This window comes from Watersipora subatra, chromosome 9, assembly GCF_963576615.1.
Source record: "Watersipora subatra chromosome 9, tzWatSuba1.1, whole genome shotgun sequence".
NCBI lineage: Eukaryota > Metazoa > Bryozoa > Gymnolaemata > Cheilostomatida > Watersiporidae > Watersipora > Watersipora subatra.
In genome coordinates this window covers 28,142,931-28,250,100 of record NC_088716.1, presented here as the reverse complement: position 1 = coordinate 28,250,100, position 107,170 = coordinate 28,142,931, and the positions used below count along the sequence as shown (strand labels likewise).

General features: G+C 35.3%; 6 protein-coding genes across 7 annotated transcripts in view; 2 read left to right on the top strand and 4 right to left on the bottom strand.

Annotated features, from left to right (window-relative positions):
• Positions 1-5,278: 5,278 nt before the first annotated feature.
• On the top strand, positions 5,279-15,699 carry LOC137404252 (cdc42 homolog). The gene is made up of 5 exons (XM_068090427.1): positions 5,279-5,431; positions 7,286-7,429; positions 7,820-8,002; positions 11,742-11,939; positions 15,170-15,699. Exons 2-5 carry the CDS (start codon positions 7,325-7,327, stop codon positions 15,260-15,262), a joined length of 579 nt encoding a protein of 192 aa, XP_067946528.1. The 5' UTR covers positions 5,279-5,431; positions 7,286-7,324; the 3' UTR covers positions 15,263-15,699.
• Positions 15,700-16,325: 626 nt separating this feature from the next.
• Positions 16,326-69,952, top strand: LOC137404249 (probable methyltransferase-like protein 25). Of its 2 annotated transcripts, none has more exons than XM_068090424.1 (13): positions 16,326-16,379; positions 20,047-20,188; positions 20,913-20,999; positions 22,960-23,175; positions 28,096-28,212; positions 30,729-30,856; positions 31,181-31,292; positions 35,629-35,745; positions 51,769-51,922; positions 57,344-57,468; positions 60,499-60,666; positions 69,294-69,440; positions 69,813-69,952. In XM_068090424.1, exons 2-13 carry the CDS (start codon positions 20,054-20,056, stop codon positions 69,924-69,926), a joined length of 1,620 nt encoding a protein of 539 aa, XP_067946525.1. In that variant the 5' UTR covers positions 16,326-16,379; positions 20,047-20,053; the 3' UTR covers positions 69,927-69,952. The 2 variants fall into 2 exon arrangements, with proteins under 2 accessions (XP_067946525.1, XP_067946526.1); XM_068090425.1 differs by having other exon boundaries at positions 30,722-30,846.
• On the bottom strand, positions 69,951-71,313 carry LOC137404250 (soma ferritin-like). Its single transcript, XM_068090426.1, has 4 exons — positions 71,106-71,313; positions 70,718-70,864; positions 70,444-70,608; positions 69,951-70,322 (listed from the first exon to the last, which is right to left on the bottom strand). Exons 1-4 carry the CDS (start codon positions 71,202-71,204, stop codon positions 70,224-70,226), a joined length of 510 nt encoding a protein of 169 aa, XP_067946527.1. The 5' UTR covers positions 71,205-71,313; the 3' UTR covers positions 69,951-70,223.
• Positions 71,314-73,404: 2,091 nt separating this feature from the next.
• LOC137403873 (ferritin, heavy subunit-like) lies at positions 73,405-78,320 on the bottom strand. Its single transcript, XM_068089969.1, has 4 exons — positions 78,136-78,320; positions 76,428-76,574; positions 74,331-74,495; positions 73,405-73,641 (listed from the first exon to the last, which is right to left on the bottom strand). Exons 1-4 carry the CDS (start codon positions 78,235-78,237, stop codon positions 73,543-73,545), a joined length of 513 nt encoding a protein of 170 aa, XP_067946070.1. The 5' UTR covers positions 78,238-78,320; the 3' UTR covers positions 73,405-73,542.
• A 5,052-nt stretch (positions 78,321-83,372) lies between these two features.
• LOC137404435 (ras-related and estrogen-regulated growth inhibitor-like protein) lies at positions 83,373-93,144 on the bottom strand. Its single transcript, XM_068090635.1, has 5 exons — positions 92,973-93,144; positions 87,987-88,120; positions 87,233-87,332; positions 85,106-85,257; positions 83,373-84,300 (listed from the first exon to the last, which is right to left on the bottom strand). The coding sequence occupies exons 1-5, from the start codon at positions 93,070-93,072 to the stop codon at positions 83,776-83,778; spliced, it is 1,011 nt and encodes a 336-aa protein (XP_067946736.1). The 5' UTR covers positions 93,073-93,144; the 3' UTR covers positions 83,373-83,775.
• An 8,874-nt stretch (positions 93,145-102,018) lies between these two features.
• LOC137403627 (E3 ubiquitin-protein ligase NRDP1-like) overlaps positions 102,019-107,170 on the bottom strand; it is a 26,260-nt gene continuing 21,108 nt past the window's right edge. The window contains exon 7 of the mRNA XM_068089604.1: positions 102,019-102,632. Coding sequence (XP_067945705.1) covers positions 102,537-102,632 — 96 coding nt within the window. The 3' untranslated portion in view covers positions 102,019-102,536. The remainder of the gene's footprint in view (positions 102,633-107,170) is intronic.

Here is a 107,170-nt window from a genome sequence, read left to right as displayed (position 1 = left end):
GAACCTGATTGCAACCTCAGAACCTCTATGTATGCATGCATACATGCATGTATGCATGCATACATAGATGTTCTGAGGTTGCAATCAGGTTCTGAGATACTCCAGTTATACCCGTCCCCATGGTTACAAACCATTAGCTCTGTGACCTTGACGATACAACATAGAAAGGCTTTCAGATGAGACCTGCGAGTGCTCTAACAAGGATAAACGTTCCCACTTACACACTCATTTTCGTTGGTCTAAAATTCTGTTTCATATACCATTCTGTACATCTAAGATATAACATTGTTAGATTAAGGAGAAATTATATTATGCTCAGTTAATTCACGTTTACACATACATCAGTGTTGACTATGCTTTGTCATCTTATTCTGTTTTGACTATACAGTGGTGATACAAATTATGGAACCACCTTTGTGTTTTATTGGATAATGCGCTATAACTGCTCTCATATTCGCTGGGTTTGGTCTGGATATAGAAAATTATATATCATTAGAAAGGAAATTTTATCAGCTGTCACATTATCTAATTTTCTTTTGCATCCAAATTTAATTCCATTTTTAAAGCAGTTGAAGGTGCAACTAGTCAGGGTGTCCTATAACTAGTCCTGTAACTAGTCACTCTATCTCATAAATAGTCGTCTAATGAATGTGTAGAAATCCTAAAAATTTTAATCAACTAAATTTAACAAAACATTTACGACCTGCATTGAGTGAGACATTGTGCATTACATAATGCAACCCATGTAATATTAACATATATTTAACATGTGCGTTTTTGCTTAGGTTATGTGGACTAATGTGATTATTACTGGTTCAGACACTAGTGAAGGTTTTAAGCTATTATCAATAATACCAATATTTACCGGAACAAGATACATATACTTCTTTATTTTTATAGACCATCAATTAAAGTACACAACTAGCAAAATTATAAAGCATATTACTAAGGACAAAAAGGTTAAAAAAGCCAACGAAGTTTATTCCCCTTACATAAACGGTTGTCAATGTTCTTCTGCTCAGTCGCGTACATCTTCGCCTTAAAAGTCAAAGGAGAGTCATAATAGTCGATAGATACAGAGACTCGGTTGAAATAAAAAAAGCCTTGGCAGTTGAAAGACACTCAGAAGGTAAAGGATAAAAAAGTCGAGTCAATGGAGATGTTCTCTTTTATAGATGTCCAAGTGAGTCTGTGAGAAGGTGTTTAGGTGCGCGGGTTCTGTTCTTTAAATGTTGACTTGCAACAAAATTCACATTAGTTACCGTAAAACCTCTAATTAAATGCCATGGCACTCTATTTTTCAACCCTTCTTCTATGGTTGCGGTCAATTGGAGGCAGCGTTCAAATAGAGGCTGGTGGTCAAATTTTCAAATGGCTCATCAGAATTTTCGGAAGATAAATTTAGCCCTGTTACGGGCGAAGTGGATGTCGCCTATATTTTGCCCTCTTTTTCCGGTGGACCGATATTGAACATTTTGAACGCAATAAATCTGCTAACTTACCTCCAACTTATCAAAGATCAATGTACATCGAAACACTGAGAAATATCTATACCAGTTGATATCTATAGCTTGCAATCGACCTGTGATGACATTATAGCCTGTGTTCTTCTTTGCAATTTGTTGGCATTTTCAAATTTTGTTTAATTCTAAATTTGAAGACATTTTTATTTTATATCTATATTTAACATTGTTGAATAATAGTTCATTGCACTCATTGATATGTTTGCTACAGTTTGCAGCCAAAACTAGCTTTTTATGTGCAATAGAAGTGGAGTTATTAGCATCGATCCATTGTAAGCTGTGTTAAGATAGCCGCAAGGATGCTATTAAATAACATGCTATAAATCTGCATATTTATAAGTTATACAACAATAATCTATCAAATGATACAAATATATATTCATGAACAAGTGACATAAATGAACCATACTTATATAAGATACAGAAACAAAAATTCACAATTTTAAAACAAAAATATTTCCATCACTTGCTCGCATAGCTTCGTTCTGATTGTTGCTTTCGATGGAACATCTTCTAGTTTTTCAATATCTTCCCCAATGTTTTCTGACCTCGACTCATCCTCTGCACTGCTGAACTAGTTGATATTAACATCTAAACACTTTTTTGGCAGAAAAAAACTTTTATGTGCTGCATTTAGCACTGATGCAGTGCTAAAAGTTTGCTTGCTAAACTTATAACCTTTGGTCCAAAACTCGCGAGCCGGTTTTTATATGCATGTCCTTTGAAGTATTACGACTGTGTTAAACAAGGAACTACTATTAGCCTGAGACAGTTAGTAGTTATTTCTATGGTGTTGCTTTCAAAGTTTATCTACCATCATAAATTCAAGAAGTTTTTTTATAAATGTAGGCTACTTCAAAGTAGAAAGACTGTGTTAAACAGAGAGCTACTACTAGCCTGAGACCATTATCGATTATTGCTATGTTGATGCTTTCAAAGTTTTAACAAAAAAACGAAAAACTTTGGAATTGGACAACGAGATAATTAACTGATAATTATATAAACGATTTATCATTAACATGATTTTGTGGACACTTTTCAGTTGATATTATGGGCTCGGAAAGATCAAATAATGTCAAAGTGGGGGTCAAATGGAAGTGGCTTTCAATTAGAGAGTAATGGTCTATTTTTCAACCTTTCTATTTTCACTCCTTCGAGCTAAGGTTAACGAATTAAACAAATTTTTACGGTAGTTTTGAGATATCAGTTCTCAAAGTGACAGCATTACAATGATGATGATTACAATAATGATGATGAAATAGACGAGTAAGGACAATAGACACAGTTTTATTGAACGCGTGAAGTCTATTTGTGAAATCATTTCGACAAATGGGGTCACATGAAAGTGTAAACAGAAGCAATCGTGTTCAACCATGTCCCATTTGAGCTGTTTTGGAAAGGAATTCCAACTTACGGCGTTTTCCTGATGGCGGCGATTAACTGTTCGTTTTTGAGCTTTTAAGAGTTTGTAATCACATTTCCACATATTTTGCAGCTGTAGCACAACAGAGTAAGACATGGTGAATCTTTTGATACCAAACAACCTTAATGTGAATTTTGTTGTAAGCCAACCTAAAAGTTGTAGAGGGTTGTTATTTGAGTGAGCTTGTCTTGATTCCGTCATGAAAATGTACTTATCGGGAATGAAGACTGACTAGTGTTACTTTGGTCGTGTCTGGCAGAAGTGGGAAGAGTTGTGTATATGACATCACCTCTAATTTCATTTGATGGTTCTCCTAGCAGGCTGGTTGACGCGTCTTCTCTGATGGATTCCTTCTACTACAAGTTTCTAATCGGATTTTTGAAGGTTTCTAAATTGTTGTTTCTCTTGATGCACCTTTGTTGCAGGCTACCAGGTGTTTTGTTCGTTGCAGTATTGCGTATATCTCTTATACTTTAGGAGTTGCTTTCTTTTGGTATCTGGTTTTGCTAAAGCTCCATACAACACACTACATACAACACACTACATACAACACACTACATACAAAACACTCCATACAACACACTACAAATGTACTGATTACTCTGTTTCAATGCATTCTGCAAAAGATCATAACAATTCCACAGCATTGGCTAACTAACCAATATAATACAGCTAATAACTGTTATACAAATCACTGCGTTCGTCAAACAGATAAACCAATCTAAAAAAGTATACGACCATTAACTGTTGCAAGGCCGCCTGGTAAACATTTGATATAAAAAAGCTCCACACAATAAAGCTTCCATTGTACCAATCACAGGCCTGCAAGTAGCCGAATAAAATATAAATTTTCGGTAGAGGTAGCTATGCAATCGGCTAAAACAGGGGTTCCCAACCTTTTTCATTCAGTTCCCCCTTATGCCTTTGCATAAATTCGATTCCCCACGCACGTTTAACTTACATGACTAAAAAAGACTGATACAAGTTATAATTCTATTTTATTGTACTTATCTTAACATATAGCAACAGATTATTAATTCTTACACAGCACCCATACAACACTCAACAATAACAATACATGACATCTGGCATGGCTGTGAATTGGTTTATGACTAGGTTAACTTACTATCCAATCAAAGTCTGGATGGATGTGTTCACATGTATCTGGGTTCTGACTTCTGACTAGTAGCTCATTATTAGCAACTAGTGTTATCATACCTGCCAACTCTCACGCATTGGGCGTGAGACTCACACAAATGCCCCATGCCTCACGCACCTCCCGCCCGTGTCACGCATTTGCCCCTTTTACCCAAGGAAACCTGTTTTTGCCTCAATCTTCAAGTAGTAATCATATACGTACTACTAATAAACAACTATGTATAAACATATTTGTGGCATTCTCATCTATCAATAACCTCCACCTCCACGACATGTGGTTTTCATATGGAGTGATATTATCTTTCGCTGTGGTGTTTTTATGCGCTATGAAAATTTACCCCACTTATCAAATCCTCGCGTTTTCATTGCCCCCAAAATGACTCTCACTCTTTTCCCCACTCCAGGGTTGGCAGGTCTGCTCACTCCTTTCCCGTCCCAGGGTTGGCAGGTCTGAGTGTTATAGATAAAACCAAAATGTGAAATGATGAAACCCCAACTTACACGGCACTGCAGGACATAAATTAAAAATTTAACAAACCAGTCACCTCTCTGTTCCTCTTTTCTGGTATATTCTAAATTCCCCCTTAGTGGGGAACAGACCTGCCAACCCAAGAGTGGGGCAATGCGTGAGATTTGGTTTTGGGGCAATTGATGTATCAATGATAGTATATATAAAATTGTGGAAATTGGGACAAAAATCTCACGCATTTTCATTTTTTCTTTGGGGTGATTGCGGGAGTCTCACGCCCAATGCGTGAGAGTTAGCAGGTATGGTGGGAAATTCCTCCCTGGTTGGGAATCTCTGAGCTAAAATGATCTGATCTTGCAGCTATGCTAATAACTTCAACATTAATCAACGAAGAAATTGTTATTCCAATCAGAAAAATATTAAAATTCAAAGACATCTGTTTTAAAAATCTGTTTTAGATAACAAAACCAAAAAATTTTTTACCAACGAACAGGGCCATGAAAAAAATGAGTGCAACGAGTACACTGCGTAATACATATACCGTGCGTACCGGCTGTACAAAGCGGGTGAGTATTTGTTACCTCCACCTAAAATGATCAGCGACATTAATTGTTTCCAAATTGCGCACTGAAATTCGCACGACCGGCTTGTCCGGTTTCACACTAACTAGCTCTATGTTAGTATAAAATACATAGAAGTTTCCGGTTACAGGCTGCTGCCATATTTGTTACCAGTTTCGGAGTGCAGAAAATTAGGCCAAGTCGCCGTCAGCCACCTTTTAGTATTTGAAAAATAATTAGGGTTTTTTCAACGGTTCCGTCTGAGCGATACATGACGATCAGTACTTGTATACTTATTGTAATTATTTACTAAGTAATTACCTGTGATGCAGTAAAACCTTAATTAGTCGTTGGATCGTAGGCTTATACGACCCGCAAGTAGTTGTGAAAATGTACGTTTTGTTACATTCACATTTTGTTTTACTAAGTAATGCTTTCAAACTTTTTACTTATGAAATATCAATAAATCTACTATACACCGTGTATTATGGGGCGTATCACACATTTTGGAATGTTCTGTATAGCAGAATTGTCAGTATTTTTTAGCCACTCGAAAAACGCGATTTGCCAATAATATCGAATGAGCGCTTTCAAAGTTATCACAACATGTCTACTTTTACCGAGACTTCAGATTTAACATTTCTCCTGCTTCCATTTTTGTTGCACTATTTTGCTGAAAATGTCTTTGAAATCGCTTCGAATTCGATTATTGGCTTTTCTCCTGTGCACTACAAACAGTTTTTATTCTGTGTTTTGACTGATCATTGCTGTGCCATTTCGGGGTGGATTAATCCGACACTAACACACAGTTTAGTTAGCATTTTGAATTATTGTTTATGAACTTATGAACGGAGGTTTATGAACTTTTTGTAGAATAGTTTGAAACCGCATAAGATGGTTGTATTACATTACCTGTTGAAATGTAAAACATGACAGTAGATTATTACAGCAATTCAGCATAGTTATCAACACTACAGATTGTTTGATCATTAGCATTCGTTAATCAACTATTCCGAGTATTTATTCATGATAACCATGCAAATTCTTTTTTGGCTGTGAAATGAAACAATTAAATGAACACTATCATAGTAGGTGGAAAACCCATTAAAATGTTCACGTGTTGTTTCATTCATTATGATAATCCAATTAATGGTTCATTTTGGTGAAATATCGACTCACAATTTTGCGAAGTCTAGATGACTTGATGATAATGCATCTCTGTAAATAACAGAGTTGTGGTATGAATAGTTTTTTGATTGTGGCTTACATGATTGGGTAGAAATAACAGTTTTCGGGTGACATACATGTATTATTGTTAGTCATATGACAAGTAAAATTCAAGATAACTTGATTCAAAATACAAGGAGCATGCAACATGTAGCTTTTTAGTTAGCGGATAAAATATCTATGAAATATATCAATTTAAAATTAAAAAACATCACAATGCCACTTGCCATCAGGCTGGCACATTGCCAATGGCTAATTTAAGTAAGCTCTTACTAATACATTGAATGATGTTGCGTCGTAACAGATATATCGCCTACTGAATCCATCAAGCTTGCGTGACTCAATTGGTAAGGGATTGGATTGGCGAATGGGAGGTTCCGAGATCAAATTTTCTGCGAAATAGATTTTTCATTCCAAGATTTTAATAGCTATAGTCAGACATACCGAAGGACAAACAAACTTTGAAATTTATATATATATAGATTTATTAAAACTGGTTATATCTATCATCCTATGCGCTACTGTGATTTAACCTCCCAATTGCTAGCTATTACCATTCAGCAAAATATTTCATTATTCACCGATGGCGCCACCCAAAAACACTCCTACCACACATTTTATTCGTATCATTTTGTAACATTAGCTATTGCATTGGAAGATAAGCTGCCACTATGTATATCTAGGTTTAGGCAGAACAACTTTAATCTCAATTAGCTCTTTACTTGCCATTCAAAGATAAGTAAGAACATAACCTTCACCCTCCACCACCATGCCTTCAAATAGTTCTTCTGTTGTATAGTAGTAAGATTAAGAACTATATTTTTCAAATCTCTTACTTTTTGGTTTCTGTAATACCAGCTAGCAAAATTGCTAGTCATGATAGCTAGTAATAATTCCTTGAAACCTGTTTCACTGTCTATTAAAGGAAACCTGATTCAATCTTTCTGGATTCTAAGCCACCGCGATGCAGACGATCAAATGTGTTGTTGTTGGCGATGGAGCAGTTGGTAAAACTTGTCTGCTAATTTCCTACACAACTAACAAATTTCCTTCTGAATACATACCAACAGTAAGCCTTTCCTCTATCTTATTATTTCTGTATAGGATTCTATATAAACGGTTTTATAAAATGTTTCAGAGTCATATTTGAATTCTTTTTATCTTGCAGTGACATCACCGTACCTACAAATTCTATAGCATCCGTTTTGCAGATTGTAGCGCATAGTTGAATCATGATTGCACTAATTTAGAACATTTTAATTTTACTATGTACAGAGATAGTGGGCATGATCTTTGCCTGTCTTAAACTATTTTCTCAATTTTGTGTTTCACTAGATTGTGATAATTTTATAACTTAGGAAGGTAAAGTTTTTAAATTAAGCTTCTGGTTGCAGTCTCTGATATGACTATAACTAACCCTAGTGTTTTATTTGATTTTGCCTACTGTTGCTATCTGTAGGTATTTGACAATTATGCTGTTACGGTGATGATAGGAGGGGAACCTTATACCCTAGGTCTGTTTGATACAGCCGGACAGGAAGACTATGATAGACTAAGACCACTGTCATATCCCCAAACAGATGTCTTCTTAGTGTGCTTCAGTGTTGTGGCGCTGTCTTCATTTGAGAACGTTAGGGAAAAGGTTAGTTGTCTAATGCGGTTTTTGGTAAAATATTTGTTATTAGTTTTCCTTTACAGAACAGACTGCTATCTTTAAAAAATAAACAAATCATTGTAAATGAAAGTCAAAAATGTGCGCTCCCAATCTACTTATTGTAAAATTATCGCAAACATATCAATAAATTCAGTGAAATTGATCAAAACAAGGAGAAAATCCGTCCACGCAAACCAATAATACTGCAGTTATAAATAGTATAGCCCACAAATTAAAAATTTAAGTCTAGTTTTTCCTTTTTGTATAGCCAAAGGGGTTAGTTTGGAAAGATCTTGGAACTGATTAGGCAATTTATATGTATTTTACTGTTCGTATAACATAAATTCCCTATAATGTAAACATTCCTGGATTGGATTATTTATGTTGTAGGAGCGCCTACCGTATTACAGAGGAAAATGTGTTATTATTCTAATTCACTACCTACGCTCATAAAGTAACAAATAGTTCATAACAAATCTAGTTACAAATATCTAGTAGTTATGTACATTAAAATGTTGCATTATTATGTACAGTAGACTGTATGGAGTTTTTACCTTCCAGACATGGTGCCCGCTAACATGTTAGTTATGCTACACTTTTGTCACACTATGTAACATGACAAACTTTAAACTTAAATTTAATTACTATAGACCTACCTAATTCTTAATTTTCTTAATTCTAATTATTTTTCATTTTAGTTATTAAATCTCTTCAACTTTTGGCTTTTTTTGCCTCGTTTTCGGACTCGTTTTCGTCTTCACTTTTAGCTGGCCTTTTTAAAACTTTTTCGAACAGATCTGAGAAGAATGATCGAGCAATGCTCTTGTAAGCAGCCTCCCCACATACTCGACCACCTAACGACCACATCACGAACCATCGCGTATGCTTGTATCTCAAATTTGTTTTGTATATCAAGGCACAATTTTGTTCAGAATTTTCCTCGTATCTCAAATCTCTCGTATGATGGGACACTTGTATTTCAAGCTATAACTGTAGTCTGTTGGACAACTAACTTGCATATTTGCCCACCCATATTATACATGTTTTTTCTAAAATATACATTTTTTATTCATGATCTGAAGATGCTTCAAAAGAAAAAAATTTCAATCTGTATAGAGCAATTCAGACTATTGCTTCTGATCTTTTTGCTTTCAAACATTTTACTTAAAAAAACTGCTCTTTGTGCTATAGCAATGTCTAGTTAAAAAAAACTATGGTATAAATGAGTTTCCTTTTTTATTTCGAAATACGTAGTACATGTATACTTGAGGAATAAATGTTAGCATATAGTTGCATAACACATAAATTGATATAATGATGCTTACCTATTGTATTGCGAGGATAAAACCATGTTTTCATGTTTACTTTGGCATTCTATAACAAGCCTTTGTCCATGAGTTTTTAAAGCTAGCGGACGATTAATAAGTTTGTTTTGCCGCAGAAAGTTATTTGAATAAATCATAAATTTAAGTTCTACATGTAGTTGGAGACCTATTGTCGCTTTTGTTGTTTTCCAACTCGATCAAAGGCATTTCTGAAATTGAATCTGTCGCAAGTACTGCTATTTATTGACTGGTATTGATTGATATTGAGAGCTATTTGAGTTAAATATGGACATCTCTAAGTACAGTCAAGTCTTGACTTACAGTCACCTATATATAAAAATTTATTTATATATGAAGTAAAATTTCGGCAAATAGTTGTCGCGAGATAAAAAGTAATTTCTAACACGGAACATCCAAGTACTCTCAAAACAGCAGTCTTATAAGCAGAAGTAAAAAAACCTGTTAGAAATTGAAAATAAAATGCTAAAATAATAAAACTTAATTATTAAAGGTTGACTTGCAACAAAATTCACATTACAGTTATTTGGTATCAAAAGATTCACCATGTCTTACTCTGCTGTGTTGTAGGTACAAAATATGTGGAAATGTGACTACAAGCTCATAAAAGCTCAAAAACGAACAGTTAATCGCAGCCATCACAAAACCGCCGTAGATTAGAATCTCTTTCCAAAACGGCTCAAATGGGACGTAGTTGTACAAGATGGCTTCTGTTTACACTTTCATGCAACCTCATTCGTCGAAATATTTTTACAAATAAACTTCACGCATTCAATAAAACCATGTCTATTGTTCTTACGCGTCTGTTTTATCGTCATTGTAATGCTGTCACATTCAGCACTGATAACTTACCATGAAAATTTGTTTAATTTTTTAATCTTAGCTTGAAGGAGTACATATCATTGTCTGATAAACATGACGAGCCTGTTGGTCACCTGTAATAATCGAAAAATGCTGCAGAAATTGTTCGCGAAGTATTGGTCACATGATTAGATTACGACTAGATGATTAGACCAAGCAGAAACATAACTGTAAAGTAGCGAGCATTTATATTTGATACGAGGTTTTCGGTAAAACCCGAAGTGTTTGTCATAAGCTAGTGCTACGAGAAGTTTTATATTTAGCCTTTTATTGGCTTTTCAATTTACGTGAGAACATCATGTGAGAAAACAACCAAATGTAATGACTACGTCAGAGAAATAAACTGATTCCAATCTATGGCGGCTTTTCGTTTTTGAGCTTTTAAGAGCTTGTAATCACATTTCCACATATTTTGAACCTACAACACAGCAGAGTAAGACATGGTGAATCTTATGATACCAAATAACTGTAATGTGAATTTTGTTGCAAGTCAACCTTTAATATTTTAGTGTTAGCTAGAGTGAGTTACATCACATATTTTTATCACTCACTCTACCACTGCTGAGCCTACACTTACATTCATGTGTTTCTAAGGTAAAATAATGATATTAATTATATGATGAAATAAAATTATTTCCGTAGTTTTTACATATAATTTAGGTCTATACATTTTAGCTTTTACACAATGCATTTGTTTCAAATATTATAATTAATTCAAACATTTGTCATTTTTCGGGCTCTGAAACAAATAAAATGCAATGTGTTCTTAGTAGATCATTTATTCCAACATATGATGGTTTCTTAATATGGCAATTCGACATATCAAAGACAGCAAGTGCAACGGGTTCACCTAATATGGTAAGGTGTGACTGCAGGATATACTAGCTCCTTTTTTTCTAAGGTATTTTTGAGCAGCAAAACCTCTTGGCAGAATTGAGAAAGAGAGTCAACTCTTATTGACTATTAACCATTCAGCAGCGTTGCTCCAACTTCTCATTTTTTGTGGAATTTCAAGGTTGGAATTATATGTGTAGATGGCCATTGGCTGACAACTAATAGCGACATGGTAATAATTCTTCGATAGCCTTTAGGAAATACTCTTACAGCTTTTTGTGACAAGAAGGATTATTTGTAGACCAACAGCTTTTCGTTATTGTAGAGGATTTCATTATTTGAGTCAAATCGGCGAAAGAGGCTTCACGCTGAAACATTTAAAATTATAAAGTTATGGGAAATGTGCAGTTTTTGAGCGAATGCAAACAGGCCAGTAGGCCATTTTAAAACCATCGTACATACAAAGAAGTTATGAAAATAAGAGGAGCGAGTTAGACTCGCAGTTGATGACTGGTCATTATCCTCGTACCCTAGCAAATTAACTGAATGATCTTTAGTTTTGTGAAAAGCTCAGCAGTTACAATGTTTGGAGAACTAATAGCTATTGATAGTTTCGTTTTGCTACAACGTAAAATCTGTAGTCGGATTCTGTTCATGTATGCTCTAATTTGTCGTTCATGCCATTTTAGTGGGTGCCAGAAATTACGCATCACTGTCAGAAAACTCCTTTCCTTCTAGTCGGCACGCAGGTCGACCTGCGAGATGATGGTTCAACCATAGAAAAGCTTCAAAAAAATCGTCAGAAGCCTTTAGGGGTGGATGCAGGAGAAAAATTGGCGAAAGAGTTGAGGGCTGTGAAATATGTAGAATGCTCAGCTCTGACACAGGTTAGTTTTGCCGAGTCATATCATTTGTTTTCCAACATCAATACTCACAAGCTTTGCTGCCATGACTTCACCAACTTTTCATTCCGCCCCATTGAGAAATAGCTAAGATTGTACATAATAATATTGAGGGTGTTACATGAAAATGAAAAGCCTTTTCAATGTACATGGTTTTGGTGTTCATCAAATAGGTTTGAATAATTTGGAGCTATCCACTGTTGTAATTAAGATAATATTACTGTAAAACCTTTATATGTTATACAATAATAATAATCTATCAAATGCTACAAATATATATTTAAGAACAAGTGACAAATAAATCATATTTATAATACATTCAGAAACAAAAATTAACATTTTAAAACAAAAATTAACATTTTTTGAACAAATGTTACCATCATTTGCTCGGCTAGTTGCATTCTGATTGTTGTTTTCATTTGAAACCATTCCATATTTTCTGACTCTTCAATACCTTCCACAGTGTCTTCTGACCTTAACTCCTCTTCTGCACAGCTGAGCTAGTCGATATCAGCTTAGCTAGTCGATATCAGCCTTCAAACTTACACGATGCACTTCTAGATATGCATCTTGCGCGAATAAAGAGAAACTGCTTGTAATAGTCTCAAAATTTTATCCTCAAAATACAGATTCCGTAAATGTACAAAAGAATTTCACATTTATGGAAGTCTCAAGACCGAGTTAAAAAGTGAACTACTATTAGCCTGATACATTTACTGATTATTTCTATGGTGTTGCATTCAAAGTTATAATGAAAGAAATTGTGAAGACCTGGAGTTGGAAAACGGACTTCGATACGGACAGAAACAACATGCGATGTAATTGTTATTGATGTAATCGAGTCATTAATAGTACTTACGGTTTCGTGGAAACTTTTCTACTGATCACTTGCTATTATGGGTTCCTAAATATCAAGACTGTCAAATAGTGGCAGTCAAATAAAAGTGGTGTTCAGTTGAAGAATGGTGCTTTATTTTTCAACCCTCCCTATAGTGATGCTCAAATGAAGATGCCGTTTAAATAAAGGTGCCGTTCAAATAGAGGTTTTACGGTATCTTGATTAATACACTTTAAAGCATTGTCTGAAACATCTGTGAAGGTGCAAGTCTATAATTATAAACAGCCAAACTGACTAAAGGGAGCAAACTGTTTGCAATATCTTTCCTAAGAAATCCAGAATCTAGCATTCATCTGACGGTATTTCAAGGGATCTCATCGTTACTAACAGTTGCTGTAGTGAACTGGAGTGGAGTATAAGAGGCTTCATGATCATTGAATTTTCGCTTCGAGTTCATATCTATTTGTCTGCTTATGATCTCCCGACCAAACACAAGCGAAGCGAGTGTTCAGGAGCTTTATGATAAATGCATATGTGCACACAACTTCTGAAAATTATCCATCAATGGCCATAAACAAACCCTCAACCGAAATCAAAATCAAAGAATTCACCATTTTTGTGTGGAGTCGTTTAAGTATAATAATGATACAAAACACATATACATCTATTTAAATATGTTACCAAGTCTTTGAAAAATGTCGACAATATCCTAAAACACCCATCTGATCGGAGTATACATAACTAGAAAGATTAATTTGACCTAAAATCGCCATTAAAACCTGACAAGCCTGTTTAATTGAAATTAAGACCGGCCAACAAAACGCCCATAAAGACGTGCGACAGATAGTAGAACCATAAAGCCGTACGAATTTCACAAGAACAACGTGCACATTTCACAAGTCTATGTCATTGTCCAATTGCCGAAGGTTTCTGTAATAAATGTAGACCGTTTGAGGCGTAGACCGTAGATCGATTTACAGGTACAAAAATGAGGTACACAGTTTATCAGCCTATGTTTTTTGTCCAATTACCAAAGGTTCCACTAAATTATCTAGAACATTAGCCAAATTTCGTTACATCTTATGTACAATCTAGGGCTGAACTACAATGCCCCTTTATGACAAGAACATTTCTTTATTTTGCCATGAACATTTATTTTTGTCTGGAAGTTTGCAAAAAACTTCCAGACACACGTGAATGCTAATGCTTGCTTTCTGTTACAGATCGCTGTCAAAACTATTCTACATTCAACACTACCAACTTTCAAACTGTGTATATTACACAGCAGCTTGCCATTTTACTGCTAATATTGCATTTCTCCTATTGCAGGGGAGAGATATAAACATAGTCAAAAATGGATAACTCTCCCTCGTATAGCTCCAACACATGGTTAACTCGAATGGTTCTGTTTGGTCCGTTCCCATGATAAATTGCTTCAGATAACTCAACCTCAACTTCGTTAACGCTCACTATTTTTGGCCCAACAGCTACCGAGACGGTTGATATCGTTTTAGAATACCACTTTATTCCAAGCTATAGAGATAAACCTCAACTTTTAGTAGTTCGTAGGCTTTGTTATTACCATCATCGGCAAAACATTTTGTCAACGAATTTTATAAAGGTTTGGTGAATTTTTATTTTTACCAAATATCTGCTTAGCGATGGTCCGTCGAAGGCAAGGAAAAGCGAGGTAACCTTCAAGAAAAATCGGCGAAATTGATCTTGGTTAAAACGCTCAAAAGAAAAAGATGTATTTTCTTCTGAGCATTTTAACAGCGATCAAGTTTTGCCAGTTTTAATCTGACAACGGCCTGACAGTCACATCACATAAAACAACAAACAAATCTCAAGTGATAGAAAAATCTCTATACTTTCTGATAAAAAATGTTTAAACTTTACATTAGAAGCATTTAGTTTGAAACAAGCGATTCATCTTTTTGATTTATATTATACATTGTATATGTACATGTATCTACTAATAAATACATGGATTTATGACAGTGCTCTAATAACTTGCACGCTCTGATAACTCGAACACTTTCACTCGGTCTCGTGAAGTTTGCGTTATCAATGTTTGACTGTATAATCTTTTCCTTTCATTATTGCTGTTTGTTGTACATAATAACACCCAGTACATTACAGCTACCATTGCAGCTACGTTTGCAGTTCTCCTATTGCACTGCTGTGCTATTTGACTGCTAATATTGCATTTCTCAACCAGCAGTACCCTTTCTTTTTTCCATTATCACTTTGGTAGTGGGCTGTATGACAAGGGAATTTCTATTGTAGATATCAATTGTAATGACCCTATTTGGTTCTAGAATATTGGGATTTAGTTGGTGCAGAAGACCATAATCTCCTATTTGATTGGTTGTAGAAAGGACTGAAGAATGTATTTGATGAAGCTATTCTTGCCGCACTCGAGCCTCCAGAGCCACCCAAGCCAAAGCGTAAATGTATTCTCCTCTGAACACTGTCGACTCATCAAATAAAATAGCATCATGACAAGTTACTGAAATAGATCTGCGCTCATATAAATTTGTTCTGGGAGGATGTGAAGATGGAGGGTAGCGATGGCACTGTGGCCGAATGATGGGAAATAACCAAAGCTTCTTTCTAGTCTCTTTTCTGTGACAGTGTTGCTGTACGAAGTGTTATTCCGAGGTCGAGCTATATTTGACCCATATAAAAAGGCGATGTAGTGCTAAATGATGATACAAGTTTAGATGCTTTGTTTATATATATTATATCGATATTCAGTTTCATATCATAAATTAGTCCACATTATTTATTCATATTTACTGTGCTTTCTAACACTTTCAGTCAACATAGGGAAGATGTGTGTTACAAGAGTAATGGAATTATTTTGTAGTTATTATTGAAAATATAACATTAAAGCAAGTTTAATTATCATTGCCCTTTCCTTAATCCGCATAACTTGCCCAATAATTGATATGTGTATTTTGACTTCAAAAATTGAGTAAAAACTTTCTGTACTGTATATAAGGTAAAATAGTTAGCATTGGCCAACTTGGTGAAAGTTTTTAAGTGATTTAAAACAAAAGATTATAAGCAGCAAAAGCTGTTGTTTAATTAGTTGTAGACTTGAACGAATTTTGGAGTAGGCATCAGTGAAATGCAGTGATTGAACTTGACGTATCATGAATTGTAGAGAAATCGAAAATGAGTTCAAGTGAAGAACAGCAGTTTTCAAAATAAATCGGCTAAAATTTGTTACTTACATATTTTCTAGTGTGCTATTAAAACATATGTCAAAAGTGGTAAAAGACAGCAGTCAAAAGTTAGGCTGATTTTACATGCTTTATTAGCAAAATAACATTGTTTGCAAAAAGGAGAGGACGAAACGGAGTTTCAGCTTGGATTATTATAGACTAGAATCTGTACAAGTGTAAAGCAAATTATCAGCCACGACGCGCAAATTATACCGTTAAACGACATTGTAAAAACCTGATCTTTTACACTGGAAGTAAAAAGATCATACTCTCATCGTTTACTCCCGTGGTCCGAACCTTCGCTCAGTCAACAAAATTTTAATACGGCTAGCCCAGCAAAGGGTAGCCGTCAAGGTACTATAAAGATGTTTACTTTCTGTTTTGATGTTTACAGTTATTGATGTAAATCAGAAATGTTTTATCTTGTTGAAAAACTCCATCGTGGTGCTCTAGTAAGTTAATTTTGAACTAGCGCCATTATTTTAGCAAATTTTGACCCATTGAGTTTTTCGCAATGATTTAATTTTATTGAAATCGACGTTTAATGGAATGATCTAGTGATTGACTAGAAGTGCAAACATTTTGCAGACAATGTACCTTCTTCATTATTGCAAACACTTATATGTATGGATTTATCTTCTGCTACATAAGCCTATTTGCTGACGAGACACCAATATAGAAACTGAACGCAACTAATGACAATACTGTTAACCAAAACGATATAGGTTCGCTACAAGCTTGGGCGGCGAGGTGATGCATATCATTCGAAGTAAACAAATGCTCGATATCGGTATTCAACTCTACTACATCGTTTTTGTCTCAATTTCTGATTGTCTCTCGACTACTGTCTAGAGACAATACAGAAATAGTATTCCTCTCGACGTTGTAGGAGGCCAAATATCATAGAGTAATACTGAACACAGATCTCAAATGTAATTCACATACACACTAGCCTACAAGATAAAATATTCAAAGCCAATCATCAACTTGCATTCTGTCATGTTTGAGAGGAAGCGCGATTTTAAGCTCACACATTTTGCAGACGCATGTTGAATACGCAGATTTGATATGAGATACACCTATCAACGAGTTAGTTCAACAACATTGAGATGATACAAAACAGAGCCATCAGATATATAACAAATGTAAAAGGAAGAGAAAGTGTCATTGCTGCATATGAAAACCTTAAATTTGACACACTTGCTAATAGGCGCACAAAAACAAAACATTTACTCTTACACTTCATGCTAGCTAATGAAAAAGTCATAGTGCATTGTCAAGCTCACCTGGTGAACTGATGCAAGCTCGTCCGGCAATAATAGTTTTTATCAGAGCAACAACTAGAGAAAAGCCACCAACTATATTTGCCAAAAATCTACCCACCATAATAGTTTCCTTCCATGCACAGTCAGTGAACTTATGTCGAAGAATGCTGACTACCTGCACTGCCATCATACTAATATGTACCTCTAATATCATGTTAGAGGTACATATTAGTATGATGATATCAGGAGTAATATCAGGATGTTACTAATCTTAGCTAATAGTAATACTAGTCTGTAATATGACACAATTGACAAAAGCTGGCTAATGACATGAATTTATTTAAAGGTTTATTAGCAACTAAAATTCATTTTACAGTGATTTGGTATCAGAAGGTTCACATTGTCTTACTCTGCTGTGTTGTAGGTGCAAAATATGTGAAAATGTGATTACAAGCTCTTAAAAGCTCAAAAACGAACAGCTAATCGCAGCCATCACTAAAACGCCATAGTTTGGAATCTCTTTATTTCGATGACGTTCTCAAACATTGTGGTTATGGTTTTGACACAAGATGTTATCACATGAATTGAAAGGCCAATAAAAGGCTCTATATAAAACGTCTCGTAGCACTAGTTTATGACAAACACTTCTACCGAAAAGCCTGGATCAAATATAGACGCTCACTACTTCACAGTTTTGTTTCTGCTTGGCCTAATCATCTAGTCGTAAACTGATCATGTGCCTCATACTTCCTGCTAAGCAGCGCGAACAATTTCTGCAGCATTTTTCAACTATCTTAAATGACCAACAGGCTCGTCATGTTTATCAAAGGACGATATGCACTCTTTCGAGCTAAGGTTAAAAAAGTAAACAAATTTTTACGGTAGGTTTTGAGATATCAGTGCCAGCATTACGATGACGAAATAGACGCGTAAGGGCAATAGACATAGTTTTATTGAATGCGTGAAGTATATTTGTTTAAATATTTCGGTGATAGAGGTTACATGAAAGCGTAAACAGAAGCCATCTTGTTCAGCTATGTCCCATTTGAGCCTTTTTGGAAAGGGATTCCAATCTACAGCGTTTTCGTAATGGCAGCAATTAACTGTTCATTTTTGATCTTTTAAGAGCCTGTTATCACATTTCCACATACAATCAAACATGGATAACTTGAACTTCACAGGACCGAGCAAAAGTGTTCGAGTTATCAGAGCGTTCAAGTTATCAGAGCACTGTCACAAGTCTATGTATTTATTTATTTATTAGTAGATACGTGTACATATACAAACTATAATACAAATCAAAAGCATAAATGGCTTGTTTCAAATTAAATGCTTCTAATGTAAAGTTTAAAACTTTTCTATCAAAAAGTATAAGAGATTTTTCTATCACTTGAGATTGGTTTGTTGTTTGAGGTGATGTTATTGCCAGGACGTTTTTTAGATTAAAATTGGCAAAACTTGATCGTTGTTGAAATGCTCATAAGAAAAGACATCTTTTTCTTTTGAGCGTTTTAACCAAGATCAATTTTGCCGATTTTTCTTGAAGTTCATGCGAAGGTCACCCCACTTTTCCATGCTTCCGAAAGGCGATCGCTAAGCGAATGTTTGGTAAAAATCAAATTTCACCAAACGTTTAGAAAAGTTGACAAAAATATTTTGCCGATGGTGGTAATAACGACGCCTATGAATTACGAAAAGTTGAGGTTTACCTCTATGACTTGTAATAAAGTGATTTTCTAAAGCGATAACAACCGTTTCGGTAGCCATTGGGCAAAAAACTGTTTGAGTTAACAGAGTTGAGGTCGAGTTATCTATAGCTATTTATCATTACGTGGGAACGGACCAAAGAAACCGTTCGAGTTAACCATGTTCTGTTAAGTTCGAGCTATCCAAGGGCGAGTTATCCATGTTTGACTGTATTTTGTACCTACGTACAACACAGCAAATTAAGACATGATGAATTTTTTGATACCAAATAACTATAATGTGAATTTTGTTGCAAGTCAACCTTTAACAGGAACACCCTTTGCACGATCCTTAAGTGTGTTTGAAAGAAGAGAAGAGAGAAAAAAGAGTGTTTTTAATAGATATGCATATTTAAAAAAAAGTAAAAGGTAAAAGCATTCACCTCAATAAATACTAAGCAGCTAGTTGTTAATCGATACATCCTCTTGTATAAACAACAAAAAGGCAAGTTCCTAATTAATACATACACATATATACAAGTGTATGTATATTTGCATCTACATACGCATAAATGCAAACAATATCACTTTCTTGTAAATAGGTGCATTTTTAATAACCTGAAGATGTCAATTTCAAAAGAAGCCAATACACTTGTATAATGCCCACATTATTTTTGTGATATTGCGGTGGCAGCCAGTCGGACTGTGTCCGGGTTAGCTCGACTGAGCGACTCTGCTAAGAGACCAAATATTTTCGGACAGGACAAACAAAGGGACCGATGCGGCACTCAGCAAAAAAGGCAGACTCTGCTCCACCAACAACATACCGTATAAAAGGGAGAACCACGCAAGAGAGCTATTGGAACATCCTTGCGTCTTCTCTCTATTTATTGCTGTGAATATCATATATACAAATATATATTTACTAACTTCCATTGCAGGCTATTCTGAAATTTGTGTGGTGCTGTAAAGGAGTCGGCTGACTTCTTTTACAATATTATCTGCAAGTAAACTCATTGTTCATAGCGTATTCCACTAGTCTCTTGATCTACTAATATCTTTAATTTTCAGGATTTGCATGGAAACTAGGAAACAAGAACTTTTGGCCTTGTGTCGTGCTGACCTTCAACTTGCAGCAGACTTCCTTAGCAAATATCTAGCCTTAGCCAATCTACATAACACTAATTTCATTATTAATAACTACTGGAATCAGGTAAGTAAACATCATGTGCATGACATGATTGTTGTGTAGCCATACGCTACAAGTCTTATGTGGGGTGTGGAGGTGCATATGGTGTCCGTGCCATACGCATTACAAATCGGATGATCATAAGGATTAACTATCAAATCAGTTGATGGATCAGAGTATTCAAATAATAACTTTTTTTTTCAACATACATCATCATCACTTGCTGGTAGTAAACTTTCGTTTGTACCCCTGTTTTATTTTTTATTTGTTATATTATACCACGTTATGCTTAGTGTACATAGATCTTTGACGAAACTGCACATGGTCAATTTACCATTTTAGTAGGCAACATCTACCACTGTGCTAGGCTAACATAACTTAACTGCCTGAAGTGCCACTGTATTATCTTGACAAGGCTACATATTATTACTAGCTCCACTGCAAAAATTTAGCAGGGTATGATTCCACCATGTACATTTGTAGAATCATACTCTCCTAAGTTTTTGCAAAATTTGAATTGATCGCCTTCAAGTAAAGTGAATTATTCGCTCCCTATTTTCATCAGTAATGTTTCTCCTTAGAGTAAATTTGCTGGAACAATAACTTTGACTATCTTTTTTCCTTTCAAGTAAATGTGTCTGATTCTGCTGATTAGCCATCATCATGTTTGTATAAACTATGATTTAGGAGTTGTCTTTGCCATATTTAGAAGATATTGTATTTCTTTAGTCCATGAATTACCTTGTAGGTTCCTCAATCAATAAAAGATAGTCTGGAATCTTTGCCTGGCACTTGTATGTCAGGTCTCTTGATGAAAGATGAATGGCAAAAGGAGGTAAAAGTTATCATAAAATATCAGTGATGTTAGGGACTGTGAAGGGTCTCATTGTACTCATTGATACCTTATTTGTAGTAAGACTGAATTGATTGTGTCATGGTTTACTATTACTTTTGTTAGCATCAGTTCTAACAATAAACCCTCAAAATCACTGCTTTCGCTGCAGACCATTGTAGTTAGTTAAATGTTGCTAACATCTATAGGTCTATAAGGTGAATAGAGTTTGTTTTAGAGTTTATGAGATGTTGATGACTGGAAGGTAAGCTTTCTAAAATGTAGAAGTTGGTAATAGTTATGGACTAACAAGACCAGCAAGCCAACAGGCTTGTTGGCTTCAATCTTTGCTATAAGAAGAACCATGTTCGTTCAGCTGTTTGAAGCCACGCTAAGATCGTTAGGAAAAAATATGCTGCACGAGAATAAAACCTAGATATTCAGACTTCCAGGGAAGTGTGCTCCTACCTGTGCCACTCGACCGCTATATCACAACTAAGAATAATTGTGCACATGGTTATTACACACGACGATCTCTCACAGCGCGCAGAACTGCCATTGTACTAATCCTTATGTCTGCCCGAGGCCACCCTTAGTTGTTAGAAAAATAGATTGCTTTTGGCGGGATACAAACGCGGACTCTTTGCTTTCTGGACTGACACTCTTCCAATTTTTGCTGCAGTTTGGAATAATTGTGCAGTTACTTATTACATCTGGCAATTTCTTACCGAGTACCGGACTGCCAGTGTACTAGTAAATATTAGATTTTTTTAGAGGTCGGTAACAGATATAAAAATGAAAGTTAAGCACAGTTTAGTTTGATACAGTAAAATACAAACTTTACACCTTTACTTGCCTAGACAGTACTAGGCAAGATACTACCTGGACTAGACATTACCTTTTACTGACCTAGACAATGATATTACCTTTTACTGACCTAGACAATGATATTACCTTCTACTGACCTAGACAATGATATTACCTTTTACTGACCTAGACAATGATATTACCTTTTACTGACCTAGACAATGATATTACCTTCTACGGACCTAGACAATGATATTACCTTTTACTGACCTAGACAATGATATTATCTTCTACTGACCTAGACAATGGTCTTACCTTCTACTCACCTAGACAATGATATTACCTTTTACTGACCTAGACAATGATATTATCTTCTACTAACCTAGACAATGGTATTACCTTCTACTCACCTAGACAATGATATTACCTTCTACTGACCTAGACAATGATATTACCTTCTACTGACCTAAACAAAGATATTGCCTTCCACAGACCTAAACAATGATATCACAGAATTGTTATGAACCCATTGTTTTCTCATGCCACTTGTGTTGAGCTTGTTGAGTCATTGAGCCAACATTACCATATGTTTTAAGATACATTTTTACTTTAATAAGAACCGTGTCCCTCTGTCTGTCTGTCTGTCCCTCTGTCTGTCCCTCTGTCTGTCCCTCTGTCTGTCTGTCTGTCCCTCTGTCTGAAGCCACATTAAAAAGCGTTAGGAAAAAAGATTACTTCGCACGCCAAACTTGGATTTTCCGTTTTGCAGCCAAGTGCGTTACTAACTGCACTGCTCAACTACCTTGCCGAATTGATGAATAATTGCACACATAGTTATTACACCTGATGATCTCTCACTGCGCACGAGACTGCCAGCGTATCAGTTAACATAATTTATTCACTTTCATCAAGTATCTGGCCAATTGATTTTGATGTGATACTTTTCCAAAGCCACAGTTTTTTATTTCAAGGTTTTAAGCGGTAAGCATATATCTTCTAGATATTAGGCTTTAGAGTGAGAGATACTGTAACTTAGTCTCTTCTACACGGAGCTCAGAAGTTTACAGAAACGGACGCTGTCTGTGAATGCTCATGTTAATATTTTACCCAACTGCAAGTTCTCTCTATTTACCATGCATGTCTTTATACTTCAAAGAATAAAGAAGCCCATTCACAGACATGGAAATCGACAGCCAGTTCTTTACCACCTCAGAAGGTTGGGTCAAACCTTTTAACAGAGGACCCAGATTTTCCTTTGGTATGGCAGCATACAGATTTGCAGCATTACATGTCCGAGGCGGCATCTTTTCATATGAACAAACTGAGTTATCCGAGGCAGTGTGAAGAAATCTATAGCCTCTACTTTAACAAAGTTAGTACTTCGTGCATCTCCTTAGATGCTTTTTATATAATGCCAACAGATATAATAAGATTTACTCATTAGGTCATGGATATTGGTTAGTAGAATACATGTCACCAATTTTCAATTTATGGTAAGATGCAGGAAAATATTCATCCTGCATCTCACCATAAAGATGTTACCATAAAATAAAAATATAAAATGTAAAATACAGTCAAACATGGATAACTCGCCCACGGATAGCTCGAACACATGGTTAATTCGAACGGTTTCTTTGGTCCGTTCCCACGTAATGTTAAATTGCTATAGATAACTCGAACTCAACACTGTTAACTCGAACTGTTTTTTTCCCAACGGCTACCGAAACGGTTGTTATCGCTTTAAAAAATCACTTTATTCCAAGCCATAGAGGTAAACCTCAACTTTTCGTAATTCATAAGCGTCGTTATTACCACCATTGGCAAAATATTTTTGTCTACGACTTTTCTAAGTTTGGTGAAATTTGATTTATACCAAACATCCGCTTAGCGATCGCCCTTCGGAAGCAAGGTAAAGTGAGGTAATCTTTGCATAAACTTCAAGAAAAATCGGCAAAATTGATCGTGGGTAAAACGCTCAAAAGAAAAAGATGTCTTTTCTTTTGAGCATTTAAACAACAATCAAGTTTTGCCAATGTCAATCTAAAAAATGTCCTGGCAATAACATCACCTCAAACAACAAACCAATCTCAAGTGATAGAAAAATCTCTATACTTTTTGATAAAAACGTTTTAAACTTTACATTGGAGGCATTTAATTTGAAACAAGCCATTTGTGCTTTTGATTTATATTATAGTTTGTATATGTACATGTATCTACTAATAAATAAGTAAATACATGGACTTGTGACAGTGCTCTGATAACGTGAACCCTCTGATAACTCGAACACTTTCGCTCGGTCCCATGATGTTCGAGTTATCCATGTTTGACTGTACATGTAAATTGCCTAATCCGTTCTAAGATCTTCCCAAACTCGCCCTTTTGGCCCTTCAATAAGAAAAAACTAGTCATAGCTTCTTAATTTAATGGCTGTACAGGAACAGTAATATTATCGATTTGTATCGACAACTTCTCTTTTTATCACTCACTTGGTTTATGGTTGATGATTACGCTAATTTTACGCTAAGGGGAGAGCACACCTTCAATGTCAACTTCAATTGATTTTTTACTTTTGCCTCACAGCAAGATCTCTGCTCGAAAGAAAAAAAATTGTATATTTCTAAAATAAATAAAACAAAAATATATCTGTACTATAATAGGGGTGGTGGCTGTCTGTCCGTTTGTCTGTTAGAAACTCGAGTTAGAGGTTAGGATAAAACATCCCTTTCAGATGCGACTCCGACTCATCACATTCAGCTTGCTCGACCGACGCTCTAACTCCTGCACCATTCGACCAATGCTTTATCGGCATGCCTGACGATTTCTAACGGCACGTTAGACTTCGAGAGCACTATCGTATAGAGTAGAGATACCCCTTGCATCGTTTTATTTCCGGTTTTCCGTTAAATCCGGCAGGAGAAAATGCAATAATTTTAAGGCTAACTATGAGATCCTCGTTATTCCAATTGAATTTGAGAATTTGTACCGACTTAACCCTTTATGTTATACTAGATGAATGCCCGGCGTTGCGTAATAAAAAAGTCAATGAACAGAAAATTTATTTTTATTTAACATACACAACATTTACCATTCTAACTTTCAAACTACATATCATGAAAAGTGTTTTGTGTAATTGAAATAAATTAAGATAGAAAATAAAAACAACTGTAAAGGTTTTCAAACTTTGTCAAACAACTTTTAAACTTCATATCGTAAGGAAAATGTTTCGTGCAGGTCAAATAAATTAAAAACAATAAAATGACTGTGAAAGGTTTAGATGTAAATGTGAAATAATTAGCAAGTAATAGCTAAATTAAATCAGTTTTGCTACGATTAAAATAAAAGAAACTGTAAGAGTTTGTTTTAGAGTTTATGAGATGTTGATGACTGGAAGGTAAGCTTTCTAAAATGTAGAAGTTGGTAATAGTTATGGACTAACAAGACCAGCAAGCCAACAGGCTTGTTGGCTTCAATCTTTGCTATAAGAAGAACCATGTTCGTTCAGCTGTTTGAAGCCACGCTAAGATCGTTAGGAAAAAATATGCTGCACGAGAATAAAACCTAGATATTCAGACTTCCAGGGAAGTGTGCTCCTACCTGTGCCACTCGACCGCTATATCACAACTAAGAATAATTGTGCACATGGTTATTACACACGACGATCTCTCACAGCGCGCAGAACTGCCATTGTACTAATCCTTACGTCTGCCCGAGGCCACCCTTAGTTGTTAGAAAAATAGATTTGGAAAACAAACTATTTGGAAAACAAGTATTTGGCTATTGTAATAATTATTCTAAAATGGCCTGGCTTCTAAATATGACATCACACAAAGCATATATTTATATATTAATGGCTGCCAAGGAACAATTATGACATCACACAAAGCATATATTTATATAATAATGGCTGCCAAGGAACAATTATGACATCACACAAAGCATGTATTTATATATTAATGGCTGCCATGGAACAATTATGACATCACACAAAATATGTTTATGGTTGCCAAGGAACAAATATGACATCACACAAAGCATATTTATGGTTGCTGAAGAACAACTCCGTATGACATCACACAAAGCATATATTTATATATTAATGGCTGCCAAGGAACAATTATGACATCACACAAAGCATATATTTATATAATAATGGCTGCCAAGGAACAATTATGACATCACACAAAGCATATATTTATATAATAATGGCTGCCAAGGAACAATTATGACATCACACAAAGCATATGTTTATATAATAATGGCTGCCATGGAACAAATATGACATCACACAAAGCATATATTTATATAATAATGGCTGTCAAGGAACAATTATGACATCACACAAAGCATATTTTTGGTTGCCGAGGAACAAATCTGTATGACATCACGCAAAGCATATTTGTAATTGCTTCAACTAAACTGTCAGTATTTAAAACTGACTGATTTTATTAGATATTTGTGGTGTTTCTGTTTATAATCACTCTAACTTGAGATGTTTATTGCCTGCCTGGAAATTTGTATTTCCTACAAAAATACGAATTTCAACATGCTTTTGATATCAGTCGTATATCATAGGTCTGATCTTATGAAAAAAACTTCATATCGTTTATTGATTCAACAAAACGGTCATTGCTTATATATTTTACTTTTAAAACTAAGACCAAAACCTGTTGATTTTGTATGTTAATACTTCAAACCCTAGGCTCAAGATAATTCGGGGAGTTGTTTTCTCATCAGATCCTATGTCCGAGAAACTTGCCTGCGTAGTTTCGCTTTGTTTTCTCCCACATCCGGTAACGCTAGAATTATACCAATTTAGCTGCTTTGTAAGTGATGCAGTATAATTCAGTGAGTTTTCAGTGTAATTCCAAAGTTGTACATGTAAGTAGATCGGGCAACTAGTTCTTGAAATATTGTCGAAATACCGACGGAGTTTCCAACTAGCTATGAAATGGCTGCAAACAGAACATTAGTTACTAATGACAAACTGATTGAAATTCTTAGTAATGAAGAATCAAAAATAAACAAAGCTAAAAAGCTTTCCTCAGCAACAAGAGCTTTATGCTGAAGTTATTTGCTTTTTTACTCATAAAATATACACACTCTATCAGGCTCAGTGTACTGCAATCATTATGTTTCTTCAGTTATCTCTAAAACATCACTTCTTTGAAAGAATGTAAAATTATAACTATTATTTCACAAAACATGAAATAAATTATTTGATTTTCTGTGCATTTATCATTTTTATAATATATTCAGTGACAGCATTATTTTTTCTATTTAATTTCTGTTTTTTTTCTCACTAATTCTACAAAGTTAAGCATCAGAATGATACACAATTCGAAAGGATTTATGCTATTCTAAGTACTCTCACAGTTGATTGAAAGTCTGTAATGTAGTCTAGGAACAGGGGACCTGCTTGTATATACGTACAGTCATACCTCGACTTACGAGCTTAATGCATTCTGGTACTAATCTCGTATGTTAATTTACGCGTATCTCAAGGCACCATTTCCTATATAAAACAACTAAATACAAATTAATCCGTTACCATATTATGAAAAAACCCCTTAAAGAGGATATTATGGTGGAAAAGTGTTTTTAATTGTTACAATTCACTACCTACACTAACAAAGTGACAAATACCCATTTAGTTGTTATGATCTGCAATAAAATATAACATCACTATGCACACTATTGAATGGAGTTTTTAACTTCGAGACAGACGTCGTTGATAACGGTCTGAGAGAGACTTGAGAGCACTATAGAAAATGTAAATTTAACTTCAATAAATATTTCTTATTAAACGCATTTAAAGCTAAATTTTAAACTTTTACTAAACTTACTCTAATTTTGTTGTCATAATTTTTAGCATCTGTTTCTGATTACGCGTTTTTGCCTCGTGTTCGATATAACTTTTAACCAACCTGTTAAAAACTTTTTTCAAATTGATTCGAGGCGAGAGACCGAGCAGTGCATGTGCTTGAAAGCGACTTCTTGCATACTTGGCCATACAGTATAGTGGCCGTCGAGACCCGGCTCATACGCTCGTATCTTGAATATTACTCGTATCTCAAGGAAGAGGCTTGCTAAAAAGTCAGCTCGTATTTCGAGTTTCTGCATGTTCGGGCACTCGTATGTAGACTTATGACTATACAAGATTAGACGTCAAAATATTATTTCTCGTTAGAATTCTGCATATTGTTTCATATGCTTGTTAAGAGGTATTTATAACTACGCGAAGTATGGCTGACTGACTACGTAGATTATCTGGTTGTACTGTATGTTTATACAGGCTGCACATAGATCTGACCCATTTGTGAGTCACTCTATGGGAGAGAAGAAGTGTCACGAAGTAGAACTAATGGCAGAGGTTGCTTCTCAAGTGGCGAGGCACTCTCAAGTCAATAAGGTAATTACTTGAATGGGCAACTTCTGAAAACTCTCTGGTAACATATTTTGCTCTTTTAATTTTGCACTGCTAAGCGCATTACGTAACACGCCATAAAAATAGCTAAAACACTGAACTTTGAAAAGTTTTCAGCCCAAGAGATAGTAAGTTAGTTTGAGTGAACTTTATTGTCCATCTATACTCTATAAATCTTTCTAATTTTCTACCATCTTACCCTAGCGACATCTTACCCTAGCGACATCTTACCCTAGCGACATCTTACCCTAGCGACATCTTACCCTAGCGACATCTTACCCTAGCGACATCTTACCCTAGCGACATCTTACCCTAGCGACATCTTACCTTAGCGACATCTTACCCTAGCGACATCTTACTCTAGCGACATTTTACCCTAGCGACATCTTACCCTAGCGACATCTTACCCTAGCGACATCTTACCCTAGCCACATCTTACCCTAGCGACATCTTACCCTAGCGACATCTTACCGTAGCGACATCTTACCCTAGCGACATCTTACCCTAGCGACATCTTACCCTAGCGACATCTTACCCTAGCGACATCTTACCCTAGCGACATCTTACCCTAGCGACATCTTACCCTAGCGACATCTCACCCTAGCAACATCTTACCCTAGCAACATCTTATCCTAGTAACATCTTACCCTAGCAACATCTTACCCTAGCAACATCTTACCCTAGCAACATCGAATGTTTTACACATTTTCTCCATTAAGACATGCACGATGTACATACAACAAGAAATCCACAACTGCTGCATATTTGTTATTTAAAAATGGCAAGCTAGATTTGTCTATAACAACTCCATTTCGATTTTGCTGTTTTCTTATTTTTATACCTTTATCTTTTTGTATTTAAAAGTTATTCATTTGTAACCAAGATTATTTGCGTGTGGGTGCGTCTATTAATAATAATTTGACATTTAGAGTTATTTCATGCCAACTATACATGCACATTTGCTCCCATTATAAAATTGTTTGAATTAATGATGCAGTATTTTCTTGGCTTTCAGATAATATAAAATGTACTGCTTTCAAAATAGTAGTTCTGGAGCTATGAAGTGCAGCTTGCGTAAATGATGGGACATTTTGTGATGTCCCATCATCTGCTACGCTATAATTATGTAATTATATATGCTATTTTATAGTTATATAGCTATATAGTTATATATATATATATAGATTACAATTATATATATATAGATTACAATTATATATATATATTACAATTTAGAAAATTGGTTCATTGAAGCATTTGCGACTCTACAATACAAAGAGTTGTCTATTCTTTTCCTACTTTTTTAAATTTGAAAGAGAAGGCAATTTTCAATTTAATTTTTCATGAGTTTTGGTAAAGTCACAACTTGTTCACCGAACTGCTGAAACATTGTTTAGTGAGTAGGTTGTGAATTTTCCTAATCTATGTTATGATTGGCTGTTGTTTGTCTGTCTGTTCGCTTTTTTGTCACAAGTCACTAAAATGAATATCAGCACAATTATTTTGGTGTATTGGAAGTTGGCTTATTAGCTCAGTAGGTTGGAGATTTAGTCTAATAAGCTGAAGGTTGGAGTTTCATATTGGCCAACATTATAGCCATCTCATTAATCGCGTGGGCAGAATTTTGTGATTGCATGCAAGTTGGTATATTTAGACAACTTATTGCAACCCAAAAAGTAAAAGGTTTCACCAACCATACTTCAATTTATCATTTCCGACAGATTACCGTTGATTCAAAAGCCACCTTTTTCAACGTCGAATTTATGAGTCCAATATGAACGAACATAAAATGAAGCTAATTTTAGATAGAACTATTACAATGGAAATCTGTCCAATGAGGACCACGCGTTCCATCAAATCAAATAGGTATACATAAATTCTTTCTCATTTGTCAATTATGAAGGCATCATATTATATATTGCAACACTGTGGTCTGATATTACAGAGATGCATTAGATCGATAATCAATAATTGTTAAATCCTGGATTACACACTTATCTGTTTACATATTCCATGAACTATGAATTTTTATTTGTAGTTGGGCATATAAGGGTAGTTGGGCATTGATTCTTGTCCAAATGAGGGAGTAATGTGAACTGCACTTTTTGTACAGATGTTGGGGGCCCTGACAAGGTCATTGGGTTAAGGAATTAAAGACAAGTTTACCCGGAGTTCTGGGGTTAGAGCACAATTTAGTTTGTAACTCTTTGCAGTCAAATGATAAAAGTTTTATTTAATGGGAGGAGAAGAGTTCACGTTCAGCTTTAAATCCGTGTATAAATTTATACACGCAAAGTTTGGATGAAATGATATTTCATTAACGACAACAAGCACGGCTTTGGGGTGGGGATGTCGGGGGTAGTGGGGATGTTGGGGGTGAGGGTGAGGTTTCGGTGAGTTGCCATAATTTTGCACACCGCTATTATACCTTGCTAAAGACTGTCTGTCGAAAAAGTAGCCTCAGAGCTTTGTTTTCGTCAGTATATGGTGTAAGATTGTAGATTTGGGCAGTGGTAAAGGATATTTGGCAACGACACTCGTCATGCAATACGGATACAATGTTATCGGCATTGACTCACAAGAAGGGAACACCCATGGTGCTATGCAGAGGAAACAACGGTAGAGTTTGGTGATCTTTTTGTTGTTTTCTTTTCTTGTTGTCGGATGAGCTGTTGTCGATGTGTTTTGTACATATTACTAGTTACTACATATTACTATGTGCTATTTGTTGCTACTACAGTTACTTGCTGTGCCAGTCACTCAAATCACTTTGACACATTTTTGAAGCTTTTGAATTGTAGAATATCCTTGATAATGCATTGTTTATTTTTGCTAGCTATCAATGTGCTACACAAGTTTTAGTTAGTAGAAACAGTAAACTATTGTGCCATTTCTGCTAGGTAAGCATTGAAATTGCCTGTGGAGTTTGCTCCCCATGCTCAACTGTTTACAGTTTGGAAAAGCAGTACACCGGACTAGTTGAGCGTGAAGTGCGCCATTCTGCAACGAAGCAAAAAGCCTGGGAAGCAACTGAGAAAAATTTACAGGCAGTCATGCCAGACGAGGTATGTTCAATTACTATTGTCTTCACTGTTTGCAAGGCTATGCTCATAGCTAGGGTACCAAGGCTATGTTCCATATTTGGCGTGTTAAAAGTAGCCTTGCATTCCATAAACTTTGGCGTTGAACTACTTTTTGTATTTATGAACAGGGGAGACAATCTCCAGACTATCAAAATATATGTATAACCATTTATTGGTGTAGGGAATCATCAACAAAATGATCTTTTTCATTACATGCCGAAAGAAAAAAGATGGAAAGACAGAAATCTGGAGTTATTGAGTGAGTTGGACAAAAGTGTTTTAAAAGTTGGTAATCTAACAGTATTACGGAGGAGTAAACATTAAAATTAATATATATTTTGAATATCCATGAAATTAATATAGTTCAGTCAGAGTTTTAGAGAAAACTCTATCATCTTTTACTAATTTAAATCTACATGAGTGAGAATTATAACTTAAAACTACTAGTGTAAATAAATATACTATATACAAATCAACAAGTAATAATGTAAGTAAAATTCAAGGGATCTGAATGTAACTTGATGTTCATGTTTTTATGTCCAGCTTTTCAAGTTTATAGTACATGTATATATACACTAAATGTATTATATATGAGATATACTCAGCTTTGGTTTATTTGTTATTCGGTTGTCAATAAAAGTCCATTAAGACCTGATCTGTTCTATTTAAGCAGTTTCACTGGTCACTCGTTGCTTTCACAATACATTTAATATGCGTGCTTATGAACAGTCTATTCATTGTAATCATATTTCGCTGTTCAACGCCTCTAAAACTGTAAAACTCTAAGAGCGAGTAGCACTCTGGGAACCTGACAAGCATTCTAAGCTTTCTAACAAAATTATATGATAGAAAAGGGGCAACCAGATTATAAGAAACAAGCAAGAGAAGCATAAGAAAGCATAAGAACAATGCACTCTTACAATTGTGATAAAAGCTTGTCCCTCGACCATTCAAATACTTCGGTTTGGTTATCTGCTTATGAGAGATTGTTCTTGGAATTGTCTTCCCACCTAATATTTTGCTCGAGTTAACTCGTAGAAGTTTCACTTTGTTTTCTGTATTTGCGGTTGATGTAGGATTATGGAATTTTGGTGGTATAATATGTTTCCGATAGAATTTTAAAGTACGAAGTCGATTGAGCTATTAGTTTTGGAAATATCACTGAAATACCAAGGGCTCCGACCGAGATATGTAAAAAGATAGTTACTAATGACAGACTGATTGGTATTCTTAGTAATGAAGGATCAAAAATAAACAAAGATTAGACAACTCTTTTCCTCAGCAACAACGCTAAAACTTTTTTTTCTATTCCATAACAAATATACACACTCTATGAGACTCGGTGTACATAACAAATATACACACTCTATGAGACTCGGTGTACATAACAAATATACACACTCTATGAGACTCGGTGTACATAACAAATATACACACTCTATGAGACTCAGTGTACATAACAAATATACACACTCTATGAGACTCGGTGTACATAACAAATATACACACTCTATGAGACTCGGTGTACATAACAAATATACACACTCTATGAGACTCGGTGTACATAACAAATATACACACTCTATGAGACTCAGTGTACATAACAAATATACACACTCTATGAGACTCAACTACTATGTTTACTGCAACTATTATGTTTCTTTAGTTACCTCTAAAACATCACTTCTTTAAAAGTGTGTACAAAGAAATTATTTACTCAATTTTATTAATTTTTTTTCATTGAGTTCTACAAGTTGTAGATTCAATATGATATTCAGTATAAAAGTCATTGTACTATTGTAAGTACATTCACAGTTGATTGAATGTTGTTAATATGGTCTAGGATCAGGTTACTTGTATATTGTTGTATACAAGGTTTGTATATAACACCACAAGATTAGGTTTGCAAGCGTCAAATTAAAAAGCAATTTGAAGAAATAATAAATTCATCATAAGTAATCACCTGAGTATCTTTGAAAGTGTTCCGATACTCTTCTTTATAGCAGTCCTGTAATCCCCAGTTTACTGCTATTGTCCAAGATGCATGTTTTATATAAGAATTACACGTTATGATTGTAGCTACTAATATGTCTCTTTAAGAGTTGTCATATCACGATTTACATGACATCGGATGTATATTCACTGTGTTCCTGTAAAGAAATACTTACATGTTAGCCCAAAGTTTGTATAAACTATCAAGGATCATATGCTAAATTTCTTATTAGATATCCAATGGTTTTATTGTAACTCATTTGTTTCTATCAAATCGGATTAGGGTTGTGTTCTTATGGGAAGATGATTAAAGAGCATCTCTAAAATACCCTTTTTACAAATTTTTGAGATTTTAAGTATTCAAACCTCTGATTTCTCTTAAAGGTTGACTTGCAACAAAATTCACATTACAGGTATTTGGTATCAAAAGATTCACCATGTCTTACTCTGCTGTGTTGTAGGTGCAAAATATGTGGAAATGTGATTACATGCTGTTAAAACCTCAAAAACGAACAGTTAATCGCAGCCATCACAAAAACGGCCGTAGGTTGGAATCCCTCTCAAAATGACTCAAATGTGACGTAGTTGAACACGATATGCTTCTGTTTACACTTTTATGCAACCTATTTCGTCAAAATATTTTTACAAATATATTTCACCCATTCAATGAAACCATGTCTATTGTCCTCATGCATCTATTTCATTATCATTGTAATGCTGTCACTTTGAGCACTGATATCTCAAAACTTAGCCTCTAAAAATCTGTTTAATTTTTTTAACTTTAGCTCGAGGGGTGCATATCTTCCTCAGATAAACATGAAGAGCTTGTTGGTCACCGGTGATGGTTGAAAAATGGTACAGAAATTGTTCGTGTCATATAGCCGGAAATATGGGTCACATGATCAGATTATGACTAGATGATTAGACTAAGCTGAAGCGAAACTGTCAAGTAGCATCATCAATCGCTATGTTTCCATGGTGCGCAGTACTTCGGAGTTGCGCTCTCTCCGAAGCATGGAAACCGCGTCTTCGCACTGAAATCACTGCGCACTGATCAGTGCGAAGCCAGTGCAAATGCGCAGCAAGGAAACAGCAATTGCGCAGTGGCGGCGCATAGCTCTCATGCTGTGGAGACAGATTCTTCGAGCGCCATAAACTAGTACAAAAGTTATCCTGCTTATCTTGTTTTTGCTATTCTTCCGATATTTTTTCACTTAAATTTAATTATGGTCCGCTCCAACGAGGATGATGAAGTGATTACTTTCCTGGACTTTGTTATCGATACCAACACTTTTCGAAAAATAGGTGGCAAGTCCTAAAGTAACATTTAAATAATATATTACTTACATAAATATTTATTAAAAATATATATATTTGTAAAAATTGTATTAAGGTGTGTAAAACTTTGTGAATATGTATTGTAAGTAAAAGTATAATGACGACAAAAGCATAAAAAGACCGTCTTTGGCGTTCGGTATCCATGATCGATTCCATGTATCCATCCAGCGATTCGATTTATACAATTTCTTTTCTCTGGCTAATTTGCTGACAACCACTGCGCAGCACGTAAATGTACAATCCTCTCGACTTCGGAGGGGGCTGTATTGGAGTACTGCGCATCATGGAAACATAGTGTATATTTGATAAGGGCTTTCCAGTAGAACCCGAAGTGTTTGTCATAAACTAGTGCTACGAGGCGTTTTATATTGAGTCTTTTATTGGCCTTTCATTTCATGTGATAACATCACGTGTCAAAACTCACCACATCGAAATAAGGGATTCTAACCTATGGCCGTTTTTATTGAAATTGTTTGTTTTTGAGCTTTTAAGAGCTTATTATCATATTTCCACATATTTTGAACTTACAACACAGCAGAGCTAGACATGTGAACCTTTTGATACCAAATAACTGTAATGTAAATTTTGTTGCAAGTCAATTTTTAAAGCGGAAAATAAAACTGAAACGCTGTACTTGTGTATAAATAAAAAATTATATTTAGATATAATTCGATTTCTTCTCAGAAACAAATGACCTAAATATTTACTCTATCAAGTCCTGTAACAATGCATCTTAAAGTTATTTAAGTCATAATTGCTGGAATTGTCTTCCCTCAGTCTTTGTAGCACAAAGAGAAGACAATTATATCCTTGTATGCTTGTTATACCAGACAGATACTAATAAATTATGTAAGCAGTACACAGTGAACCTTTTTATGTAACATTTTTCTCATGCTGACAACTAATGGAATCATTTACAATCACTGAATCTAATTACTTCTTTTCAAATATTGATCACAGCCGGCCTCAGCCTATTTCTTTTATTTAGACAGAGACAAGGAAACATAGCGCCAGTTCACCCTCATATAAAGCCATAACCGCTTACGTCAGTCCAGAGGATGATCTGGAGAAATACATTGGAGACGTGACTTGTGCAGGCAGTGAGGCATGTCTCTTTCAGCTCTAAGCCTAGTTGGTCTTCTGTGGTTACTGAATGTATTACCAAGCCTGTCTCAGTTCAGATTGTATGGTAACATGGTTGGAGCAAGTCTGATGTTAACTTGCTGGTTTATGTGTAGAAACTAAATTACAGACCGGCTATTGTTGGAGGAAATAGCTCACTATGAGTAGTGATCACGCTCAGCCATATACAGTGGTGATCATAATTTTGGGACCACCTTCACACGTTATTTGTTATAAATTCATACATGTAGTTTGTTGAGTATCTATTTGACGAATTATGACTATATACATATCAACGGACAGCTAAGAATTTGCTATACATTAATGTTGTTATATATCAACTGATATCTGCCTTTTTAGCCTTTTAGGTTGTGGTGTAACTTGGCGATATTTGCACATTATAACAAAAATCCACTAAAACTACATTTATATTCGTTGATAAAAGTTGCCAAATTCTGTATGGTTTTTGCACATACTGTATATATACATTATATATATATATGTGTATTATATATATAATACACATATATGTAATATTTATATATATGTGCATATATTTATATATATTATATATATGTGCATATATTTATTATATATTATATATATATTTATATATAATATATATAAATATAGCCAATCACAGGATGGGATAAAATGGGTGCCCAATAAATAGTGTATATTTCTTAAGAATACCTTTAGTGGCAGACGGAGTGTCTACAAAACTTACTTATCAAATGCCATACTTTTTGGACTATAAACCACACCCCTATATAAGCCGCATCTGCTTTATTTTCCAAAAACCAATAATAAAACAATACATAGGCCGCACCTTTGTATAGGCCGCAGAACTCAGGACGGTGCTTTTTAACACGGCAGCAACTTTGCTGTTTAAAACGGAACAGTGTCTAACGGCACCGTTTCATATTAACCGACGTTTTTTAACCTAATGTCTAACGGAACAGTATCGTTAGGCATTGTTTCGTATTTTCTTTCACCGCTAGAGGCGCACCAACCGGAGATTCTGGTTAATGCGCCCTAGCGGTCAAAGAAAAAGCCACAGAATAGCCGCACCCTTATATAAGCTGCATGGCTCAAATCATCAGAAAAAGTAGCGGTTAATAGTCCGAAAAGTACGGCGTATAAATTATGTATAGTCTGAGATAGTAAAGTGAGTTTATGCCATGAAAGACAAAAAAACAAAAGACATTATTAGATGGTCCCACAATTATGATCACCAGTATATGTCAGTACATGTATTATATATAATCAGTGTGTGCTTCAACCATCTTGCCATCAACACAACAACTCCCTTGTTTATAGTAGTGCTTAATATCTACATTTTTGAGAAGCTATAGTTAAATCTCCTTTTACCATCAAACTGAGGTTACTTCAGCTCTATTGTGTTCAATGAGGCCTTTATGAGAGATTTTTAGATTCACCTGTCTATGACATAGTGTCATGCGTGAATGTAATAATGCTTTACTTCTCGCGGTTAATCAGGACCAGCACCCGCCGGCTCTGCGAAAAGGAAAAATTCGCGCACCGTAAACTAATAAACTCATTTCTAATAAATTTACTTTGTTATATAATATTGTAAGCATTTTCTCTTTTTATTACTATTTTACTTGTTTATTTTTATTACTTTTGTTATTATTTTCTCATTATTATGGAATAATATTATTATTATTATTATGGAATGATGTTGAAGATTGAGGATGTTTAAGAAATATGATGAATTGTGTTACTTGAAACTTATAAACTTTTCTAAACTTAACAGGCAAACAGCCAACCGCGCCGACTGCTATCACAATGATACCCGTGAGGAGTCTTACTACGCCAGATTTATATATTTTTGTTTTTTATTTTTTAGTCAATTTCTTGAATTTTTAATGATTATTTTTCACCCTGCGAAGTACTGAAGCCCCTAAAGCTGAACCCCAAAGTAGCGAAGGTAATTACATAACTATGTTACAATAGTATATTATTGTAATACAGTAATATATCTGGAGATGCAGCATTTGCACTAGCAATATTTGTAGATTGAACCGTATACACCAGGTTGATCAAAGTACTGTAGTTTGCTGGAACAAGCTGTGATTTGTTTCTTTCTCATCTTGTATTCTTCATTTGTCATATCACGCACACACGGCCATTTCTGTTTACGCATATTTTAATATTGCGTATTTCTGGTATTTAATTGTTAAAGCGAATGCATACCGAGTACCACTTTGCTATAACCATTGTTCATTCCATAATTGTTTTTTTTTGCGAATGTCACTAATGGACAGATAGCTATTATAATTCACTGGCGTACATAAGCGCATTCCGATTGTATTGTGACTATTGAGCTATTGTGTAGAGAGATTTGACTGCAAGTTTCATAGCTAAGTTGTCCAATGTGACAGCCACAATGGCTAACAAAAATGGTTGCCGGCTAGATGAATAATTTAATAAAGAGAAATGTTTTCATGAATCAGTTTTTAATCATTTATCACTCAGATACTTGATCAATAAGGTTAATCAATAATACTTGGTCAATAAGGTTGGTCACTGACAAACATGGCGTCCAGTCGTGATAGATATAGTCGACTATCTACTTGTCAAAGTAAAAACCTTTAATCGTCTTGGAAATGTTTTATGAATGCACGTTTTCTGTCACCCGAGGCTTTTGAAGCGCATTGTTTAAGATGGCCTAATATTGGTCATTCATACAAATCTTATTACTAACATAATTGCAGTGTGATTGCTAAAAACATTTAATTTTGTACATGCCTATGACTATGTTATATTATATTATTATATTAGAGATATTATAATATGTTTCCATGACACGGTTAATCCGCAAATTTGTATCATCCACAAGATGAAGACATCAAAAATCTGCAAGTTCAGAGCATTTTGCTACTCGCAAATTTTTATCGAATGTTTTATGCTTGCGAATAATGAAAATAGCCTATGCAAATGTTGAGCAAGAAAATGCTGCGCAAGCGATTTAATTTTTAACATTTCTGTCATTCCTAATTTGATTGAGCAAGACATGTGTGCACCGCTATTACCAGTGGTGTAGAATTCCTTATCTTTTTTCAACAAATTCCCGAGTCAATCCACAACATGCAAATGTCTATTGAAACAGTCGTCTATTATCAGACGCTAATTCAACGAGTGCACAACTCCAACTCCGCGTCATATGCACAATAAAAACATAGTGTATGTCTATCAATATGAGCAATATAATATCACTATTACCTTAGCTCAAAAGTTAGCAAAGTGTAATATTAGTATAGTATTTGTTTTATTCGAATCAAATGTTGCATATTCTAAAAGCAGCGCATGCAAGATCTCACATTTTAGCCGCACTGAAAATATAAAAAACTGTCCAATTTTTTTAATTTCTGCTATGTACGCTTATATAAAGTGTCGCTTATAGCAATTAAAATATACGGCTAGCAATTCGACATTCTATCATGCAAACCAGGGGAGACGAATCAATATCCATTTGATGCAAATCCAAGTGAGGAAAAGTGATTAATGTACATGTATTAACTTATTGAAATTTGTACACTGCCTTTAAGCCAGTTGCTTATTCGCTGGAGCTATGTACAAGGGTAGACTCAGTACCATCAACATATGGCAGCCACTTTCAATATGTTAGCATGAATGACTGCTATGGCAGTATTATGAGGGCAGCAAACTAGCGCTATTACGTACAGTAAATTATAAGTGTAATGTGTTACTTGTTTTAGGGTGGCGTTTGTTACATAACTTTTCTATCACCCCATGTGTGATGTAAAAATATAATATAATATATATACAGTATATTTCATAATAAAATTTATAAAATAAAAATCATTTATTCTAGAAGTTGATTTATCCATGTTTTTATGGGCAGACTAGTATTAGGTTGTCTTCGGCTCTCGCATTCTACGACTTGGTGTACCTATTAGTCACAATATGGACCAAGAGAAAAGCCGTTAAGGTCGTAAAGCCTAGAATCACTACATGAAGGTTCAATGGCGTTCAACATTGGTGCGATATTTTGTTATCAAACATGTTCCACGAATTGCAAGATCAGCTCACAATGTGTTCCTGGTAGATAGTCATTTTTTGTGCGCAATTGTTTCTTGTTTCTTTGATAACAGGTTTATGGAAATATGTGTGTAGTATATACGGGCAGTATATTCCCAACAAGCAACTTTTCATTTTGTTTCTATGGGATCTATAAGGCTGATGAAGCAATGGCTTGAGGTGCTGCAGTGACAAGGTATCATGTACTTTCCACGTGATTTTTATTACCTACATATTGACACTTAGACTTGAATAAATGTACATGTACTTGCTGAAGGACACTGTTGAGGTCAAGGTATGGGCATGGCGGGGAGAAGGGATCTAATCAGCCACCAGTTATCCAGGCACCACTAAGGACAGCCACCGGGATAACTGGCTTTTTTAGTGTTTTACTTGCTATAGAACAGCATTATGTACAAAAAATGTAAAACCTCTAATTGATCACCATTGATTACCACTATTTTTCAATCCTTCTATATGCAGTCTCATTGCAGAAGAAAATGTTTTGTGGCAACAAAGTAATCCAAGCTATGTAAAATTCAAGAAAGCCTAAAATGACCTTTTAAAGATAAACTGACCCAAAATTTTCAGTAGATTTTATTAGAAAGCATCATTATTTGTCGTCACTTGCAATTGTTTTCGATGATTCAGGTGATCTGACTGCCAGGATGTTTCAGGATTAAAATCAACAAAACTTGATCCCAGTTAAAACGCTTAGAAGAAAAAATTGAGCAAAATAACGTCACTAGTTGCTATCGTTGCTATAGTCGGTATCAGCTGTTGTATTCAAGCTGCAGCATTACATGTCTCTATTCTGCCGGTCTTTTTGCAACTATAGACATCATAACCACATAGTCCGCTTGATCTTAGCGCTTTAAGTGCGATCACATTTTGTCGATTTTATTGTTGAAATATCCCGGCAGTCAGATCACCTACAACTTCAAAAACAATTTCAGATGATATAGAAATACTAATACTTTCTGATAAAATCAATTGAAATTTTGTGTTAAGTTCATCTTTAAAGGTTCAATTTTGAACTGATTGTATGTAAGATCTCTGCTGTCTCCGTTTGGGTCGGCTCAGTTACTCTCAGCTCTTTTTATCTCTCAGTTTTCTCTCCTTTCTCTGATTTCAACTTGCTTTGATAATCCGAAAGATTTCAATTCTTGTCCTGGCATTACAATATAACAAGATATTATATTACAATATAACAAGATTTCTTAAGCCACCAGCGTAATTAATTGGAAATGTTCAAAAAAAACATGTTTTGTATGTTATGTTTGTTAGAGCTACCAAGGCTGTCTGCAATCCTCCGAGTTGTGTTCAATTTTTATCAATTTATTTTCATCACGTTGGTCAACTTATTCCTGCAGGAGTTTCGTGAGCCAATGTTATAAGAAACAGTCAAACCCAGACTTGTAATCCACCTTAGCTTACAAATTTTTACAGATTCAACATACAATAGGGACAAATCTTTGTCTTTGCTAGTGATTCTGTTAGCCGATGTATGGAAATAAGTCAGTGTGGACTGGTAGAAATTGACATTTCGTCACTGTGCTAAAACAGCTCTGCCATCGATCGTTGGTCATGTTTTATCAGTCGATGCACCATCATACAACCAAGTCTTTGACATACCAAATGAAAACCTATCGATCGGTAGAGTTTGATGTTGAGAAGAAAGACATTGATAAAGTTTTGGCATTTGTAAGACATTGGTAGAATTGTGACACTTGTAGGACGTTGGTAGAGTTATGACAATTGTAAGACTCGTAAGACATTGGTAGAGTTGTGACACTTGTATGACAGGTAGGGTTAGGACACTTATCAGACATCGGGAGAGTTATGACACGTGTAAGATATTGGTAGAGTTGTGACAGTCATAGGACAGGTAGAGTGGTGTCGCTTATAAGACATAGTTAAAGTTGTGACACTCGTTTGACAGATAGGGTTGTGATGTGTGTAAGGCATGGATAGAGTTGGCTTCAATTGCCAGTGATAACTTCACTAGCCAGATGACCACACGGGCCTGAAAAGATCGAGGATTGTGGGAAGCGATGGTAAAAAGAAAATCTGCAGAAAAAAATCTGCACAAGAAACAACAATAACTATCTGCAAAACTATCGGGTTATATTCTTTCTTATTATTCGATAACGATATATTAGTTTCAGATGTTTTGATAGTCTAAAAAATAGGCAGCATATTCATATCGAGAAGACAACTATCGACTATCGCACTCGACTATCGAGCTATTGTGCAACCCTACTGCAAAGTGATCCATTTTGTTGCCTCAGTTGCACCTGTAATGGTATTGTAGTAAGGCATGCCTGTGGAAACACTGTAAATGCTCTTGGATTGTGACCCTTCTCTGAACAGCTATGCTCAGCTTTCTGAACATACAGTATAGGCTGGTAGAACTTGATTTGTTGTTAAATATATCTTCGAACCATCATAACAATATCTGATGTTTATGCTAGTCATCGTTCAAAAGCTGACGAAATCATTTTGGTAGCTCACATCCTGATCGCTGTTTCCATTCATCAATCAAGAGACTTTGCTCTTTGTTGCTTAGGTCAGGGTCATGTGTTGAAATCGGATCATGGAATCTTCCATCTGCTGATAAAGTCGTTGTTGTTGCCAAGAAAAGTCGCTCATTATGATAAGATGCATTTTGTCTCCTGCATATCTGTCATAAACTCCCCTTTTGTCAGCTGCTCAAACACCTCAAGTACTTGATAAGCTCATGTTCTATCGCTCGCTGCTTATCATATCAGGGGGGCGTGCTGAAACCCGCTAACAAGCGCCTCAGTACCTATTAATAGCATTAAAAAATTTATGTCACCGACTTATGCAATACTCTCAAATATTCACTGTGTTTCCATGCTTTGAATCGTAATCAGAGTTGTTTCCACTCGGAATCATAGAAACGATGAAATTCAAATGCAGTCGACAGCATTTCTCTTTTCTAAATTTGTGCGAAGCCATTTCCTTTCCGAAAGCAAATCCACTTTAACAAGTTTGATTAAGTTTTCGTATTTCTATTTTTGTCTTTAAATCAATTTTAGGCTAATCTTCATTAGACCAAATAGTATATTAGAGGAATCACTAGTATCCTAATTGTCATTAAGCCAATCATACAAACCCCATAAACCTGTGTTATTCATATATTATCTGATCTATGCGAATAAAGTCAGTGAAATGTTGGACTTAATTTGAATGCAAGCCATTAGTTATAATCTAACCCAAAAAATGTTTTATTCAAAAGCAGTTCAGGTCAGGGTTGGCTCGGTTTAAACCAACGGTTTAAACCAGGGTGAAAAAACCAGTTTTTATGGTTTTTTCACTATTTTTGGTGAAAAACATAATATTTTAAGCTCCTGGTGGTTCATGTGCGGTAGAAATGCAATTATATGTAATTATCAGCTGTGGAAGTTTATTTAGGACACAGTAGTAAATTGATGGCAGAGCTCAAGATGAAACTACATGAAATCCTAGCACAACAATGAATTGGTGGATTTCATTTTCAATTGCTTTTATCAAGTGATATGATGATCTCTTTACTGATGAAATATAAAAACCATGTGAAATATACTAATCCAATCATCGTCTCTAATAATGAATGAATACTTTCTTAAACCATAACTGCCACAAACAACTTTTATCGTATTTTTTAGGGAAATCAGACACGCTGATTCCGATTTTGTGATCAAAATAAAGATTAGGCCACTAACTTTCAGAGTAATGAAGGATTTTTTATAGCGTTTTAATATCGGTCTCGAAAACAACACGATCGGCATAACAAGCTCCGCCCATAAATACGTGACGTAACCTAGCTTTTTAGGAACAGAAGTTACGTAGGGATGTTTAGACCAATTTAGAATAATAGAGATGGGTGTGTTAAAATCCATTAATATTTAATTTCAGCCTTAAAAATAATATCAGTATTTTCTGAAAGGTAGATAAAGCTATTTAGCATTGCATATTTAAAAAGCGCGATAACAACGCTAGCTTGTGATAAAACCACGCTTTTTGAGCTCATTTCTCTCGGCGTCCAGCCCATATAAACGTCATGTAACAAGCTGCAAGCAATTTTAAATAGTTTATATTCCTTTCATAAAAAACTGAAATTATTTTACAGGCTGGATTTAGATAATAATGGGTTTTAAGACACCCATCTCTATTATTCTAAATCGGACTAAACATTCCCAACTTCCGTTTCTGAAAAAGCTAGGTTTCGTCACATATTTATGGGCGGAGCTTGTAATGCAGATTGTTTTGTTTTCGAAACGGATATTGAAACGCTTTAAAAAAGCCTAAATGACTTTGAAGGTTAGTGGACTAAGCTTTATTTTGAGTACAAAATCGGAATCAGCGTGTCTGATTTACCTAGTAAATACGATAAAAGTTGTTCGTGACAGTTATGGTTTAAGTTTGGCCAGTGAGAAAGGATTACTTATAATTAGAAATTAAAACAATAAAATCCTTTTGGGCAAAAGCTTCAAGTTTGCAAACCAATATTTCATTTATTGGGCCCAAGCCAAAGTAGTTGGATTGTTAAAATTCAGTTTATCAAGTTTTTTGTCTTTTGAAAAGTTAAAGTGCCTAAAGTTGTGCCTCAAACTTCCAACATGCCTCACAAACAGGATCCCGTTTGGCAGTTTTTCACTTGAACTGCAAAAGGCAAAGGTTTTAAGGCAAAATGCAATAGGTGTGCTGTCGTAACGCAAGGTCACGCAGATAGGCTTAAAGCTCACGTAGCACAATGTCAAGCTGAAAACACCAATTAGACAGTGATGCTAGTATTCAGGTGATAGAAGTTGAGTCATCTGCCACTGCTTCAAACACTAGCAATGCATCTGCATTATGCTCTGCTCTACACTACCACACGACTAATGACTTGGATTAATATTCCTACTTATACATAGAGCTGCATGTAAAATATTCACTTTATGTGATAAGATTTCTGCTCTGTATTTCATCGATCATGTTTGATTAAGACTCATTCTGAAATTTCCATGTTTTCTCTCTTTTTTCCCATAACAACTCACACAGTACCATCTTTAACAGATGATTCCACATATGTATGTTCAATACTCAATCATGCAGCTATGGTAAGTGATGTTATTTAGACTTTTATGTTAATTAGATTTAAAATTGCAAAAACCTTGGTAAAGTTATAAAAACCATAAAAACCAGTTTAAACCATAGAAACCGGTTTAAACAAAAAAAACCGTGGTTTTTTTCCAAACCTGGTTCAGGTATAAAAACACCATTATTGGATGGTCTGTTATATAAATGTCAATCGCAGGTACACAGACCATATTTTATCTAACTTTCATTGGTATTCACCATATTGTTTAAGTGTAAATGTGGTATTCTGCGTTCTGGAATAGTCATATGCAATACTGGTGAGGGTGTAGCAGTGTTAATAACTGTTAGCAACTGTTAATAAGTGTTAACTCCACACTATGGCTGACACTGCTCATACTGATATTGCAACATTTAGGTAACAGAATTTCCCTGAAAATGTTAGCTAAACTCAATATAGCTGAGATCAGCTCATAGATAGACATAAGGAACTACAAAAGAAATTTTACTAAATATTCTAATATTTGAAGTTGTCATTTGACAATAGAACATAAGTACAGTGTTTGCATGCTTTGAAATTTAGTCAATCTGTGATGCTTCGATACTCGGAAATGAGCATTAAATTGAGAATGTTTTATCTTTTCTTCCGACATCTATTCTTAAATAAATTACGTTCTTTGAAGAGTCCTGTACAAATAAAAATGGTAGTCTTAGGGTTTGTGTTTAACTCTTTAACTGTCGCATTAAATTCTGACCGACCGATTATTTTGCCCAAATTAATTCAAACGGATTTTCGAAAAACCGATATACCGCTAGTATTTAAGCAATATCTCGAGAATAAAAACATACATCATTTTACTGTAAAATGCATCTTATACATTTTATTCAGAAAAAAATTCTCTACAAAATAAGTATAAAATTGTTTAGTAAATCTCACTCTCGCGATTTTTCATTGAACTAACGCGGTGTGTTTCTTATTGCCATGACGATAGCGGTCTGGTTTTGCCGTTTTGAAAAATAATTACAAATGGAATTGATGCGTCAAAATTTTTTCTATTGGTTGCACAAATATGCGACAAGGTTGTTTCGTTGGAGACGAAAGTTGATTACTCTAGCTATTGTGTGGGCTTCGTAATTAAAAGAAAAGTGAAACCCTATTGATAAGCTGATACATCGGCTTATGGTAAAGAAAGAGTTTAAAGACTGCATCTTTTAATACCTGCCCTGATCGTTCGTATCAGTTTCCTTTAACAAAGTTAATTCAAGTTAATTTTGAATTCTAACTTCGTCTGAATTCTAACTAACCTTGAAAACAGACGCAAAACATTTAAATATAAGTGACTTGTATATGATCTTCCACAAATTTTTTTTCCAAGCTCTGATTTTATCAGAAAGTATCGGTATTTTTTGATCACTCGCGATTGTCTTTGATATTTGAGTCGATCTGAATGTCAGGATGTTTCTAGATTAAAATCGATAAAACTTGATCACGATTAGAACATTCAGAAGAAAAGGTTATTGTTGCAGGATTAATATCGGCTATTGCGTTCAAGTTGCAGCGTTACGCGTCTCTATTTTAGTAATATCTTTGCAACTATAGATGTCATAATCACACTTTCCCTTGGTCTGAGCATTTTAACCATGATAAAGTTTTATCGATTTTAATCTTGAAACATTCTGGCAATCAGATCACCTCAAACATCAACAACAATCATAACTTATAGAAAAATATGCTTTCTGATAAAATCTACAAGTCTTGTATGACACCACTTTGAGAAGGTTTTGTGTTATGAAGCAATAAACATCCCAAACCCAAAATCTGCTCATGGCTTTATTAGCTTATAAATTTACAATTGTACCTCATTTTTGGAATGATAACTAGCATTCATGGAATGAGGGTGTATATTACATTCAAAAACTGCATAGAAACTCCCTACGATTATATCTTTTAAATGCTAACGGCTGGTACAACTCATATTTTAATGCATGAAAATGCAAGAAGATTCTGTACACTTGATTTGGAGTTTCAGCACCTAGCCTTGCATACGCAAGCACGACCCCTGACAATTCAATCAACTGTGAATGTATTTGGAAGAGCACAATTCCTTTTGATCTGTATATCATATTGAATCTACAAGCTTGTAGAACTCAATAAATGAAACAGAAATCAAATTGAGCAAATTTTTTTTCACACAATTTCAAAGATTTGATGTTTTAAAGGTAATGGAATAAACATGGTTGATGTACACCGAATGACAATACAGAATAAACATTATGGTTGATGTACATCGAATAACAATACAGAATAAACATTATGGTTGATGTACACCGAATAACAACACAGAATAAACATTATGGTTGATGTACACCGAACCTGAACAAAAAAACAAGAAATTTCAGCATAAAGTTCTTGTCGCTGATGATAAGAAGCTTTCTAGCTTTGTCTATTTTTGATCCTTCATTACTAAAAATTTTAATACATGTGTCATTAGAAATTAATATTCTGTTGACAGCCATTTTTCATTTCGAAGTGCCCGAGCTTTTTGATGTTATCTCAGGAACTGATATTCCAATCGACTTGAAACTTGAGTACCATGCTCCAAACGTATCCATCGTTTTTTTTGACGTCATCAAGTCATTTGCACATGCGCTCGTTCACGGAAAAGCCGCCATATTTGTAAAAAACGATCGTTTTTCTTTTATTTAATAGTACTTTTTGGTGTTGTTTTGATACTATAATAAAAAATTGCAAAACACAAGCGTCGTTTTCAAAAGATCATTGCAAAAGCTTCGTGTTTTTAACGATAAAATTGTCTATAAAGATGGCCGACAGCGATAAAATGACGTCACGAAAAAACGAAGGATACCTCGCAAAGTGACCAAAATATGTATTCCTACATAAACGGGAAGTACTGAAAAACCGAGCAAAACCACGCAGCTGAGTTGCCTTGGGTGTAGGATCAGGCGGAGAACATTTTTTCAAATTATCTGGCATCAAAGTGTTAATAGCACAGCTTTATTCATCAACAAAATTTTGCAGCTGCATCATTGACAACATTTTTGTGTGATTGTCATTGACAGACAAGGCATAAAATTTGAATGTTGTTGATCGTGTGGCGTGATTGATATCCGTTTGGTCTCCTATGATCAGCTGATTAAAGGGTTGTTGAAATGTTCATATCAGTCATACAAGAATACTTGGGGGTGCTAAAGTCAATCTGAGTTGGCACCAGAACTACATGCCAGCACGTGACATTATTGTCTCCCATACATGGTAGATTCTGTGTCTGTTTACTCCTCCAAGTAATAAAGTTCATTATCTAACCATGCCTCATGTACTTCGACCTTAATCCTTGCTAGGTCAACTTATTATGCCAGCAGTTCCCTCAAATTGGAATAGTTCTGCCATACCACATTGATGCCTATTTGGTTAGAACTTAGAATAAAATGGGACAAATCAAAACTGGCTTACTGATTTCTGTAGATGTTGGTTTTTAGTATTTTGAAAACTTGGCCCAAGAAAATTCGGGATCATGCTTACTCTCCTGATCCTACATCCAAGTAAATTCGGCTTTGTGGATTTGGTTTGGTTTTTTTGCATTTCTGTTTTATGTAGAATTACGGAATTTTGGGTGTAAAACATTCGCAGTATAATTCCGAAGTTCCAAATTGATTGGACGATTTGTTCTTGAGATGTCATCAAAAAGCTTGGGCACATCTAATCGACTGAGAAATAAAACAGCTGCTTACAAAACATTAGTTTCTAAGACACACTTATTGAAATTCTTGGTAATGAAGGATCAAAAATAATCAAAGGCTAGACAACTCTATTCCTCAGCAACAAGAGCTTTACACTAAAATTATTTGTTTTCCTACTCATAAAATATATACACTCTACCAGACTCAGTGTACTGCAGTCATCATGCCAAAACATCACTTTTTTGAAAAAGTGTAAAAACAATTATTGACTCCACTTTATTTATGTTTTTTCCATTGAGTTCTACAAGCCTGAAGCTTCAAAATGCATTTTTAATATGGTCTATGATGCGGAGACCTTGGAGGTACAAGGTTAGGTTCCAAAGTGTAAAAGCCCCCTTCAGCCAAAAGAACAATGGCTATAGTTGGCAGACACCTTTGTGATGTCTTGTACAGTTTCTAGATTACATCTGGCATTAAAATAAAACCAGAAATTTTTGGTTACCATTGCAGTTACTCGAAAATCTTAAAAAATTCATTTATAATACAAAGAATATACATATAAAGAATATATACGATATAAAGAAATTAATTTAGTTTCAAAAGAAACTTGAGTATCATGCTTTACGTGTGATATTGTTTGCTCTACGATTGCCTAAAAGATGTATAAAAACTATTATTTCCTCTATGAATGTGATATGTATCAGTTTGTTTGCTCGCTGCTGTGCCATTTGTAAAATTACACCGTGTTAGTTTGTTATGCAACATCATTTATTAGCAAGCAGCTGACGCGAATAACATGAAATGCTGAGAATGTTAGTTCATGGATAGATGTAACTCTTTTAGCCATATGTCAGCAGGTGCTCCAGTGACATAAATTGAAATGTTTTGGCAGTTGGTTTCGAGGCACCCATATAGTTCATTGCATAGTTGCAGGTTCAGCATTTATAGCCATGAAAATACAGCCTGGATCAAAGGTCAGCCAGATGGTCATTGTTCAATGTCTTTGTTCAATTGTTCAAGCTTACAGGTTCTGCACTATCCTCAGTATATGGGTCTCATTGCCTTCTTTACAGATGAATTACACAAAATTTTAGCAAATTTTATCAAAAAGTATCGGTATTTATCGATCATTTGCGATTGTTTCTGATGTTTGAAGTACTCTGCCAGGACGTTTCAAGATTGAAATCAGCGAAACTTGATCAAGGTAAAAGTGCTCCGAAGAAAAATACACTCAATGACGTCACTAGTCGCTCAGCTGCCTGTCCCTCTCGTTATTTATATCAGATATTATGTTCAAGTTGCAGTATTATGCGTCTCTATTCTGTCAGTCTCTTTGCAACTATAGATGTCATAATCACACTTTCACTGGTCGATATTAATCTTGAAACATCCCGGCAGAGTACCTCAAACATTAAAAACAATCGCAAATGGTAGAAATACTGATACTTTCTGATAAAATATACTAAAGTTTCTCATAAGTTCGTCTTTGTGCAAGTCTGCAGGTGGTTTTAGATTCCAAAATGAACACTTATGGGTTACACGAGAGGCATTCGGATTCCAAATACGTATCTCTCATATTTGTAGGAGAGTTATGGTAGATTTTTTCCTAATCGGGTTAGACGAGAGACAACACTGTTGGCAGTGGATAAGTGTATGAGACGGTAATTATAGTATAGTAGGGACTACTATACTATATCTCTATATATAGTATATCTCTGTAGTATACTACCGAGATATATAGAGATCTTTATTAATATTTTAATGTTTTAGGCTAAACGCTATCTAAACGCTTGTCTATATATATATTTCTCAAAGTATGTCGTCCGTGTGTCGTATGTCTGTCTGCATTCCGGCTATAGCTATTATTAGAATAACTGCAGCTGGACAACAATGCTGATGCAATGTCATGGAGTACCATCATTAGAAGCCTAGCAGCTTACTGCAATTTTCCATTGGCAATGTGCCAGGCTAATAGCTTGAAATTTACAGTTGTTTGACAAAGTTTTAAAACCTTTACAGTTGTTTTCATTTTTCTCTTAATTTATTTAAACTGCACAAAACACTTCTCTCATGATATGTAGTTTGAAAGTTAGAATGGTAAATGTTGTTTTATGTTAAAAACAAATCAATTTTTTGTCCAGACTTTTTTATTACCCGGGCAACGTCGGGTGGTACAGCTAGTTTTATAATAAATTTGTTTATCGCGTGCTAAGAATGCTTTGTTGTTTTGCGAGTCAGCGATAGAGTCAGCCATGCAATTTTAGCCAGATTATATACTAGTAACTAGTAAAACAGTTTTTGCTCTAGTTTGTGTTCTCCTACACTTAATATCTATTATACCATGTAAATTCAATTATTTTTGAAAGCGGCAAACCGAGGATAAACCAGGTTTATAAATACACATGGAACTAAATAAACACATATCTCGTACCCATTTCCCGATAGCATTTTTTTGATATTTTGTCATGCTAATCCCTTGAGGTTACTCATAGAGGTTACTAAAGAACCTTATATTGTTACTTAGTCAGCGTGGTGGAGGTAACTCTGCTTCAGTTTCTATTATGAAAGGATTCAACAAAATGGCTGATAGCAGTTCCAAAAATAACACTGGTTACCAGCAACAAGGGTTCATGTCACATTACTCACTTGGAGGTTGTTATTTAGTGTTGCACTTGCTTCTATCACAATGTTTCCAGTGCGCACATGATGCGAATTCGGAGTTGTGTACACATTGAGTTAGCACCCGATAAGCGTTTTACATGGATATTCGAGTGTTACGGATTAGCACCGACGCTTTGGGAAATAATATGGAATTCTATGCCAGCGGTCATAGCCGCACAGTCCTGTCTCCGTCATATCGGAATAGGAACAACTGAAGTGTGGAAAATGTTTTAAATAGAATAGCTTGCGTGGCATTTTTTGCGCATCATATCTTGCTGATGATGCAAACCTGTGCATTAACTGCGTTATGAAAACATTGCGATGTTAATACTAGTAGTAGGGGTTTGCTCGTAATTACTGTTGATATGATTTTTAAGGATTTGTATATATATATATTTATATATATATATATATATATATATTACAAGCATTTTTCAGTAAATGTCCTCACCAGGTCTGTATGAGTGTACGTATATGGCAAGCCTCATTTTGACAGTGTATGCTGACGGGACTGCACACATGTGGCAACCTCGCAGTCAGCATGGCCAAGCTTTTTCTAAAGACTCCTTCATGCAAAGCCATGTTGAATGTTGGCTGCTGCTACCACCAAGTTGATGAGATGTTTGCTTCCAATCCCTTCGCACCACAAGGTTGGCATATTACCAATCATCTGTCTATCAAATGGTTTGATATTTGGCAAGTGAAACTGTTATTCTACTAGCGGGTGTGAAAGGTCCTCGTAGATCCAGTAAATAGCCATAAATTTAGCCTTAAAAAACAAAAAGGGCTTTTCAATAAAACTATTCATCTATACCTATATATGCATCAAGAATTCTTTATTTGGTTTTCAACAAGTCAAATTGTAACTTTTTATTTAGTCCTATTCGCACGAAGTTACTGACGTTTCAGTTTGAGACGACGGCATGTCCTCCCTGACTAGCAAATTCAGTGTACTTCATATAACCTGCTCCCTTAATATGCAGATTATAGTTAAAAGCAATGTAAAAGTTGTTTTCTAGTTGTGGAAAATTATCGACTAATCATTTGAGAATTCCAACAATTGCTTTTAAACAGCCTTCTGGAACCTTCTGGTCAGGCTGTAGTGCAGTCGATCCCCATTTCTTAGGGCTTCGCTTCCCAGATGTTTGATTTCCCAGAAAATGCCGATTGGGTTCGTACGATTGTGCGATGCGGCTGGGTCTGTCCGAAGAATAACAACTCGAACCGATAGCTGGCTCTTGCTACAGATGACAAGACCAACGCGTGAGCCTGAGTGAGTGTTATACTGGAATTTTTGTTTGTCATTATCACTGCTATTAACTCTTTGGGGGCAATGATATTTTTTAGTGTTTCCCTTCCGTTGGCCAATCAGTTCCAAAAAAATTGGCGATATGTTCTGCGTTCATATTTTGGTCATAAGTATAAAAACGGTTTGTTTGAGATTTTCATAAACCCATGATATAAAGTGATTGGCTGAGTTGTTTATAAGGCATTGAAAAATGGCTCAAAAAAACTGCAAAAAATTTGGCACAATAATCAATGCATTTGAAAAACAAAAGTAATGTTTAATATTTTATAGCTTAATGAAACCGGCTGCAAAAGTAAAACGCTATCATTTTTGTAGTTTGACCAAATATATCTAATATAAAAATGTAGTAGCCAAAAATATCATTGGTCCAGTGATGAAGGATTTCGCTAGCAGAAATAGGTTCAGATCGTTGTTTGCAATATTTCTTTCATTCATCCTAAACCAAAGATTAACAACAAATTGAAACCACGGTTTATGCTGTGTTCCTTGAGTAAAGGAAAAATTATTCAACTGGTTCGTTTTTGGCACAATGGTAACCTAACTTCCTAAATTTATTGTGGCAAAGTTTTGGATGGATCTGATAACACTGCGATCCGTGATCGTTGTTTCTGTATAGGTACAAAGGCGAGTTGTTATAAACGCTTTTCTGTAGAATGAATGGTATTCGCGAGCAGCTATAAAACTTATAAATAAGCTTGTTGTCAGAGCGCAGGCAAGCCATAAAGCTAGTGCGTAGTACATATTATTGACCAATAAAATATACGCAGGGATATCAATTTTTTTTAATTTGTGTGGGTGGCAACGTGAGACTGCCCTGACATCTTCGCATTGGCACACAAAGTAACAAATTTTGTTATTTATGACCTCACTCTCCATAACGGAAGAAAAGGATTGGTGCATTGTGACTCGAGTCGTTTTGCTTATTGAAAATAGAGAATTGAGTCAATTCCTCTATGGTGACAATAAAGGCTCTATCCAATTCAATTCTTACTGGTAGGATGCTTCGAGTCTACCAGAGATACTAGAGAATCGATTCGTTTCAATTCATATGTGAATTGAGCTTGCTCAAGCACGCATGTTAACTTGTGTGCCCATCTCTGGTGATCCGTACAGAATTCTCCAGAAAATGGCACTAATAATGACTTGATTACAGCAATATCCATGGATTCTTTCATTGTTGTCGTGGTTACCGTGGTTTTAGTGACGAGTGAGCCTGAGAAGATCGACCGTCAGAATAATCAGAACTAAACTGTAATTCAAAGTCTAATTTCAACCGGTTTTTTCTGATTTATCCATAAGATAGTCCACAATCAGATCTGAAGACATTAAAAGGTTTAGATGAACTTTTAGAATGCTCTTTAGGAGCAGGATACTAGCATAAGGTACTAGCATAAGGTACTAGCGTAAGGTACTAGCATAAGGTACTAGCATAAGGTACTAGCGTAAGGTACTAGCATAAGGTACTAGCACAAGGTACTAGCTTAAGGTTCTAGCGTAAGGTACTAGCGTAAGGTACTAGCGTGAGGTACTAGCGTGAGGTACTAGCGTGAGGTACTAGCGTGAGGTACTAGCGTGAGGTACTAGCGTAAGGTACTAGCATAAGGTACTAGGGTAAGGTACTAGCATGAGGTACTAGCGTAAGGTACTAGCGTGAGGTACTAGCGTAGGGTACTAGTGTGAGGTACTAGCGTGAAGTACTAGCGTGAGGTACTAGCGTGAAGTACTGGCGTAGGGTACTAGCCTAGGGTACTAGTGTAAGGTACTAGCGTAAGGTACTAGGGTGAGTTACTAGCGTAAGGTACTAGCGTGAGGTACTAGCGTGAGGTACTAGCGTAAGGTACTAGCGTAAGGTACTAGCATAAGGTACTAGCGTAAGGTACTAGCGTGAAGTACTAGCGTGAGGTACTAGCGTGAGGTACTGGCGTAGGGTACTGGCCTAGGGTACTAGTGTAAGGTACTAGCGTAAGGTACTAGCGTAAGGTACTAGGGTGAGGTACTAGCGTAAGGTACTAGCGTGAGGTACTAGCGTGAGGTACTGGCGTAGGGTACTAGCCTAGGGTACTAGTGTAAGGTACTAGCGTGAGGTACTAGCGTAAGGTACTAGCGTAAGGTACTAGCGTGAGGTACTAGCAGAAGGTAATAGTGTAAGGTACTAGCTTAAAGTACTAGCTCAAGGTACTAGTGTAAGGTACTATCGTAAGGTACTAGCGTAAGGTACTAGCGTAAGGTACTAGTGTAGAGTACTAGCGTAAGGTACTAGTATAAGGTACTAGCGTAAGGTACTAGAGTAAGGTACTAGCTCAAGGTACTAGTGTAAGGTACTAGCGTAGAGTACTAGCATAAGGTACTAGCGTAAGGTACTAGCTTAAGGTACTAGTATAAGGTACTAGTGTAAAGTATTAGCGTAAGTTACTAGCTCAAGGTACTACCGTAAGGTACTAGCGTAAGGTGCTAGTATAAGGTACTAGTGTAAGGTACTAGCGTAAGGTACTAGCGTAAGGTACTAGCGTAGGGTACTAGCGTAGGGTACTAGCGTAAGGCACTAGTTTAAACCATAACTGCCACGAACAACGTTTATTGTATTTACTAGGTAAATCAGACACGCTGATTCCGATTTTGTAATCAAAATAAAGATTAGACCACTAACTTTCAGAGTAATGAAGGACTTTTTATAGCGTTTTAATATCGGCCTCGAAAACAACACGATCGGCATAACAAGCTCCGCCCATAAATACGTGACGTAACCTAGCTTTTTAGGAACAAAAGTTACGTAGGGATGTTTAGACCGATTTAGAATAATAGAGATGGGTGTTTTAAAATCCATTAATATCTAAATTCAGCCTTAAAATTAATATCAGTATTTTCTGAAAGGTAGATAAGCTATTTAGCATCGCATATTTAAAAAGCGCGATAACAACGCTAGCTTGTGATAAAACCGCGCTTTTTGAGCTCATTTTTCTTGGCGTCCAGCCCATTTTTTTTGGCGTCCAGCCCATTTAAACGTCATGTAACAAGCTGCGAGCAATTTTAAATAGTTAATATCCCGTTCATAAAAAACTGAAATTATTTTACAGGCTGGATTTAGAGAATAATGGGTTTTAAGACACCCATCTCTATTATTCTAAATCGGACTAAACATTCCCAACTTCCGTTTCTGAAAAAGCTAGGTTTCGTCACATATTTATGGGCGGAGCTTGTAATGCCGATTATGTTGTTTTCGAAACGGATATTGAAACGCTTTAAAAAAGCCCAAATGACTTTGAAGGTTAGTGGACTAATCTTTATTCTGAGTACAAAATCGGAATCAGCGTGTCTGATTTACTTAGTAAACACAATAAAAGTTGTTTGTGACAGTTATGGTTTAAGGTACTAGCGTAAGGTACTAGCTTAAGGTACTAGCGTAAGGTACTAGCATAGGGTAGTAGCTAAGGTACTAGCGTAAGGTACTAGTATAAGGTACTAGCCTAAGGTACTAGCTTAAAGAGCCGCTATTGTTATGGCATATCGAAGTCCGTTTTCTAACTTCAAACTTTTTCAGTTTTTCTCAAAACTTTGAAAGCAACAAAATCGAAATAAGTAGTAATTCTATTGATCTCATATGTTTCACTTCAAAGTAGTCTCTCGTTTAACTCAGCTTGATACTTCGACGTAAATGAAAAATTGTTTAATATAATGCTGACCCAGCACCATTAATGTCACTCTGCTCAGGAAGAGTGCAAAATATAGGTGGCTTAAATACAGCTATGCCTATCAAAGCGTTAATATTACACTGTACCCTATTGCTGGTATAGCCTTGTTTTACTTTCTCATTTGTACTATATATTGTACCATATTGTAGCCCAAGAGTACATGTGCGAGACAATCTACAGAACAGTACTCAATTTTTAATATTCGGCTTTCTTAATGTCCGGACATGACCCAGTCTGTTTTAGTCTAAACAAATGAGGGTCGTCTGTACTAAAACATTAAACTACATGTAGTAGTGCTAGTGGTATAAATCCTTAAAAATTCTTCGTCGTGTCAACAGTAATTACGAGCAAACCACTACTAGTATTATTAACATCACTGTGTTTCCATGACGCAGTTAAACCACAAGTTTGTATCATCCGCGAGATGGAAACAGGAAAAATCCGCAAATCAAGTGAGCTTTGTTACTTGCAAATTTTTATTAAATGCTTCATGCTTGCGAAAGATGGAAATGGCACTTGCGAATGGTGCGCAAAAATATGGCGTGCAAGGTATTCCATTTTAAGCATTTCCAAACTTCAGTAGTTCCTATTTCGAAAGCGTGCCACTAAGCGAGACAGGAGTCTGCTGAAATAACATCTGGCGTAGAGTTCCTTATCTTTTTTAACAAAGATTAATCGCAATGATCCGCAACATGTGAATCTCCATTTAAACACTTATCATACGGTAACACATTGTGCACACAACTCTACATCCACATCATTCGCACCATAGAAACATTGTATAAGAGTTTTTCAGTCACACGCGGGTAGCACTATCAGACAATCTATCTTTAGTATCAGATAAAAGTGTTGCTAGCCCTGCTGTTGTTAGGACTATCAGGAGAGGTTCCTAGCCCTAGTCGGCGTTACTAGCAGGTAGGAGTTCTCTATTAATCATCTAATCAGTACTATTGTGTCTACAACAGTCCTTGAGCTGTCTTTAAAAACCTATTTGCATAACCTACTGTATTTAAAATGAGCTTGCTCTGTTTTTTGTCTGTATGATTGATGTGTTTCTTCTCTTCTACCTGCAGAGGACTGCCTGCCACATTTCCCATTGAGTTCTGTTCTGATACAGAGAAGCTTCAAATTGGGCAGAAATTGTCGAATGTTGTCAATGCAGGCCATGGAAAAGTCGGCAGTTTCGGGTGTTGGGGGTGTGAGTATATACGGAATCAGTGTGTTCTGGCAGTTCTGGCAGCACCGTGGCAGCACTCTCACTTACACTCTTTGCGTTAACACTATGTAAACTTGCCTATAACCAGTTGCTAAAATACTTGTATAGTCATTTGGCAATAACTTTTATATTAACTCTTTCGCTACCAAATTAATTTTTTACCAGGACACAATTACATATTGAGTAAAACCTAATATTTGACAATGCCCCATATAAATTGTTAACACTTTTGAACCGCACCTGTCTATGAAAATATTTTGATACCAAATTAATCAGCATTCCATTTTACATCATCTGATGCCATTAAAATACCATGAATTTGCTGCAGAATGAGCTCAGGTACTTTATTGAAATTTTTGCTACTACCATTTGCATGTTCCAAGTCGGACGAGTTATCAATATTATTACAGCTTACAGCATTATTGTTACGACTAAAAATATAATAAGTAAAACTATCAGTAAAACTATTAATTAATAAAAGATCATCCAAAGTTCATTGACTTTCGATTAGCGACATCTCTCTAGCTGTTAATTCGTCTGACATGACTGGTCATGGCTAAGAACAAATGTTAATAAAAATAAAATGTTTTTACAAGACAAAGTTATACTCAGGGCAGGCTGTAATCTTATTTCCTATTGGCTAAATGCAGGCAGATGATTGTTTCTTTTTGTTCGAGTCTGGATACGATTGGCTAATTGATTAACTGCAGACTAAGCAGAGACATTTTGTAATAAGCCTACTAAAGTCTCACAATGCTGCTCGTAGTACGCAAAAAGTTATATAGCTGAAATACATCTACGCCTTGACATACGAGTGCCTCAACATACGAGTAAATTGAGATACGAGCAGCGTTTTGAGCAAGTTTCTCCTTTGAGACAAGAATAGTCTTTGGAGATGCGAGCATATGAGCCAGTTCTTGATGGTCACCATATGGCCAAGTATGCGAGAAACTGCTTTCGAGAACAGCATCGCTCGATCATTCAGACCGAGCGATGCTGAATTTCCCTCGAATCAGTTTGAAAAAAAAGTTTTAAGATGTTAGCTTAAATCATAGTAAATGGCAAAAAGCGTCAAACCAGAAACAGATCTTACAAAAATTAAGACGACAACATTAATGTAAGTTTAGTAAAAGATTAAAACTTAACTTGTGTATTTAGTAAGATAAATTAATTTAAGGTGAACTCAAAATTTCTGTTGCTTAGCGTTACAAAAGGTTTAGTGTACCGCACACGTTGCTGTCAAGTCTCTCTCAGACCATTGTTAACCACTATGTCTGTCTGTCTCGAAGGTAAAAATTTACAGTAGTGCACATAGTAATGTTACAGTTTATCGCAGATTTTAACAACTAAATAAGCATTTGTCACGTTGTTAGTGTAGGTACTGAATTGTAACAGTTAGAAACACATCTCTACACTCTAATCTCTTGTTTTATTGTTTTTTCATAGCAAGGTAAGCTATTAATTTGTATTTAGTTATTTCATATAGGAAATAGTGCCTTGAGGCACGAGCAAATTGACATACAAGCTCAGTCCTAGAACGCATTAAGCATTAAGATCGTATGTCTAGGTATGACTGTACCATACTAGAGTGCATGTTCTTATCTCATATGACAATCTGACTGAATTGCTAATTGGGCATAAACAACACTCATTTGGCTGCCTACTAGAGCCAATAATTCACTGATATCAAGAAAGTCTTGCCGACATAGATTTAGTTTTCGCAGCAGAAACTGGGTGCTCATAAGCAGTACAAGATATGCTGGTTTCTTTGACCATTGCAGGACATGCTCATCATGATAGCCTTGTTCAGAGCATGTTATGTATGAGCTGCTGTGCTTATCACTTATCTGCTTCCTGCCCTCTTCTTCTTGGTTAGTTCTGAAAGGAATTAAGAGTGTAGGGCAAGTAACACCTTGTTTACTGAATGTTTTGTGTTATGAAACTAAGTATTGTCTTCTCTTTTATTCTGTTACACGAAAATGGAATATAGTGTATAACATGCTGTACAATATAGTATATAATATAGTGTATAATATAGAGTATAATATAGTATATGATATAGTGTATCTTATAGTGTACAATATAGTGTATAATATAGTGTATAATATAGTGTATCATATAGTGTATCATATAGTGTACAATATAGTGTACAATATAGTGTATAATATAGTGTATAATATAGTGTATCATATAGTGTATCATATAGTGTACAATATAGTGTACAATATAGTGTATAATATAGTGTATAATATAGTGTATAATATAGTGTATAATATAGTGTATAATATAGTGTATAATATAGTGTATTATATTGATCACGAGGTTCAAAATGATTTACTAATGGTGATGATAAACGATGATAAATAACCTTTGTACTTCCCCATGAACAATGGAAAGGGGAGCAGTGCAGTTGCATCATGAAATCTCCGTGTTGAAATGTAGGCATAGGGCTATGAATCATGGAAAGTTTATAGTTCCGCTTATGTAAAAATGTACAATAATATTATAAATGTGTGCTCATAGCTACTCCTTCCTTATCCTGATGATTAGATGGATAGTAAGTTGTCTCTTTTTTGTTTTCTGAGATAAAAAGCAAGAGTTAAAAAGAGACTGTATCAGCATCAACTTACCTGTAGGTGTCATCAGCATCAACTTACCTGTAGGTGTCATGGTTGGTATTAATGGACTCGCTAGACACAAGCCATTTGATTCGAATACAAGTAATAATGTTGGTAGAGGCCCATTGATTTTATGTAGCACTTCCTCTACCTTAGGCCTATATCTAATTCTATATCTGCTGGCTCAAATTAATTTCACATTCTATAATGCTACTTATTTTTCAGCATTTAGAATAAAATAAAAACTTTCAACACCAAAATTACATAATAAAATTACAAAATTACATAAAATTAAAACGTCAACTTGAAATATCTGTAGCAAATCCATTTTGGTAGATTTGACTCGGCCTTACTTAGTTAGGATAAACGTTTCCATAAGCTTTTTATTTTCAAGGGCGGTGAAAGGTCATTGTTCTGGAGGGCCCTGCTACAGCAGATTCTCCTTGACATGCATGGCTACTGGAGCAAGGAGTGGATTGTTGGAAAAATCTCAGCAAAATGTTCAGACTTCACAGAATATGTGTATAAAGCTTTGAAAAGGTTAAAGCTGGACCACAGCATGGTAATTGTCTCACCTTGTTCCTAAGATGTTTCTATTCTATCGATGAAATCGATTTTGATGCATACAATCTTTTTATCGAAAAGTAGTCCAAAACAACGCAGCTTTGATGCTACGATCGTAGTTTGTGCCAGCTGCCTGACTTCCGCTAGAGTTTGTAATTCGCTATTAGTTTTAGTTCGCTTTATGAAACAGTTTTTGAATGTTCGTGTGCCATTCTCTGTGTTAAGGAATAGGTTTTTATAAAGTGAACGACAAAGGGAACAGTAACAATGTTTCTGTTTGCAGCTAAGGCGCATTGGCCACTATTCGCCATTTCATTCCCACAGCGTGAGTGGCGTGCGCCATACAAGGTTTACCTCCATTGGTGCAACAAGCTTATACCTGCTCGTATATCAGGGCTCATGTAATATTTAAGCCTGCATATTTTACATTTACTAGTACCCTGACAGTGTGGTGCCCTGTGAGAGATCCTCAGGTGTAATATATATGTGTACAATCTTTCTGTAAAACTAGGAGGCAGTTGATTGGCGCAGTTGTTAGTGTTGTTTTACCATGCTGAAAGTTGTAAGTTCAAATCTTGTAAGATGTAATTCTTTTCCCAATATCCACCCGTTGCTTCAGACAGATAGATATGGCTCCTATTATAGTAAAGACTAGTTTAAGACGCTCTAAGCTTGAAATGACATAGTCGTTGGTCCTAGCGTCTGCTCCAGCAATTGTTTTCATAAAATAACTTCGACCATGACTAGTTTGCTAAAATCACCATGATAGAACTCTCACTAATAAGTGGAACCGATAGCTCTGTGGGTAGCCAACCCAAGCAGTTTGATAAACTAAGCTATGGCTGAGGCAAAATGACTAGATAATATTCTCATGCAGCCGGTCAGGCATAAACGGCATTCAATAAAATCTGTTTGTTGGTGTTTACTTGCGTAGGTAAGGAAGGGTATTATACTCAGCATACAGCTATGAATCGAGGGTGGAGCTGTGATGAGCGTGCATTATTGGTATTATCACGTGGGACATGTGGCAATCATCGTGCATGTACCGAGGCCCTGGTATGTCATTATATGAATAGGTGTAATGAGCATGCGCAGATGAATCATTGTTCATTTGAGTATGGGCAATGAGCAACTCCCCTCTCTTCTGAAGTTTGCTGCAATAATTATTGATTAGTTATAGGTTCTGAGGCTATCCTATGCAAGTAAACACAAAGCTCTGCATGCCTAAACTCGATTAGGCAAGCCTAGAGGGTCAAGCTATCTAATCTGTAGCGTAGTGGTCTTTGGCTATTGCTGGTCACCAAGTTTTCCTGGCTGGTGTCCAGTAATAACCAGTGGTGTCCTAGGTTATTACTAGTCACCAATGGTTTTTGGTCAATCCACTCCTCACACATACTACTTACAGCAACTTACTGGTTGCTGTAAGCAGTGTATGGTTACTCCGGTGTCATCGTGTCATGCAAGGTAACTCTCCATCAATAGGCAATGTCGAGTCCCTCTACATCTGTAAATAGTCCAAGGTCGCTTTCCCACTGTAGGTAGTATAAGGTCTTTCTCTGCAGCTAGTACACAGTCAATCTCTCTCTCTGTAGATAACACAGGGTCACTCTCCGATCACAGATAGTACAAGGTCACTCGCAATCCCTAAATAGTACAAGGTCACTCTCCCTCTAAAATAGTACTAGGTACTCTCCCTCTATAGATAGTACAAGGTAGCTCTCTCTCTCTAAAATAGTACCAGGTACTCTCCCTCTGTAGATAGTACAAGGTCACCCTACTTCTGTAGATAATACAAGGTCACCCTACCTCTGTAGATAGTACAAGGTCACTCTCCCTCTGTAGATAGTACAAGGTCACTGGCCTTCTGTAGATAGTACAAGGTCACCCTCCCTCTGTAGATAGTACAAGGTCACCCTACTTCTGTAGATAATACAAGGTCACCCTACCTCTGTAGATAGTACAAGGTCACTCTCCCTCTAAAATAGTACTAGGTACTCTCCCTCTATAGATAGTACAAGGTAGCTATCTCTCTAAAATAGTACCAGGTACTCTCCCTCTGTAGATAGTACAAGGTCACTCTCCCTCTGTAGATAGTACAAGGTCACTCTCCCTCTGTAGATAGTACAAGGTCACCCTCCCTCTGTAGATAGTACAAGGTCACTCTCCCTCTGTAGATAGTACAAGGTCACTCTCCCTCTGTAGATAGTACAAGGTCACCCTCCCTCTGTAGATAGTACAAGGTCGTCTTCCCTCTGTATATAATACAAGGTCACCCTACCTCTGTAGGTAATACAAGGTCACGCTCCCTCTGTAGGTAGTACAAGCGCACTCTCCCTCTCTAGGTAAAACAATGCAATTCTGACAAATTGCTCTACCACTAGTTCTTCTGGTCCAGCAAATTTATCAGTCATCCTTTGTGGTATCAAGCTATAATCGTTGATCACCGTTAAAATGTAGAAAAGTCAGGGGCGGATCTAGGAAAAGAAGTGTGTGGTACAAAATTTGCATAATATATCAAGGGTGTGAGGGGATGCGTGGGGCCACCCCTTGCCTGGCCCGCGCTAGCAGAACTTTTTGAAATTTAGGCATCTTAGCATGAAGGAGAGGTGTGTTTGAGCCCAGAAAAGTGTACTCATTTGTTTGCAGCAAACAACAAGTTTAGAGGTCAAAATTGACATATATGATTAATTAAATTGGTGTTTTATAATCTTTATTGTACTATGTATATTAAAATTACATGTAGACAGAAAGTTAACAAACAATAGTGCAATAAAATCAATCCCAAAACTTCAACAGCCATTTGGTTTGGCTTTGCAGAAATAATCCATAATTTCTGCAAACTACCATGAAAAATTTTTTGTAGCATTAGCTACACAACGATGCTCTTATAAAACAAACATGGTAGGGTATACTTTTTGGAATCGTAGTTTTGTTGTTGAAAGAAATGATCTAAAGTCCGTTTTTGGCCTTTCTTCTGAGACATTTTGCTTTTAAAATTGCTTGTAGTACTTCTTTCAAAAGAGTTGTGGCTCAATTAGGGATGTCTATTGGGACCACCCTCATTTGTTTATAAGCTAAACAAATTCAGGTCAAGGTTATTAGCCTAAAACTTGGTCGTTATAACGAGCCCTACTAAGCCGTTTTTGTTTCTTTCCTTTTAAAGCAAGTTCTCAGTAAAATGTAATTCACTCAATTCTTGATGGATTTTAAATCTTTTTTTGTATTTGTTTGCCATATTTAGGGTGGTGCGTTTGCACTATATGCACCACAGTAGATCCGTTCCTGAGAAAAGTGATTCCATATGGCATATTTTATACAGCGTACCTGCTTTATAAGAGTCTAGGTGTTTGATATGGAAAAGTGAGTTAGGCACAATTATACGCTGTTACCACTGACGTTGTTTGATAACTGATTATTTTATTATTGCCCATGATTAGCCTTAATTTTACCTGAGTATGTACAGGTAAGTTACAACTTGGTAAGTTACTGTTACAGTAAGTTACTGCAAGTTATGGCAGCATTCGGTTCACAGACTCGTTCTTTAAGTCAACCAAATCTTTAATTATCTAATAGTATACTTTACAATGTCATGTTTATTATTTGTTTTTATTATTTGAACAATGTTTTAACCTTTATTTAAGTTTTCACTCCAGTTGTAACATTTTCATATACCGCGCACTGTTTATGATGTTTGACATTTGATATAAATGACTTATTATGTTATATTATTATTATTGTAAACAATTGTTAAGTGGGACAGTCGAAAGTACCCCACTGTAGGTCATATTGTGGAAACATTATTATGTAAACGTAAAAATTAAATATTTAATACTAAATGTTTACATCTACATATTACAATAACATATGTGGTTGTATTCATGATAAGTCTCTCTGGTAACACAGTTTTAAATAATACATTCTGTACTAAGATATGTATGCTTAAGGTGGATTAACTTTGTACATGTGTGTATGTGTACACACATGTGTGTACATATGAAAGACGTGTGATTATATTATAGACGTGTGATTATATTGTAGATATGTGATTATATTCTAGACATGTGATTATATTCTAGACATGTGATTATATTATAGGCGTGTGACTCTATTATAGACGTGTGATTATATTATAGACATGTGATTATATTATAGACATGTGATTATATTATAGACATGTGATTATATTATAGATGTGTGATTATATTATAGATGTGTGATTATATTATAGACATGTGATTATATTATAGGCGTGTGATTCTATTATAGACGTGTGATTATATTATAGACATGTGATTATATTATAGACTTGTGATTATATTATAGACATGTGATTATACTATAGATGTGTGATTATATTATAGACATGTGATTATATTATAGGCGTGTGATTCTATTATAGACGTGTGATTATATTGTAGACTTGCGATTATATTATAGATGTGGGATTATATTATAGACGTGTGATTATGTTATAGATGTGTGATTATATTATAGACGTGTGATTATATTATAGACATGTGATTATATTATAGATGTGTGATTATATTATAGACGTGTGATTATGTTATAGATGTGTGATTATATTATAGACACGCGATTATATTATAGATGTGTAATTATATTATAGACGTGTGATTATATTATAGATGTGTAATTATATTATAGACGTGTGATTATATATATATATAACTTACAAACTTGCAGATCTATAGTATATTATTTGATAGCGTCATTGGAGTTATATAGACTCGGCTTACAATGGATCGACGTTCATAAAATCCTCTTCTATTGCACTTAAAATGCCAGGTTTGGCTGCAAACTGTAGCAAACATATCAAAAAGTGAAGTGATCTTTAATGCAACATTGCTACCCTAGGACACTTATGTATTCGCCTCATCTAACTTTCGCGTTTTCGCGGAGTCATCCTTTCGCGAAAATTTCATGTACGAAACTAAACTATCATAACGAACGAGCGAAAACGCGAAATTAAATAGCTTTGTTCATCGATAGTCAGGCCTGTATTCACCAGTTACAATTTGGGGCGGCTAATGTTGGGCGACTAGTTATGAACACCTAGGGTGTGGAGGGGCGGTGTAAGCCCCCAACAGGTTTCTCTCATGTAGGGCCTCAGCCGGGCCTCTCGTGTGAAGTTTTAAAAATTTTTGTCGGAAGTATCAACATTTTTCTATTTTTTGAGATTTGTTTTGTTTTAGGTGATGTGAATGACTAGACATTTTTAAATTAAAGTAGGCAAAACTTGACCGCAGCTAAAACGCTCAGAAAAAAGACATCTTTTTATTTTGAACATTTTAACAAAGATCAATTTTGCGGATTTTATTTTAAGTTCATTCGGAGGTGTTACGCTTTTGATGGGACAGGGCCAAGCGGGTGTTTGGTAAAACTTGATCTTTTGTAAACCTTTATAAAAGTCGTTAACAAGAATATTTTGCCGCTGATGATGACAATAATGACGCCTAATAACTACTAAAAGTTGATGTTTGTCTCTATGGCTTGGAATGAAGTGATATTCTACAGCGATAAAAACCGTGTCCATGGCCGTTGGGCAACTAACTTTTCGATTAAATGATGTTGAGGTCGAGTTATCTGAAGCAATTTATCATTGCGTTGGAACTGACCAAACAAATCCGTTTGAGTTAACCTTGTGTTTGAGATGAAATGTTACATTTTACCCGAGGGCGAGTTATCCGAGTTTGACTGTACTTAGCCGTGAAAACTTCCCAAAAAGTTGGGGCGGCTACGCCGGCCAGCTGCCCCAGGGAATACGGGCCTGTTGATAGTCCAAGAAACAAATGGCAACAAGCGATCAAATTGCATTATCGACCTTGCCCACATCATTCTACCTGCGGTTCACAATTACAAACTAGTCGCAAATTGAATTCTTTTTTATCGGTGAACTGAACCTGAGGAATCTAATTACAGTCAAACATGGATAACTCGAACTTCACGGGACCGAGCGAAAGTGTTCGAGTTATCATAGCGTTCAAGTTATCAGAGCACTGTCACAAGTCCATTTATTTATTTATTAGTAGATACATGTACATATACAAACTATAATATAAGTCAAAAGCATAAATGACTTGTTTCAAATTAATTGCTTTTAATGTAAAGTTTAAAACTTTTTTATCAAAAAGTATAAAGACTTTTCTATCACTTGAGATTGGTTTGTTGTTTGAGGCGATGTTATTGCCAGGACGTTTTTAGATTAAAATTGGCAAAACTCGATCGTTGTTGAAATGCTCAGAAGAAAGTAGGCCTACATCCTTTTCTTTTGAGCGTTTTAACCAAGATCAATTTGCCGATTTTTCTTGAGGTTTATGCGAAAGTTACCTCACTTTTCCTTGCTTCCGAAGGGCCATCGCTAAGTGGATGTTTGGTCAAATCAAATTTCACCAAACCTTTAGAAAAGTCGTTGACAAAAATATTTTGCCGATGGTAGTAATAACGACGCCTATGAATTACGAAAAGTTGAGGTTTACCTCTATGGGTTGGGATAAAGTGAGTTTTTAAAGCGATAACAACCGTCTCGGTAGCTGTTGGGCAAAAAACAGTTCGAGTTAACAGAGTTGAGGTCGAGTTATCTAAAGCAATTTATCATTACGTGGGAACGGACCGAAGAAACCGTTCGAGTTAACCATGTGTTCGAGCTATCCGAGGGCGAGTTATCCATGTTTGACTGTATGTTTGTTCCACTGCATTTATTTTCACATCACAATATTTTCGCACTCATCAGAGCTGCGAAATTAAGTTGCGAAAGAGAGATTGCGAAATTAAGAGTTGCGAAATTTTACTCTGTATGCTACTCACGAAACTAAATACTAGCGAAATATAAGTGTCCTAGGGTAAATACAGTTATAAAGGGTTGTAAGGTAGTGTCCGTACGCACAGCATCGTTTGTATCTACCGTTTTTCGTGACACGAATGTGCGTAAGTAGGGTAGCGACTGTCTTTCCAAGTACTGAGGAGTATAAAACTGATTTTATTAGGCATTCTTAGTGACTAATGGAAAACATTTGGAGGTCACATGTTTGCAGTAACATCGGTTAAAGATTAAAATTGTGCTTTGCATGTGTACAAAATAGCTGTCTTAGATTAACATACAGTTCACGATATAACAAATGAGTTGTGTACTTTTAAATCCATATCAGATTTTATCAGGTCAAAGTAATCACATGTCTACATGTATGTTGTAATCGCTTCAAGTATTCATCTCTGCTATAGAATGATTTAAATAAAATAGTTTGTGTTCTTATAGGAATATTTTCTCCAATTTACATAGACTCAAATAATGCAACAAATTACTTTCATATGTTGAAGTTTGGCTATTATATCCTACGCACTAATAGACAACATTGTTTACCATCTCAAGGCGTAGTCAACAATAACTTGCTGTAGCGGGCGAACGAGTTGGAGACGCATTATTTTTTTTAGTATTTTTAGTTTTAGATGGTATTTTTAGGTAATAAATTAAAATTAAAAGTCTAAATATTTAGTGATATTTTATATTTCATAACTTATGTCAAGTATTTAAAAATTAATAAATCAACGGACATAGGAGGAGATTTAAGTTTGTGTATATGCAGTAGAATTGATTTTCATCGAGAAAGTCTAGTTATGTGAGAAAATTATAAAAGAAAATGACCGCCAAACCCAATATAAACACGCAACCACAATAATGTAGACCTTAAAATCTATTTATATGAATTACTTTATAAAAACAGTTTCACATTGAGCTGTTGCCTACAATTGGCAAAATAATTGTCATGGTCATATATAATGCTGTAAGCCTGCGCTTGAAAATTTCATTCATAGATGACAATCAAAGGCAGGTGCCTGAACAGATAAAATTTGCTCTGTAGATAAAGTGCAAAAAGAAAATTAGCCAGATTGCTTTCAGTAAAAAGAGATTTCAACGACGCGCTTTCTTTTTTGAACAAAGAATTATTAGATAAGATAAAACCGACAAAATTACTCCTGATCTAACTGGCTATTTACTCCTGATCTAACTGGCTATTTGAGCGCCATCTTTAGAAAAGCTCACAAACTTAGCGCCTATGTAAAGCGTTTTAACATTGGATTCTCTGATGGTCGCTGTGTCTCATCTTCAAATACCCGTTTATGTCATGGCTGTTGAACATTTTGTAACCGTGGCTAGGGACAATCTGAGACATGCTATTATCATCCCACTGTCATGTATGTAACATTTTACAAATTCTCCATATGGCGACTTTCAACCGGCATTGCTGCAGTGTTTGCTTGTCTTTGTCATTGGCCAGTTCAAACAGAGAGTTTACTTAGCTCAAATTTTATGAAATATCTAGTTTTATTATTGGTTGCGATATCTATCGGTTTCGGAACATTTTAATGAGCATGACAGAAACTCTTTGTGAAAAATGCCTGCAATAATTTGTAGCTGCAGACTCCATAGGGTAACTGATTGTAAAACAGCTTTGCATGTTAGATTTCACTGCACACGGATAAGGTTTTAAGGTTCGTGTTTGCAGCTCATGTTGTACTGTTGTTTTTAGCTATTTTTTCTGAATAGAACAGTTGATCTCTTTTGTAGTTGTTTTTGAGATTTGCCTCATTCAAGTGTTTTGTTTACAGCTGTCACCCTCAGACATCAACGCTTATCTGGAGAAATATAAAGAATCTGAAAAGCAAATGCCTATGTTCTTCCAGCTGCGAATAGCACTCAGCCCCTGTATCGAGTCTATTATCCTGCTAGATAGATGCCTCTATCTTATGGAACAGGTGACCTGAACAGCTTATATAACTAGTCATGTGATAAAACAATTAAATTAGCTATGTGAGCACCTCCAGTCATTCTAGCCAATGTAAAATAGCCATGCGAGCACCTCCTGTCATTTGAGCCAATGTATTTTATTCAAATTTGGCTTTGAAGTTTTATGGTCAGCATTCATGTTAGTCAAACAATGTTGTTTTCCAATTTCTGTTATAATAGCCGCAATGCTTATAGGATAATCAACTGTACTAGCCGGTCATTGCTATTACTGAGCTACCACTACGTATCAGTATCGCTAATCGATATACATCTTAGGATTGGCTACGAGCTATTAGCTGGAGAGAAGTAGGTATTTCTTCAGTCACATGTTTTGATTGTAGGAGAGCACCGATGTAGTTCTGGCGAAAAGACTGTTTGATCCAGTGCAATCCCCCAGATGCTATGGAATTATAGCTAACAAGAAACATGCCAGCCTCGTTGGAGGCAGTCACTAGTAGCCTACTAGATACAACTTATAGTTTATGGATTATTATGGTTTTTTATTACCAACACCGCAGTTTGTTCTCAAAACCTGAAATTCAAACCGCTTGGTTATTTAACCGATACAGATCCAGCCATACAGAAAAATAAATGCTCATTAGAGATATGCAATGTCAATATGTGAGTCTTGTATGTGATATCATACTTGTATGTGATATCATACTTGCAAACATTATGAAAATATCTGGTAGACAGATAGCAAGAAGATAAAGAGATAACATAATGGTCTGGTCCGATCGGTTATGGAGAGCTTAGTCGAGAGAGTGCTCGTTAAACTGGTATTCACCAATGCCTGATCCAACTCTCTTTAAGTTGGTGATATGCTTGGCGAGCTCATTGATGGCTTCCACCTGCAAAACACCACATATGATAGAGTGCAATGATAAGCATCATTCTCAGTTCAATCAGCAAATTAGTGTAAAGGTGTTAAGTTGGTAACAACAAGCTAGAACAATTAAATAGGTTGCACACCTGTTCTGTGAGGTAATGGGTCTCAATGAAATCGCACATCTGAGCATCACCATGGCTATCAGCGATCTTGTGCAGATCGAGAAGAGCCTGGTTAACATCCTTCTCCAAGTCTAATGCAGCCTGCATAGCTTCGAGACCCGTGCCCCAATCAGATTTTGCTGGAGCCTACAAATATAGTGATTTAATAATATGGAAGTGCACTAGTAAAATTTAATAGTATTTGAACAATTTTCATATTAAGGTTTATTATCATAAATATCAATGAGAAACATACCTTGATGTCTTTAAGGACAATGCGGCCTCCACGCTGATTCTGAAACTTCATGAGGCGTTGGGCATGCTCACGCTCCTCATCCGAGGCTTTCTGGAAGTACTTGGCGAAGTTTTCGAGAGCAACGTCATCACGGTCGAAGTGGAACGACTAAAATACCATAGCAGAATTACAATGAATGGTTATTGTATTATTCTCTAAAACATTGCTGCTAGTGGACTGATAGCAAATTTTAATTTAATACTACAATATTTGAACAAAAAACGAGTGATTTTATAACAGACTTCTATATTATCTGCACACTGACTAGTAGCTTGACGGTTTATTCATTAGTAATACTTCTACTTCGATAATAAACATTTGCAGTGTTAAACCAATATTTATTACTAACCAGAGATTGGTAAACGTAACACGCATATAACTCCAGGTTGATCTGCTTGTTCACTCCTGCTTCGCTCTCCTCGTGGTAATTCTGACGGCACATAGACATGTTTTTATTTCAGAAGATCCGAGAACAAACTGACGATTGGTAGAAAGTTTGAGAGGACTGTCCGTACGTACACTGACGCAGCGAGACAATGCTAACAAAATGTGACAACCCACGCTGCTAGCTTCAGTTATATACTCTACAAACTACTTTTACGGCTGATCTATCTATTAGTTGTTACTCCCCTATTAATATTTTTTTAGTTTGTACTAGAAAATTTAAAATATGCAAAAACAAATTTAATACATTATTAAAATAGTGAATTTAAATAAATTTCAATTTTTTCACGTTAGTTTAATACATAACATGCATGCAAAAATAATATTTTATGTTTTTACGTAAAGGGAGTAAATGTAACAGCATCAATAAATAAAGCTTGCGGGTTGGCGCTTTTAGTGGATTGGCGAAGCCTGCATTAGCTTCCAGGAGCAAATAACCCTTTTATGATATTATACATGCTGCTATAAGGCCTACTACTCTAGCTATAGTTTTTGGTTAAGGATGACTTAACGTTTTAGAAAATAAGATCGTACATCTATAAAGAAACAAACAGGATGAATGTATTCAAATGATGTCTTTTGGTCATTGTATAAAATTCCATCCGGCCAACTTGAAGTAGATCCTTACAATGTATGGTTATTAATAGATCCTACAACACCTGGTTTAGTATCATCAATACCTACCCAAACGGGCACTTGTTTTGAGCAGTATGATGAATTTTCAATATTGTACTTTTGCTGACTGCCATTTGTCATTAACTTCAGCAAGTTATACGTTGAATCAATCTTTTAAAGCTCTTCCACAGACCTTACCTTCAAGCCTTGCAGGCTTGTAGCAGGCTTGTAGCAGTATAGAGAGTTTACCTGCTAGAGTGAGATTACCTAGTTGAACGAAGAATGGATAATGGAGAGCCTTCAATATTAACTCATGAGTCAGTCGTGACTCCTGATTTAATACTCAACCACAACAAATAGTTAAATGTTTTCAATTAAAATAGCCTTTATTTACCAGCTATACAAGATACCAAACTATTTTTTGACAGCCCTATTCAAACATTGGCTCATAATATTGTCCTTGCTACAGAGGTGAGAGTAATATGAATAAATATATGAGTGTATATCATTTTTCTAAATAATTTTTGATGGATTTTGCTTTTTCACAAACTTGTGAAAGATGCGACTTTCATTGAGCTTTGACCAACTGGCACTGAACGTGCTCTTTATACTGTCCTCCACACAACTTTCATCATACGAGTATGCTACAAATTTTAAATTTTTTTCAATTAAATTGAAAGTATAATTTAACAAGTTATTATAATCAAAGCAATGCAAACATTTGAATAATCCGTAACGCAGTATGAAAACTGAAACTCAGCCAAAGTCTGTTGATCCATAATAGCATTCCTGTGCCACAAGCTAAGCTGATGCACCGCATTATTGGAATATTTAATCATGGAATATATTTTAACATTTCACGCATTATGTTAGGGATTGTTTTATTATCTGTTATTTAGAAAACATCAGACAATCCAAGTCGGTTTGCTGCCTGAAAACGACTTAAGGCTGCTGGTAACACAAAAAGACAGACAAGCAAAAAAGAGCGTTTCGACTAATCGCAAATCTACATCATATTATTGCATATATTATTCCAACGAATGACCTTTCAATATTTTTGCATTTTCTTTCTGTCTGAGCTAAATGTTTATTTTACTTCAAGGTTTCAATATTTTTCATGGTTTGTGTCCTCATTTTTTACATGACAGTTACAGGTTCTCAACTCATTTCAACTTACGGGATATGAACAAATTGCATACAATCATTAACTATTATTTTAATAATATCATTGCTAGCTGCTTTAACAATCTTCCACCTAATATCCGTTCTCTTACCAGAGAAGTATTTTAAACCCTATTAATTTTATCAAACTATTTATTTGAGCTTAATAGATAACTGTTGCCTTTTTTGTTTTACTTTCATTGCATGACCTAATTTGAAAAAAGATTTTTATTTTTAAAATGAAATTATTGTCAATAAAGTACTATATATAAGCATCGTTCAAGGCATGAAGTAGCCTATAATTGCGCCGAATGTAATAAGTGTGTTCACACTAGCGATGTCACACACTCGGTTCTATATACATCCACTTCCAATCTACAAATACGTGGCAAAAATATTCAGCTCTATTACTAATGTGAGACAGTGTATAAATTATAAGCAAACATGTATTTTCAAGTTTCTTAACAATTAGTACGAAGAATGTGACCAAATTAACAATAAAAAAGATGATGCAATGTTTATGAGTTTCGCACGTTTCCTACAACTATTGAGATCTTTGGAATACTTCAAGCGAGAGTGTGCCTGTCAAACTGGTACTCTCCCAGTCCAGATCCGACACGCTGCAAGTTAGCAATATGCTTTGCTAGTTCATTTATTGCATCCACCTGTAAAAAAATATGTGATTGTATTCAAGTGTGATAGACTAACCATGGCGCACATTAAAATATACACTAGTAAACCATGTCACAATAATGGAGATCAATTTATACCAGAAAGCTATTAGCATCGCTATTATCTCATTAAATTTGAATTTAACAATACAATTCAACTGTTTTCATATCACTTCGGTTACAATAAATCTTTTAGAAGATTTAGATTTTAATAAAGTTAACATAAAGTTACATGTACATAACTCTACTGAAAGCATAAATTTTTGCGCACTGTCCCAATTATTTCAAAAACTGGCAGATGGCACAACTCCAACAAGCTATTACAATAACCACGACTCCAAAGATTAGTGAATGCAGATAACACGACTCCAACAATTAACAACAGCACATATGCTATGCAATTATACAAGTTTAAATGGCAAAATGTAGCCCTTTTGCATCACATACTTCTAATACAGTCGATATTATTTGGTTTGCCAAAACCGTGCAGTCTTGTATAGATATGAAGATTATAGACAAAGCCTATTTTACTCTGTCAGCTGTTTACAATGCGACTGAGAATACAAAAATTCAATCTATTTCAAACCTTTGGTTTAAAATTAAAGAAAATGATACTAATGCTTTAGTATGTAGTAAAGAAGCACGTGTTGACACATGTCACTGTCTGAAAGAAGCTGTCCTACCTGCTCAGCGAGATAGTTGCCTTCCAAGAAATCGCACATCTGTGGATCATTGTGTCCATCTGCTATCTTGTGCAAGTCGAGCAGAGATTGGTTGACATTTTTCTCTAGCTCTAATGCAGTTTTCATGGCATCCAAACCAGAGCCCCAATCGCTTTTCTCTGGTGCCTACAAAGACATATTTTACACTCAATGTACTATCAGTGATTTCAATTAGATTTCTAACTGCAAGCTAAATATTGTACTGGATTATATTGGTGTAACAGACATGTAGGCCTATAGGTAATTGTGGATTTCTGCATTTAACATGTTTGCTTCTATATATGAAGACAATCACTAAATGATATATATACATTTACATATATACATATATATACACAGGCAACTGATAATTTGAGAAAAATTAATATTTTAATTAAAAATTACTATTTAAATTTAAAAATAAAATGTTCAATTTATTTTTCTGTGATTACACAAAGTCGGGAGGTTTTATGTGTAAATGACCAACAATGAATTATATTCAATTATAAAAAGTGAATACAATTTCTTATCAATTGAACCAAGTAATTCGGAATAACTTGCTGGTCGTTCGCGTGTTTAAATGAATTAATTCCGTTAGAAACCGTGACACTTCTACGTATTCCATCAGTATATACTGTTCCTGTAGTTACAAACAAATCTATTCATTAAAGGTTGACTTGCAACAAAATTCACATTACCGTTATTTGATATGAAAAGATTCACCATGTCTTACTCTGTTGTGTTGTAGGTGCCAAATATGTGGGAATGTGATTACAAGCTCTTAAAAGCTCAAAAACGAACATAAAATCGCAGCCACACGAGACCGCTGTAGTTAGGATTCCCTTTCCAAAACGGCTCAAATGTGATGTAGTTGTGAGAGATGGTTTCTGTTTACACTTTCATGCAACCTTATTCGTCGAAATAATTTCACAAATTCACTTCACGCATTCAATAAAACCATGTCTATTGTTCTTACGCGTCTGTTTTATCGTCATCGTAATGCTGTCACTTTTAGCACTGATATCTTATAACTTACCGTAAAAAATCGTTAAACTTTTTAACCTTAGCTCGAAGGAGTACATATCATTGTCTGATAATCATGACGAGCCTGTTGGTCTCAACTGTGATAATCGAAAAGTGCTGCAAAATTATTTGCGAAGTATTGGGACACATGATCAGATTACGATTCGACGATTGAATAATGCCAAAACAAAACTGAAGTAGCGAGCATCTATATTTTATACGGGGTCTTCGGTAAAACCCGAAGTGTTTGTCATAAACTAGTACTACGATAAGTTTTATATTGAGCTTTGCATTGGCCTTTCAATTCACGTGAGAACATACGTGACAAGACGATAACCAAATTTCGTGGCTACGTCATCGAAATGACGAGATTCCAATCTACGGCCGCTTTTCGTTTTTGAGCTTTTAAGAGCTTGTAATCACATTTCCACACATTTGGCACTTACAACACAACAGAGTAAGACATGGTGAATCTTTTGATATCAAATAATTGTAATGTGAATTTTGTTGCAAGTCAACCTCCAAGTAAATTTCATATATTGTTAGTATGGTTATATTGCCATATGTGAAGCTAATAAAAAGGCTGATGTTTTTCATGGCAAACGTGTGGATAAATTATATCCCCGTTATACTAAATTTAACATCTAAAAATTACAGAGGTTTGTATCATTTGGTTTGCCAAGCCATAGCCCATTCTTTAGTTGTGAACTAACTATGTTACAGGTAGATTTATCAGTCATTAACTGTGACCAGTTTACTGAGCGATCTTGAGACCATTGGTTTAGACTAGTGTCCATAGAACCAAGTGTACATCAATCAAACGCAGCTCAATTACATGAAGAGTTACTCACTCATGAGCAATGCTCTAAATTAGGAGACAACTCTAAATAAGTAGTTTTGCACCCAATAAAGGATGATTGCTATTCTTGACCCAAACCCCAAACCCTTTCAGAAGCTACTAAACCCGCTAATCAAGCAGTCAGCAAACAGTTCATGACATCTCGGCTAATTAGTTATCTTGAAATCTAAACAGGTGCTACATGACCTTGATCTAACCTTGATATCTTTGAAGACAACTCTGCCTCCACGGAGATTCTGGTACTGAATTAGCTTCTGCGCATGGTCTCTCTCCTCGTCTGATGCTTTCCTGAAGTAGGCAGCAAAGTTTGCCAGGCCAATATCATCTCTGTTGAAGTGGGATGCCTTGTTAAATATATAATGAATTATTGATGAACAGCCAACACAGACATATTGATAAATAGTCACAAAGCACAAGCTAGCACTGATAACATAACCAATAGTTTTTACTACGTTATTACGACTAACACAGAAATAAAACAAACAAAAAAATCTTTAACATTAGTTTGTCAACATTTGGAAGTTTGTTCAAACCATTTCAGTTCAAAATTGCAACATTGAGAGACTACTTAATGAGGCGGTTGCCATGGAAACAATCAAATAAGAATTCTATAAGGTCCCTCTTTAACCTCAATTGTGAGATTAAGCCAGGCTTGCTATGTTGCTTAGGCACAGCTTGATGGAGCAATAGTCAATAAATACGTGCAAGTTATATAATGATCACGCTTAGAGGCAAGTGTTTACGAACAGCTCGTGAGGACAAAGCCTATGGCGGTTTCTGAAATTCAAAATTTGCTATCTGCCTTCCTTTGAGGCCTGCAAAAGCCCCACAGCTCCTGTTCTATTGCTGCAACTAAGAACAGCAATACCAACTTTTGGTAAAACAGTTGATCCCCACTCATTGCGAACGATATCAAATAGCAACAACTGAACCTAACCAGAAGCATAGAGATATTGATATTTGACAGTTAATAAAACCTTGATTTTTTGCCGTTGCTATCACTTGCCATTCGCCATCAAGATGTTTGGGGATGACCCCAAACACCTTGACAGCAAAGACCTTAGTTAAATGTGGGCTCGTTAACTAGTCTTTGCAGAAGGGCCGACTACACAATACCCAAACGTACTATGTGTTGCGCAAGGCAACGCATGTAGGATCTGTGACAACACCCATTTATTCTTCATGTAATAACCGTAAAGAAAAAACTATGGTAGTATAAATTCTTGGGGTGAATCTCTACTATGCATAGAAAAGAAACAACTATTTGACACAAGCATCGAGACACTTTTGAATCTAATCTCTCACATGAAATCACTGTTGGCAGAACTGTATTACTAGCGCAATCACACGAATAGCGCAATCACACGAATAGCGCAATCACACGTGTAGCGCAATCACACGTATAGCGCAATCACACGTATAGCGCAATCACACGTATAGCGCAATCACACGTATAGCGCAATCACACGTATAGCGCAATCACACGTATAGCGCAATCACACGTATAGCGCAATCACACGTATAGCGCAATCACACGTATAGCGCAATCACACGTATAGCGCAATCACACGTATAGCGCAATCACACGTATAGCGCAATCACACGTATAGCGCAATCACACGTATAGCGCAATCACACGTATAGCGCAATCACACGTATAGCGCAGTCACACGTATAGCGCAATCACACGTATAGCGCAATCACACGTATAGCGCAATCACACGTATAGCGCAATCACACGAATAGCGCAATCACACGAATAGCGCAATCACACGAATAGCGCAATCACACGAATAGCGCAATCACACGAATAGCGCAATCACACGAATAGCGCAATCACACGAATAGCGCAATCACACGAATAGCGGAATCATATTACTAGTACAAACTCTAGCACAAACATACCAGTGAGAGGTAGACATAGCTCGCATATAGTTCCATGTTGATTTGCTTGTTCACCCCTGCTTCACACTCCTCATGGTAGTTCTGTCTACAAAGAGATGCCATCTTGAGCTGTTTTTGACCAAAGCACGTGCTCCTCGATCAGCAACTAGTAAAATGCACGGCCTGGACAAATAGGTGAGCTATTTATAGTACGTAGACCATACGGCAGTCAAACAAAGCTGAATACAAGATGCATTAATTAACTACTCAGTGCTTTTAACTGTGATTGGCTTAGATGAGAACCAAGCTTCACAAAGCCGGCTAGTAGGGTGAACAAATAAATCAGTGACACAGCGTGGTGCACTAGTAAGCATTCTTTAGTAAATGTTTTGAACTAGTTATAAATTTTAGCCTTTCCTTCTTTGTACGGCTGCTAAATTATACATCTGCGGTATTGATGGCTGCCATTATGAAACTGGTTTTCAATGCAATAACAAGAGAACAATACATTCTACAATCGGAATCCAATCATTCTGTCCTGCCATTCATGCTTTGTCAACGTGCACTCGCCTTTGTCTCTACAGCATTCATTCACCATGTTTACTTGTTCTAAGTTTGCAACTCGGAATGTATACCTAGAACTCGCAATTTTAGAATCCTTACCGTTTTCTATTATTCGTTTGCCAGAACCAAAAGATAGGAGTGTCCCAGAGTGCATGAAAGAGATATAACTTTAGTACTCTGTCTCATGTTCTTAAAAAAATAGCTCAGTTTTGAAAATCATACCGAGTCATAGACATACAAATACTCACCCAACTCCAGTTAGGTGCCTGCAGAGCTCGGGCTAAGACTGCATGAGTTGGTTTGTCAGAGCAAGTTAAGGTTGCTTCCTGCAGCCATCAGAGCATTTTCTGGGAATCGAAGCCCAACTTGGTTTCACAAGTTTTCTGGTGCTCTAAAACCACTACGCCTACCTTTTTAACAGAAAAATAGCGTGAGAACCTTTTGACAACAGACTTGTATGGCAGCGTTAGCAACACTGAGATAAATTAGAAAACAGTGTAAATACACAGCTGTCCAACTTTTTAAATTTGTATATTGCAAACAAAAGTCTGCAGACTTGAGAAAACAAAAAGCCAACTTAAAACAAACTGTTCAACAGAGTCTAAATGGCATATGCACAGAGATACACTGTAAGAGCGACAAGCTACATTTAGGGTCAGAAGAAGGGGATAATCCTGACAGCAACGGTTATTACGAACATGAAAACTGAGGCATTCTGGGAAAAACTAAATTCTCAAACTTATAAACTCAAGGAGAGGAGTGTTGTGACTTTTTCCCATCAAGTTATTAGCAACACATTTCGAATGTATTACCACAGCTGTCTTAGTGCATCAAATTTCTTTAACAACCTTTAACGACCTTCAACGACCTCAAATTAGGGTGCTAGTTTCTGTTTCAACTTGCTTCAACCAGCTATTAACTTGCTTACGTTTTTTACTCAAAAGAATTTCACATGTTTGCATGTTGACCTCACAAGGATTTCAAATGCTTGCATGTTGTAGTCACAAAAGTTTCACACGTTCACATGTTGTGCTCACAAGAACTTTGCAAATTTGCATGTTGACCTCATAAGGGTTTCGCATTTTTTCCCGTTGTGTCACAAAACTTTCATATATTTATATGTTGTACTCAAAAGTATGTCACATGCTTACACGTTGTGTACACAAAGATTTTACATGAAAAAGTTTTGTGACTACAGCATGCAAAAATGTGAAATATTTGTGAGTACAACAAGTAAACATGTTTGCATGCTGTAGTCACAAAGGTTTTCCACGTTTTCATGTTATAATCACAAGAATTTCACATGGTTACATGTTGTCCACACAACTTGTGACACAAGGATATCATAGGCGCCATTTTGTGGTCACAAAGATTTCACAATTCCCATCGCGTTGTTGGACTTTGCATTGGGGGCTTCCAGAAGCTTAAAATATAATACAAGATGACAAAGAAAGCTTTACAAATAGATGCTATCCAAATTTATGATACAAATTCTAAAAATCAGGATTTACTAGCCAATATGCAGCAGTTGTCCCACTTATTTTATTACATCAGTGCGAAAGAAACCAACTCCCTAATAGCAATAAAAACTAGAAACATAAAGTTACCAAAAATATGGCTTTCTTCACTATTATTACATAAATCATTATGAGACTTTATCAGATATGTTCAGAACGTAATTCTTTCATACCATTCCATGCATATAGTTAGCATGCTTACCATAGAATTGAATTGAGTTGAGGTTTCTTCTCAGTGAAATCGAATTGAATCGGCTCTTCACTGTCACCATAAATGAATTTGCTCGATTCTCAATACTCAATAAGTGAACTGATTTGAGTCAAAATGCTTCCCTATATGATTACTGCGATGACAAAAATCCATCTCGGACAGTCATATCCTAAGTAAACCAATATGTTACTTGATACGGGATGAAATGAAGATGTCAGTGTAGTGCAGGGCTGGGCAAAGTGCGGCTCTAGAGCCGCGTGCAGCTCTTTGCAAATTTTGTTGCAGCTTTTTCAACTTTGTGAAAATTCAAATTTTTTTGACATATATAAGATCTCCTTATACTATAATGTACAAAACTACATGCATTGTGACATATTAGGTTTATTTAAAAGTGCACTAGTACTGCATTATATATAGCCTACACAAGCATCATGGGTCATAATTCATGACATCATACACATGTAGCTTTTTCGATGTAATAACGTCTATTGCTGACCTAGTGATGACAAAATTAGAATGAATAAATCACTCTATCAGAGACAGCAAGTTATCATCGCCAAAATGGTTCACATTTCAAAGGCGGTCGTCGATGCTCGGCAAAATATTGGAAAAGTTTGACATCTTCCAATTTCCTGACGTGTCTGCAATGCTTCGTCGATGCCAACATTTTATGGTTCACGTAATCGACGATGAACGCCGTAAGCGAAACGCTGACAAAAGGCGATATAGTGTGAACCGGCATGCTGCAGTAGAGAGCCATGCCTAGGCGTGCTAGCATGCTGCAGTAGAGAGCCAAATCACCACGAGAAAATGAGCAGCCATAAACAATTCCATGTATCTCACTAAACTTTAAGTTATGCAAAGCTCTTTAGGGCATACTTTAACATTATTCAATGTTATTGTAAAAGTATTTTAATAAATAAGTTTAATTACAATACAACTACCAAAATTGTATTATACTAAAATATACATATGATGCGGCTCCCAAACATCGTGCAACTTTGAAATTTGGCTCTTTGAGAAAAAACTTTGCCCACCCCTGGACTGTAGTGCATTGTTACCAGCATAGACCTATTAACTATACGTATAGTATAGTGAACAAAGTGTTGACGTTGCGTCACAAAGAATGTGGCTATTTATGTAGGACACCGTGGCTTCGAATTGCTCAGTCTAGTATAGTTAATAGGTCTATGGTTACCAGCCACACATGTTTTCACAAAACTCGGATATCACAGCATATAATTTATTGGTCAACAATACCTACGCACTAATAGTCCATATTTTTATGGTTTGCCTGTGCATATAAGCTTAATTATGCCTTGTTGATTGTGATGTAGACAAGTGTAGCTATGTATATGCGCAAGTCGTATATATGTATATGCGCTAGTCGTACAGAAAGATATGTTTATTTTTATGCTTATATTTATTGCCATGTATTTATGAATACCTGCCTTATTATTTGCTATAGAAACAGGCAAGAGCTGAGCTACTGCATGTACATGTAGTTAAGTTAGTCATTGTGGTTTATTGTTATTTTACTAGATCGCCATAAGTCACCTTTTAGGTCTGATTTGATAAAGAATTGATTGGGTTAGTTGAACCAATTCATTGAAGTTAGGATAGCTAAAGAGTTGAAAACCGAATTGTTAGTTTTTTGATAGGAGTTGATTTGAATCGGGTCATTTTTAAAGCTTTAGAAACTTCTCTAATAGTTCATAGGTCGATCACAAAATGTTGTTTATCAGTTGAAATATCATCCAGTTCATAAAGTTAAGGTTTGATTTCAAAAGCATATACATACAATGTTTCAAATACATAAGATTTCTCCAAGATCATCTAGCGGTCTGAGTAGTGAAATAAAAACAAGGAAATATTTGGCCTTACAAACTGCTGTTTTCTATGATACGCAACACGGTATGACCACCTGTGCATGTATACTTATCGCACAATCGGTTGAAATGTCAGCTAATGGGTTATGTGGAGATGTCAACATTGTTGTGCAGCAAAGTTGGTGGATTTAGTTGAAGAAATTTCAAGAAAATGGGAACGGGTGCATATACAATAGAGTTTCTCAAAGACACCCAAGTGTTACCCAAGTTTAAAAAGGTTGATAAAATATTTCAGATGAACTCAGAGCACTGCTTAGCAACAATTTGTATGCCTGCTGTGACTAGGTATTATTTTGATTTAAAATAACATTTGAATTTCTTTGCTTGACTACATTACAAGAAACGTGCTGTCATTATTAGGCGTTTGCAAGTCTATGTTACTACATCTATGTTAGTAGGTCTATGTTAGTAGGTCTATGTTACTACGTCTATGTTATTATGTCTATGTTACTACGTCTATGTTACTACGTCTACGTTACTACGTCTATGTTACTACTTCTACGTTACTACTTCTACGTTACTACGTCTACGTTACTACGTCTACGTTACTACGTCTATGTTACTAAGTCTATGTTACTACATCTACGTTACTAAGTCTATGTTACTAAGTCTATGTTATTAAGTCTATGTTATTAAGTCTATGTTATTAAGTCTATGTTATTATGTCTATGTTACTACGTCTATGTTACTATGTCTACGTTACTACGTCTACGTTACTACGTCTATGTTACTACTTCTACGTTACTACTTCTACGTTACTACGTCTACGTTACTACGTCTACGTTACTACGTCTATGTTACTAAGTCTATGTTACTACATCTACGTTACTAAGTCTATGTTACTAAGTCTATGTTATTAAGTCTATGTTATTATGTCTATGTTACTACGTCTATGTTACTACGTTTATGTTACTATGCCTATGTTACTATGTCTATGTTACTACGTTTATGTTACTACGTCTACATTACTACGTCTACGTTACTACGTCTATGTCTATCTGAGAGAAATGAGAAGTAGCATCTAAAATTAAGTGAATATTTATTTCATTCACCACATTTCTCTGCTCTCCAGCACATTTAGATATAAGATGTAACATTGAGAACAATGAATTAAAACAGAATACCTTATTTTTTCACCTGTCTCAGTATAAATAGGGTTTACTAAACTCGATTTGTCTATATATACAAGAACATTAAGTCAATTAGGTAAAAATTGAAATGATATTTCATGCTGTCATCAAGTAATTGTACCTAAGGCTAAATTAGTCTTTTAAAATAAAATCAAAACGAGATCTTTAAAATTTTAAAAAATAATCCATGTTCATATATGGATCTCTATTTACAACTTTAACAAATAAATTTCCAAATTGTAACAGTGTTGCATTTGAATAATATATAAAATAGTAGAATATAACAAAAAATAACAAAGAATAACAGCTGGTCTCGTAACCTTAAACATTGAGAGGGCACACAACTTCCCTCACTCTTGGTTATTATTGGCATCACTTGTGCGCACAGTGGATCTCCCCTGTTTGCTTCGAGACCTGAACTTAGATGGCCGCCGTGATAGGGCTGGAGATCCACACACAGTAATCCTTCTCTGCGCGGGCAAGGAGTCACTTGAGCTATCTATGATCTGTTCTATGATCTGTTCGCCAACAAAGTGGATTTCATCCTTGTCCATATCAGGAGAGGGCAAACAAATCGAACATTCGCCTAGAATTTTTTTAAATGTCACGGGGGATGTTTTTGAGCTGGGATCATTTCCTGGAAAAATATTCAACGCTGCAGCACTCCGCTCCTTCCTTTTGGCAGCATGCATGAGGGCTTCTTCAGATTCTTCCTTTGGTATTTCCATAGGCAGCGTGGCTGTCTTACTTGGCAGGCTAAGGCTTGGCCGAGATGGTTTGATAAGGAATGACTTGTATAGGCTGTCAACAACTGCCTTGACTCCTTCGTATGACTCCCTGACTGACAGCTCAAAAAAGTGGGTACAGTTGTTTATCTGCAACAACAAAAATTTAACCTTGATGCAGAAAACAACAGCCAGAGTTTTATGGCCAATTTTTATATCAAGTGTCTGTGAGTGGTAACTACACAAGTCATGTGTCTGCGAGATAGAGAATGGCAGGTGACAACACAAGTCAAGTGTCTGTGAGATATAGTACAATGAGGGAGCGCACAAGTCAGGTGTCTGTGAGATATAATACACATGGTGACCATACAAGTTAGGTGTCTGTGAGATATAATACACATGGTGACCACACAAGTCAGATGCCTGTGAGATATAGTACAGCAGGTGACCATACAAGTTAGGTGTCTGTGAGATATAATACACATGGTGACCACACGAGTTAGGTGTCTGTGAGATATAATACACATGGTGACCACACAAGTCAGGTGTCTGTGAGATATAGTACAGCAGGTGACCATACAAGTTAGGTGTCTGTGAGATATAATACACATGGCGACCACACGAGTTAGGTGTCTGTGAGATATAATACACATGGTGACCACACAAGTCAAGCTTCTGTGAGATATAGTACAGCAGGCGACCACAAAGCTACCAAATCAAAGCTGATAAAGAGTGCATATTTCAATTTATTCTTACAATACCAAAAATGTCTAAACATTAGTGCATTCTGAGTTTTAAAACAAGCTGTTAAAAAGCCTTTTTTCTTTATTTCAACTCAGTTTGAAAAAGCGTTTATAAAAATTTCCCATTGTCACTAGCAGGCTTTTTGGTTACATATGAGGTGAAGGACATCATAAGATATTTTGTTCAAACTTGAAGACTAACATAGACTTACCTCTGCTGAGAGTCGCCCATCTTCTTCAGAAATCATTCTTTCATGTTCAAGGTCACATTTGTTACCGACTAAAGCTACGAGGTCTGGCACACTATTTCCAGTACTTGTGATTCGTCTTCTCTTTGCATAAAGATTCAACAAAAACTTGGCTGCTGCAAGTGTAAACACAAGTCTACAAATATATTTTGAATTGTAATTTTTAACTTACCTTAATTAACTTGACTCTGAAAAATTGAAATCTTACAGTTTGTCTAAGTCTAAGACAAATTTTATAAAAATTTAGATTTGTATGTATTTTTAATTCGGTAGGTTTTGTTACAAGTATGCATATATTATCATGCTGTGTGTTACTAGAATGGTCAGGTGGTCTGACAAGTAGACTGAGAGCATTCATATATGAAGAGAAATATGCACATTCACCCCTAACACTTTCATGCCAAAACCTTTTCGCTAACCTTTAATTTCTGTATTGAATATTATTACTATACTCAAATTTTTAACAAATGATTAGTTTTTCAACTATATTCACAAAGCCTTATTATATATTTGATGGCTTCTTACATAAAAGGGTGTATCTATACACATGATGATCATGTCAGTCGGCGTATACACTAATAATGTACAAATATCTTAAATGAAAGCAGTTATAACACAAATGACTGCATTCGATGGCTCATGGTATAAAATGTGTTTTATGCAGAATTCCTCTGCAGTTATAATGGTATTAACTATTTAGCTTATTACCGTTATTTTTTTCAGTTTCTAATATTAAAATTTCTTTCATAAATTAATTAAGATTCTGCAATTGTAGTTATTTTATTGAAAATATGTTTTACCAAAAATGGTGTTCATTGTTACTTCAATCTTTACTATAATAAGAGTCGTGTTTGTCTGTCTGTTTGTTTGAAGTCACGAATGAATGGGAAAAATATTGCTCTATGTGGGATTCGAACCTGTGAAACTTGACTAGGTGGACCGACCACATTCGGTTTCGACCAAATGTGCAGGCATTTAGCCTGTGCTTTATCTGCACACCTGACGGTCTCCTATGGTATCCTGGACTGCTTGGATACTGGTTTATTATAATTTGCGACAAAAAGAGAGGAAAATAGATTGCTGAAATATTTATTTACAAGGCAGCTTCAATAAAGCTACTTAAATATGACTGGAACTTTTGTAAGTTACAGCAAGGCAACCGAATGGTCCCAAACCAGCTTTGATACTAAACCTGCCTACGCTACTCATGCAGGCTATCAAATATTCTAACATTTGAGTAAACAAAACACGCTGTCGACTAAAATGCGCGACAATTAAATAAAGAATACTCATCAATGAGGACAGAATAATATTTTTACTAAAAATATATGTTTGAATGTTATGGACAGTATTTCAGTGGCGTGTGATGATGTCACATCTATATTGAATGATACATAAGGAAATTACAGAAAACGGAAGTGTGCCACACGCTCGATGGTCAACACGAGCATATTCACTGTTTTCATTGTGTGGAAGATTTGGAGTTGTGTGCACATTGAGTTACCTTGCGATAAGTGTTTCAATAGACATTCATTCACATGTTGCGGATTAACTCGGGTGCTTTGTTACAAAAAGATATAGAACTCTATGTCAGAGGTCATAGCGACGCAATTCTGTCTCAATATGCTGCACACCTTCACACTGAAATAGCAAAGACCGGAGCGTAAAAAATCTAGCACATCATATCGAAAACACTTGCATATCATTCGCAAGTGACGTTTCTACTTTTTGCAAGCATGAAACATTTGATAAACATTTGCGAATAACAAAACTCACTTGACTTGCGGATTTTAGCTGTTTCCATCTCCCGGATGAAGGAAACTTGTGGTTTAACTATGTCATGGAAACATAATGAGTCTTGGCAATGTTTATATCAACAACTGTAATGCCCACCCTGCTGCCTGTAAGGCCCATCCTGCTGCCTAGATATCACATGCTTTGTTTAAACTTTGTTGAAAACTTTATGAAGTACCAACTCCTCGGCACACAAAATAAGTTAAAAAAGGATTTTTAACTATCTTTTCTTAAAGTTTTTAAGCATTAAGATATTACTTGCTGTCAGAGCTACTAACAAGCAGTTGCAATACTAACCTAGCAAAGCGGCAAGGCTTGACTGGTCTGTCACTGAGTACAACAAGATGAATGCATCAGCCCATTTTATTCTCTCCTTCAAATTTGCATTTTCGGCAGTCTACATATATTGAAAAGTTTATAGTTTTTCTTGAAAGAATCATTGATAGAGTTTAACCACAGATACAATCAAAACTAAAATTATTAGTATATTCAGCGTGAATTAAATTTAATTGAATGTTGCTCAAAACCACAATTTATTAATATACTACCATGAGATAGTACTACCATGTCACACAACATAAACATAACTACTCCACTAAAACTTACTGAAACTAACAAAACTTAACTGATGGATCAGTAGAGGTACTTACATTGCCTACTATCAATAAAGGTACTTACACTAGATAGGCTACTTTCAGCGAGTGTACTTACATTACACACTATTAACAAAGGTACATATACTATATACTTTTAATAAATGTACTTGCATTAAATATTATTGATAAAAGTATATACAACATGTACTTCAAATGAATGTACTTACATGTGCATTACATACTATCAAAAAGGTATTTACAATACATAGTCAAAAATGTGCACAGCGAACTCTCTAATAAATTACTTTTTAATTAAATCCTAATAATAAATAACCTCTAAAATGCAACCCTAAAATAATTAACTTCCAAAATACAACGAAGTTGAATTTGTTTTGGAGCAAAAATATGGAAAAGGCTCTGTTATATTGTAAAAGGCTGATCAGCCTGAATCCTACCTGAAGTGCTGCCGTGTCTACTAGCTCTATATTCACTTGCTCTCCATCTATCAGCGTTGTGTAGGCACACCTACTCTCCAAGTTCGGTGCATAGTTATGGATATACTTTCTTGTTTTCAAACGGACTGTCAGAGCTGCAAGAGATCGCTTAGTATTACGCCCTGCCAATATAGGCCAACCAAGAGCAGGTTTTTAATAATCTTCTTTGCTATGATTAGAGCCGTGGCTGGGCCTCTGTCACCTCACTATCTCTGTTTATACATCTGAGTCTTTCCTCTTTCGCGACTCCTGTTTGTTATCCAGTTGCTATACAAACCCTTCAACTATACATGATGTGCTAAAATGAGGCAACATATTGCCTCTCAACTGTGTTGTGCTGCTTTCTTATCTTTGAAGGTAGTAAAACACTACAATTGACTGACAAAAATATGGATTTATGGTCATTTGGAGAATCTCAAATAAAAATTCGATTACCCATTGAAAAACAATTTAAAAGGTTGGCAAGCCATCGTTGAAGGCTGGGAAAAAGATTGCAGCATAGGGAATTCGAACCCATAACATTTAGTTTGGCCATCAGCTACCACCTGCCCCACTCGTTCACTTTCCATGATGAAGAATTGTTGTGCACATACTTACTATTTGTGGTTTATTGACACAACTAAAGATCTCTCACAGCACAACGGACTGCTGAGGTACTCGGCAGTTTGTATAATCACTGGAAGGAATGGGGGTTATCTCTTTTTAGTCTCTTCTGCATACCCATCGTGCCAGAAACATACTTTTAGGTCACATAGCTAGTGTATATATTATACGTAAAATTATTATTGTTATCAAAAAAGGTTGCAGAATATTATTAAATCTCAGTATATTCCTCTACAAATATTATCTGCAATAACTTCACCATCTTCTAATAATCATACTTGACGGGCCACATTATATTTCTACAGTATAATAAATAATAAGATTGCTTCATATCTTGTACAATAAAACAACATTAAGCCTAAATAAAAAGCTTTTTGGATCATTTTATGTTAGATAACGGTATATTAATGCTATATATAGCATTTATGTTGAAGGTAGAGTACAATGTAACTGTACCCCTGTATGTAATGTAAATACCTCTATTGATAGCATGTTATGTAAATACCTCTGCTGATAGTATGCACTGTGCCGTTCAAAAGAACCAAATGTTTGTGCTGTGACAAATAAAGGTAAGTGATGTATCAGACACTATTTTCAAAACAACACAGTCATATTCCCCTTGACGATCAAAAGTGAGGTAAGAAAGATTACTGAAAAAAGTTCATGAAAGACTCAATATTTCGGCTTATGAAAGACTCTTTACATATTCTGCTGGAGTCTGTGTTTTTAGTCGTCATGTGTTAAGATAAACAGCCTTGACATGTGTTACTCAGGCTTCCTGGCATTTCAAAGGTCGCCTTCTCTATATATGTGCAAACTTTCACCGACAAGCCCAATAACCAATAACATGGTGAGTTATGTCTATGAGTCTAATAACCAATAACATGGTGAGTTATGTCTACAAGTCTAATAACCAATAACATGGTGAGTTATGTCTACAAGTTCAATAACCAATAACATGGTAAGTTATGTCTACGAGTCTAATAACCAATAACATGGTGAGTTATGTCTACAAGTCTAATAACCAATAACATGGTGAGTTATGTCTACGAGTCCAATAACCAATAACATGGTGAGTTATGTCTACAAGTCTAATAACCAATAACATGGTGAGTTATGTCTACAAGTCCAATAACCAATAACATGGTGAGTCATGTCTACGAGTCCAATAACCAATAACATGGTGAGTTATGTCTACAAGTCCAATAACCAATAACATGGTGAGTCATGTCTACAAGTCCAATAACCCATAACATGGTGAGTTATGTCTACAAGTGATGTCTGCATATTACCTCTGCTATTTAAAAACAATTCATACATAGTAATATCTGTCAGCCTTTTCAGTTGGTTTAAAAACATGAAATTTATGTTGCTGTATAAAATTTTTGAAAGTCTAAAAGTTCTGAAAGAGCCTTTCATGATATACTTTTGTTTTATTCCAATGTATATTTTATAACTACTGGTGGTTCAAATTGTAAAACCCCATTCATAGCAGACAATTACAATATGAACTATATCCACTTCTATTAAAAGCTAAGTTAGACTGTTGTCCTATAGCAGTGCTTCGCCCACCCTCGACCTCACCATCTCTGTTTATACACCAGTCTTTCGTTGTTCACGACTCCTGTTTGTTATCCAGTTGCTATACAAACACTTCAACTGTACATGATGTGCTAAAATGAAGCAATATATTGCCTCTCAACTGTGTTGTGCTACTCTCTTATCTCTGAAGGTAGTAAAACACCACAATTGACTGACAAAATTATGGATTTATGGTCATTTGGAAAACCGCAAACAAAGATTCGATTACCCATTGACAAGCAATGCTTAATGATAAGAGGCTTCACCAAGTCATGAACCACTTAAACACGCTGAAAGTTCATTGTGCTTTTTGATAATAAACATTAAATATGATGCAATATTCGAAAGGCTGCTGCAACAATTAGAGTTTTGGTGTAGCGCCAAAGTCAGCCAGTATAATTAAAATAACCAGTGGTAGCGCTGACAGATAATCTACAAGCTCATACACTATTTGGAAACATATCTGTTGTACGTAATGCGCCCATAACAACAACTATCTGTATGTTTACTAAAAAGAAAGACAGGTTAAAAGGTCTGGTTGAAGCTTTTAAAAATTTGTAAAGTTTAAAACAGATAATAGTTTACAATAATAAATGTTAACGCAATGCTGTTTTTTCAGTTGAACATATTGTAGACATCATATTGTAGACATCATATTGTAGACGTCATATTGTAGACATCATATTGTAGACATCATATTGTAGATATCATATTGTAGATATCATATTGTAGATATCATATTGTAGATATCATATTGTAGACATCATATTGTAGACATCATATTGTAGACATCATATTGTAGACATCATATTGTAGATATCATATTGTAGACATCATATTGTAGACATCATATTGTAGACATCATATTGTAGACATCATATTGTAGACATCATATTGTAGATATCATATTGTAGACATCATATTGTAGACATCATATTGTAGACATCATATTTTAGACATCATATTGTAGACATCATATTGTAGACATCATATTGTAGACATCATATTGTAGACATCATATTGTAGACATCATATTGTAGACATCATATTGTAGACATCATATTGTAGACATCATATTGTAGATATCATATTGTAGATATCATATTGTAGATATCATATTGTAGATATCATATTGTAGATATCATATTGTAGACATCATATTGTAGACATCATATTGTAGACATCATATTGTAGACATCATATTGTAGATATCATATTGTAGACATCATATTGTAGACATCATATTGTAGACATCATATTGTAGACATCATATTGTAGATATCATATTGTAGACATCATATTGTAGACATCATATTGTAGACATCATATTGTAGACATCATATTGTAGACATCATATTGTAGATATCATATTGTAGACATCATATTGTAGACATCATATTGTAGACATCATATTGTAGATATCATATTGTAGATATCATATTGTAGACATCATATTGTAGACATCATATTGTAGACATCATATTGTAGACATCATATTGTAGATATCATATTGTAGACATCATATTGTAGACATCATATTGTAGACATCATATTGTAGACATCATATTGTAGATATCATATTGTAGACATCATATTGTAGACATCATATTGTAGACATCATATTGTAGACATCATATTGTAGACATGATATTGTAGATATCATATTGTAGACATCATATTGTAGACATCATATTGTAGACATCATATTGTAGACATCATATTGTAGACATCATATTGTAGACATCATATTGTAGACATCATATTGTAGACATCATATTGTAGATATTATAAAAGACACAAAATTTTGTGATATGTTGAAGTTTGATTAGATCACAGTAAAAATCTTGAAAATTATCGGTTTTCTGTTTGCAGGTAAAATTAGTTAAAATTTGCTAGTGCAGTTAAGGAACAAACAGTTACACGTTTGTTTGATCAACTGCTTAAAAGTTGAGGAGTAGAATGCAATGAAATGTGATCACCAACACCTGTGCATGTTTGTCCAAAAGCTCGCAAGCTACTGAAAGCCTTAATGTTAACAGTAACATTTTATCAAGTCACGCTAAACGTGGCAGTGATAAACTTTTCAATTTTCTGAGAAATTTTGTTATGTATTTTTAATGAGGTATTTATAAGAATAAAAGTAATAAAATTATTAAATTACCAATTTTTACTATAAATTTATTATAGATGTTGTTGTAAGGAAACTAGAATGGGTGGATGTAAAACAGAGGTATGTGACGTGTACAATATCTCTACATGCATCTGCCCTTGTACCATAAATTAGTGGACAACTGCAGTTATATGCATATTGAATCCATACATGTAGGCCTACCGCATGCATTTTATAAAGTTGCATCAATGCGACAATGGTTGTTACAATTGACATTTGTAACATCCATAAAAGATTTATACCGTGTTACCAAAGTTGACAGTGAATGTATAACTACCTCTAAAAGCCGTTTTTGTTCTGCTGGCACATTGTATGCAGTACTGTATCCAAACTTACCCAATGGTGTTCAGAGTTGCGAATGGTAGCTTTGTGATCTTGGCTGGACATGTCTAGTGGCAAGAGAAGCTTGACGACTAGAGACATGCCCAGCTGCAGAGAGAATTTTAAGATTGGATGTCATCCCTGTCACTACTGGTGGCCTTTTTGTGGGAATTGAACAGAAGCCTGTTGTATGCAGGTCAGGGGGTCTAGACAACTAAGCCACTGCTGCAGACAAGTACGTACGTACATAACAGTCAATACTTAATACCTACCGCTCTTCCCCACGCAACTCGCTCCGATGATGGCAACTTTAAATCTCTTCTCCTTTCTTATAATGCTCGCTGACATCGTGTAATTTCCGATAGTCGACATCAGCTATACGACATTTGTAACCTTTTGGAAGGACAAGAAAGCTGACAGGCTGGAGTCACTAGTACCATAGTAATTAGGTGTTAATACTATTGCTAGATAAGATTATAGCTCTCAGTTTATATACTACCCATTGCGCAAGTCCAAAAAGACGTAACCGTGTTAGATATCTATTACCCTTTTGACCAATCAGGATAGAATAACCCCTATTTGACCAATCATTGTAGAGAGATGATTCTTTGTCCAAAGCATACAGAGCTATGGAAATCAATGCCTAAGTAGATGGATATGTAGGCTGGAGTGCTGCGCTGCAATAGAGTGAGTAAACAGCCCATTTGTGTGACGCAACCAGCCGCTACAAAGAAAGGGTCAGAGACTCAAAGTACTTGAATGCTGTCAAAAAAGTTCATTGTTATTCTTTCTCTAGGACCGTGATGAATCCTCTGACGCCCAAACTAATTATATGATGTTCTGTTATCTTTTTTACTATAATAATAATCGTGTCAATCCGTCTGTCCGTCCGTCTGTCCAAAGCTACACATAGAGCGTTAGGAGAAAAGATCTTATGGAACAGGCATTGAACCCAGATATTCTGCTTCCAAATCAAGCACTACAATCCGCGATTATCATTCCCCAAATACAATGATTGTGCAGAGCCATGTAATAATTTATTACAGAGCCATGTCTGTCCGCCTTGTCTGAAACTACGCTAACAGCATTAAAAAAAATACACATCATATCGGAGTTGAACTCCGATACTCGGAATACCAGTCACTCACACCACCAACTACACCACTTGACCACCTTGTTACTATGTGGAATAATTGTGCAGATAGTTATTACCCGTGGCGGTCTCCTATGGAGAAGGGGGGGGGACACTGGACAGCATGGGTACTAGTATATTTAATTTGGACTTGCTTGAGGAACAGTCTAGCAAGGAACACACCAGATCTGTACTGATCTTGGGCAGCATGAGAGTCTTCCGACATCTTCTATAAATATAAAATAATTATATTGCTGATGGTTGTTGACCTTGGGCGTACAAAAAAGAAAGTTTCTCTGCTTTGCCAAGTCCGTGTTGTTAAAAGAAAAAGACCAAGTCTGTTTTTTCAATAAAAACTACATCAAAAGCGCAATGGCGGTTTGGCTAATGAACAACAAAACACAATTTTATATGAGATGCTTATCAAGATCAAGTTCTCTAATGATTTGATGCCTTCCTAACTTTGGATAACTTGCGCAATTCATTGATCATTTGGTGTGGTCCAGGCAAAAGCCACAAACTGTTTGGTAACCTATCAAACAAGACTCGGCTAGAAAAGAAAGGTTATGAATGCAATATTTCAGTTCCGTTTGACAGAGATGTCAACACTATTTCAGCTAGACATATCATAACAAGCTCTATTCAAACAAGTTCCTTCAAATATTTTAAATATGTTTATACTATTTTTTGCTCTCGCCCTGCAATGCTCCTCGCACCAGAGCAGTGTTGATCTCCCACTTTGTCTGGACACAAGATATGGACAAAATGCCCCTATAGTGTAACATTCTCAACTGAGTAGCTTAAACTCAGTTTGCTATAACTCAACATTATAACTTTCCTTTGCTAGACACCAATACTATAACTTTCCTTTGCTAGACACGAGCATTATAACTTTCCTTTGCTAGACACCAATACTATAACTTTTCTTTGCTAGACACTAACCATATAACTTTCTTTGCTATGCACAAAAATTATAACTTTCCTTTGCTAAACAACAACAATACAACCCTTTCTTTGCTAGACACTCACATTATAACTTTCCTTTGCTAGACACCAACATTATAACTTTCCTTTGCTAGACACCAACATTATAACTTTCCTTTGCTAGACACTAACATTATAACTTTCCTTTGCTAGACACTAATAGTATAACTTTCTTTGCTATGCACAAAAATTATAACTTTCCTTTGCTAAACAACAACAATACAACCCTTTCTTTGCTAGACACTCACATTATAACTTTCCTTTGCTAGACACCAACATTATAACTTTCCTTTGCTAGACACCAACATTATAACTTTCCTTTGCTAGACACTAACATTATAACTTTCCTTTGCTAGACACTAATAGTATAACTTTCTTTGCTATGCACAAAAATTATAACTTTCCTTTGCTAAACAACAACAATACAACCCTTTCTTTGTTAGACACTCACATTATAACTTTCCTTTGCTAGATACCAACATTATAACTTACCTTCTCTCAATATTAGTCCTTGAATGTCCTCAGAAACCTAGTGTTAGTCGTACAATCTATTTGATGTGTGCAACCAAATTACTCGGCTGATGTGGCATCATATTGAACGTTTGCTAGTTTTCTGTCTGTCCTTTTCCCCATTATTGAACCTGGATTATAAGCTAGAGATCTGTTGAGGCTTCGGTTGCCTACCAGCCAACCCTGATTTTGCAGGTTTTGTCTGCTGGACATCCTATTGGATGGCCTTATTTGGACTACCTACGAGGCATCCTTTATCTAGCTCGGATGTGTGTGTGGCCTTACCAATCACACCTATAAGAACAAGCCTCTACCATCTATCCCAGATGTGTGTGTGTGCGCGGCACGCGTGCGTTTGTGTGCGTGCCCGTGCGTGTGTGTGGCCCTAGCTGTACCACCTGCTACAGGACCTCAAACATCCGGCACAAGACACTTGTTACTCCTTTCTCTCATCTAGGGCCAATGTTAAAGCCAGGGTTATCTTTGCTTTGACAACGACGGATGGACAGCGTCTATTGTTTGTAACCATTTGCCTTTTCAGAGATAATGTACATCGTGAACACTGAACTTTCTCATTTCACCGCAAGTGCTTATTTTTGTTCTGGATGCTTTGTATCAACCGGCACTCCTAGTAAAGCTAATTTTTGTCTTGGGTAGCTGATAGACTCATATAAACATTAGGAGACTATGCAACAGCTGACTGATTATCATGGATGGGCATTGTAATGTAAATGAAAAACTATTTCATTGGCCAATCTTAAATTCCTGCTTATCATCACCCGCCACAACACCAAAAGAGCAAATATATTAGGCTTGGTAAGACTTTTTTATAAATATACTAGTTGCATTCGATGTCAGCGAAGACTTCGATTTGATTGACTAACCTTTGGTTGACTAATTGTTGCTGCCCTTTTTTGTTTTATGATTCTTGTATGGTATAACTCGGTAAACATTTCTTTTTGAAATCAAATCATTGTAATATATACACACATATATTTAAATCTCAGTGTCAACTTGGCCAATAGCAACTACAAATACCTGCCACTGTTTTTGAACTATTTCATGTTACTCGTGCAACGCCAGGCATTCAACTAGTACACACACATATATATATATATAGATATATATTTATACATATCTACATAAATCTATATATATCTATATATATACTGTAAAACCTCTAATTGAACACCATGGCGCTCTATTATTCAGCCCATCTTTTATAGTGGCGGTCAATTAAAGTCAGCCTTCAAATAGAGCTTGCGGTGTATTTTTCAAATAGCTCGTCAGAATTTTGGTTGGATAACTTTGGCCCGAATTTACAGATGAAGCGAATGTCGCCTATATTTTGCTCTCTTTTTCCGGTGGAGCATTATTAAACCTTTTGAATGCAATAAATCCGCTAACTTACCTCCAAATTATCAAAGATCTCTTAATAAATATGCATCGAGAAATCGAGAAATATCTCTACCAGTTGATATCTCTTGCTTGCACTTGACCTGCGATGATATTATAGCCCGTGCCCTGCTTTACAATTTGTTGATACTTTCAATTTTCATTTCATTCTAAATTTTAAGACATATTTCTATTTTATATCAATATTCACCAATGTTGCATAAAATCTCATTGCAATCATTGATATGTTTGCTACAGTTTGCAGCCAAAACTAGTTGTTTATGTGCAATGGAAGAGGAGTTACGAGCATCGATCCATTGTATGATCAGATTACCGCAATGGTGATATCAAATACTATGCCATGAATTTGCAAATTTAAAGGTTATAAAATTATAATCTACCAAATGCTACAAATATATAGTCATGAACAGGTGACATAAACAAACCATACTTATACTACAAGCAGAAACAAACATTAACGTTTTTAAAACAAAAGGGGTATATAATACTACACAGCTAAACCTTGCCAAACTACTCAGTGTGATTTTGAATGTTCTAGATTTTTTGCTTCGTACAAGTACAAGGCAAGAAGTTTTAGCTGAGTTTAAGACAAACCTGCTTAGCTGTCTTTCTCAAGGATCTTGTGAGGTCAATAAACTCTAATCTGATCAGAAGCAGAGATTAGAATAAAGGCGACTATGTAAAATCAATATTTAAATACTCATTAATTAGCATCAGAGAAATAGATCTGACATTTGAGCTGGAAGATGTTGAACAGAGATAGAAGCGATTCTCCTCTCGCTGATCTGGTGTAGTCTTAGAGACAAGACTTTGTCATGATTAGGAATATTTTACCATTTCTGGTAAAGCATGCCATCTAAACTTGATTGGTTAGCTTAGGTAAATCTGAATATATTATCTCAAATTGTAACTAAGTTATAAAATCATTTAGAAAATACAGTAGATGCACAGAAGGTCCCCTACTTACGAACATTTGAGTTACGAACAACGGTACATACGAACAGGTCTGCGCCGTATGTCCACCGCTAATACCGACGGTATTACCGACGTATTAGCGGCAGAAAGAGGCACTACTCGGAAGCACCACCCAGCATCCACCTTTCTCTGCCTAGTTCGTTGCAGTGCATAAATGCGTGAACGTATCTCCAGTGAGCAAAAAACATTTTTTATTTTTACTGTATGTATTGTAAAGGAATTTGCCGGCCTTTGCTTGGCACGATCTAGACTAATAAATAAAGAGAAAAGAGTGCGTGTAGTTTCATTCAGCTTTTTATTAACGAAGGAACAGCTATCTCCTCTGCTCAACTAAGTGAGCGCGCTCCTTTATATACAATAATATCAACCGTTCCGGCTAACGGCAAACGATAAGAACACCGGCTAACAAGGTGAATAAATAGGATCGCTAGTGCGTTGGTATGACAACAATATAAGTGACGATAAGTGATAGCATAACGAGTAAAATAACAATATAATAAAAAGGACAACACATACAATGAATAAGAAATGCAACGTCATGGCCCAGCGTCCACCAAAGTATTCTCTCAATTTTATTAAGTTTTTTTTTCAGTACAAACCAATACAGGTTACTTATACAAGCCTTAAAAATACTTAGATAAACCTTCAATATACTTATATAGGCCTTAAACATAAATTATAATACAAAATATAACACTGAAGCAACTTACGAACGAATTCACCTTACGAACGATCGTTCGGAACGTAACTCGTTCGGAACGTAACTCGTTCGTAAGTTGAGGAGCGTCTGTACTTATATATACATGTATGTATATATATATATATATATATATATATGAATATGTATATATACATGTATATACATACATATATATATACACATATATATATAATGTATATACTATCTGTGCTACCCGGCGTTGCCCGAGTTTTAAAAATCAGCTTATATATATACATGTATATACATACATATATATATATACATATATATAATGTATATACTAGCTGTGCTACCCGGCGTTGCCCGAGTTTTAAAAATCAGCTTATAAACAATGAGAAGTAATGAGAGTTGCCCTCTACTCGCTATTTGTCTGACACATTGCCAATAGATAGTTTGAGTAAGCTTACTAATAAGCGCTACCGCTTTTCATGATGTTACGCCATCACTTTGCATCGTGACGGAGAGCGAAGCGTATTTGCTCCCATATAGCGACATATATCGCCTAATGAATCCATCAAGCTCGTGTGACTGAATTGGTAAGGCATCGAACTGGTGAACCGGATATAGATACATATTATAATATATATTATATAAATATAACTAAATAAGATAAAAGTTCAAGTCAAGTTTAAAACAATTTTATTACTAGAAGCTTCAACTTGCAAAGCAATAACCATAAGAAAAAACTACTAACACTAAAAGCCTCTTATATGTAGATGAGAATAAAACCATAAGTGTTAAAACACCTGAAAGCCTCATTGATGAATAGGATGGAAATTAGCAGGCGATGCAATTATGCACTAAGTACGATGAAATAATGAGATACAGCTTAATAATTTGGTTGTTTGAAAGTTCAGCCTTAAAAGCGGGTCTACATGTTGTAACTAGTTACATCTGCCTGTAGTTTTATTATATGAATTTGCTCTTTATGCTATGCTCCAATTGATCTATGTTTAGGTCCTTAAATATCCATATATACTTAGCTCGGTGCTTGATCTTTTGTACTCATTTCTAAAAGTTGATGTATGATTGTGATAGCATTGTTTGAAGGTAGTATCTGTCAATCCTATGTTACGTTCACCTGGTAATCTATCTTCAGTAGTGATTGTTGCTCTGTATATAATTGACTAGCTCAGTTCAAGTTCAAGGCAGACTGTCATTATTACAATCAAATTTGAGAACTTGCAGAGACTTTACACTTTATGTTATATGGAATTTCTTACATGATACTAAACCAAAACTTAATATAAATACCCTATATTATGTTGTATTTACGTTATAGGAGTGTCTACTGGAGTTTGTATTCCTTGGAGTCTAATGTGGATGTGATACTGTTTTTGGTGTAAATCTAACACCAGAGGAGCATTTTCAAGAAAGGTAAAAGCCATTCAGATGTTGCCTGTCGACTAGTCAAAACAGTTGTGATTGTGTCATCCTTTAGCAATGTTATATCTGCATGTATCTTCATTCTGAAGAAAAAAGAACAAAATCTTCACTAATAGCATTCTGTGACTTTCTGATAAGTCCTTTTTTACAATTACAGGAGCTTTGCGGTTGTTACACTATCATGCCTTTTTTTACGAAGGAGACAGGACAATAGGATACAATGGGTTTACTGTTAAAAACACATTCCTTACCTTTTTAATAGCACCTGTAGATGATGTCGAGCAGACGGCAATTAGTCATTTAAAGGTGATTGAACTACAAAAAACTTTTTTTTGTGCTATGAGTGATTAGCCAAATCAACCAATCAACTCTATAGGCCAATATCCAGATTTTCTTTTAATACGGCGATTAATTGGTTGCATCGATAGCAATTAGGTACTTAGTCTATTTCAGGTATCACTCGGTTAGAAACTGTTGTTAATTAATTACTGAGTGCCAAGGCTAGTGGTAAGGCACTGGGTTAGTAATTACTTGGCCAACAGGTGCTAAAAATGATGAGCTACCATAGACCATAAGCTACCACTCTCTGACACCTGTTGACACAATAATGGTGTGTGGCAACCAGACGATATCAGGCTTCATACATTGACAGGGTGGTGTAAGAAGACTTAAGAGGTCAAGGTGATGTAAGGAGACATCAAGACAATACATGTTACAATATACCTGAAAATATAGTAACAATAGCTCTAACATGATAAGCTTGCAACACAAAACCAGCAAGACGATGTTTCATTTATTCTTAGTTTAGTATTTTAGCTTATTGTATCTTGAGGGAGCATTTTGGTGAGCCACAAAACTTGCATGTCAATTCATGGCCAACTTCAAGGTTCAAAACAACAGCATCTGTTTTGTTAAAAGCAGAACCATTTGTTTGTTTACAAGGAGTAGATCTATTGATCTCTACAGGCTACATTGATCTCTACAGACTACCAATTACAGTCGTTGCTACAACTTGAGAACTCCTCCCAGATGTTTGTTACATTTCAAGTATTCAAGAGATGCTCTTCCTACGTATACAATAACAGTTGCTCAATGTATAAGTTGCTGTAGTATGTTCCACTGATTATAAGCCAATTATTTAGCTATTTAGGAGCCGTCTTTTATAACAGAGAGAAATGACAACTCCAAATTATTCACTTCATCAATGTGCTGTTGTTAATGTTAGGAAGGTAAGATATATGCACTGGAGTTATTCTCTTAATACGATTAGGTTAAAACATTTGTTCTTTTCCTCTTCCTTTTTAGATTATAAACAAGTCTTTTTGAGTTGGCTGTTTTTTAACAAATACAGCTGCCTTGCTCTATAATCAGAAACTGACGAGTTACTTATATACACACATGTAGCTCGTACTATCCAGTAGTTACATAAAATTTTACATAGAAACAAACACTTAACATTTTGTGACGTTGATGATAAAAGTACACCAGCTGGCGCCATTATTTTAAGGCTTGACAACTGTAAAAATGGCATTTTTTAGCATGTCTGATTTTTGCACTATGATAAAACGAAACAGGTTAAGTAAATTACCATTGCTTGACACTCTTTCAATGGAAGAGTCTATTAGAAGTTATCCCTCACTAGTCTAAAATGTGTTAGTCAACTAACACATTTTAGACTGGATTCTACTGCTGGCCAAGTCACACTATAAATAGAATTGTTGCTCCAAGATTTTTGGATATAGACTAGACATTAGGAAAGAGATAAATTATTTCAGTTCAAATCAGCTTATTGTTTGACCTTGACATGGAAGAGTAGCACACGTGAACAAATGTCTTCATCAGCTCCAGAAACTTCTTGTAAGAGGCACAGCCTGAAAAGCTTAATAGTCATACTTGACATAAAACAAAATATTCTGTTGACCAAAGCAAAACTTAATGGTCACTAGCAGCCATTTTTCAAAGGATGGCTATGCCTCACTGTTGATTACAAATCAATTACATGAAAGGTGACATCAGCTGGATTCAACAACGACCAATGAGCGAACAGAGAGATATCATAAGGACCAATCAAACTACAAAAATGAAAAATGTCAACTAAAGTTTATGTAACCTTAAATCTTGCGCAAGACATGTACAAGATTAACAACAAACAGTTTAATATTGTGGTTAGTTGTTGAACAAGTTTGAGGCAGTATAGCATTGTCTACATGTTAATTATTTCATTGATACATAAAAAAATAAGATCATATCAACTAAAACACAGTCAACTCTTGAGAAAAACACGGGACATTGCTGATAAGAAAATATGAAAATTGATGATACTATATAACAATACTAGGCCAGTCTGAAATGACAGGCAAGTTACATAATACAAAAATACTATATCACTGTTTACGTTCATTACACTGTACAAATCAAACCATAGCTTGCGAGAATTTGGAAGAACACTGAAAACAATGCACTTTAGCAATGGCAAGTGATCTAATAACTACTAGCTTTGCAAAAACCTACTTTGTACAATCGAAGTGCATTGTCTACAGATCGAAACATCTGCCTACATCTAAATAGGCATGCCATAACCAATAGGAGCGCACAACTCCAAAAAGTTTTTATTGGCAATCTAGCTGGCTAAGACAACATTTCATATTTTTTCTACCAGAAGCACCATTCTGGGCAGACATCTTGAGTTGAGAAATATATTTAGCCGGTTGATTACTCGACTCCATGCGCAAAGATCATAACTAGCCCGGGCTCCATGATCATGTCATCAGCAACATGCTGGTTCTCACAGGCCATCACTATGACTGCCTACAAGAGCAGACAAATCTAAAACCAATATTCATCTTAAAGGTTGTCTTGCAACAAAAATCCCATTACAGTTATTTGGTATCAAAAGATTCACCATGTCTTACTCTGCAGTGTTGTAGGTGCAAAATATGTGGAAATGTGATAACAAGCTCTTAAAAGCTCAAAAACGAACAGCTAACATCACGAAACCGCCGTAGATCAGAATCAGTTTATTTCTCTGACGTAGTCAATCCATTTGGTTATTGTTTGGACATGTGATGTTCTCACGTGAATTGTAAGGCCGATAAAAGGCTCAATATAAAACTTCTCGTAGCACTAGTTTATGAAAAACACTTCGGATTTTACCGAAGAGCCTTTACCAAATATAGAAACTCGCTAGTTTTGAGTTTTGTTTCGGCTTGGTCTAATCGTCTAGTTGTAATCTGATCATGTGACCCATACTTCCTGCCAAACAGCGCGAATAGTTTCTGCAGCATTTTTCTACTATCACAGGTGACCAACAGGCTAGTCATGTTTATCAGAGGATGATAATCACTCCTTCGAGCTTAGTTTAAAAAATTAAACAAATTTTCACAGTAGGTTTTGAGCTTTTAAGCGTTTGTAATCACCTTTCCACATATTTTGCACCTACAACGCAACAGAGTAAGACATGATGAATCTTTTGATACCAAATAACTGTAATGCGAATTTTGCTGCAAGTCAACCTTTAAAGGCAAAGAGAATAATGACGGAGGTTTAGCCTCCGTCATTATTATACAGTTGGATAGTTATCCATATTCAGCAAGAAGCATCATACAAATAGCTCAGCTGCTACCTTATACACCATATATACCTTATACACCATATATACCTTATACATCATATATACCTTATACATCATATATACCTTATACACCATATATATCTTATACACCATATATACCTTATATACCATATATACCTTATACACCATATATACCTTATACACCATATATACCTTATACACCATATATACCTTATACACCATATATACCTTATACACCATATATACCTTATACATCATATATACCTTATACATCATATATACCTTATACACCATATATACCTTATACACCATATATACCTTATACATCATATATACCTTATACACCATATATACCTTATACACCATATATACCTTATACACCATAGACACCTTATACATCATATATACCTTATACACCATATATACCTTATACACCATATATACCTTATACATCATATATACCTTATACATCATATATACCTTATACACCATATATATCTTATACACCATATATACCTTATATACCATATATACCTTATACACCATATATACCTTATACACCATATATACCTTATACATCATATATACCTTATACACCATATATACCTTATACACCATATATACCTTATACACCATATATACCTTATACACCATATATACCTTATACACCATATATACCTTATACACCATATATACCTTATACATCATATATACCTTATACACCATATATACCTTATACACCATATATACCTTATACACCATATATACCTTATACACCATATATACCTTATACACCATATATACCTTATACATCATATATACCTTATACACCATATATACCTTATACACCATATATACCTTATACACCATATATACCTTATACACCATATATACCTTATACATCATATATACCTTATACATCATATATACCTTATACACCATATATATCTTATACACCATATATACCTTATATACCATATATACCTTATACACCATATATACCTTATACACCATATATACCTTATACACCATATATACCTTATACACCATATATACCTTATACACCATATATACCTTATACATCATATATACCTTATACATCATATATACCTTATACACCATATATACCTTATACACCATATATACCTTATACATCATATATACCTTATACACCATATATACCTTATACACCATATATACCTTATACACCATAGATACCTTATACATCATATATACCTTATACACCATATATACCTTATACACCATATATACCTTATACACCATATATACCTTATACACCATATATACCTTATACACCATATATACCTTATACACCATATATACCTTATACACCATATATACCTTATACATCATATATACCTTATACACCATATATACCTTATACACCATATATACCTTATACACCATATATACCTTATACACCATATATACCTTATACACCATATATACCTTATACACCATATATACATTATACATCATATATACCTTATACACCATATATACCTTATACACATATATACCTTATACACCATATATACCTTATACACCATATATACCTTATACACCACATATACCTTATACACCATATATACCTTATACACCATATATACCTTATACACCATATATACCTTATACACCATATATACCTTATACACCATATATACCTTATACACCATATATACCTTATACACCATATATACCTTATACACCATATATACCTTATACACCATATATACCTTATACACCATATATACCTTATACACCATATATACCTTATACACCATATATACCTTATACACATATATACCTTATACACCATATATACCTTATACACCATATATACCTTATACACCATATATACCTTATACACCATATATACCTTATACACCATATATACCTTATACACCATATATACCTTATACACCATATATACCTTATACACCATATATACCTTATACACCATATATACCTTATACACCATATATACCTTATACACCATATATACCTTATACACCATATATACCTTATACACCATATATACCTTATACACCATATATACCTTATACACCATATATACCTTATACACCATATATACCTTATACACCATATATACCTTATACACCATATATACCTTATACACCATATATACCTTATACATCATATATACCTTATACACCATATATACCTTATACACCATATATACCTTATACACCATATATACCTTATACACCATATATACCTTATACACCATATATACCTTATACACCATATATACCTTATACACCATATATACCTTATACACCATATATACCTTATACACCATATATACCTTATACACCATATATACCTTATACACCATATATACCTTATACACCATATATACCTTATACACCATATATACCTTATACACCATATATACCTTATACACCATATATACCTTATACACCATATATACCTTATACACCATATATACCTTATACACCATATATACCTTATACACCATATATACCTTATACACCATATATACCTTATACACCATATATACCTTATACACCATATATACCTTATACACCATATATACCTTATACACCATATATACCTTATACACCATATATACCTTATACACCATATATACCTTATACACCATATATACCTTATACACCATATATACCTTATACACCATATATACCTTATACACCATATATACCTTATACACCATATATACCTTATACACCATATATACCTTATACACCATATATACCTTATACACCATATATACCTTATACACCATATATACCTTATACACCATATATACCTTATACACCATATATACCTTATACACCATATACCTTATACACCATATATACCTTATACACCATATATACCTTATACACCATATATACCTTATACACCATATATACCTTATACACCATATATACCTTATACACCATATATACCTTATACACCATATATACCTTATACACCATATATACCTTATACACCATATATACCTTATACACCATATATACCTTATACACCATATATACCTTATACACCATATATACCTTATACACCATATATACCTTATACACCATATATACCTTATACACCATATATACCTTATACACCATATATACCTTATACACCATATATACCTTATACACCATATATACCTTATACACCATATATACCTTATACACCATATATACCTTATACACCATATATACCTTATACACCATATATACCTTATACACCATATATACCTTATACACCATATATACCTTATACACCATATATACCTTATACACCATATATACCTTATACACCATATATACCTTATACACCATATATACCTTATACACCATATATACCTTATACACCATATATACCTTATACACCATATATACCTTATACACCATATATACCTTATACACCATATATACCTTATACACCATATATACCTTATACACCATATATACCTTATACACCATATATACCTTATACACCATATATACCTTATACACCATATATACCTTATACACCATATATACCTTATACACCATATATACCTTATACACCATATATACCTTATACACCATATATACCTTATACACCATATATACCTTATACACCATATATACCTTATACACCATATATACCTTATACACCATATATACCTTATACATCATATATACCTTATACACCATATATACCTTATACACCATATATACCT

Excerpts from the sequence above, each read along its gene's own strand:
- LOC137404252 (XM_068090427.1), top strand. The coding sequence starts at position 7,325 with ATGCAGACGATCAAATGTGTTGTTGTTGGCGATGGAGCAGTTGGTAAA. Across the intron at positions 8,003-11,741 it reads TTGAGAACGTTAGGGAAAAG|TGGGTGCCAGAAATTACGCA; the intron begins GTTAGTTGTCTA and ends ATGCCATTTTAG. Across the intron at positions 11,940-15,169 it reads AATGCTCAGCTCTGACACAG|AAAGGACTGAAGAATGTATT; the intron begins GTTAGTTTTGCC and ends GATTGGTTGTAG.
- LOC137404249 (XM_068090424.1), top strand. The coding sequence starts at position 20,054 with ATGGAAACTAGGAAACAAGAACTTTTGGCCTTGTGTCGTGCTGACCTT. Across the intron at positions 20,189-20,912 it reads TTAATAACTACTGGAATCAG|GTTCCTCAATCAATAAAAGA; the intron begins GTAAGTAAACAT and ends ATTACCTTGTAG. Across the intron at positions 35,746-51,768 it reads TGACTTGTGCAGGCAGTGAG|TGTATGCTGACGGGACTGCA; the intron begins GCATGTCTCTTT and ends TCATTTTGACAG.
- LOC137404250 (XM_068090426.1), bottom strand. The coding sequence starts at position 71,204 with ATGTCTATGTGCCGTCAGAATTACCACGAGGAGAGCGAAGCAGGAGTG. Across the intron at positions 70,865-71,105 it reads GTTACGTTTACCAATCTCTG|TCGTTCCACTTCGACCGTGA; the intron begins GTTAGTAATAAA and ends ATGGTATTTTAG. Across the intron at positions 70,323-70,443 it reads CCCATTACCTCACAGAACAG|GTGGAAGCCATCAATGAGCT; the intron begins GTGTGCAACCTA and ends GGTGTTTTGCAG.
- LOC137403873 (XM_068089969.1), bottom strand. The coding sequence starts at position 78,237 with ATGGCATCTCTTTGTAGACAGAACTACCATGAGGAGTGTGAAGCAGGG. Across the intron at positions 76,575-78,135 it reads GCTATGTCTACCTCTCACTG|GCATCCCACTTCAACAGAGA; the intron begins GTATGTTTGTGC and ends ATATTTAACAAG. Across the intron at positions 73,642-74,330 it reads GCAACTATCTCGCTGAGCAG|GTGGATGCAATAAATGAACT; the intron begins GTAGGACAGCTT and ends ATTTTTTTACAG.
- LOC137404435 (XM_068090635.1), bottom strand. The coding sequence starts at position 93,072 with ATGTCGACTATCGGAAATTACACGATGTCAGCGAGCATTATAAGAAAG. Across the intron at positions 87,333-87,986 it reads TAGACACGGCAGCACTTCAG|ACTGCCGAAAATGCAAATTT; the intron begins GTAGGATTCAGG and ends CAATATATGTAG. Across the intron at positions 85,258-87,232 it reads AAGCCTTGCCGCTTTGCTAG|CAGCCAAGTTTTTGTTGAAT; the intron begins GTTAGTATTGCA and ends TTACACTTGCAG.